This window comes from Halichoerus grypus, chromosome 3, assembly GCF_964656455.1.
Source record: "Halichoerus grypus chromosome 3, mHalGry1.hap1.1, whole genome shotgun sequence".
In the NCBI taxonomy this organism is placed as follows: domain Eukaryota; kingdom Metazoa; phylum Chordata; class Mammalia; order Carnivora; family Phocidae; genus Halichoerus; species Halichoerus grypus.
In genome coordinates this window covers 133,458,176-133,602,354 of record NC_135714.1, presented here as the reverse complement: position 1 = coordinate 133,602,354, position 144,179 = coordinate 133,458,176, and the positions used below count along the sequence as shown (strand labels likewise).

Below are 144,179 nucleotides of genomic sequence, written 5' to 3'. Positions count from 1 at the left end.
ACATATAAGACCATGTCACCTGTGAATAGAAATCATTTTACTTCTTCCTTTTCAATTTGGATGTCTTTAATTCCTTTACCTTGCCTATTAGCCCTGGCTAGGACGCCCAGTTCTGTGTTAAATAGAAGTGGTGAAAGTGAACATCCTTGTATTATCCCTGATCTTAAAGGAAAGTTTCCCCCCCCACTATCTTTTACCATTGAATATGGTATTGGTTGTGGGTTTTTCATACATGGGCTTTATTATGCTGGGGAGAGGGGGTAGTTTCTTTCTATTCCTAGTTTGTGTTTTTGTCATGACTTTTGTAAATGCTCTTTCTGCATCAATTGAGATGATCATGTGGTTTTTCTCCATTTTATTAATGTGGCTTATTACATTGATTGATTTTCATATGTTGACCCATCTTTAAATTCCAGGAATAAGTCTTTCTTAGTCATGGTATATAATCTTTTTCATATGCTGCTGAATTTGTTTTCTGGTATTTTGTTGAAGATTTTTTGTATCAATTTTCATAAGAGATATTGGCCTGCACTTTCCTTTTCTTGTAGTGTCTTTTGCTGGCTATGATGATAAGGCTGGCATCATAGAAGGAGTAAGGAAGTTCTCTCTCCTCTTCAGTTTTGGGGAAGAGTTTGAAAAAGAATGGCCTGAATTCTTCTTTAAATTTTGATAGACTTCCCCATGAAGCCATGTGGTCCAGTGAGACTTTACAGTACAAACAGAAACCTGGCGAGCCACTGGTCCTCCAACCCAACTATGCCCCGAGGGGAAGTAATGATTTCTTGATGAGATCGGATCAAACAAAATATAGATAATTTGTTCACTTTAATTTGGTGCAAATGGCAAGGCCTTCCATTCTACGTAATAAAGTTAAGGTCGGTTGGTGAATGGAAAAATATTGCTTGGTGGGCCAGTTCAGTGACTTATTCTCACCATTAGCTTCGGAAGCCTAATTAAGAGCGTGCTGAAACTCAGTGCACTTATGTTTCTCAATCCTTAGGAACTGGCTGAAGTGAAATGAGAGATAAAACCATCTTTTCTCTAGTAAAAATAAAGTGCCTTTTTACCTACTTGGAACTCTATTTCTAAGCAGTGGAACAGAATAATGTGATGCAATTAACTTTCTTTTTTATACAGATCAGGACATCATAACATTAGTTTCTCTACTTTTCCAGCTGTTGGGTAACACAGATGAAGTGATATTAATTTATGGTTCTGAATATCTGGTTCAGACGCAGAGAACCTACCTTTCTTTAGTGGTTTGGTTATACTTACAGTTTTATAGGCTTTTTGGGATCTCTTTGTGGTCTAATAGAATAGCAAAATGATGTCCTACAGTATTTCCATAAATCTCTAAGTTCCAGGGATTGAATTAACCATGAGGAAAATACAGATTCCAGAGTAAATAAAATGAATTTTCTAAATGCATAAAGAATAAGCATTACAAACATGAATTAAAATTAATTTGCCTAAGATGGGCTAATAAATTTTTATAAATATCTATTTTCAATAATATCAATAACATTATTCTAGAAACACTCAAAATTAATGTCTCTATTACAACCACAAAATTAAATACATTTCACTCAATTCTTACAAAATTTAAAGAGTACTGAAATTCAGTTTTAAAGACTTCTTAAAACTAAATAAATAACCAATACGTTTTTGTTTAAAAATCTTCATCTTAAAACCATAAGATACCTCGGAATAAACCTAACCAAAGAGGTAAAGGATCTATACTCTAGGAACTGCAAAACACTCATGAAAGAAATTGAAGAAGACACAAAAAGATGGAAAAATATTCCATGCTCATGGATCGGAAGAATAAACATTGTTAAAATGTCTATGCTACCCAGAGCAATCTATACCTTCAATGCCATCCTGATCAAAATTCCAATGACGTTTTTCAAAGTGCTGGAACAAACAATCCTAAAACTTGTATGGAATCAGAAAAGACCCTGAATTGCCAAGGAAATGTTGAAAAAGAAAAACAAAGCTGGGGGCATCACGTTGCCTGATTTCAAGCTATATTACAAAGCTGTGATCTCCAAGACAGCATGGTACTGGCACAAAAACAGACATATAGACCAATGGAACAGAATAGAGAACCCAGATATGGACCCTCAACTCTATGGTCAAAAAATCTTTGACAAAGCAGGAAAAAACATGCAATGGGAAAAAGACAGTCTCTTCAATAAATGGTGCTGGGAAAATTGGACAGCCACATGCAGAAGAATGAAACTCGAGCATTCTCTAACACCATTCACAAAGATAAACTCAAAGTGGATGAAAGACCTCAATGTGAGACAGGAATCCATCAAAATCCTAGAGGAGAACATAGGCAGTAACCTCTTTGACATCGGCCACAGCAACTTCTTTCAAGATACATCTCCAAAAGCTAGTGAAACAAAAGCAAAAATGAACTTTTGGGACTTCATCAAGATAAAAACTTCTGCACAGCAAAGGAAACAGTCAACAAAACAAAGAGGCAACCCACAGAATGGGAGAAGATATTTGCAAATGACACTACAGATAAAGGGCTGGTATCCAAGATCTATAAAGAACTTCTCAAACTCAATACCCAAAAAACAAATAATCAAGTCAAAAAGTGGGCAGAAGATATGAAAAGACACTTCTCTGAAGAAGACATACAAATGGCTAACAGACACATGAAAAAATGTTCATCATCATTAGCCATCAGGGAAATCCAAATCAAAACCACACTGAGATACCACCTTACACCAGTTAGAATGGCAAAAATGGACAGGGAAAGAAACAACAAATGTTGGAGAAGTTGTGGAGAAGGGGGAACCCTCTTACACTGTTGGTGGGAATGCAAGTTGGTACAACCACTTTGGAAAACAATGTGGAGGTTCCTCAAAAATTTAAAAATAGAGCTACCCTATGACCCAGCAATTGCACTCCTGGGTATTTACCCCAAAGACACAGATGTAGTGAAAAGAAGGGCCATATGCACCCCAATGTTCATAGCACCAAAGTCCGCAATAGCCAAACTGTGGAAAGAGCTGAGATGCCCTTCAACAGATGAATGGATAAAGAAGATGTGGTCCATATATACAATGGAATACTACTCAGCCATCAGAAAGGATGAATACCCAACTTTTACAACAACATGGATGGGACTGGAGGAGATTATGCTAAGTGAAATAAGTCAAGCAGAGAAAGTCAATTATCATATGGCTTCACTTATTTGTGGAATATAAGGAATAGTGTGGAGGACATTAGGAGAAGGAAGGGAAAAATGCGGGGGGGGATTGGAGGGAGAGATGAACCATGAGAGACTATGGACTCTGAGAAACAAACAGGGTTTTAGAGGGGAGGTGGGAGGGGGGATTAGTTAGCCCGGTGGTGGGTATTAAGGAGGGCACGTACTGCATGGAGCGCTGGGTGTTATACGCAGATAATGAATCGTGGATCACCACATCAAAAACCAATGATGTATTGTATGGTGACTAACATAACATAATAAAATTAAAAAAAAAAAAAGAATTAAAAATCTTCATCTTACTCAATCTATGAGCCTGGAAATACTTTTTAAACAGCACACATATTTTTAATAACATTTGCAAAGTGCCTTTACACATTTTGAAAAGATAGCAGAGTAGATAAGTAGTGTTTAGGATTAGAGAACAAAAAGTGACTTAACCAATTTTTTGTTTGTTTTGTATTTGCATTTATCAACTGACAGTTGTCAACATCTTTTCATGGTGTTATTCACACTTGAGACAGGTCGATGGGTATATGAGTCTATTCCACGTTTTTCAGCCTGTTTAGTATTCCTGGCGAGGGCTACGTAAGTCCCACTTGAGTTTCTCAGTCACTGAAGCAGCAACAAAAGCATGAACCCATTTATACAAAAAGCCCCTGGAAACATGCTCCCAGATGAGATCCTCTGACCTTGAGGCATTCTGGCCCTTCACACAAGTTCTGAAAACCTGTTTTAAATATTTTCACAACAAAGATGCACTTAATGGTTATTTTGTGATGGCAATTTTTATAACAATTACCCTTCATGACTGGCAGTAAAATTGATTGACTAAAGGAAGAGTAGCTAGATAGCTTCTTTAAAACTGTATATCAAAAGTGATGAAATGCCTAGGTAAAGATAATGACGTGGCTTTTGAAACAAAATTTCCTAAATGGTGAAACACTGTCTCATTCATTTGTTAAAATTTAATTCATTTTTATTTAGACCACAATTATATTTTCAGATTGTAAGAATAAATTGTATTTGACAATCCCTTGAAAACGAATTTAAGCTTACAACTGACATAATTAAAAATGTATGTAATTTGCAAGACAGTTGTCAACTATTAAGTAACTGAACATTGGACAGAAGCTTTGGCCGTTCATCACAAGACCTTGGCTTATTAACTTCCTTAAGACTTCTTTTAAGAGAGTAAAAAGGAGTTACTGGGTTTATACAGGGATACCATATTACATAATATTACCTCGGAATTGGAAAATGTTACAATATGTACAGGTATAGGGTGGCTTTTTTTTTGTCCATATTTAGGCAATGAATGGCATCATCACAACTTAGTATCAGAGGAAACATTAAGGTACTCTGATTGTTTCAAGGTGAGTTTTGTGGGAAACAGACCAAGATGAAGATCCGTGTGTAAGACATTTCTTAGGAAGTGCTCTTGAAATCAGCACTTGTGGAAGAGAAAAAAGAAGCAGGAATAGGCAGAGCTAGGAGTTGAGGTGAAATGCAGCCCAAAAGGCCATAGTTGACCCCAAGTGGAGTTTGGGGCTAGGAAGGGTCTTCGGCGAATTCATGAATTGATCAGTCATTGAATTCAGGACATCCCTGGGAGAAGGGAAGACCCATGATAAGGCAATTAATTACCTTCAACTGAAGCACAGTGGAGAGAGCTGACACCTTCAGGCTGTGCTCCCATCTGCTGCGGGAATAACTAAGCCCCTCACTCTGAAAGGGAGAAGTGATTAAAAAACATAGTTTTGTTATTACTGTGGACTTCTACTGTCTGATGTACCTCAATGTTCCAATGCGGTGACTAGCCATAAACCTCATCTCTCTTACCTTTGAGGAGGTGACAGTGGTGGCTTGTTGAGTCTGGTGTAGTTTGTGTTTCTTATACTTCACTTTCCAAGACAGTGCTATTGTATTTGCTATTATATGTTTTATAGCTGTCCGTGCGTGCCCAGGTCCCTCATGCCTTGTTACTGCAGCATGGCCCCCTCCCCCACAGATCGCCAGCTAGTAATACCTGCCTGTGCTTGTTGAAAAACTTTCTCTCCAGAACCCTTAAAGACCACTCTGTCTATTCATTATGCAGTCTAGATGTGCCAGAAAATTAACATGCCCCATTTTCTCAGCACTCCATCTTCAACCATGTCTTGGATTGCAAATGTCACAGCTATCTGGCCCCCAGGTGGCCCATGCTTTATACCATTACTCAAGAGTGTGCTGGAGGGAATAGCGCTGGTCAGCTAGAATGGGAGCCGGCTTGATTACATGGGCTGCCTTTCCTGGTTCAATTCTCCATCATCCTACTGTTATGTCTTGCACTTCCCCAAACCACTACTTTTGCTCTTGTCCTTGCCTCAAGTTCTTCTGGGGGAACCCAAACTAAGATCATATCTTTTCACTCAATAGCTTTATGAAGCAGCCTAAAATAATTGAATGGGTCTTAGAATCAGACTATACTGCTAGGATGCAGATATTAAATTCTCCACATATTTGCTCTAAGATTTTGAGCAAATCAACTAAACACTCTGAGACTTGATTTCTTACCCAGAGTCAGCTACACTCAAGGTTAAGGGCACACTCCTCCAGACTGCCAAATCTGCCTCTGCTGTGCAATAAGATTGAAAAACTGCAGAGTCTGAGGGGACGGTCCCCGCAAAACCGCCTTTAATTCGTACACCAGCTGTGAGGTTGAAGGTCCCTGGGACCACTCTCATTTCAGAGCATCTGGCTACAAACTTGGGGGTCCTCACAACTACCTTCAGGACTGATAGTTTGCCAGAAGTCAGAGAACTCAGAAAAGTTAAATATACTTACTACTTATATGCTTACGTTATACATACTCACTATTACAATGTTATTAGAGCTAAAGGATACAAACTGAAATCAGCCAAAATAAGAGACAGACACACAGTGGAATCTGGGAAGATTCCAAATGTGAAGCTTCCTTGTCTTCAGGGAGGTACACAGAGTATCGCCAACCCCCGAAGCTCACTAGAGCTCACTGTTCAGTTTTTATTAGGGTTTCATTATGTAGTCATGGTTGATTGAATCATTGACCATGTGGTTGAATTCAATCTCCAGCTCCTCTCTCCCAGAAGGTTGAACTGATGTCACTTGGCCCAAAGCCCCAAACCTCTGGTCACATGCTTGGTCTATCTTGAATGGCTTACTCCCACCCTGAATCATCTCATTAGCATAAACTACCAGGTGTGGTTCAGAGGCCCACCGTAAATAACCAGAACATGCCAATCACTTGGGAAATTCCAAGAGCTTTGAGGCTACTTCTTAGTAACTAGGGACAAAGGGCAGACTTCTCTTTGGGCTGAAGCCAAATTTTTATTACACATTTCCCAATTTATAAAATGAGTTTCATAACAGTACCTGTTTTTTAAGGATTAGATGAATTCCATGCAAATTTCTTGTAAAGTTCATGGTAAACTCTTGAAAGTGCTTTTTTTTTTTTTTAAATCATTATGATTGTGTTTTCTTTTCCTGCCAGTCTCAATTCATTTGCCTCTTTCACAATTGCATGTAAGAGCTTTCATAGTTCAGGTCTCAGAATAAAGGGTCGGTAGTGCACGTATTTGCAAAGGGAGCTGTAGAAGCAATCTAAGAGTCACTCTGAAGACTTGGCAAAGTTGAGCTTTAGCTGTTTTTCCCAAAGACAAAGTAAGTGTGAAAATGAAATATGAAATAGTAATCTATGGTACTGAGTGAATCTGTTCTGTGCACATCACCATCCAAAATAAAACTTAGAAAAACATGGGGTAATATTTCAAAAAGTGATTGCTAGTTTCACATCTAAAAAAGCCACAATTGTTTTCTACGTTCATTTTTTCAAGTTAGGAGAGAAAAATAGATTTTTTTCATTTTTCGTTTGATTTCTTATACTACATTAAAACATGAAAATAATGAGTAGTGTGTCCAGCTAAGTTTGATCACAAAGTACGTGTAGACTCTGTATCTGAGAAAAATAGCTACTTATCTAATGTGCCAACTTATCAAATGTGCAATACTTGTGCTATGGGAGTAAATGAAGAGTAAAAGAAATATATGAAGGCTATTAATTTCACAGATGAAACTAGTCCAACAAGGTCTCATTAACCTCTCTACTAAAATGCTCTGTGAAACCAATTTGTATCCTGCCAGAACTACACGTTTAATATTCTTTTTATAATTTTAATTTGTTCTCTATCTTCTCTCCACAGACCTTGATATTAAAATTAGAAACTATACATCACAATTATAAGCTTAATCTTCAACTCCATCTGGCTGTTGCTTACCTTTGCTAAAGTGTAGAGTGATGTATAGTGAATGAATGGAAAATGTATTTTTTAAATTTCTATTTGTTTTGTATGTAATTGGTATATCTAATAACGTTCCCAGTGATTTTAAATGATGAATGTTACATTAATCGTGTCACATAATAAAAAAGAAGTTAAAATGCTTTGTCTTATGACCGCTCATTACCAACGAATACAGGAAAACCATTAATTTTAGATGCAATCGTGTCAGTGTCAATCCACAGAGTAGCCAGTCTGACTCAGAAATAATGTGGACACATGAATTTGCAAAGTCTTCTTCATTATGTTTTCATAAACATATATTCATTTAACTGACATTTTTCCATCTAGGTGTTAGACCAATTTTTGTCCTTGGGTTGAAAAAGCTTGTACCACAAAAGTGAAAAGAAATCTAACATGCTTTTTAATATTTCCAAGACTTGCTTTACAATCTCAGTTTAGCAAGTTCTTTGGGTGTGGAGAGTGGCATGAGTTATGTGTGGGAGTAAAAATCTACTGTGATCTGTAGATTGGTCAATTTCTCTTGTATCTCTGCCAAGTTTAGTTTCATGTATTTTAAGACTCAGAGACCTTAGAAGTTTTAATTTCTATATTAAACTCTACCAGACTTCAAATAATACAAGGAGTTTGGAAAGTTTAACTCTGATTTAGTTATCATATATTTTAGCTTTGTTTTCATTTCTTTTTGACTCTACAAGATTTTGTTTTATATGCTCCATTTTTTTTAAATATTTACTACTTTGCTTGCTCATTATTGGTTCTTTCATGTTAGACATCTCAACTAGGATTAATTTGGGGGTAGAGACAGGCTGGAATATACTTTTTACTTAAAAGCTATTTGCGGCAAATGTCCTAGTTTTGGTTGATATGAAAATGTCATCATTAGTGGGCGCCTGAGTGGCTCAGTTGGTTGAGCGACTACCTTCGGCTCAGGTCATGATCCTGGAGTCCCGGGATCGAGTCCCGCATCAGGCTCCCTGCTCAGCGGGGAGTCTGCTTCTCCCTCTGACCCTCTTCCCTCTCGTGCTCTCTATCTCTCATTCTCTCTCTCTCAAATAAATAAATAAAATCTTAAAAAAAAAAAATGTCATCGTTCGTTTGCTCTCATGTCTAAAAGATTGTTTGTTGATTATACAATTCTGTGTTCATGGTTATTTTCTCTCAGAGTTTTGAAGTATTACGCCATCGTCCTCCGGTTACTATTGAAAACTAGCTGACAGTCTATGGGCTCCTGGGTGGCTCAGTCGTTAAGCGTCTGCCTTTGGCTCAGGTCATGATCCCAGGGTCCTGGGATCGAGTCCCACATCAGGTCCCTGCTCGGCGGGAAGCCTGCTTCTCCCTCTCCCACTCTCCCTGCTTGTGTTCCCTCTCTTGCTGTCTCTCTCTCTGTTAAAAAATAAACAAAAAAATCTTAAAAAAAAAAAAGAAAATTAGCTGACAGTCTAATTGATATCCCTTTGATTGTAATCAGTTGATTCCTTTTAAGAGCTCTGTGTCCTTGGTGATCTGCAGTTTCACTAGAGTATGTCTTTGTGCATATAACTATCAGGATAGACTAGGTCAGTGGTCCTCCACCTACTCAATCTAGTGCCATTTGGGACTGGATAATTATTTGTCATGGAGGGTGCCTTTTATCTTGTAGGATGTGTGGTGGCAATCCCTGGCCTCTACCCAATAGATGCCAGTGTAGCACCACCACCACCTACCTCCCTGAATTATGCTTATCAAAAATGCATCCAGATATTGACCAATATCCCCAGAGGAACACAATCACTCCCCATAGAGAAATTTTCAGCTAGTTGAAACTGCATTAATAAAAAAAATTTTTTTTTGAAATATATCAGTAGATTATAGCACCAAATGTTTATATTTCAATGACTGTACATGTCCATTGTGGCCTGACTATGTCTTTGCTCCTGTCTTCATTTGTCTGGGATGGAGACTGATAGACAAGCCCTTATTAGGGCATTTTCAGTAATGATGGTGGAAGAGAAGGAAGACCTGACAAAACATACTCTCTCTCTCTTAAGGCTTCAGCTTTAAAGAGACCTATGTCACTTCTACTTCCAATTCATTAACTACAGCAAGTTGTATAGCCAAACTCAATAGAAATTGGGTGGGAAAATGGTTTTCCTGCTTAGGAAGGAGCAGAAATAATACAGTCTCACACAATGTAGATATGCTTTTATTTATTTAACTTCTTGGATCTGCAGATGGTAATCTTTTATCACCTCTAACATACTCTCTGTATTATCTTCAAATCTTTTCTCTCTCTACAATTCTTCTCTACTTCTGGACCTTTACTTAGTGGGATGTTTGACTTTCTGAAACTTCTTTGTAACAAACTCTTTTATTTTTAAATATGTTTACTCCTTATACTTCATTCCAAATAATATCATTAAATAAATATATCTTCGAGTTCACTCGCCTCCTCTCTAGCTGTGTTTAGGATCCTATTCTTTTATTGACTATCCTTAAATTTTTAATGTACATATTTGACTTAGTAAAGGTGCACATTAATCAATATTTCTGTTTTCCTCCTAAATAACACAGGGCCTTAGAATGCTTTAGTCTATCTTCCATTGTAATTTTTGCTTGTTATGTTAGTTCCCCTTTGTATTCAAAGCCCCAAATGTGTTTTTATAATCATTCAATTGTTATTATATTTCACATATTACCAGCTTCTTTTTTTTTTTTTTTACTATAGCTCTTTTGGGGGTCTAGTTTCTTTCTTAATAGATTTCATTCTTCGGGGCGCCTCCGTGGCTCAGGCCTTAAGCGTCTGCCTTCGGCTCAGGTCATGATCCCAGGGTTCTGGGATCGAGCCCCACATCCAGCTCCATGCTCCGCGGGAAGCCTGTTTCTCCCTCTCCCACTTCCCCTGCTTGTGTTCCCTCTCTCACTGTGTCTCTCTCTGTCAAATAAATAAATAAAACCTTTAAAAAAAATAAATTTCATTCTTCAATGATTCTTTTAGCAAAATTCTGTATTAAGTCACCCTTGTATTAAATATCTTCATTTTACCCTCACTATTGAAAGATACTTTAGGTTGATAGTTATTTTCTCTCTGTATATTTTTTTCCTGCACTCAAGTTTTGCTAATGTGATGCTAATTCCTGTGATTTATTGTTTATAATTGTGATTTATCACTGCTCATTTTAATATTTGTATCTTCATCTTTGTTGGTCTGCAGTTTTTCTCTAATATATCTCAGTGTCTTCTTATTGATCAGGACTTAAATTGTTTCTACAATCTGAGGGATTATTTATTGGTCTGAAAAAATCATTTATTTTGCTTCTCCATTTTCATCTGTCTCTTCTTTAGAACCCCCATTAGATAAATGTTTCCTTTGGTCTACCTTTGACATCTCAATCTCTAGATTTTCCATCTGTTTTGGTTTTTTGGTTTTGTTGTTTTCTGTGCTCAGCCAACTTGAAGAGAAGATAGATTCTTACAGAGCATATGGGACATTTTAAAAGATGCTATAAACAAGTGCAAATAACTATAAGACAAACTGACTGCTTAAATATGTAGAAACTAAGAAAGGAGGACTGCTTTCCTACTAACCAAGAGAAAATATGAATAAGTTTAAACCTTTGATCTTTGGTCCTGAAAAATAGCAAAAACAAGAAAGTTTTTCTCTGAACCAGAAAAACTGCAATCATTAGTGGCTAATGCTGTGTGCAAGAGATGGAGCCTCACCTGGAAAATTCAGTTCAGTTAAGAGAAAATAAAGGTCAAGATATTGTCTATGGATAAATAACTCTGGGAACTGTAGAAGATGTTCTACTTTATGTGCAATCATCTCTAAGCAAAACTGTCTGAATGATCACTGTGATAAATACGTTACCAAGATTTTCACATATCTACAAGTAATTCTTTTCTTAGTGTTACTAAAAACTTATAGCAAGCATTGGTGAGGACCGATGGTAGTCAAGATCACAAACTGTTCCTATGCTAAACACACCTAACTGGGTTTAGAGCAGAAAGAACCCCTAAAGAAAGAAAAAGAGAAAGCTAGGCTTCTATATAATGGGCCATGTAATTAATGTTTATAGACTCCAGAGAGAAGTAGCCTGAAATAAATTTCTTCACCTTCCTATAATATCAAAACCAACCTTTCCAACTAAATGATCATTTTTCTCTTCTTTGGTTTGACAGGGGAAAAGGTGACCTTGAAAGCACATAAATGATGCATTTATTCAGAGTTAGATCTCAAGATACCCTACTAACATTTAAATTATTTCTTCTTTCTAAAGACTTTGGGAAATAGCCATGCCCTTGTAGCACAACAAAGAAAGGATCTAAGTGAGCATAATTTAAAATGATGTTATATATTTAAAAAAAAAAAATTGTCATTCATTACTTAGCCATTTGAATACTCCAAATTCTTCTTCTCACTAAAGTTACCACAGAAATTACAACTTCATTCTACCCCTGTCCATCTATGAGGGACCTGGCATCTGGTTTCAGTGTAAGGTAAGAATAACCCCAATTAATGTGCTCTGAGGGCAGAGATGATACAAAAACAGGTCTCAAGCCTGAAACTTCATCGTCTTCATACCTCCCTGATTCAAAAAGAAGCTCGTGGCCCTTCCATTGTCTCTCCTGCCCATTCCGACAGCCTTGGTAAGAAAGATGATGGAGTGACCCTTCCTCCTACGGTCTCCCTAATAAATTGTGAAAAGTGTGGGAATGGAAGAACCAGAAATCACATTCCACCATCATAAGCATCCCTGGGTCAGCCAGAGAAAAATAGGACTTCAACAAATGGTCCTTTACTGGCAAACTATCCTGAGATCACCCCATTCTAAACTGCTCAATTATACTAATCCAGGAATTTAAGAGAAACAAAAACATTAGCACTGATTACAGCATCACTAGAATATGTAGCAAATTGTATACTGAAGTTCCCCCTGAAGAATGCCATCTCTCTCACTGATACAGACAAGCCTGGAAAATAGCTTTGGCATTTTAATGCTAGTGCATTCTAAAGTTCCAGATGACAGCTGCATAGCCAACATTTTAAAGTGATCAGAAAACTCATGCTACACAATGGTCACAGCTGGACCCATCGATCAAACTGTTTTTGCTCAAATGAGATTCAGTAGCTGTTAGATAATTAAACAGTGCATGTTCTGGACTTCAGAATTTTAGCCATGGGAGCCGGAGCTGGAAGAAAGTAAAACTACTGGAAAGCTTTCTCTGTTGTTTTAGCCTAAGCTGAAGATTTTTAAATCCCTGCATGATTCTAGGACATTTACCAGTGTCTACATTCAGAACTGTGACCTATAGTTGTGATCAGCTCTATCGGTCATGAAAGTGAAGAGCATTTAAATGTTTTGGATTGAATTAAAATACTAATATTCACCCTTGTGAAAGCAGCATGTTCAGTATGAGTGAGAATGGCTTCTTTCTTCCCAAGGAGAGTCCAAGCTAGAGTAGAAAAAAAAAAAAGAAGCTCTTGGCCCCAGTGATCTCAGGTGCACTACTTCTGCACCTATGGGCAATTTGTCAGATAAGATCATTTCCTCTGGAAGATACAGAAACCCTGATTGTAACGGTTCAAATCATGACATTATTTTTTTAACTTGCTACAAAAGCATTTCAAAGCTAAGGTAGCTCCAAGTAGTACAGTCAGGGCTTCAGTTCTATTTCCATGAGGCTTTCCTTGGCTCTGCATTCCTATCTTATTTTGTTTCTAGCTAACACTTATTAATACTATCTGTGTGTCAGACTTGGTTTAAGTGCCTTAGATATGTTTTAATTCATGTACTCCTCACAATAGTCCTCTGAGGTAGATCCTCTTGTTATTCCTATTTTTTTTTCAAATGAGAGAATTTTAGATTCATATTAACTCATATATCCTCAAAAGATCCCATGAAATAGGCACCGTCATTACCCATTTTACAGAGGAGGGAAATGAGGCACAGAGAGGTCAACCAGCTAGCCCAAGTCTACATGGCCAGCAAGTGCCAGGTTTGGAAATTGAAGGCAGCATTCTGACTCCAAAGCCTCTATTCTTAACCATTAGGCTCTCCATCCTCATTGTCTCAAGATGGAACAGAAGCCTCAGAAATTCCCTTCACACATGACCCCATCTGAGGACAGAGGAGGAGTTCAGTCCCTTGTTTTTAAGACCCAGCCTCACCCCCCCACCTTGCCAGAGGCACCCTCTGCAGACTTTCACTCAAGTCTCTTTTGCCACAATTGTCACCCTTGCCCAACCTGAACTACCATCAGCAAGTAGAAGAGGACCACCATGATGGGCTCACACTCTCACGACTGGCCCTGTGGCAGTGGGGTGCAGCCAGGCTCTCCTGAACCTTCCTGCAGAAGGAACACCAAGAAAACATGAGTGCTCTGCCAGCAAGGACACGGGGACAATGGATGTGCGCTCAACAGCCATCATGTCTGCTGCAGTGTCCACCTTAAGGTTGGGTTCCAGGAATGTTGACATACGGGTCGAGTATATGAACTCCAGCAGTCCTTAGCCTTAGCCCTCTCTTTGGAATTTCAAATCATGAAGTCATTATGCCAGAGATACACCAGAAAAGAAAGATGCCTCGAGCCAATTCATTCCCTTTGAACACCTCTTAGACCAGAAATTCATTCTTTCCTGTGACAAATGGCTGTTGAAAACTTTCTATGTGCTGTTTTTCTGGTGCGAGAAATACAGTGGTGAACAAAGAGATACAGTCAGGTTTGTGGAGTTTACATTGTAGTAAAGACTTATATAATATGTAAATAAACATTATAATTGCCAGGTAAGGGACTAGAGAGTAACCGGAGTGAAATCGGAGATATTTTAGATAGGATGATCAAGTAAAACTCAGAGAAGGTGACATGGGGATCATCCTAAATAACAATGAGGCAAAAAAAAAGGTGTCTTGACAGTATTTAGCATCAGGGTTGTGAGGTTTGTCTGTATCACTGCAAATCTCAGCACCACCACACCCGTGCACATTCATCACAGCTTTGTGCTTCTGGTCCCTCAACTGTATAATTGGGAAAAGTCATAAGTTCGTTGGGAGGATTAAATGAGCTAATACATTTCACAAAGCATATACTACAGAGTGGCTGGGGCATTGTGAGTGGTCAGTAAATGTTAGGTGTAGTTATGGTCTCAGAAATATTAGTCCAGGTACAGGTAACAGCAGGTTACCCTCAGTAGGAGTGATACCACTGGGGAGCAGAAACCAAGGTGGGGATAGTGGGGACAGGGAGCTAAGCAACCATAGGAGAGAGCATGGTATGAAATGAGGTCTGACAGAGAGCCAGGGACCAGACCCCTCCCATCAGCAACTCCAAACTCTGGCTCTTTATAGGGATTACCTTAAGATGAAGTTAGAAGGTCGGGGCGCCTGGGTGGCTCAGTCGTTAAGCGTCTGCCTTCGGCTCAGGTCATGATCCCAGGGTCCTGGGATCGAGCCCCACATCGGGCTTCCTGCTCAGTGGGAAGCCTGCTTCTCCCTCTCCCACTCCCCCTGCTTGTGTTCCCTCTCTCGCTGTGTCTCTCTCTATCAAATAAATAAATAAAATCTTTAAAAAAATAAAAATAAAAAAAAAGATGAAGTTAGAAGGTCAAGCGTTAGATTCTGAGGTTCAGCCAAAGGGGAAAATCATGATGTGACTTTTGTATGTTAAAGAAAGGAGCTTGAATTTTATTCTGAGAGAAAAGACAAGCCATTGGAATGTTTGTGGTGTCCTGCCACTTCCTCCCTCAATCTCATTTCTGCATATCAAGTTCTCAACTATCTTTGAAGGATGTCACATTCTCTTAGATTGGAAGACTCTCCTCCCTCTGGGCACTCCAACACTTTCTTCTTTACCTCATGATAACAAAGAATTTTACAGCTTGTGTTGTGTTGTGTTGTGTGTGTCTTTTATTCCCCACTAGAAGGGAAATTCTTCAGCAGCAGAAACTGTGTCTCCTAAAACAATGTCTTGTACATTAAGATACAAAGAGGTATTTTTAAAGAATGAATTTAAAGGCTTTGCTTAGAAACAACTGCTTAGACTAAAAGCTAAAGTTATAACAAAGCAACGGTCCAAACGTTAGGCACTCAAATGCAAAGAGATCAAAGATGGTTTCATCAGGTTATAGCTATGTGTTGAAGTTGGGAACACACAGAATGTCACAATGCAGTTAGGAACAGAAGGGCAAAGTGTGATTTCATCCAGCAAGTTAAGTGAAGTAACATACACATAACGTGCATAAAGTTCTAGGTTTCATACCATCATGGTACCCAAGAGTGATGAATTCAATTTTGGAGCAATTTCCAAAGTATCAAGAAAAATGGTGGAAAAATGGGATCCCTCAATTTAGACTGATTTGAAACAGAACTGTCTGAAGGCCCAAGTGTGCATTCTACTTCACCAATAAAACCCCACCTCGTTTTATGTGCACAATTTATGTTTATTTATCAAATATCATTTGATTTTCATGGCTGTGATGGACACCTGGTTGGTCATAAGTTTACAAATGGATGACTACTGAAGAGAAAAGTAGATAAAAATTACTTTCCAGGGCTCCTAAAGTGTTTTGCAATGTAATAAAGAAGAAGAAATTAGGTTGTCTGTCTAACAAATAGAAGTGAACTCCATATGGAAAAAAGGCAGGCACTTTACATGGGAACTTACCTTGAACAGCAGTCTACAAACAAAATAAAAGTTAAAAATGGCCTTGTCAGTTCAGGGCTGGAAGAGCATTTAAATGTCTGGCCAACTCTAGTTCACATTGTGATATATAGTTCTCTTGGGTACAGACTGTCAAACTGAGTTAGTGTCAATGAAAGAAAATGGGAGATGGACTTTCAGATGTTCTCATTCAGATAAAAAGAAAAATAGAGTTCAAAGAGCTTTTACCCACTGAGCTTTTCAAATAACCACTCAGTAGGATGGACATAGTGCTTGGAACAGAAGACTCATAGGAATAGTAAGAGATCTTGACATCTATCAACATTTTTATGAAGTGAATCCAGGTGATTGCTTCTCAAAAGAGCAAATAGATAACCTCAAAAGAGTAAATAGGTGGTAAAGATAATATAATCACCCAGTTCACACGGTCACTTAACTGGTGAAGTGAATTTAGAATAGATGCTCTTAAGCAGCTTTCATCGAACTCGCTCTGCATCAACCAACCCATGCTTTCTAGCCCCTCACCTAGCCAAAGGTGGCTATAGCCTGTGACCTTCTCAACTTCACCTTCTACAGACATGAGGTCAGGAACAGTACCACATGTGGCCCTTAGAGTCGACAGCAGGGTCACTCAAGATAATCTAGGCAGGATCTTTGTAACTTTTTTTTCCTCTGGACACACAGAAAAACCTAGGCTTACTGTGTGTGGTGAAATGCACATGTAAAACTTAGACTGAAATGTTAAGTTCAACTTGATACAAACTATCCTTGCGTATTTTGTTCACTGATAACATGAAGTCACCTTCCTTTTGCCCAATGTAGACACTGATACAGTATCTGGCAGTTAAATATTTTGAGCTATCTCCCTTTGGATGGTCCTCTGATCAACAATGTAATTTTAGAACATCCCCACTTTTGTCAACAAAGCAGGGTTTGTGTGATCTGCTCTTATGCTTTATAAAAATAGACTAGAACACAAAAAAGGGCTGATGCTTGTTATGAGAAGTGTAGTCTCACAAACTTAACAAGGATGGATGGGATTATGCCTCAATAAGCTCACTCATCTGGTCCTTAAATTAGCCAACCATGAGTACAACTTTGAAGGCAAAGCTTAAAGTGTAGGACATATGCATGTAGGAAATACGTCTTCAAAGTTGTATTTTGAAACTTCTAGATACAACCAGAAATTTTATTTACTTTTTTTTCTTTTTCTTATCTCCAGTGCAGACATTTGAGCTAATTAAACTTTTAAAATTTTTGATATATTATTAATAAAGTTTGTATAGGTAATTTGTTTTATTAATTTTTCTCCCTTCAACTCAGAGATCTCTCTGTGTGTTGATGAGAGATTAATGCTTTGCCTACTGCCATGAGACTGACTGTTTACTGGTGGAAATGAATACCAGGTTATTTAAATCACTACAGAGATGCGCTTGGAAAAAATAAGCTCCAAATGGTTATCAATATTAAGACTATGAGCATATAAGGTCTTACAGTATGAAACTGCCGAATATCTGTAGGGTAAGAAGAAATGTCCCTGAGTGGTTCCAAGGACTAAGATATTAAAATAGAGGACGAAAAAGGTATTTGATGTAATTCGGTCCTCACTCTAATGGTAAAACTAACAACTTTAAGTAGACTTGGGCCAAACATGAATGTACTAGTCAGATTTAATCAAATACTGAGCACAGGGACAAATTGGGAAATTATCTAATGCAGGGAAGCCAAAGGAACAGATGAGTACCAGAAAAATTCATGTGAGATTTTAGGATCTTGGAATTCTTAAGATGGGAAAATCTGAGTAAATCACTCAGTCAGTGCTTGCCTTCAGACTTGTTCTATTAAAATCTCCAGCATCGAACATTTTTTAAAGCACTGCCTTCCCTGCCTAACCCTTCATCTTGCCTCTTCTTTCCCCACCATTCACTCTTCAAAATGGACATTGCAGCATGACTTCAGAAATCCAAACCAGAGCAAACAACAACAACCAAAACCCCTCGTCATTCAAAGTGAAAACATATCAAGAGAGAAGGTCTGAGTCGAATCCAGATGGCGATGTGCCATGAAGTGCTAACTGAGCTCTTCATTTTCAGCCGAGAGCAAGAACAGGCAGTGTTTATAATGACGTGTTAACATCTGTCTGTGAATATCATCTCCATGGTACCAAAGTACACCACCCAAACAAAGGAAATTCACAAGAAAAGCAAGACTCTACACATTCTTAATAGGGAATTAGTATTAGAACTGACAAAAGACTCATCGTATATACGTTTGACAAATCCAGGTAAAGTATACCCTACTTCAAAGAATGACTTCTATACTCGATCAGACATGAACAAGAAAGCAGACGCTAAGGACGTTTTAACATGGAGTATGTCTAGCAGTCCACCTCGGTTGGTGGCAGCAGAGAACACTAGAGTAAATAGCAGCCTTAACATCGTATTTACCTGAATGTAATCCTAGATCCACCATTCATTAGCTGTATGTCTCTGGGTGAGTTACTTAATGTCTGTCAGCTTTGGTTTCACTATTTAAAGGGGGAAATGGTAAGCAACTCCTCGTATGAATCAGTAAGAGATATGGACTCTTCGCAAACCACCTACCTGTTAATGTGTGCTCCATAAATGTTAGTTTTCTTTCTGCTGTCCTTATAAAATAGTCTCTGTTACTTTGTTCTAAATTCGCAATTGCTCATTCGTTGTAAAAGCAGTTTATTTAGCCTAGAAGCATAAAATAGCTTTTTTTTTCTCTTCTAGTCACTATTTTTGGTCTTGTTCATTTGAATCCCCTTTCTCAACCTTGAGTGGCCTCTCAGGCAGATTTTGTAACTTTCTGAATATTTTCCCTTACCAGAATTCAGGCCACTCAAGTTAAAATTCCAGTCACATCTAAGTCAGTGCTTTCCCGTGTGCTCTCTCTGGCTATGCTGGGGAAATGGTCTAAGGAAAGAGAAATGGTCAGCAATTCTACTGTGTCCCCCATGCCCTTGTAAACTTTAAGTCCTGGATCATCATGACCAGGAGAATGGATTGGGGAACTGGACAGATGTCACTGTAACAGGGATCAGCTACAGTCCTTCTATGGTGGGTTATTGTTGCTCCTCCAGCTAATGCAGACTGGCTGTCACTGCCTTCTGTGAGGCAGACCTCCGCTGTTGGCCCACTCCTTGAGCCCACGTGTTGGTCTTTGGAAGGTTCTCCAGATGCCCCGGGTCCACAGTTTCCTGAAATGAGAAACTGGTCTGGGTTCAGTCTCCAGTCTCTAGTACCCCCTCCACCTCCAGCCCCTGATGGTCCACCTTGAACCACTGCTACTAGGATCCTCTTATGTGGTCAACATGCTAAAAGAGCTCAGCTCAACTCCTTCTAGAGATTTCCATTTGACCCGTGAAAAACACATTCTTTTCATACTAAAATGGCAGACCCAGCCATTGCCATTTCTTTCCTCTCTCTCTCTCTGGCACACTCTTTCTCTCCGAGATCACCTTTGGCCCTGCTCAGGTGGGCATCCAGTAGAGAGGCAGGTGTGTTGCCTGAGCAGACCAACGGCTGATCAGGATGCCAGGCTTCCCTGGTTTTCCATTTTGCAGGGAAGCGCTCTATCTCATGCCTGCCCCATGAACCCTCCCTGCTGTCAACAACTTCTCGTTTCATGGGATTGCTTCTGCAGGTTTCTGGCCACAGTGTTAGTAGTTCTCTTTGAAATGTAGAAAATATGCTCTTGCTACTTTTCAGCTAAGGATACAGGCCCCCAATTTGAGGGTAAAGGGAAAAGTGTTAATAATATTGGATTGTAATGTCGTCACAAATAAAAAGAATGGCAAAGAGAAGTCTGAGAAGTAATGAAGTTGAGTACATGGCAAGAAACACAAGTATTTGGTGTATATACAGTTTGCTTTTCTGTCTGTAGTGTTGTCGCAAACTTACTCCAACTCAACTTTATAACTGGTCTAGTCTTCACACACTCCCACGCAAGGTAGTAGGAAAAAAATCAGCCTATTAGTTCTAGTCTCCAGCTCTCCTTTATGCTCCTCTCTAAGACAGTGTTTGATGTGTGAGTGCAAGGACACTCAGGGGACCTTGGGGAAGCATGGGGAATGGATTCTCAGATCTATACAGTATCCCCAAGGTCCACACCAGTCTTCACCGTACAGTGGCCAGCCTGATCTTTCTTGGGGTGCATGTTGCACCTGGTTTCATCTCTGGGTGTTCTAATTAGCATCTGTGGCTGAATCAGCAGCTGACTGGAGATCTGTTAGTGCCTAGCTCAGCCGTGGCCAGTTACCTCTCCCTGCAGGCTCAGCCTTTTGCTTGGGCAGAGCTAGATACCCCACATCCTCAACAGGTCCCCTGGCTCTTACAGCTTTTAAGGCAGGTTCATGTCCCCACTACCTTGGTGGGTGCCATGACAGACCCACTGGCCTTGTACTCAGCATCTATCACGTGTGGGAACCAGGCGGGTTTGGAAATGCTTATGAGAACTGTCATATCTGATCATTTTATTCCACGCTCTTAATGAGGATACTGGTTCCTCTGTCCTCTGTGGGATTTTTAAAACTAATGTGTGTTTTTCTCACTGATTCTGTAGAACTGTTAAGTTTCTCTTGGAAATTTTCAATATCCATTGGAGTAACAGACAGACTTACCAGATACTTAGTTCACTGAGATTGTACGAGGCGACCATCACCTCCAATGTAGTTCACAGAAGAAAGAAGTCATCGTTATTTACTTGGTAATTTTTAGTAGGCATTTTGTTACATGATTTGTTGCTTCACCTTGATGTATAAAGACATCTTACTACAATATTGTAATATGATTGTTAAAGATAGAGAAATAATGAAAAAAGTTTTCAATAACCACAAATTTCTAAATGGTTATTGTGTTACCATTGTCTTATGAGGGAAACTATAGGGAATAGGTAAATATTGTAGAAATCTATGGTACAGAAAATAAAAGTGGCACTTAAGCATAATCGCAATTACTACAGAAAATAAACATTTCTCCATGGGGTGCCTGGGTGGCTCAGTCTGGTAAGCATCTGCCTTCAGCTCAGGTCATGATCTCTGGGTCCTGGGATCGAGCCCCACATCAGGCTCCCTGCTCAGTGGTGAGTCTGCTTCTCCCTCTCCCTCTGTGATCTCTCTCACTCTCATTCTTTCTCAAATAAATAAATAAAAATATTAAAAATAAAAAAATAAAAATTTCTCCATATTTTATAGAAGTTTTCTTCTTTTTGGAAAAGATACATTAACATCATTTAGAGTTTTAAATGCATGATCTGTAATTTGATAGTTGAAAGAATACACTTAACATCTAGAAAATGACATACTTGAGCCGAAGGTCATTTTTTCTTCCAAGAAATTCCGAAATATATCATAAAAACTATTTTAAAAAAGAAATAAGTGCTATAATTCCCCCACCTCTTTAATTGATATTGCCTTGTAAACCCTATAGTTTACAACTTTGAAAAGCCTCAAACCAGTATTTCAAAGTTGTAGCTGGAGTAAATTGAAAAAGTATTGATGTCCCAAACTATCTTTGAAAATATGCTTTGGGTGCCTGGGTGGCTCAGTTGGTTAAGTGACTGCCTTCGGCTCAGGTCATGATCCTGGAGTCCCGGGATCGAGTCCCACGTCGGGCTCCCTGCTCAGCAGGGAGTTTCCTTCTCCCTCTGACCCTACCTCCTCTTGGGCTCTCTCTCTCAAATAAATAAATAAAATCTTAAAAAAAAAAAAAAAAAAAAAGAAAATATGCTTATGTTAATTTAAAAGGTTTATTTTTAAAGTTAATAAAATTTTCCAGGCTTGGTTAGCTTTGCTGGGTTTTTTTATTTTTTTATTTTTTAAGATTTTATTTATTCATTTGAGACAGAGAGATACAGAGAGAGAGAGCATGAGTAGGGGGAGAGGCAGAGGGAGAGGGAGCTGAGCCAGGAGCCTGACGTGGGGCTCGATGTGGGGCTTGATCCCAGGACCTGGAGATGATGACCTGAGCTGAATGCAGACAGTTAACCATCTGAGCCATCCAGGTACCCCTATTTTTTTTTTTAATAAAGCCAGCAAATACTGATGTGTGAAGGATGGTATGTTAAGCCAATCACTAAAAATGTCTCAGAAACTGGATTTTTTGAATTTTCAGAACAATAAAATAAATTAGTCTTTAATTTGGATCATGATTTTTTTATTCATGTACTAACTAGAGCTTTCCTCCAATGTGTGATGCATATTTACTACTTGTTTTAATTAGCAATGTTTACTTCTTCCAAAAGGATGATTATTAGCTGGACCAAAGTGGGACTCATTTAGTCGAGGAGTTTTTGGCCAAGTCTGTTGTAGCAAAGTGAGGTGAAGAACAGAGGCAACTAGCAACAACTACTGAGTACTCACTTTTCACAGAACTTTCTAGTATGCGCTATGGGTAACTTTAAAGAAAGCAACAGTCTCTATCTTTACAGTGTTTAAAATTAAATAGGAAAGTCTAAAAAAAATCTATACATATATATGAATAATTTAGAAACAAACAAATACAGCAGACATAGCTTGTATTTGTACCACACACACTTTCAGAGATGAGAATGTTACTGCAATTCTTTACTCATTTGCAATAGACACAGTTTAAGAAAGAAGAGTAGGGTGCAAAATGATGTAGGACCATTTTGTTATAATACAGAAGGACTAGCCACAGGCTCTCCACATGAGAGGAATCAACAGTTCCATACATTAGTGTGTACATGGATGGGATACATGGTTCAGTCAAACTGGTAATACGGTGTTCCTCTGAAGAGCTCCCCAGAAAAATCCAATTCAGAAAACCACAATGTATAGATACCAGGGTCCTGGTGCAAGTTTACTGTTTGTCCTTCCCTAAAATAGAATCTAAACCCAGGATTGCTTTCTGGCATGAAGAAAGAGGTACAGCAACTCACAGACCAGAGTTGTCGTATTGAATGTGGTTTCCTTTTAGACCTTGTGATAGATAAATTATTGAAGTCATCCTAAAGAGATCTAGCAGGCCATTTAAAGTAGGGATTAGATTATTTTGTCAATTATATTGGACATGATTTTTCAATTCCTAGAAGCATTTTTCAATGAATCATTTCATCTTCTCTTCTGTAAATTCACTCTTTTAGTTGGCTAAATTTTATCAGAGGGTGAATTTTAGGTCTTTGCTGTAAACATGCTATATAACAGACATCCACTAAATTTCCATGGCTTACAAAAACAATCATTTTTTTCCACATTCACATATTGGTAGGTCATCTGTCATTTCGGTGCTCTCAGCTGGGCAGTCTCGTCTTTCCTGGGCTGGGCTGGATCACAAGCTTCAGATTGATTTGATTCTTCCTTTCAGGATTCAGGCTGAAGAAGAACTAGATCCCTGAGATAAGTTATGGCAAAGGGGAGCTGTTCCAAGAGTATTGGCTGAATCTTGCCACTAAGGCACAAGTTGGGAAAAGGCACATGGTCATCTCTGCCCAATATTCCATTAGCTAAAGCAGTGTCACTTGGACAAGGCCAAAGTCAACAGGGTAAGGAAATATACTCCATCCACAGGTGAGGGATAGCACAGCAGGTGAGAGAGGAGGAACAGTAGACCCTTACTACAATCCACCCCAGTAATGTAAGAAAAGAGATAGATAATAAAACCTAGTGTCTAGGGCTAACGTGCAAACACCCCTCTAAGAAAATCACAATTGCAAAAGAAGTCAGGATGTACCAATTTCAACTGCTCAGTAAGGATGACTCAAGCTCATACCCAGCCCCAAAGCAGCTGCATGCCTATTCAGTTGTCTCTTTCAGGCACCGATAGGGAAGCTTTTCTGACTCTGTTTTATAAAAGCACACCCTCTTCCCCTTCCTTTGGTTAGGATTTTGGCCATGATTTCCCAAACAACAGCTTTTCTTCTGGGTGTAGCTCTGGCCTCTGCCTCAGATACTCATTCTTATCAAATCCTTCATTTTTACTCACTTAGCCTGGGTCAGATATCCTCCCCCCCCCCCCCCCCCCCGCCCATCCGATCTTTCACCAGAAGCATTTGGCACCTAGAACCTGGCAACCATGACTCCTGACTGACTGGGTGTTCTACCTTGAAACTGTCCGAATTTTTTTCAGAATGTGTATGCTCAAAATATGAACATTATAAATCAGGGGAAAGATAATATGAAGTTGGAATCCTTAATCTATAATTCTTAAAGAAAAATCGTGATTAGGCTCTATATATTCATTTATTTGTATTTGTATATTCATTTATTTATATTTTTATATTCATTTTTATTTAAAACAAAGATTAAGCTGTTGGGCCCCCTAAAGACCAGAGAAGCCATGAGATATGGCAGAATAAGGTAGTTTATGCTTTTATCTTTGCCTGTGTCATTAAGACTTATAGTCACCTTCTACATGATGTATCTCCCTGTTTTTGATCTCTTGGTAACCTTATTTGAAGGATGACAGCATGAGTCTTAAAAGTTTCATGTACTCCTACTCAACTGATACTAAATATCTGAGACAAGGCCATAATATTATCTTTGTTAATTAAAGACATATATATCTTTGGGACACCTGGGTGGCTCAGTCAGTTGAGCATCTGACTCTTGATTTCAGGGTCTTGGGATCGAGCCCTGCGTTGGTGTCTGCGTTCAGTGCGAAGTCAGCTTGAGGATTCTCTCTCTTCCTCTCCCTCTGACCCTCCCCCAGCCATCCCAGGCTCATGAATGTGAGCTCTCTAAAAGAAATAATCCTTCAAAAAATATATATATACATCTTTTATTCAAAACTAATCCCAATGTCACATATAGTGCCTCCAATTTGAAAGTTTAGAAATTCCATACAAATTTAACAAATACATTTAAATGATGCAACTGCTGATTTAGATAGCGCTTAACATTTGAAGCTATATTTTATTATTTATCAGACATATTTTTCAATGAGCATCTGATAGAAAAGTCTTATTCTCATGAACTACATTTTTATGTTGTTTTTCTTCACTGACTTAGAGTCAGTCATTCCAGAGAATATTTATGGATCATCTACCATGTATTGAGCACTGGGCACTACACACTATAAGAACCAACAGTATAGACAAGGCTTCTGTCATCAAGGAGCTTTTAGATATTATCTTCCAGGAAGACAGATAAGAAAAAGCAAAATAAATTAAACAAAAAATATTTTTGGATAGTTCAAGGTTTTATGGAGAAAATAAGCAGAGAAATGAAATAGAAAATGACTCCCAGTATGTGTGTTACTCGAATTAGGGGGATCAGGGGAGACATTTAAGCTGAAATCTAAAGGAACAAAGAGATAAGCAATGTGGGTCTCCAGCCATGTGGACATCTGTGGGAAGAGATCTCTAGGCTTGGAGGGAAATAAGGGAAAGGCTCTCATGTTAGATTGGAGCCTATGGTGTCCAAGAGACAGGGGAAAGACCAGGCAGGATGCTGGTGCCCAGTGAGCAAGGGGGCGCATGGTAGCTGGTGGGCTCAGGGTGATGGGTAGGGTCATGTCTCTGAGGCAGTTTTGACACAGATGATAGTGGTGTCCGGGGGTGGTTTTCAGGGGGTAGCATATATGTAGGTCAACAAAGAGAAGCAGTTTGCCTATGAAGAAGCAGCTAGGACCAGATGTTTGGGGATCTTATTTATAGTAATCTCTCTCTCACTCACTAACTATGCAAACTTGACCAAATGAACCAGTCTTATGGATCTCATTTTCTTCCCTGTGAAGATGGGAATATATACTGTCAAGGTCCATTATTGCCTTTGAAAATTAAACAAAAATCTAATGATCTAACATTGACTGACAGCTAACACTGTCATATTAAGCCTCTTTATTTTATGTTAATCGGACTTGGAGTCTGTTTGTCCTTCAGCCTAAAACCGCAATAAGCATAGTTTTGTGGATGGACAAAGTGCTATCCTAGCAACAAAAAATTAAGCACTTTCTTTGTACTAAGCTAATTTGTTTAAAATGCTCACATATAAATGGAAGGGGAAATGCTAGAGCCCTGATAGAAACAGAAATTCTTTCACAAGATAACTAACAGAATTTATGTATTCATTGAGTCAGCTCGTGTTTGTTAAATCCCCACTAAATGCCAAGTACCTTGATGATCATTGAGGACTTGAAGTCAGTGCCCGGTGTAAAGTAGTGATTTCCTATTTATTAGATTATTTATTAAATTAATTATTTATTCAAATGAGTAAAATATTATACAGTGATACTCTTGTTTTAACTGAAAATAGATTGGAGAAAGCCAAATAAATGTATTTATTTATAAAGAGATTTAGTATAAGGAATTTACTCACGTGGTTATGGAGATTAGCAAATCCCAATATCTGCAGGGTGAGTCGGCAGGCTGGAGAACAAGGATAGTACACAGTCCAAAGCCTGAAGGCCTAAGAAGCAGGAAAGCTTGATGGTCAAGTTCCAGTTTGAAGGTTGGCAGGCTCAAGACCTGGGAAGGGTTGATATTTCAGCTCAAGTCTAAAGCCCAGCTTGAAGGCAGTTGAGCGGGAGGAATTCTCCATTACTTGGGACCGACTAGCTATTTTATCATATTCTTTTGGCTCAGCCTTCAACTGATTGGATGAGGCCCACCCACATTGTGGAGGACAGCCTACCTTACCCAGTCTACCAATTTAAATGTTAATCTCAAAAACACCCTTATGGAAAGACCCAGAACAATGCTTGACTCAATATCTGGAAACTCTGTGTCCCAATCAATTTGATACATAAATTAACCATCATAGTATCCAATTTTTGAGGCTGATAAAGTAATGAAAATAGGTGATAATGAAAAGGAAAAGAAAAGGAAAGAACTGCAAACATTGTAAAGATATTAGGGAGGTGGAAGGAAATAGGGAGAGTGGAGTGTGCAGCAAGCATTTTCCATTCATTCAGATTATCCGATGCTTATTCGCCAAGTTTGGAAAAGCAGTCCTCGTGATGACTATGGATGCAAAGTTAAAGCACCTTTTCCCCACCGAGTACTCCCACTGTGGTACTGCCTCTGGAGAGGTTTTTTGTTTGTTTGTTTGGTTTTTGTTTTTGTTTTTTTGCCTGTTACTGGCTGTATATGTATAGTGTTTGCATGACTATATGGTTGGGGGTCGGGGTGCAGAGAAAAAGTAGGTTAAAAAATGGGGACACTGACCAGGCAAAACTGGTGACTAGCTCCTGCTTCTTAGAGTTAGAGACAGTGCTGCAGTTTCAAGACAACTCACAAATACGCAGTTGTGAGCAAAATATTAATGACAACCTTGAGAAGTGATACAGTTCAATCCTCTGCCTTCAAGTTCACACTTAAGTCTTCCAGAAATAAAATTCGATCTCTTTATTTTTCTATTTCACCGGAAAGGAACATTCCTGTGGCGAATTCATTATCAGAACTATTCGATTTCCTTCAAAATATTGTCACACACAATATTAGTACATAAGAAGGAGTCCCTTAGAGTCCTTAGGTGTTCTGATAATGCTGTTATTGTTCCTACTAACAATGCAACCAGTTCTCCGCTCCACTGTCAATAGACATCGATTGTGTGACAGGCGGCTTGCTAACTGGCCTCTTTGGAGCTCAATTCCTTCAACAGTAAAATGAAAGTTTGGATTAGAGAATCATTAAAGAGTCTTCTAGTTTTAATTTTGTATCTATGATTCCTAAAGCCTTAATATTCGATTTTTTTTTTTTTTCCTCCTCTAGCCAGGCTACATCCTTGTCTTAAAAGGTACCATGCTGCCCTCATGTGGTCAGATCTGAAATAATACACAGTTACTGAAGCCAGTAAATACATTTGTTTTGTTTTGTTTTGTTTCAATTAACATTCATAAATGGTCAGTAACAAAATCAGTTTGAATCACCTATCTGCTAAAAGTGTCAAGGTTTTACCCATTCACAGTGATGCAGAGTTTTCATGTAGGAATAATAACACAAATACTAATGGTAGTTAACATTGATGAGCACCATCTAAATGTTAAGCCCTATCCATATTTTACATATCTTATTCCACTTGATTCTTCAAAGATGGGTTCTTTTTTTATTCTGTCATTTTTCAGAATGCAGAAAGTAAAACACAATTGGGTCTAGTGTCAGGACATCACAGTAAATAAATGGGAAAACCAGTATCAATCCAAGAGCCCAGACTCTTTCACGGCTATATTCTCATCCAGCCATTATATATTTATGAAAGCTCATTCCCTAACATTCCTTTGTTCCAGGAGACATTCCTAAGGAATTGGACAAAGAGTTCTTGGGAATGTGATGAGATAATGTATATGAAAACTACAAAATGCAATGCCTAATATGAAAATAAGAGCTCAAAGAATGTTAACTTATTTTAATTATACATCCTATTGCTGATAGTATAATGCTTCTTTGTTTAATAATTAATATTCACTCTCGATTGTGATGTGAATCAATAAAGAGATTAAATATCTTATACCAACCAATGAGTACTCATTTTCTCAGTTGTTCAAATGTTACCAGGGTGAATGCAAAAAGATCTGTTAAAAATTTTGCAATGGAAGGGGATATTTTTTTTCAGATTTACAGCTGTATTGGATGACTTCATAAGGCAGATCAGTAGTGGCTGTGTTTCGAGTTGCAGAAAAGAAAAAAGAAGCATTTTCAATTTAGAAGTGGGAGGGTGTATCCACTCAAATGGTCAGCATAAGACGTTAGAAGTGTGATAGCAGGAGCCGGGATACCTTGCTAATCTCTGGCTCTCTGAAGGCTGGCTGTGTGAGTTTAGGTGTTCTTCATCTCATTAGGAACTGTCTCCTCAGCAAATTAAAGGGACCAGGCTCTAGGATTTTTAAATGCTCTGCCAACTTCTACATTCCATTGTCCTAGTGATTCTAAAAAGTCTTAGGCCACATTCACCTTTGGCCCACTTCCGTTAACAATGTCAACAATCACTTCTTGGCTCTATAGATTAAGTTTCAGAAAGCCCAATAGAGGAGGGCTTGTATTTGGTTAAGCTTTATTTAACTTAGCTATTTCTCAACCACCTCCGTGAGACTTGAGGTTAATGGTCTTATCTCTGCCTCTAATAACTTAAAGATAGTGCGTGCCATCAGATCCTTTTAATGCATCACCCAGACACCGAGAGCTAGCGATTCAGTTTCGTATAACATTCTCTCTCCCCAAATTCCATGCAAAAAGCATGCTCTGCTATCATGTTACCTCTATTTTTTATTCCAAACTCCAAGAACCCTATTTCCTTAAATATCTCTAAATAAAGAAATACGAACTTAAACAAAAATTCCCCAAGTTTGCTGGGTCAAGGAGAACATCTAAGAGGAGATTATGGCTATCTTTAGAAAACCTAAACAAGTTAGAGCCATTGGGAAATTACCTTATTTCCCTGATAATAACAATAGCTAGCTATTAAACTATATGAATATGAATACAGTGTTGACATCAGTAAAGAAGATCATTAAGATGCAGAAAAGACAAGGAAGGGCTACAATCTTCAAATATGAAATTATTTTTGTCTAAGGACTTAACAGTGGAGAGAGTAAAGTCTGCAAGTCTACAAGTTGGTTCTAAATTTTGTCCAAAAGAAAACATTACAGCCAAATAATTACAGCTATTATGAATCAAGTTCTCTGACCCAAGCACTCTTTATCTATTACCTCTAATTCTCATAACAACACCAGAACTAGAAATTATTTCCAATGTATATATAATGTAATCAAGGCTCAAGAAGGATAAATAATTTCTTAAGGTCACACAGACAACTTACAAACAAATATAAGAACCCGTGTTTACCCAAATTCAAGACTATGATTTATCCACTATATTATGCCACCCACCAAGGTCTTCACCTAACGATTACTTTAAAGACTTTGTGATGCACAAATATGGTATAAAAAATGGTGATAATCAGGAACAAAGCAAAGAGGTTTCCTCTCAGCACTGCTTTTCAACATCATACTTAAAATCCTAGCTAATACAATAAGACAAGAAAAGGAAATAAAAGCTATACAGATTGGGAGGGAGAAAATAAACTGTCTTTGCTCACAGATGACAGATTTGTCAATGTAGAAAACCTGAAAGAATCAACCAAAAAAACCCTAGAACTAATGAGTGATCCTGGCAAGGTTGCAAATTATAATGTTAATATACTAAAGCCAATTTCTTTCCTATATACTAGCAAGGAACAAGTGAAATTTGAAATTAAAAACATAATATCATTTGTATTAGCACCCCTAAAAATAAAACACTTAGGAATAAACCTAACAAAATACATACAAAATCTATATGAGGAAAGCTACAAAACTGTAATGAAAGATATCAAAAAACTAAATAAAAGTAAAGATATTCCATGTTTATGGATAGGAAAACAGTATAGTCAAGATGTTAGTTCTTTCTAATTTAATCTGTGAATTCAATACAATCTCAATCAAAATCCCAGAAAGTTATTTTGTGGATATCAACAAACAGTGGTGCTGGAACAACTAAATATCCACATATAAGAAAGTGAACCTAGACATAGATGTTATACCTTTCACAAAAATTAACTCAAAATAGATCATAGACCTGAATGTAAAAAGCAAAATTATAAAACTCCTAGAAGGTAACACAGGAGAAATCCTAGATGATCTTGGGTATGGTGATGAGATTTTTAAATACAACGCCAAAGGCACAATCTATGAAAGAAATAAATCAGAAGGTAAATTTTATTAAAATTAAAAAGTTCTGCTCTGTGAAAAACAATATCAGGAGAATGAGAGACAAGACACAGACTGAGAGAAAATATTTGCAAAGGACACATCTGATAAAGGGCTGTTATTCAAAACATAAACAAACTCTTAAAACTCAGCAATAAGAAAATGGGCAACCCCACTTAAAAATGGGCCAAAGGCACTTTACCAAAGAAGATACATTAACAGCAAGTAAGCATTCAAAAAAACTATTCAATATCATGTCATTTATGAATTGCAAATTAAAACAACAATGAAATACTATTATACACATATTAAAATGGCTAAAATCCAAAATACTGACATCACTACATGTGATGTGATGTGATATGATGTCTAAGAATGTGGAGCAAGACGAACTTTCACTCACTAATGGTAGGAATGTAAAATGGTAAAGCTACTTTGAAATACAGTTGACAATTCTTACCAAACTAAATATACTCTTTTATATATATACATACAGCAGTTGTACTCCTTAGTATTTACTCAAATGGAATTAGAAACCTACATGCACACAAAACTTGCACATGGATGTTTATAGCTTTATAAATTGACAAAACTTGGAAGCAACCAAGATACCCTTCAGCAGGTAAGTGAATAAATAAATTGTGGTATATCTGAACAATGGAATATTATTCAGCACTAAAAAAAAAATGAGTCATCAAACCATGAAAAGATATGGAAGGAACTTAAATGCATATTACTAAGAGAAATTTAAGCCAGTTTGAAAAGTCTACATACTGTATGATTCCAATTATATGACATTCTGGAAAAGGTAAAACTGTGGACAGTAAAAAGATTGTTGGTTGCTAAGGGTCAGGGGAGGAAGGGATGAATAGTAGCACAGAAGATTTTTTGGGCAGTAATACTACCCTGTATGATTCTGTAACGGTAGATACATGTTATTACACATTTGTCAAAATCCACAGAATATAAGAGTGAACCCCAGTGGGGAATAACGATGTGTCAATGTAAGTCATTGATTGTAACAAATGTGCCCCTATGATGGGGGATGCTGATAAAGGGGAAGGTTGCTCATGTGTGGGGACGAGTAGTATATGGGAACTCTCTATACTTTTTGCTCAATTTTGCTCCAAACCTAAAACTGCTCTAAAAAACAGTTTATTAATTCATAAAAAATGTGATCAATTACAAATTATTGAAACCAAATAATCCTTCAAAGCAACAAAACTAAATCATTCTGCAGCTAGCTGTGTCAGTAGTTAGAATGCTGTCTTTTTCATATGCTGCCTGAGTGACAGTTTTCTAGAATTGTTAGGCGTAAGGCTAAATTTCCAGTCAGGATGAGTCACCCTCAACTACACAATTTTCACCTAAAGCCCGGTTTTCTATATGTTTGTCCCCTCCCTGTGAGTCCTTCTTTTCTCTTACATCTCATCTTTGGAACAATGTGATTATTGCCAAGGCACTAGAAACCAAAATGTATGTATTTCTCATAGGATCCGTCTTGCTTAAGGGGAATGGAGAGCCAATAAAACAGAATGTACATTAGTATTAATGACATACTCAGAATAAAGGATACCGGAATTATTTTCTTAGGTCCTGAAAATGACAAATTTCTGCTATTTAAAATTATTACATGAGAAAGAAAGGGAGTTTTAGGCTCCCCAGGCAAAATAGTATTGTCATGCAAAATGCATTGTTTTTACCTGTGAATCCCGGATTTTTTTTAAAAATACTTAAGACTATGGAATAGTCAGCCCATGCAGAGAGAGAACGAACACTATTTGGCTCTGGGTAGTTAATCATGGTTCTAAGATAACCCATTAGCTCTGTCTCCACAGTGCAGTAATGCAACAGAGCTAAAGCATGGCTCTGTTCACATTTATTCAAATGTCAGCAGAATAGAAATGGATTGAGGTTTCTATAGAAACCCCTTGTGGTTTCAGGTGTTTCTCAGGGCATTTTGTTCCATTAACTGTTTGGAGAAAGAAGGTACGCATTATGCCTTTTCATTAATGGCATTTTCCCTCCTCGTTAGAAGCTGGTCGGTGGAGTTCCCACATTCTCCTTTGTTTTACCACATTTTTGGCAGCCCCTGTGATAGGCTTTCCCCTCCAGCTGAGAAAGTAGAATGAGCTACTTCTAAAGCCTGACAAATCCTGCCCATTAGCAATGGCTGTTCAGACAGCATTTCTTCTTTTTTGGCCAGAAAGGAAATTTGAAAGTCTCGAATCTAGAAATTTAGGTAACACCTTTTCTTAGGCAGAATTTATAGAGTCACTCTGAGGTGTTGCCAATCCAAAAGGTTAAGGACAACGGCAATGACCATAAACCCAATCAACTACAACAACAAAAGAGGCAGGTGTGTGTTTGTGAGATTTCATGGCATTAGTAAGATTTTCACTGTAAAGTCCAAGACTGAAGATAATCAAATCTTTCAATCCATATACTAGCTAATTAGTTGCCTGGAGGAATGATATCCCTTCCCACAACATAGGGAGAAAAATTAAAAAGAAAAAAAACAACCATTCAACACAGAAGTTATACAATGACTCAAGGACATTATTGGATGCCATGTTTTTCTATAATTTATATTAGAACATAGAAAGCTCATGGGGCACTGTGAAAGGTCTGATTAATAAGGAAAAGCCAACACGAAATAAAAAGAAGAAGAAACAACCACATAATATGCCTTGGAGTAACTGAGAGCAGCCTGGTGTAGCTGAAAAACCATGCATGAGCTCTGAAATCTCACAGCTCAACTTACATCTTACTGTGGTGGCTTACCACTTAGGATCTTGAATAAGGTCTTTAATTGCTCTACAAGTCCGTTTCCTCATTTGTGAAGTGAGGATAATAATTCTTACATTGCACGGTTGTTGTAAGTATTAGAGGCAAGGGACAAACTTCCTTATCAGTGTATCATTATCTGAAACCCTGCAGCTATGAGGTCTGCGGGTAGGCAAACTTCCCCCCATCATGAAAACATTCACTAAAGAACTAACCCGTTATAAAATTAACCTCCATTCAATTATTTTCCCCAATTTAATACTAACATCTTTCTCAGCTTATGTTTCAAATTATCTGACAATCTTTAGCTGATTACTTGAAGTTACAATATCTCATGCAATTATAGTGATCACTGATAACAAATTTATAATGCATCTCTGAGAAGGTGTAGGATTTCATGAAGTCTATAAATATGATGATGAAGAACAGGAGGCTGCATAGCGTAGTCCAGTGCCAGATGGCACAGACTCAAATGCTAGATACACCAGTTACTAGACGTATAACCTTGAGCAAGTACCTTAACTTTTCTGTGCCTCAGTTTCCCCATCTATAAAATAGAAATGATCATACTATCTACTGAAAGTATATGTTATGAGGATTAAATAAAGGTAAAGTGCTTAGCACATGCTTGGTAAATCATAATAAACACACGAGTGTTTATTAAGAATAAAAACAAAATAACTCCATAACAAAGCCCTTTAAAAATGAAGTAGAATGATTAAAACCTGGAGAAAACCCAGAAGGTTCTTGACAGGTAGGAAACAACCATAGATAGCGATTGGACTATCCTAGAAGTTGAGAAGCATTTGTGAAAATGGATGAAGTCCCGGATTGTTTTCATAGACCAAAAAAAAAAAAAAAAAAGACCATGTTTGTCACTGGGCTGCTGAAATGCAAGATGAGGTTTTGGTAGCTGGTCCTCAGGATAGCACCGAGGAGCGCCACCTCCCGGCGTTCCCACCCGGGGCAATCCCCAACTCCCACAATGCACCGGGCTTCGTCTGTGAAAACAGGAGCGGAAGGGACGGCGTTCCACTCTCAAGGTTATGTCACAGAAGACCCTGCTGCTTCCAACCTCGTCATCATCCCCTGGCTCGTTCTCTCTCTCTCTAACCCACTCACTCGGAAGAAGACAGCTGTCGTGCCACAAGCAGCTTTCTGAAGAGCCCAGGTGGGAAGGATCTGAGGACTTTGTTCAAAAGCCCGAGAACTAAGCGCTCCTGCCAATAGCCATGTGAGCTCGAAATCAGATCCTCTTTCAGATGACTACAGCCACTCCCACTGCTTGTCTGCAACCTCGGGAGAGAGCCTGAACCAGAACACTTCCCTCAGCTGTTTCCAGATTCTGGCCCCACGGATAATAAATATCAGTGTTTTTGAGCTGCTAAGTTTGGGGGTTATTGTTACGCAGCAACAGATAAGGACTACCCCGGGAAGGAAGCCCCATGGGCTATTTTGCAAATTTAATTAAAAAAAGTTTACACCTCTCATACAGATGCCATTTATAGTGTTTATTCTACAAATAGGCAGATACTCGTGACCTTCACTTTACAAGATAAAGTGAATCCACTTTTTGTTTTTTAACTTTTTAATAGGTCCTTTTGATTCCCGTTCAATTAGCCTGCAAAGACCTAAAGAGTCGGTGTGTTTCTCATTTCATCTACTCTTCCCCTCTTTCTTTCTACTCCATCCATGCTCATTTCCCTTTTCTGTTTCTGGAATATGCCAGGCATACTTCCACTTTAAGGCCTTTGCATTGACTCTCCCTTCTGTCTTACTTTCTCTTCACCCAAATATCTGAATATCTCACTTCACCTCCTGTCTTTGATCAATGTCTCCTCCACTGCGAAGTCTATCCCAAGCACCTTACTTAAAATTGCAACCCCACCCCTTCCCACGCCTGACTCTCCTTATCCCATGTTATTGCTCCGTAATACTTTTACTAATTTATTGTCTCTCTCCTCGCCAGATGCCTGCTCTATGGGACAGGGATTTGTCTCTTTAGTCACGTACTGTACTCACATGTCCTCATTACCTAGAACAATGCCTGGCACTTAATAGGTGCTCAATAAATGTTTGTTGACATGAGCTTAGGAAGTAAATTTAGTTGAAATAGCTCTTTTATAATACCAACTACCCTGGGTTAAGAACTGCTGCTGTACTTAATTTTTCTGACTCAGAAAAATTGTTAATAAACAGTAGCTATGATCTAAAAGCAAAGCTCCATTTAAAAGTAAGAATTGTTAGCTTGAGTGACTCACAGAAAGGACCAGGTGCAGAAGAACTAAAGAGGCTAAGATGGGCATTGACCTATGAACTTATTATCTAAATTAAATCTTTATCATGGCACATTCTAAGAGCAATGTATCTCATCATGTGTGCATACAAAAAGACTTTCATGCCTCTCCTTTCAATACTCAAAACAGATGTACATCATTTTTATTACCAAGTTTGCATCAAAGAATAGTATTACTCACTTTACCTAGACAAAACTAAAGACATAAATCAGATGGTGGTTCTAAAAAGTCTAAAAGGGCTATGACATCAATTTTGAAGACTTCTGGAAGCCTTGCTTGGAAAAGATTCTCATATAAAGGCCCATTAGCCCTGCCTTTATGGATGCGTGGCCTGTACGGTCACACAGGACCTTGTACTTAGAAGGGCCCATTACTTGGTTTAATGCTCTGCTGTTGCTGTCTTGGAATTCTTAGTAATTTATGAATAAGGACCCTTCATTTTCATTTTACACTGGGTGCTACAAATTATGTAGCTGGTTCTGAGGCCCAAAGAAGACAGTGTTACTCAGCTACCACTTGCTGTCCAAGGACATAAACAGAGGTGGAATGACAAGAGAAGCATACAGAAATTTCTGAGCTACATACCCCAGCCCTCTCCCCCACCCCGCCGACCTTGAGAACTGGACAAACAGTAGTTGTGCTCTAGAGCTTGCTACTCGAAGCGTGGCCTGGGCCAGCAGGAGCCTGGGGAGCTTGTAAGAAAAGCAGAATTAGGACCCACTCCAGACCTGCTGGACCAGAATTTACATTTCCTGTGCACTCCAAATTTGAGAGACAGATCTGTGCTGTTCCAAGAGTAATCCAGGACACCTGCAATAATGGACATCTGAAAGAGATTTTTTTTCCTTCAAGGGGATCCTTCCACAGGAAAATCCCTAATCTGAGATGTTACCAGATTGGGATGCTAACTGATTTGAACATTACTTTTGTTCCTTCTGCGGTCCATTCTCTAGGATTGGGTTAATATGAAGTGATGTGGTTTGAAAAAAATAAAAGCAAGAAGAAAGTATAAGAATGAGTTATTATGAACTAAGCTGAGAAGGTGGAAAGCAATTACAATAATAAAATGAAGGGGGGGGGAAGCTACCTTAAACATATAATAGCTAAAACTGAACACTTAAAATATGCCAGCCATCTTGCAAAGTGTTTTAGGTGGATTATTATATTTAAATTTCACTATAGGGGCGCTTGGGTGGCTCAGTCGTTAAGCGTCTGCTTTTGGCTCAGGTCATGATCCCAGCGTCCTGGGATTGAGCCCCGCATCGGGCTCCCTGCTCACGGGAAGCCTGCTTCTCCCTCTCCCACTCCCCCTGCTTGTGTTCCCTCTCTCGCTGTGTCTCTCTCTATCAAATAAATAAATAAAATCTTTAAAAAAAAATAAATTTCACTACAAACTTCAGAAGGACGTGCTACTTCTACACTTCTTTGCAAATGGAAAAACAGGTTTGAGTTTTTGAAATGGCCAAAACAAATAAAGACATTGTGCATTGTTTTCACAACTGTAAATTCCTGTTACGTTTTTATAAACATCTGCTAAACGAATGAATGCTTTTGTGTAAATTCGCTAACATTTTAGAATTAGGTCCTAAATGTTAGAGACCATCGATCGCAGCAGGAACAACAGAAATAAGGCCAAGTAATATTCAAATGCTGCCTGAACCTTTCAGTTTGAGATAAAAGGAAGAAAAATAAAGGACTTCATTCTCGAAGCGCAGGTGACACAATAGTCTGCATTCTCGCGTGTTGCCTAAGGAATGACTCTCAGGCTTTCCTCTAACAGCTGGGAGATGGAACCAGAAAGCACAGGGTCATGTGCCTAAAGCTGCCACAAAACACCAGCGAAACCGCCACCGTTCCCAGCTAATCGGATTCCCAGGTACAGAGCGTTGGGGACTAAAGGAGCGGCCGAGTCCTCAGCACCGTGCACCCAGCTCAGCTGCTCCCACCCCGCAAACCCGGGATGGGGAGGAGCCGAGGAATCGAAAGAGAAACCCGGCGGGAGCTGGCGGCGGGGGGCCGCGGGCCGCGGAGATGGAGCTGCGGGCGCTGCGGCCGCTCTGGCTGCTTTGCTGCTGTTTCGGCGGCGGCGGCCGCTCCGCGGACCCCCGCGCCACCTTCACGGCGACAGAGCCGCGGAGCCGCGAGCGACAGGCATCCGCCTTCCGGGTACCGAGCGCGCGCCGCCCTGTGTCTGTTTCCTGGTCTCCCTTCCCGTCCCGGGTCTGGGCTGGGGCGGCGGGGGGTGGGGGGTGGGGGGGAGAGGCGGCACTGAGAGCCGCCCCTCCTGGTGGTCACCCAGCCCGCGGTTCGGTGACGGCTTTGGGCTTTCGGAGAAGTTCGCAAGCCAACTCTTCCCTCCGTTCCCCACGTGGCCGCTCTCCCTTGTCTGGGCTAACCAAGAGATTGGATGTTCCAGGGAAGATTTGTCGCTGTGGATCTATAGGATGAGCCCAGAGTAATCAATGGATATGTTCAAAGTATTCTCGATTGGAAGAAGCACCCCTTTTAGCAGTGCCCTGGACGATTCTCACGGCCTTCCAAAGCGGTTCCTTTTCAAAGTTAGGGGAACCTGAGAAAGGCGGAAGAAGCCTGTCGGGTTTTTTTCTTCCGCAGGGGGGCGCTGGTGACCCCCTGTGATCAGAATGTTCTAAACAAAGAGCTTGCTTTTAGAGAGCTCAGAGCCCTGCCCATTTGGGATTTTCCTGAACTGGGCCTCCTTCAACTAGTGCGGGAACCTTCAAATTTTTCTTGACTTGGTGGAGATGGATTTTGAAAAAAGGGAAGCATTTCATTTCCTTTTCACATTATTTTCAAAAGTCTGCATAATAATGTTTAGTCGTTAAGCGTCTGCCTTCGGCTCAGGTCATGATCCCAGCGTCCTGGGATCGAGCCCCGCATCGGGCGCCCTGCTCCGCGGGAAGCCTGCTTCTCCCTCTCCTACTCCCCCTGCTTGTGTTCCCTCTCTCGCTGTGTCTCTCTCTGTCAAATAAATAAAGAAAGAAAGAAAGAAAGAAAGCAAGCAAGCAAGCAAGCAAGCAAGCAAGCAAGCTTAGATTTTACCCCAGCGTTAAACCTGGAATGGACCTAGTTAGCTGAGTATAAATAGGCTTTTTTCTGTAACCTAGAGATACCGATTTAGAGTCTGCCTCACACTGTTCTATATATCTGATACCATTTAACAATTTTTTTAATCATGAAAGATATCATTTTATTATAAAAGAAAACTGATTCATTCTAAATAAAAAGTAAGTAAGAATTTAGTAATACTGCTTGTTGGAATTATATTTAGTTTTTTCCTGGAATAGTCTTGGGATTTCTCCTGGAATTCTATAGCTGTATTCTTTTCTGCTCTTCCTCTCTGCCCCAGAAAATTCCAGTGTTTAGGAAATCCCAGCCTTGCCTGATTCTGCCCACTCTTGTTTTTTGCCCACACCAAGATGTGTACTTTTGTCTCTGTGTTATTGCTCTTGAGTTACATTCTCGCTTTTAAAACCAGAAGCACTGGCACAATTGCTTGAGAACAAACTTTCTGTCCTGTATTCTACGCCTGTCCTGAGCTTGGTTGCCAATGGTGGTGACCCAAACCCTTTAGAGAGAAAATAGTCAATCTCATCTATACTGATAATATATTCATTGGCTGAATAAATAAACTCACTGCTGTCCTCAAGAAAATCATGTTGGAGGATTGGAGGCACAAGGAGGCTCTAGTAATAAATGTATTTTTAACACATAATTTATATGATTTATAAGTATATATTTTTACTTACATAGTTACTCGTATTGGTCCTGTGAAGAGACTGTACCCAGGAGACGAATGTCTACAAAATGCAGCTCTTCTCAGGAAAAATACAAGGATCCATGACAGGAGATGGAAAGTTTAAGTGGAGGAGGACAGTTGTGAAGATTTTTAGTACATTTAAAAACCTTCAGTCAAAAAAGCCTGAAAAAGTTTTCAAAGCAATTGCTTCTAGTGGGAGTTTACTTCATGAAGTGGATGCCCAGAAATGAAAGGTTTAGACTTCAAAACACATTGCTGGAAAGTGGGAGCACCTCTTGGTGTTAGAATCTAGATGTCTGGACCTGGACTAGAGGGCTGGACACAGGCAAAGATAGAAAAGGCCTTGCTTCCTTGGTACCCGTGAGCATTTGGAAGAATTCTTCTGGCCTAGCAGGATGGATTAAAGTATGTGATAACTAAAACTCAGTATAACTCTACAATGCTTTACTTCTATAAGATGATGTCAAGTTAAGAATTGGCTGAGATGCCCCACTGTTTACCCATTACGTAAATTATGTGCAGAATTTAGGAAATGTACTTGCTTCACCGTGAAGTTAAAGTTTTTTAAAAAACAGGGGCACTCATGGGTGGCTCAGTTGGTTGAGCTTCCGACTCTTGGTTTCAGCTCAGATCATGATCTCAGGATTGTGGGATCCAGCTTCTCATGGGGAGTCTGCGCTCAGTGGGGAGTCTGCTGGAGATTCTTTCCCTCTCCCTCTGCCCCTACCCCACTCTCTCTCTCTCTCTCAAATGAATAAATAAATCTTTTAAACAAAAAAAAATAAAGCTTGAAAAATAAAATAGAATCATAAAACACTCTGTATTGGGCCCGAATCTATAGATGGCGTAAAAAGTAAAGAAATCCTGAGGACCAAGAGCTGTAGTCTTTGGATCTTTGTTTCTTATTTAGGGATAGCAAATAGGTCTCATGTGTTTGCAAACTGATTGACTAATAGTTGCGGCCTGAAATATGGCATTGGAAAGTATTCAGGGGATTGTGGTTGGAGACAGTTGGAGAAAGTGTCTAATTGATTAGTAATGTCTTTCGCAGTGGTCGGTTCAGAGAATGGTGAAAGGGTCTTGTCATCCCTGCCTTATGTATTTTCATAAGTTCCTAGGAATATTTCTTAAATATTAAATGCACTGGTATTTACTGATGCTCATTATTTCACCACAGGATAGTTCGTATTCTTATGCCTTCGAGAAGTCACAGACCCAATAGTGGAACTAATAAAACCCGTATGTACTCACTTCAGAATAATGTTTATATGCCAATACAAATGTGACTTGTGCATAAAATTTCAGAATCTTCACCTTAAAAATTCTTGCCATAAAATGATATATGCTACATTGTTAAGATAAAATTATATATAATTGTTAAGCGTGTTGTTTGTGTATAAATAGAAGATAGTAGTTTATGTATAAATAGAAGATTTTACAATGAATGATCCTAACTGATAAGTCACAGATATTTGCCATAATCAGCCCCTTGAAATCTGGATTGTCTTCTGCAAATGAACTCTATGCAAGAATGCTTTAAACCACATTTTCTACCTAACATAGACAGGTGAATTTGATGTAAGATACTGTTGTTCAAGTGACCATTTTCAATGGTTCTAGCTTAATGCATGCATTGCCAAAATGAAAACATATCAGAAACTTGAAATCTTGGATCAGAATTTATTCATTCATTTGTCCATCTGTCCATCCATCTATCCAATATTTTGATATTTACTACGTGTAAGGAGCTGGTCTGGGTTTTCTGATTCAGTGGGGAATAAGACATGTACCAACTTCTAGGAAATTATAACCTATTAAAGGGATATTGTATATTTAAACATTGTACTATAATCCATTTTTCAGTGAACAAACAGAAAAATGTAAAGACTAATACGCTAGAAAAATAATTGCTCCAACCAGTTCTCAAAAGAGTATCTTTTTAATTCAGTCTTTATGTGCATGCACAAACACAAATATAAATGACTACATATTTCTTTTTATTTTACTTTGCATGATAAATATGCACGCATATTATTTTTACACAGATGTCAGCACAACATATAAAAAATCCTTTGTGTAGGTAACTTTTGTAAAGCAGTAATTTATAAAAGTGTATGTTTTTATTATTCTAGTAGAGGCCTTCTCAACAGCTGCACTGTTGACATTTTGGAACGGATAATTATTTGTTGTGGGGAGTTGTCCTGGGCCTTGCATGTGATTAGCAGTGTCCTTGGCCTTTACCCACTAGGTGCCAGTAGTCACTATCAAAAATGTCTCCAGACAATGCCAAAAATCCTTGGGAGAGAAGAGGAGGAAGGAGGAGATTGCCTCAGCTGAGATTCACTGATGTAAGATTTACAGCTCCCGAGTCTTGAGAGAAATTCTCTGCAATGCTCCAGCACTGCATACAAACATTTTACCTTTTGGCTCATCCCTGGACTTACTGCAACTTCCAGAAACAAAAGCACCAGCAAGGAGAACATTTTAAACCCATATGTAGAATGTGTGATTTGTCCTACACCAAACCTCAGAATCTACAAGTGAGGGCTGTTAAGAGAAAAGTCTAAATAACAGCAGTGAGAATGAGTTTGGCGTGCTAAACAAAAGGCGGTCTCACAAAGCACCTTTTGCTTCTGTAGTAATTTCAGTGTACAGCTCATCCCACCAAAGCATGGATTCATTATAAGGGAGCACACACCACACAGTAAGCACAAAATAGATCACCATCCTATGACCCGTCTGTTTTTCACACTTCTGCACCTTTCAAAACTACTAACAATAGGTCCTGTATACTCCTCAGAACTTTACTCTCTTCTTTCATAAGTGACCTTAAGGCTCAGGTCTTTCATTTTAATATTTTATATGGCTTTAGGCCCGTTGACGCTACCGTACGTATAGTCTACTATACTATTATACCCTTATGATCTACTCCATTGCCTTATGTTAAGAATATGTGGTAGGGCGCCTGGGTGGCTCAGGTCATGATCCTGGAGTCCCAGGATCGAGTCCCGCATCGGGCTCCCGGCTCGGCGGGGGGTCTGCTTCTCCCTCTGACCCTCCCCCCTCTTGTGCTCTCTCTCTTTCATTCTCTCTCTCAAATAAATAAAATCTTTAAAAAAAAAAAAAAAAGAATATGTGGTAATTGGTCCTTTACCTGGGATTGATTCTATGACAGAGGTTGTTAGCATGAGGAGGCACGGAAGCCCAATAGACTCACAGTTTGTGATGCTTCTGTGAAATCTGCTCTCACAGAAGGAATCGAAGTAGACCAGAAAAGTCACTTGAAAGAGTAATCATTTCCAGAAATGAAATATAGGGCTTTTTAAAATTTAAGTGATTTGAAACTCTGTTAGGTGGACTTGATCTGTGTCCTACTGTTAGAGCAAATAGGAGAACAAATACTCTTGGGTATACTGATAATATTATCTTACTGTGAAAGCTATCTGTTTCTTTCAATCAATAATTGGTCATTTCTAATTCCGTGGGAAAGATTAGCTCCACATTAATCCAAGAAAACCTGAAAGCATAATCTTTGAATGACATTTTCTATATCCAAATGTTCTGTGTTTAAAGGGAAAAAAAGGATACAGCATGGGAGTATTTAATTTAACATTTTTCTGTTAGACGCTGTAATGTGTGTTTTCCGAACATTCTCTTATTTAATCCTTACACTCTGCTGGGTCAGAATTACCCAACTTGTCAATGAAGAAAATAAAGACCAAAGAGGTTGAGTATATAGCCAAAGATTGCACGGCAGTGTGGTTAAGACATTTGTTGCAAAACTGAGAAGAGATTAGAAAAATCTACTGTGTGTGTATATAAGTGTTTAAGAGAATTATGCTTTGTTCAGAATTCTCAGGGTAAGTACTTTTAATATTTTTAGTGGTCTTACAAAATCAAAAAGGGGGGATGAGCACTTTGGGGTTTAGAGGTTTAGAGGTCTTTGCTTTTGGCAAGAAGGCACGTTGTAAATACCAAATAGCCTTAGTGTGGGCTGTGGACAGCCATGAAATGACAAGAATCCTTGCACTGGAATGACATATAAAATTCACAAATGGGATTCCCTTAGAAGTTGGCCTCTGGTTGATATAGGTGTTTCGTAGATTCCCTCAATCACGTCCAAGAAATTTGCTCTCATGCACTGTTTGCTGAGGACTTTTATCACGAAAAGATTTTGAATTATGTCAAGGGCATTTTCTGGATCAACTGAAAATGTATGATTTTCCTTCCTTTTAAAAAAATTCCATTAATATGGTATATTATGCTGAGTGCTTTTCTTTTTTTTTTTTTTTTTTAAAGATTTTATTTTATTTATTTGAGAGAGAGAGAGAGTGAGAGAGAGAGCGCAAGAGGGGGTAGGGTTAGAGGGAGAAGCAGACTCCCCGCCGAGCAGGGAGCCCGATGTGGGACTCGATCCCGGGACTCCGGGATCATGACCTGAGCCGAAGGCAGTCGCTTAACCAACTGAGCCACCCAGGCGCCCCAATGCTGAGTGCTTTTCAAATGCTAAACCAGAGTTGCATTTTTTAATGAACCTCACTTGGTCATGATGCATTGTCCTTTTTAAATATTGTTGGATTTGGGTGCCTGGGTGGCTCAGTCGTTAAGCGTCTGCCTTCGGCTCGGGTCATGATCCCGGGGTCCTGGGATCGAGTCCCACATCGGGCTCCCTGCTCGGCGGGAAGCCTGCTTCTCCCTCTCCCACTCCCCCTGCTTGTGTTCCTGCTCTCGCTATCTCTCACTCTGTCAAATAAGTAAATAAAATCTTTAAATATTGTTGGATTTAATTTGCTAATATTTTCTAAAGGATTTTGCATCTATAGCCATGAGGGCTATTGGTGCGTTGTTCTATTTTCTTGAGATGTCTTTGTCTGGTTTGTAATCAGGGTAATACTGGCCTTATAAAATAAGTTGCAGGGGTGCCTGGGTGGCTCAGGCTATTAAGCGTCTGCCTTCTGCTCAGGTCATGTCCCAGGGTTCTGGGATCGAGCCCCGCGTCAGGCTACCCGCTCAGCGAGGAGCCTGCTTCTCCCTCTCCCTCTGCCTCTCCCCGCTCATGCTCTCTCTCCCTCACTCACTGTATCTCAAATAAATTAATTAAATAAATAAATAAACAAACAAATAAAATAAGTTGCAAAGCGTTCCCTTCTCTTTTATTTTCTCAAAGAATGTGTATAAGATTGGTATTATTTCTTTTTTAATTGTGTAGAATTCACCAAACAAGATATCTGGGCTTAGAGTTTTCTATTTCTCTTACATTCAGCTTTTGCAATTGGTGATGTCCAAAGAGTTTGTCCATTTCATACATACATTCATAAAACTTACTGGCTTACCAGTTTCAAAATATTATTCTTCTAATGACTGAAGCATCGTAGTGATGGCCCTTTTCTCATTCTTGATATTGATAATTTGTGTTTTATCTTTTTTTTCATTTCTTTATCACGAGACCAATGACTGAGAGAAATGGGGAGAGGGTCAGGGAGAGCTATCCGATTGCACAGCAACTCTGACTCTGAGTGAAGGAGAGAGGGAAGAAAAATTGGAGGAAGTGCTGTAGGCTGCTGTGCAGCCAAAGGAAGGGTCAGAGAAACCATCAGGGACTCATTAATCATCAGCCAGCTTTCAGGGGAGTCCCATGTTTCCCTAAAACAGGTCAGCATCAGGGCTCAGTCATTGGCTAGATGCGGCCTGTGGGAACCGTGGCCTCTCTTGTGTAGTTGTCTTAATTCAGCATGCAGCAAACAAGCTCCCATTCTCATGGCTAACACATGCTCTCCTATGCATTCTTAGTGCCCTACATTCTCGATGCCTTCCCTGGTTACTCTAGCCCACAAAGATGTTCAACCAATACTTATAAAATGAATGAATTTTAAATTCCTTAGCAGCTAGCAGTCTCTGGTTCATGTTTGTCACATGGAATATAGATACTTGTTTTGTATTTCTGTTCTATTTTTATATTTATACATCTCCTTTCTAAATTATATTCAGAACTCTGCTTTATCAAGATTATTTTTAAGTACCTAAAATTTACTTAACAACTGTTTATTATTTCATTAATAAACAGGCATAGTCAATAAGGAAATAGTAAGATTATGATAAGTTCCAGTAATAATTTGCTTAAAAATAAACAGGCTAAAGTTCTTAAGGGCACGAGGTATGTAAAATGTCATTTGTGTATTTACTCAACAAGAAACGTTAATTAAGCATCCATTATGTGGCAGGCATGTGCTCAGTGTGGGGAATACAGTGATGAACAAGACAGGCAGGTCTTGCCCTCATTTTACTTAGAGGTTTATGAGATAGACACACAATAAACACGTAAATGCATAAACAAATATATAAGAGCTAGACTTGGAAACTTACCAAATGGTAGTCCCCTGAAGCTTTATTTATCCTACACAGTTGGTTAGCATTAGGAAATTGAGGCATGTTGTCACAAAAGACAAGCTTAAGATAAATTATCACAAAATTCAGAGCTGAGGAATCTGTAAATAATGGTCATATTTTCCCTCCAGATAGACAAGCCAATCTATCTTCCTGGAACATTTCCAGGACTGCACAGCTCTCACAAAGCCTTTTTACCTGAGATGGAGAGATTTATAAAGCTCGAATAGAATCATGTTTATTTATTATTTACTGATTTCTTTTTTCATGTTTTGTTACATAGTGCTGGGAAATACAAAGATACAGACACGCTTTCCAAATCCATAATTTTTTAATCTAATGAGTGTCTATTGGTGACAGTTTCCACTAGTATCTAGTGTTTATTTGCAATTCATTTTATTTTTTCCACTGCATTAAACAATCACGTATTTAGTGCTTTCAACATGCTTAGTGAAGAGGAATTATAAATGGATAAGACATACCTTTCCCAGTCTCAATCATATGACCTCACTGATATGAGGAATTCTTAATCTCAGGAAACAAACTGAGGGTTGCTGGAGTGGTGGGGGGTGGGAGGGATGGGGTGGCTGGGTGATAGACATTGGGGAGGGTATGTGCTATGGTGAGCGCTGTGAATTGTGTAAGACTGTTGAATCACAAACCTGTACCTCTGAAACAAATAATACATTATATGTTAAAAGAAAAAAAAAAAGAAGATAGCAGGAAGGGAAGAATAAAAGGGGGGAAATCGGAGGGGGCGATGAACCATGAGAGACCATGGACTCTGAGAAACAAACTGAGGGTTCTAGAGGGGAGGGGGGTGGGGGGATGGGTTAGCCTGGTGATGGGTATTAAAGAGGGCACGTTCTGCATGGAGCACTGGGTGTTATACGCAAACAATGAATCATGGAACACTACATCAAAAAAAAAAAAAAACCTGAAATCAGATGGTAGTTTTCATACAAATGTCTATAACTCTGATCTGGAGGTCTTATGCAATCTTTCGTTGTGGTCTGCAAAAAATAAATCAAGCTTTGCTTCTAATACCTGAAAAATGTGCCCAAGTCAGTTACACATACATTGGTCGGCAAAGTTAACATGGGTGATGTAAATTAATTTTTTTCTTCTTTTAGGAAAGCCTTAATAGACATCAATACTTGAATTCTGTATTCCCTCGTGAAAACTCCAGTGCCGTCTATGGAATAAATCAATTTTCTTATTTGTTTCCGGAAGAGTTTAAAGGTACAGTGTGATTGTGCTCCTAGTTGTTTGGTTTCCTGATTTTGATTAGTTTCCTTAATTTTTGAGGAACTGTTTAATTGTGAATCTAGTAAATTGAGTCATAATTAACATTTATTAAATACTGAATGTCAAGCATGCAAATTCCTGCCTACTGTCTTCTAATTGTTGCTTAAGATCTAAATGTTATCATTATAGATGTTTCCATGTGGCTGTAAGGGCCAGTGTTTCATCCCTTCTGCATTTTTTAGTGCTATTTCTATTCTAGACATCCATAGTTCTATGCGTTATGATAAAGCTAATGATGTCAATTATACTCATTTTTATCACTAACCAAGTTCTATCAGACCAGTCATTTTATGTGGCAGCTCCAGTCCTGTTGTAGGAATTCTTTAGCTTTCAGTGAGTCCATTTCAAGTTATGAAAAAGCATAAAGGAAAATCACAGGCTCTACTAGAAAGTTACTGTTTGTGTTTGAAAAATTCCTCCAAAAAAAATCCCAGGGGACCTTCCCTATAACATAATGTTGTCTGTCTTTTCATTTCCTGTTTCTATTCAGCTATTTATTTGAAAAGCAAATCTTCCAGATTGCCCAGATACCCAGCAGAGGTGCAAACATCCGTACCCAATGTGTCTTTACCATTAAGATTTGACTGGCGGGACAAGCGTGTTGTAACCCAAGTGAGGAACCAGCAGACTGTGAGTTTTAGGGTTGTTTTGTTGTTGTTGTTCTTTTTAGAGTCGTCTTAGCATGCATGGGAAGTCACCTTTGAGGTCCAGTTCAATCAAACTTGTAATGGGTAAAATCACACTCCGATTATCCAGAAATGACAATGAAGGGAGAAACTCTGGTGAAATGAGAGGCAGATGTCAAGGCCGACACTTTTTTTTTTTTATATATAGATTTTATTTATTTGAGAGGGAGAGGGAGAGAGAGCGCAAGCGAGAGCACATGAGTAGAGGGAGGGAGAAGCAGGCTTCCCGCTGAGCAGGGAGCCCGATGTGGGGCTTGATCCCAGGACCCTGGGATCATGACCTGAGCCGAAGGCAGACACTTAACCGACTGAGCCACCCAGGTGCCCCAAGGCCGACTTTTATTTTAAAGATAAACGTACCCCTCTGCACCCCCATTGACATAGGGAATGTCAGCTGACCAGGGAAAATCGACCCCCTAACCACAGGGATATAGTCTCAATTTATCTGCATTGGAAACCTCACCAGGTCATTCAGCCTCCCCATGTATAGTGTTTTAGACCAAGCAATTTCTCAGTCACTGTCTAGTTAGGATGATCCTTTCCTTCTTCTCAGATTATACGTCTGTTGTTTTTTTAAATATATCTTTTGTTATGATTTAAGTTTTACCACCAAATCATTTGCTTTACTATTGAATTCATAATGAAGAGTGAACTAGTCAGAAACAGAATCCTCCCAAAAAGTGTCAATTTTGTATTAAAGGAATACAATTTAATTAGTAATCTTGAGTTAAAGGAATATATGGGAGAAATATTTTTGAGCAGAAACTGCCTTCCTGGAGGAGCTATGGGAAGGTAAACTAATGCTAGCTAGAGGTATGGTGTCAGGAACCTGTAGTCACTTTTCTCAAAGGGTGGGGACCCTGAAATAGAGTTCCTTAGTGCCTATTTTCCTATGCCATAGGCACTGGAGATATAGACATAATAAGACCCTTAAAGCCATAAAGTTGCTCAACACGACCCCACAGAGTCAACCAATTGTTCTTCTCCTTTCTTTGCCTAACTCTATAACACACGTCCCGTGATGAAGTCAGTTCTGCCCAACTTCAGATCTTACTCTTACCTCTGCCTTTCCTATGGATCCTTCTTCCTTGTGCATGGTCCTTAATTTCATTTCCTCCATCTTCTCCCTTTTTTTTCAGGACCAACCCTTTTATTCTTTTCATTCCAGTTTGTCCAATAAAATCAAGTTAATAGATTCAGAATCAGGAAGATTGTCAGCCAATATTTGAATGAGCAATGACCAGTATGGGTTTTGATCATTATGATATTTTATGTGTATCTGTGATATGCCCATACTGGCCCCTTGACAGCCTAAAAAGTAATTCATTCAGCTCCTGTGTCCATCAAATAATGAGTACAACATGGATGACGTATATCCTCACCCCACGTGACCTCATCACTGCCTCTGCCCCTTGAGGTGGAGATGGTGGATGCCATAGAGGTCGAGTGTCAGGAGAGAAACAAGAGGGATTGAAGAATGGGTGGGAGTTGGCACACTTCCTAGAAACAGAAGTCATGTTCAATGAACTGATTAGTCTTTACAAGACCATCCAGGTGTTCTCTCAATCTCTAAAATTCACTTTTATATTGCATTTCTAGTTTACAATGGTGATTGCCAGTTTATCTTTAATAATTATATTTGGGTGCTTAAGAGAGAATTTTGGTTTTCTTTTCTTTTGTCAATTTGAAAACCTCTAGGATGGGCATTAATATTTTGTAGGCCCCCAGATCCTGCTCACTTTACTTGACTTGATAACTTGTGATATTTAGAGATGTGGGCAAACTTGGTTTGAACATTATTTGATACTAAATAACAAGGCTATTTCTATTTTTAAACAGTGTGGAGGATGCTGGGCCTTCAGCGTGGTGAGTGCTGTGGAATCTGCATATGCAATAAAAGGGAAGCCTCTGGAAGACCTAAGTGTACAGCAGGTCATTGACTGTTCATATAATAATTACGGCTGCCGGGGAGGTTCCACTCTCAATGCTTTGAACTGGTTGAATAAGGTGACTAGTCTCTCAGCCTTTAAACTCTTTGTTTCCTCTTTCATTTATTTCACATGCGTTCAGAATGTAATCAGTTTACTCTCACATACCAAGGAATGTTTTTAAATTTAGATGACCAAAGCCTGAATGAATCAAAAGGTTTAAAAATGAATGGCTTTCAGGCAAGTCAGCTATTGAAAGATCAAAGTGTGAAAAATCTTGCCTGGATTTGTTTTCAGAAAAATATGTATGTTTCTTTCTTAGCATTTCTTAATAGGTAAATGCTTTTTTTTTTTTTTCATAGATACAGATCACATAATGTCCCAGAAAGATGAGAGCATGTGATTACTTATTTCCGTAGGATTTTTGAATATTGCAATTATAAGGGACAATAGAAATCAGCACATTTAGTAACTCCTTACGTAGGTGAATAAATGAGACCTGAGGGGTGAGATCGTGTTGCCAAATCAGGAGCTGAGCCAGGACTGTGTCTTAAGTCTTCTGCCTCTCACCGGAGGGCTTTATGCAATACACCACCATGTCTTCTGTTTCTTAGAAGACTCTGAGGTTGTCCTGTATCCAGGACCAACTGCATGAAGCCAACCAATGAGGATGTTGCTATGTTTTGTTAAAGTTGTCAAGCTGGAATTTCCCAAACTGGAATAGCCTTTCCTTGTTCATTTGCCATATTTCGAGTTACTACATGCCAGAAACTTCTCTGTGCACGTCAGAGGCAACAGTGAATTGTGGGTCCCTTGGCTTCTATAAGCCCAGAATCAGAAAAGGAGGCTTGTCTATCGACAACTAAAAAATTTGTGACATATGCTAGATGTATGGCACAGAGAGACGTGGGAGGAAAGAGGGCTTGATCTGGCCATCGCTTATGCTGCATGAGTCTCAAAGACTTGCTGACAGAACCAGAAGCTCTGGAAGGAAAATGAGTTGCCCTATTGCAACCTCAGGAGAAAAGACGATAAGACTATGATCAAATGGAAGGAGGTTCTAAGGAAGGAAGATAGAGGAAAAACAAGAGTAAAAGAGAAAGATACTGAGTTTAGTTACTTAGCATGTCCATAACAAACACCTGAAGATTGAAATTAAGATCTTAATAACCTAAAGAACATCCACATGATGAGGATGTGGCCAAGTTGAACCTTATTTGGACACATTGTAGTAAGTTCTATTTGATTTCTAAAACAACTGCATTTTAAATAGAGAACACTTTGGATGATTGTTTTCTTTTAGACACAAGTAAAACTGGTGAGAGATTCAGAGTACCCATTTAAAGCACAGAATGGTCTGTGCCATTACTTTTCTGATTCGCAGTCTGGATTCTCCATCAAAGGTTATTCTGCATATGACTTCAGGTAATTGTCTTACTCTATTGTGTCTCTCTCTGTATTTCTTAATCTCTGATATGTTGACTCTTCAGAATTAATAACTGGATTGAAGGCATCACTGCATACTTGTAATTGTCTTAAGACCTACTTTTTGCTAGAGAGACTAATGGAGAGCTATCTATGGATGTTGTTTCTTAAATATGATCTACTTATTTTTCCATTTGTGTTTATAATAGAATAAACACATGTAAATCCAGTTTAAGGTATAATTTATACTTACCACCTTCCTTTTAACTAAGTGAGTTGTCATAATTGTCATTTGTATATTTTAGTCTCACTGTTGAATTGATCCAAAATTACTTTGTATAGACTCTCCAGTTAATATCAAGCAGCCTGCTTACCAAGAAGTATTTTTTTTAACACGCTTGCATTTTTTTAAGGCATCAACTATAAGAAAAGCATAAACTGAAACTTCCGTGTTAGAAGCAAGTAAGAGGATATTAATGGAGGTGGATTATGTGGTACACACTACGGGCATGATGGGCATGCAAGGTTAGATAAGGACAGGCTGAGGAAAGGGACTTGTGTTGGAAGTTGAAGGGCAAGATGACTTCGGATAGGTTCAGGTGCAAACAGTCATTTAAAAAATGCTTTAAAAATGCATGGAAAGCTAAAAGCCAGCTAGAAAACCATTGTAACCATTTGATATAGTGCAAAATAGGTGTTCAGGCATAATAGGACAACAGAAGATTCCAATAACTCCTTTTTTCATTTAAAAAAATATGAAGGGATCTTTGCACAGTCTTTTGAAACAGAGAAAGCAGAAAGCAAATTATATTCAGCTGAGGTGACAGACCACCCTAAAACGTACTGATACTGAATATAAAAGAATCTCTTGATCCAGATGGTGCCAACCCATGAGATCTGAAGGAAATCAAGGGTGAAATTAGATGATTGAACAAAATGGAACCCGTCTAAATAAGCATACGTGTATCAGAGGCCTGCAGATTGTCAGCACAGCCTCTGTCTACAACAAGGGCTCTCGGGGTGACCCTAGGAACCACACACCAGAGAGCCTTGATTCCACAGATGGCAGGCCTACACAGAATCTGTAATAGAATGTGCAGAGTCACTGATGCATTCTTCCACACCTTTTTTGAGGGAAACACATTTTCAAAAATGAGGAAATGTGTCTCTATAAGCTGTCAGTTCCTTGCGAGTATGAGTGAAACATGTGAACAAGAAGGACTAGATTTTCAAAATGTCACTTAAAAAATTAAAAAAAAAAAACAGCCCACAAAATGTCACTTAAAATCTTCAGGGAATCCCTCATCATGAGTAGCAAAATGACAAAAAAAAAACAAGGAGACACAAAAGAAGACTAGGCATGAGTCTGAATTAGACAGAGGGAGGGAGAGAGAGAGAATGTAAAAGTTACTGGCATTGGACCTGAAGCATGATTTATCTTACCCTTTGGTTAAGAAGAAAGAGGTCCCTATAAAAAAATCTCTATGTTTACACTGAACGTAAACATTCTGATAATACAATACTAATTGTGTTAGACTCCGCAAGAAGATCTTTCATTGATTTGCTCATTCATTTAAATATGTGTTGAACATTGTTTCAGGTTCTGGGGGGACTCAGCAGTGAACAAAACAGACAAAAAACCCTGACTGTATTTTAGTGATAGAGACAGGCAATAAAGAAAACAAATAAAAATATGTACAGAATGTTGGATGTAATCATTTCTACAGAGAATTAAGTAAAACAGTGGGAGGAAGAGGAAACATCAGGGGAGTATACAGTCTTAAAAAGGGTGGCAGGGTGGGGGGCTCCTTGAGAAGATGACTTTTGAACAAACACCTGGAGAAGTGAGGGAATGTAACCATGGAGACATCTGGGGAAGGACTGTTCCAAGCAGAAGAAGCCATAAGTGCAAAGGCTCTGAGACAGAAACATGTATAGCATATTTAAAGAACGATGAGGAAGCCAATGGGACTATAGTCCCAAGATGGACAAGACTAGTAGGAGATGAGGTAATAAAGGTTATCGGGTAATAACCTTGGAGTAGTGTTAGAAGAATGGTCTTAGGTGGCGCCTGGGTGGCTCAGTCGTTAAGCGTCTGCCTTCAGCTCAGGTCATGATCCCGGGTCCTGGGATCGAGCCCCGCATCGGGCTCCCTGCTCCACGGGGAGCCTGCTTCTCCCTCTCCCACTCCCCCTGCTTGTGTTCCCTCTCTCGCTGTGTCTCTCTCTGCCAAATAAATAAATAAAATCTTTAAAAAAAAAAAAAAAAAAGAAGAATGGTCTTAGACGTGAGACATCATAGGTTAATACCCCTCCTAGAATATAAAGCCCCACAGAATATATTGAAGGATTTTATGGATGGGATGAAAGAAAAGAGAGTCAAGGATGATGGGTCCAGACTTTTTGGCCTGAACAACTGAAAGAATGGAATGAACTCTTACCTGAGGCAGGAAAGTCTGAGACAGGAACAGATTCAGGAAGGAATATCATGATCGAGCAGTGATCCCTGGAAACACTGTAGGGAAATAGGGAAATGAGACTGAACAGGGAAAGCAGGGTTTTCTTATTAAGCAACTTAGTATCGAAGATACTGATCCTACTGGGGAGCTTTTGGGGCCAAGGTAAAATAGGCATTTTAGAGTTATCTCATCCAAATTGATGTTTACTACCTTCCATGTCAGTTGAGGGTGCTGCTAAGGTAGAGGTGTGGGGTGAGCTTGATTTCCTGGCTCTTTAAGAGAGAAGGGCCTCAGGCAAAGTGCTTAGGGGTTCCTTGTTGGAAGCCTGGCTGATTGCACCACCATGGTAAGGGCCAGAGGATGTGGGAAGATTTTCCACAAGCAACTGCTGTAATCAGGCCCTGGACCAGGCCCCTGACACATCTGAGGTTCCTGAGACTCAGGGAGGGTCACAGAGCTAGTAAACTAACTATAGGGCCACATTAAGCATATGGAAAAAGATTTGATAATATATCCATTATCAACAATATGTATTTTGATAGTACAGTTGGCCTTCAAATGACATGAGTTTGAACTGTACATTCCACTTATAAGTGGGGTTTTTTCCAAGAAGTACAGTGCAGTATTTTCTCTTCCTTATGATTTTCACAATAACTTTTTCCCTAAATTTTTTGTAGGAATACAGTATTAAGTACATATAACATACAAAAGATGGGTTAATGGACTGCTTATGTTATCAGTCAGTCTTTTGGTCAACAGTAGACTATTAAGTTTTGGGGAAGTCAAAAGTTACTTGCGGATTTTCGACTGTGTGGGGGTTCGGCACCGCTAACCCCCAGCTCGGTGGTCAATTGTAATTCTATATTGGGCTAATAATGGAAATAATGGAAATAAAATAAAGTATATTTTAACTTGCTAAAAGCCAACATCTTTCTGAAACACAAGAGATGACAACACTAGTCAGTTCTGGGGCTAAATGGAATGTTTGCCCGCTGGTCTGGTCTGTGGCATGTCCTCCTATTTCATACTTTCCAATATCTTTGATATCTTTCTTTAGTCCTGCCTCAAAGCAGAGACTACTACTCAGTTGTTTCTTTGATCTTACAATGTTAATTACCCTTTGCATTCTAAAAAAATATTTTTCCTTCTTGATCTTTCTCTTTCCATCATGCTGTCCCTGTCCCTGGACCTTTGATGTCATATATTTACGGTATATCTTTTGTCATCTTACAAAGGTAGAAACACCTGTATCACTCTTTTACAGAGATAATCCTATTTGTCATATTTGGATAACAAAATATTCAAAAATTAGAATACAGTAAAATATACATTATACACGAAAACTTATGCTGGACAAAATTGGTTTATTAGGTAATTTAGAAATGAGGAAAGGAAGCTACTTCTTTTAAATGCAGAGTGTAATTTATGTTAGGCATGCTATAAAATTTATACCTGTGATTTTCTCCTAATATGTTGATTTTGCGACGTGGGTGACTTCAGTCATTTGCTGGAGTCACTGGACTCCAATATGGCTGGAATGACTCCAGTCTATAGCTGTTGTTTGAATCCAGCTATGCAGAACTTCAAAGCCTATACCCCACCATGATGCCTTATAGGAATTTTGTAATTTTGCCTCTCTCGGGATAATCTTAATGAATACAAGTTATTATTATAGTAGGAAAATTAAAATTGACTGCTTATAGATTTCCAAAAAAGATCTTCACATTAACAGGTAATATGAATAAATGTTTAGAATGAATATGTAGTTTCTATCTCAATAAATTCTCTTACGCACTCAATTTTTTCCCCATCTGTGGACAAAATATCCCCTTGATAGAAACTGATCCCCAGCAGGTTATGATGATAGATTATTTACTCTTTGGAGCTACTCATCTACCCATGGTTTGCTGCAGCAATAAACTACCAAATGCTAACTTAATGGCTTGAGATATCAGTAACCTGGTTTCAGTGTCCTTCACTCATAAGGTTGACCTTTAAAAGGGTAAATAATGGTTTAATCACATACTTCCAAGATCGATGATGGCCGAATGTTGTGTAACATTAGACTTTATCAGTAGGTGACCATGTGTGAGAGCAATAACTGGGTCTTTCACAGACTTTGCAATCTTTTCCTAGTTCCCCTGGCATCTTAACGTTGCTTCTGTTGTATAATGACATTTGCCACTTTTGTGTAACCTTTCCCTCTGATTTCCGCACTTGGCATTCATTCACATAAGTTTGTCAGTGTCTTGATTCTCACATGATATGGCAGAGATATATCTCCATGCATTCAGTCTTCTCACTTTCCTTATTGAAAGAATCCCCCTGTTATAGCTGGATACTTTGCCAGCCAGCTACAAAACTCCATTTCCTATCTTCCTTGAAGCTAAACATAGCCTCGTAACTGAGTGTTAGCCTGTGAGATCCATATAGACATATGCACAGCATGTGTGTTACTTTTGAGAAGTCTTTTCAACAGGAACATAGCACTTCTTTCTTCTTTCTGCAGTCTGAAATATGTCTTAAATGGTGAGAGCTCCAGCAGCCACCTTGGACCATTAATTGACCTTGGCAGTGGAAACCTCACATGGTAGAGAAAGAATATAGAAAGATTCTGGTTTCCTGATATCTTGGAGCCCCATAGCCATCCTAGAATACCCAGTCTCTCAGACTTCTAGTTTCCATCTTTAAGGTCTTCTGCAGTTGCAAGCAAACCTACTCCTAACCATACATAGATTAAATAGGTTATTTTTATAAAATATCTCTACCTTAAAAACAACTCCTTAACCATATATTTCCTCTTTCGGCAGTGACCAAGAAGATGAAATGGCAAAAGCACTTCTTACCTTTGGCCCCTTGGTAGTGGTAGTAGATGCAGTGAGCTGGCAAGACTATTTGGGAGGAATAATACAGCACCATTGCTCTAGTGGAGAAGCAAATCACGCAGTTCTCATAACTGGGTTTGATAAAATAGGTAAGTGCTGATAAGACTTGATTGCTTGCTTTCCAGCTTGAACTCTGACTGACAAATGATCACCATCCATTAAAATGCTGAAATTTGGTCCTTCCATGTCTAAGTCCTCCTAAGACCTTTACAACTTTTCAGTAGACTTCCAGGTATAAATACCCTGTCATGGTCCCCCCAATCAATTTTGAGGACAGCCTTGTTAAAATAATGATAATTCTTGGTTTAAATAATGTGCATTCTCTACCTGGAACGTTTAGAATAATTGTTGGGGGAAAAGAAGTGCTTGTTATTTTATCATACATATCTAAAAATTCTTTTTTTTTTCCTTTTCCTAATTCCCTGGAATTGTGTGTATGTTTTCATTTCATGCTACCCAATTCAAATATATATTTTTCCATTAATTGGAGTGTGACACTAAGTGCAGCTCAAGTTTACTTAGCCAGTTTATGTTAGCATCACATTACACTTTTAATCTTTTGCTCAGAGCTGCTATACTCATCAAGAATTAAATTTGAAATAAACATGCATTCACAACAAAATCCGAATTTTTCAAGGTTTGTTACCATCTTATGTTTTGTAGGAAGTACTCCATATTGGATTGTGCGGAACTCATGGGGAAGTTCGTGGGGACTAGATGGCTATGCCCATGTTAAAATGGGAGGCAATATTTGTGGTGAGTCATGAATTCATGTTTAAAACTTCAGGCTAAATGTCTAGGAAGACACTTCGAAAATATTAAAATTATAAACCTGTATGCTTATAATTTAAGTCCATAGTCTGCTTCCAATGTACTCAGATCGTTTTTACAGTAATAATTTTCATTCTTTAGCCAATTGATAAAAATAAAATAGTGTTCCTTAAAGAGACACATTGCACATGTTCACCTTTTGAAAGGGAAGAGGGCTTGCAGTGAAAACAAATATAATGTGCAAAATATGATTAGATAGAGTACTAATTTTACCAAAGTTAATTTCAAAAACCATATAAATACTCAACTTAGGAGGCTGAGATTCTCCAAAAACATCTCCAAAATTTATTTATTTCATTTATTTTTTTTAAGTAGGCTCCACTCCACGCCCAACCTGGGGCTGGAACTCACGACCCTAAGATCAAGAGTTACACGCTCCACTGACTGAGCCAGCCAGGCACCTCCCTCATTTATTTTTCCTAATTTGCACCACAATACCTGCTCAAGGATATCAAGAATCACTTTTTTCTTTGTATCGAAATGTATGAAAATCTGAGCATTTGGATTGTTTCTGATTTAATATGCCCCTTGTCACCTACAGACTCAAGCAAAACATACACCAGAATTGAGGGACTGAAGCGAATACCAAATATGCTTTTTTACTGTTTGTTTTTGGTTAGCCACAAACCAAATTAAAAGAGCTAGTTAAGTATTTTAAATTGTATTCTAAAACCTATATGTAAACCTATATTCTAAAATTTTTGATCTAGGATATCAGCACAGTTTATGAATCAAGTTCGACCTAAACTACATTGCATCTGAAAGCAATCATTTAATTTCTCATTACAATGATTCCTAACATACATACAACTTTTTAAATGTTGTAGAACCCTCCAGAGAGTGAGACTGAGAAAAAAGAGTTATAGAAAAGTTCGAGAATTGGGATACGTGGGTGGCTCAGTCAGTTAAGCGTCTTCCTTCAGCTCAGGTCATGATCTCAGGGTACTGGGATCGAGTCCCGCATTGGACTCCCTACTCAGCGAGGAATCCACCTTTCCCTCTCCTTCTGCCCCTCACCCTGCTCGTGCTCTCTCTCTCTCTCTTTGACAAATAAATAAATAAAACCTTAAAAAAAAGAGGAAAAGTTTGAGAGTTTACATTTTGATTCAATCTAGTGACCACTGGCCCATGGTTCCATAAAGTAGGATCCATGAGAGTTAATCAGTGGTCTGTTCTATCACCCCAATAAAATATTTTTCTTAAATTATTTATGAAGGAGAGTGAACATCATAGAAATCTTCTAGCCAGAGCACTAGCAAACCAATCAGGCCTCTACTTTTTAGCATCATGGGGGCTTTTCCATTGTTGGAACTTGCAGATAAATTACCTCTGCCATTCATTGAACGTCTGCTACTAAACCTAAATTATCTCTAACTGTCAAAGTGGTTGTACTTGGATCTGGGCTGAAGGGTGGCTTTTTCAAGGCTCTGGCAAGAGAGTTGCAAGAACATCATTCAGACGCTCCTTCATACTTGCCTCCATTATGACTCTGTATCCTCCCTCCACCACCTCTTCTTCAGCCCCCAGCTACTAGGGTGAGTTGAAATAATTTCTCCTCTCTACTTGTGTTCCAATGGGATCTTCCCCATGCCTGCCTGGTTAGTAATTAAGCAGGGATCCAAATCCTTCCTGAAAATGAATATTTCCTGAAAGTCACATACCTGATAATGATCGCATTTCTCTTATGAACAATGGTGTAACACAGATAGCATCCCATGGCCCCAAGAGATCTTAAAGACATAGCTAATTACAATGAAATCCAGTCTTCAAATGGACTATTTGTTGCTTTCACCATGATATTGAGATCTATGATCTTGTGTGCCAAGAAAGCATAGCACATTTGTGATTTATTTAAATTTTGCTAAAGTTCAAATCAAAGAGTTTGAACTTTCTAATTGTATTTAAAACAATCCTATAAATTATTGTATTTCTCTAAGCAATGTATATGAGTGCCATAAAGATTTCAGATACATTCGGGGCACCTGGGTGCCTCAGTCATTAGGCGTCTGCCTTCGGCTCAGGTCGTGGTCCCGGGGTCCTGGGATTGAGCCCTGCGTGGGGCTCCCTGATCCACAGGAAGTCTGCTTCTCCCTCTCCCACTGCTCCTGCTTGTGTTCCCTCTCTTGCTGTGTCTCTCTCTGTCAAATAAATAAATAAAATCTTTAAAAAAAAAAAAGATTTCAGATACATTAATCTGTTTATATAATAAGTCTTTTAAAAAAAAGATTGTATTTATTTTATAGAGAGGGAAAGAACATGCACAAGTCAGGGAGGGGCAAAAGGGGAGGGAGAGGGACAAGCAGACCCTGCACTGAGCATAGAGCACTACACGAGGCTCGATCTTACAACCCTGAGATCATGACTTGAGCCGAAACCAAGAGTCGGTTGCTTAACTGATTGAGCCACCCAGGTGCCTCTGCAGTTTCTTGAAAAAAATATTAGTCATCTCTTCTAATATCTGTTTTTGAAGTTGCCATGTTTATATTGACAGATAGCTATAAGCATTACATTATTTTTTTGAAGCAAATAGACTAGCGCTAATAATTTCTTTTTCTCTAGGTATTGCAGATTCTGTTTCTGCTGTATTTGTGTGATATGTTGGGCAGATCAAGGGACAACGACAAAAATGAAGGTTCATAATGAGATGTAGCAAAGAACTCCATTCTCAGCGTTGTTCGGCTTTAGGCCACCAGCTCCATGGCCAGGGAGAGATCTGTGGAACAGTTTCTTAACTCTGGGATGAAGGTCACTTTAAGAATCTCTTCAAATTGAAGAGGCTTTTATCTGGTTTGATTGTTGTTTTTGTTTGCTTGTCTTTAATGATATACTTCTAGTAGGATTAAAGAGGGGATAAGAATTTCTTTTCCTCTGTAGAATATAATCACCGGCCTTAGCTTACACTTACATACAAGAATAGTCAGCCTAAAATGACATGTGCTTCTCACAATTATATTCACAGCCCTCGGAGATGGAATTTCTTAAGGATTTTGAAATTCCAATTGCTTTATCTCCACAAAAGATGCTTACTCTTCAAACAGTAGAAAGGTCATATAGAAAGAAACAAAAGGACAAAACCACTTTTTAAGAGAAATCGGTTGAAATTAAAGGACCAATATGGCAACTAGGTGGTAGGAAAAACTCCAGTAGCATTGCCTGAGAGACAAATTACTGATTGGGAATTTTCACTGTCAATAGGCTCCCAGTAGGGTCTTATTTCTTCCTTTGTTCTCCCTATATTGAGGAGCAATGCATTCTCCCACTCTCTTTCTCTTGTTCTTTACTGTGACGCTCCTAAATGTTCTGGGTGGTTTGGCTTCCCTGGCTAAAGAAGTCTCAGTTTTTACTTTCCATTTCTATTTTATAACCATTTATTTAGCTCCATTTGCCCCTAAACGTTTACCAAATCAGGATCTTACCTTTCTGTTCCTCCCCTCATTCCTAGGCACCAGCTCTTTCAAAGCCCAATCCTATCGATCTGGGCTATCAGCCAAACTGACTTTCCCAGGCTGTCCGTTTTCCCATTTTTCTGCTTACTTTCCCCAGACTCCCATACTAACCACGTTTTTGTGCATCCCTTTGGCTTCTACCTGTTCTGCTTCTTGATGCCAGTGTTTTCTCTTGCAAAAGTCATTATGTGTGGGTGTATAGCGGTGTGAGAACCTCAGAGTGGAAGAGCTGATCTTCTCATTAAATGTAAGTGTAATAAATACAAGTATTCAGTGGATTAATATAAGAAAAGCATATCAAATATTGCATATGTAAACATTTCTTCTCTGAAACTTATGGTTGCTTTCTAATGTAGAATATCTTAACAAAACCAAAATTTTAAATGTAACAGCAACCACTAAAGAAATTGAGGCCATCCCATTTTGCCTCTCACTTTTGACTTTTATTTATCCATCCCCTTTATCAGAAAGGGAAAAATGAAAATCAAAAGCAAAACACTGTATTTCTTTGTTTTACACCAACCAGAAGCAATCTCAAAAGAATACGTGTTGACTCAGGTTTACAAATGTTCCCGGAAGAAAAATATTGATATTCTGATTAATATTTTAATTATCCAAATATGTCAGAAGGGAACTGTGTGCTGGTCATTCTAGCTTGTATTTATCTACTGATTTCTATACAATATAAGTGCTTTTCTGATACTCTTTTTCAAATATTAAAGACTTTTAAATTGAAAATGATTAATACCTCTCAGCTGTTCTGAATTTTGACGACATTTATAATAAAACAACCTATGTTTGACTTTGAGTGAAGAAGACTCTTGATAAGTGCATGACCTACATTTTGTGAACAGTGTTAATGTGCTTATATTCACGTAAGCATTTTCTCAGCTCCAAATCCATATATTCAATTTTTGGTTTTCTCCATAGACACCTTAACCTCAATGTCTGCAAAATTATCCCCCATTCCCTCCTTCTAAAAAAAGAAAAAAAACAAAACAAAAAAACGTTCACACCTTCTAGAGTCTCTATTTTGATTAACAGCATCAACATTATGTAATCACCCAATCAATAAAAGTGAAGGAAATGTTATTGAATCAGGTCAACTACACCTTAGTAACCCAACACTTGATCACCTACCTTCCCTCTGTTTCTACCCTCCTTTCCTAGATACATGTTCTTCAGTTATATCTCAACTCCACTAGTCAGTAGTCACTAAACCCTATGTCCCTTAATACAGAGGTTCTCAAAGTATAGTCCCCAGACCAGAAGCCACTTGAAACCTTATGAAACCCTTTATTTTTAATTTTTTTGAGAGAGAGAGAGCACTCCCTGCTGAGTGTGGAACCTAATGCAGAGCTCGATCCCAGGACTCATGAGATCATGATCTGAGCTGAAACCAAGAGTCGGTCACTCAACCGACTGAGCCACCCAGGCACCCCGAAACACTTTATTTTTATAAGTGCTCCAGGTGATTCTGATGGATGTTATTATAATCCATTTACTATGTGTCCCCTGGATTTGCATCTCTGTAAGACAACATTATGTTATTTCCCTGCTTTAAACCATTCAGGAGTTCTCCAATGCCTAAAAGATAATACGCCAACTCTTTTAAATGACTTTTCATGAAGAAGCCCCTTTTCTATCTTCTTTGCCTCAATCTCCGCTGTTCTATATGGACATATGCTATGCTCCAGCCATAGTGAGCTCCTTGAAGTTCACCCAGTGAGGCTAAAGGGAAAGCAATGAAATTTTCACATAATAATTAGGAGTCATGACAAAAATCATAAAAGATGTTCCTGGGTGTGATTTCACAAAGATCTCAAAGCGAATACTAAATTAGGCAACCTTACACAGACTTTGTGACTTATTTAAGAATTATAACTTAAAGTAGATCATCAGCACTAGAAGCAAGTTCGAATGGGGGCAAGGGTAGAAACTGACATTACAAACTGTTTTTGACTTTTACATTAAGAATTACTGATATATCCCTTGAAAAAAACTTACAACTATCTAGTTTAGTCACACCAAGAAATAAAAATACAAAGAGTTAAGTCAAATCACATAGTCTGTTAAAAAAACTAAATCTTGACAAATAGCATTTATTCTAAGATTCCAAGGCATCTTGTGACAGAGCATCTAGTAGCATATTTTTTCATTACCTCATGAGAAGAGCAAAGATTGAGACACATATTTTTTTTAAGATTTTTTTTCTTTATTTGAAAGAGAGACAGAAAGAGGCACGAGCTGGGGAAGGGGCAGAGGCAAAGGCAGAGGGAGAGGGAGAAGCAGACTCCTCACTGAGCAGAGAGCCGGACATGGGGCTCCATCCCAGGACCCTGAGATCATGACCGGAGCCAAAGTCAGATGCTTAACCGACTGAGCCACCCAGGCACCCCTTGAGATAAGTATTTTTATCCCCATCATATAGATAGTAACCTGGGGCTTAAACTGGACTTGATACCAGAATGGATAGTTAATAAATGGCAGTGCCAGAATTTGCTCCCACATTTGCTGATTTCAAAGCCATTGCCTTTAGCCACCATGTTACTTGTCTCTGTATTTTTCAGCTTGGCCACTATCAGGCACTCTGTACATGTGCACGTGCACACACACACACACACATGCAAGGGCCTTATAGGTAAAAGCAATTATGTGAAATTGTTTGTCTAGAGACAAACTAGACAACATGATCCTTGTAAGACAAAAATTAATTGAGACCAAAGAATAGTTCAATTCCATCAAGAACTTGCTGCTTGCTTATAGATAATCACCCTAGGTCAAGGTTGATATGCATTTGGATTCCTTTGTTAATATTTTGCATTCCCTTCATAAAAGAAATTTAAATAACTATTGCCAATATCCTGGCTGATCTAGAAAAAGAAGAATAAAACTCCTGTCTGATCTAAACTCTGAATCTAATAACTTGTTATTAGAAATGAAGTAAATCACTGTTTAGTGTGTTTTCTCCTCCTCTCTTTTGGAAACAACATTCTTCAATTGAGGGAACTATCACTCTTTCCAACTTCAATCCTGCATTGACTGCCTCCCAGAGCAGGGAAGAGCACCTTTGACTTTCTGGTCCAGAGCTGCTGGAAGCTGGGACCTCGCCTGAGCAAGGAGCTGGCCTACAGCAGGGAAGAATAAAGCCAACACCTACAGGAAAGAAGAGATGAGACACAAAGGATCCTCAAAGTCTTCCAGGAATATAATATTCCATGCACTGGATCCATCCCCAGGCTCCTCTCAATTGTTTGAGCTAGTGGAATTGTCCAGCAAGTCCCTTCTAGGCAAACTTCAGGTAGATTTCTGTCATTGGTCATCAAGAGTCCCAATAAAGACGAGCAATGTTTCCAAAACAATATATGGAAAATAGACTAATTCTTATTATTTCTTAAATTTTTTGATTGTGTAAGTCTTTGTACAGAATGACACATTTTATTGCGTAAAATATTTGAAGTAGCTGAAGTTTACAAGCTCATTAAAGTATGAAACGAGATAATGATTGTGTTAAATGGTTATATTAAGGTAAGTATCAGGGGACACTGAGTTTTTAATAAGAAAATCTTCTATGTACAATGTTACAATTCAATTGATTGCCTATCTTAATGTTTAGTCTTCTATTATCACAAAAATGAGTCAATAAAATTATTTACAGGATTGAGTCAGAGCACCACAGTGCTTATCTATGTATATACATATATTACAGTAGGACTCTTTGTGTATCATGAAAATTCGTAGAAAAATTTAAAAAATGCAGGCTGAGAAATCGATGTCTTCATAGATTTTTGCAGATGATTTTAATCTGATTCATCACTGCTGAAGTAAGAGCTGTCACAGTATTCAGCCGTGTAAAGGAACTTGTGAATAATTGGGTTCATCTTCGGTATCCAGTGTCGGGGAACCAGATATGTGGAAAGATTAAATAAATCTACAAATACCTTGTACCTGTCACTGGAAAAACACAAATATACAGATGGTATAGATTTATTGACATGAAATATTTAAAATGTTTCATCAAAAAATTTCGTTTCTCAGATAATGATTTTTTGCCATAATTAGTATTTAATATTATGCCTTGTTATACATTATCTATTACATTTTGTGCATATTACATATGTAATATTAAGGAGTTAAGGAATATAAGCATTAAGATCCCCTCCTTTTCACTCCACATTCAAAGTTCATGCCCATAAAACAGTATTATATGTTTCATTGATCCTGATCAGGCTGGTTCAGATTAAAACCTGGAGTCTTATGATTGTCATGCTACCTTCATAAAAATAAGGGTGTGTTCTTATTTCTGACTTTTAAAGGATGGTATGCAAAATAAAAAAAAAATTTAAGCATACAAAATTCTTAGTTGTTCATTAGAAAATATTTCCCACCTACAAAGTAGCTGTTAAGTAACCGACATGAATGGATTAATAAATTGAAATGCCAACTTAGATTCATAGTAAATGTCTATAACTGTGGTTTTAGCATTTACAATCACTCTTGTGTGTGTTAGTCAACTGTTTGAACCGTTGCAGCTTTATAGCGGAAGAGCATTTGCCTTTGAGGTCGAATGAGAGTTCAAATTCTGCTCTGTGACTTGCAACTCGTGTGAACTTGGACAAGTTGTCTAAACCTCAGTGTCTTGGTTCCTAACTCTGGAAAATAAAAACTACACCCCTTTCCTCTGACCAGGTCTTTGTGAAGACTTCATGAGGTAATGGCACACACTAGAAATGTTTTATGTGTTCATTATTCCCACCAGCCACTGATGTGTATGTCCATGTGGTACAATCATTTACTGTTTCATGCTAACAGAATTTATCCCCAGGGAAAGAAAAAATATGTGATGACTGTGAAAATTTAAACCAATGAATTTTATAAATTGTTTAGTCTAGAGTTTGTTCCTAGGGAAAAGAAAATTTATTAAAAGGCTGAAAAATTGAACCCGTGTGTCTTATAACTGTCAATCTGGTAGTAAGAGTAGGGATGAAAACCATGTACAATATGAAGAATTTTGGAGACTGTGAAAATCTAGTTTGTTCTTGAGCTGACCCTCCCTTCCCCAGGGGCCTTGTAGGTTTCCTCATTTCCATATGTATGTATCTATCTCTGTGTCCATCTATATTGTTGGGAACATTAAATAAATTAAAAACACAAATGTCCTATAAATCTCTCTAGCATGTTTTAAGTGCTAAATAAATGTTGACCCCTTTCCTTGTAAACACTCTGGGCACTCTCTGAAGTAGATGGAAGTAGTTTTTATAAAAGAGTCATACCAGGAAGTAAGAAACTATTTTTCAGCTGTGTCATTCACCCAGGCAAGAGGACGTTAGTGGAATGAATGATAACTGTTTGAATCTAGTCCAAACTTGAGCCAGAATGCGTTGAAAATGTTCCTACTTGGATGAACTCCCTCACATCCTCACAGGCGGTGCAACCACAGGTACCCGCCCATCCTCGCAGGTGGTGCGACCACAGGTACCATGCCCTTTTTCATCTCAGGATCAACATGATGAAGTTCCAGAACTAAGGATTTTTACAATGACCTCTCTAATAGGAATACCTTAATCTAACCAGTTTCAGCAGTTCAGATCGGAACAAGTATAAATCACATTTCCTAGATAATGCACAGAAACCAAGAATCGGTGACTTCCAGCAAGAAAAACAGGTGACTTTCCCCCATCTTACCTCACTGTTGAGCGCAGGTACTGATAGCCAGAGGACCCACCAGTGCCAGCTTTGCTGCCCAGCATTCTGTGCACCATGCACACATGGTTATCTAGGCAAACACACAAATTAACTCCATGGATATTTTTCTGCCATTAGTTCCACAATTTTCTAAAAACAAGGGGTTGGTAATGATTATTGCTTCTAAGAAAAGGTTCACACCTTATCCCTTAGCCATATGGAAGGTTTGCATGTGAGAGCCAGATGAGACAAGTGGGTTGCCTGGCACCCCACTTGGTTCAGGCTAAGTGCATATGACTCCATCAAACATAATGATGGACTAGCCTGTGAACACAATAGGGGAAGAGTAGGGCCTCATTATGACTTTCACAAGCCCTCACCGCCTTTGCCTTCATGGGTCTCTTCCTCCACTTAAAGAAAAAAAAAAAAATATATATATATATATATATATACACACACACATATACATATATATATATATAAAATTATATTTTAAAATTGTATTGGCATAAGGATGAATAAGTTATGGTTATATATTAAGACATTCTATTTAATCTAAAGGTAATTTTTTCTTCTGATTATTAAATAAAACATTTTCATGGGCCCCCAAAGGTAATCTGGGCCCTAGGCACTCTGCTTGCTGTGTATAATGGGTAAATAGCCCTGGGTGAGAATAATTATTGGGTTGATTTAAAAAAAACAACTCATTCACACACAAAAGAGGAAAGAAAGGATAGTGGGAAGGGGAGCAGACAGATGGAGAAAAGGAGTAAAGGAATAGGATGGGGAAGAAGGATTATCAGGGTTGAGGTGGTGGTGCTGGAAGGTGTGGGGAGACTTACATCTCCATTTAGTCATGAGTGTGTCTATGTCCATGAGAGAAGTCAGCAACTGAAAAGGCACCTGGAATCTAGGCTCTTCCCTAAAGAAGAAATAATAATAAAAAGAAATCTACTGAAGCAAATCCAGTGTGTTCAGAAGGGCATGAGTTTTACAATCAGTTGGCTCTGGAAACAAATGTCAACTTTGCCCCTTAAGAGCTGTAGCAGCCCTGAATTACTCTCTCAGTCTGTTTCTTCATCTCAAAAATGAAGATACTACTACTCAGCTTATAGCATTTGTGTGAAGGGTCTAGAGTATTCCATGAAATATACGTGAAGTAACCAACCAGAATCATGCCTAACATTGATTCTCATTAAAAGGTAGACATAGGGGCACCTGGGTGGCTCCGTCGGTTAAGCCTCGGACTCTTGGTTTCAGCTCAGGTCATGATCTCAGAGTCCTGAGATCAGGCCCTGCATCTGGCTCCACGCTGGGCGCCCAGTCGGCTTGAGATTCTTTCTCCCCCCGCCCCTCCCCCCGCCCCTGCCCCCAACTCGTGCATGCATGTGTGCACGCGTGCTCTCTTGCTCTCTCTCTCAAATAAACAAATAAATCTTTAAAATTAAAAAAAAAAGGTAGACATATACTCTACCTCAGATTCACCAGCTTCTTTTAGGCAAAAGATATTAAAACTTCTTCTAGGCAAAGATATTAAAACAAAAACAAAAACCGCTTTTTATTTCCTCTAATACCTATTTTTTTTTCCTTTCTTCATCTATTCATTCAACACTCTCAGTACATTTTGTGCTTCAGATACATAAACCTGAGAGGCATACTTTGAGTAGGATTTTAGGAAAAAAGTCAAAACATTTTGTTGATGTTTCTGAAGAAATGAATTTGAGATTATTTTTTAAGATTTTATTTATTTGAGAGAGAGAGGTCATGAGCCAGGGGGAGGGGTAGAGGGAGAAGCAGGCTCCCTACTGACTCAGGGCTCGATCCCAGGACCCTGGGATCATGACCTGAACTGAAGGCAGATGCTTAACCGACTCAGTCACCCAGGCACCCTGGAATTTGAGAAGATTAAAAAAATCAAGTAAATACAAGTAAGAGGTCCAGTAAACAGAGGTTTTGTTTTTGGTTTTGTTTTTAATGTTTGCTAGTGTGCTTTCTATTGTCTGATACATTTAATTTATGAAACATGAAGATGAGGCCTTCATACACATGGAGTGGGAGTAAGGGACACCTCTCACACTTTAGACAGTGAGGACAATTTTACTTGAAATTGCAGAATAAAGAGGACAACAGTTTATAAAAGTGCTTTCACTTTATCCACTTTTTTTTAATTTCATAAAATAAAAATAACTATAACATTGTTTAATGACAGAAGACATTTTATGACAGTTTCTGAGGTAGATTAAACTTTGGCCATTTAAGACATTTAATGTCATATAATATACTGTAGAATTTAATAAAAAGGATTTTTAATTAATTAGTGGGTATGTATATGTATATTTTTACCCACTATAGGGATAAAGTTATACTCTTACTATCTAAAAGACAAAAACTAATTAACCTTCACAATTATTTTCTAAGCTTCCCTCCAAAACTGAATGACTTTTTAAAACTATGATTGCAATTTATAAGCTTTATATCTGATATATGATCTGTACCCACTGCTCAACTTCTGTTCTACTCTTCTAATTTGCTTTTACCTGTAAAAATATATCATCAAGGCCCCCTGAAGTGCTCTGTATGACAGTCGTCTTTCACCTGCAAGATACACAGCGAGTTTCAATTTAATGAGGAATGTAGGGCAGTCATAGTAATTTGGCAACATCACCTTAAATAATTAAGTTTTACATGTTTTTAGAAAACAATGTTTTAGTTTAAATTCTTTATTCCTTAGATTTCAAAAAGCAAACTAATATATATATATACTTCAAATATATATATATACACATTTTATTTTTGCACACTTTATATAATATATATGCATTTAAAATATAAATATACGCATTTTAAATTTTCAAAACCTTTAAGTATCATGCTAGGAAAACTTGATATAGAAAATACTTAACTTCCATACTAAAATATATTTTTTCTAATTCACTTAAAATTACTTAAAATCACTTGGCTTCAAGGAGTACCATCATTATATAAAATCTCATATGTGTGTTCTATTAAAAGGCTTTGCTCTATTTGCAGAAAAACAAGATTTTGCTATCTTTACAGAGGTTTTATAGAAAACTGAGACTAGGGACGCCTGGGTGGCTCAGTTGGTTAAGCGGCTGCCTTCAGGTCATGATCCCGGGGTCCTCCCGGCTCAGCGGGAGGACTGCTTCACCCTCTCCCTCTGCTGTTCCCTCTGCTTGTGCTCTCTCTCTGTCAAATAAATAAATAAATAATCGGAATGAAATAAAATTTTATTTTATATAAGACAAAGGGAGAAGCAGGCTCTCCTTTTTTATTTTATTTGAAATAAAAATAAAAGACATGTCTTTAAAAAGAAAAGAAAATGAGACTAAAAACCTTTAAGTTTGTAGCATTTCATATTAATTTCATATACTGCTATGCCTTGTACCTATGTCATAAAAATTAATTTTTGCTTCTCATTTGCAAAAGATTTACAAGTACTTTGTAATAAAAATTGCAAATACAAATGAACACAAAAATTTCAAACATATAAATGAAGAGTTAAATAAGGAAGGTATTGATGATACTGGTCAATGAACTTCAGAAAATAATAGCCCAACATTAATTATGCCAGAAAGTCTACATATGTGCTTTCCCTGGTCTGCTTGGGAAACTGATTTCCTCTGCAAAGCCATCCTTGCCTTCACAATACTTATTACTCTCCTCTATATCACTGTGCTGTTTCCAATTACACTGCTTGTCTTCATTTCTCTCCCTATTACATTGTGAACTAAATTGCAAAATCATATTCGGTTTCTCCTGGTCTCCTGCACGTTGGACACATATTATGAAAGCTTCTGACTACAATGTCTTTGAGATAAATTGGGCATGTAAACTTACCACATAAGGTTATAACAGATAAAATTAACCCAGTTCTTGTTTCTATGAGTGCAATATAAATTTTCATTTTATTTCCCCCACGTAAGGTTTGATATTTTGATCTCACAATCATACCTCCCAGGGAAAGGACCCTTAGAAAAAATACTCACCTTTACTATAGAGATGTTCATGACGTTTCTCATCAAATAAGGAGAGTAACACCTCTTTTTGTTTCCGAAATTCAGCCATTTGTTCCTCTTTTTCCTCTGACTCTTCCTTAGCCTTGGGGGAAAATATCACATTAATATCCCCCAAGAGAGATCATAGAATCTTATTTCGGAAAACATCTCTTGTAAAAAACAGACTCACCAGGAGCAGAAAGGTTGTAGTTGGAATATTTACCATATCATCTAATAATACAACTTGGAAATTATGGCTTATGAGATGGGTTTTCCTCACACTCACTGGTCTTACCCTTTAATTTAAGTTTACATGATTTGTTAGTTTCAAATGTTATTTTCATAAATATCATGAGAAATGGGCTCAGATGGGCAAAACTGGGGATAACTACAAGTGACTGATAATGGTCTAATTTTAGGCAGCAATTTTTTAAGACAGGAAGTAAAGTAATTCTACTTAGGAAAAGTTAAGAATTTCCAGTCAGAAAAACTATTAACTCTATTTATATTCTGTAAGTATAATTTCTTAGACATTTACCACCCTCAGATATTTATTCATTTGATATCTATTGACTCATTTAAGGAAATTCTTATACTTCTGCCTACTACAAATGCTTTACTTACAACTCAATTGAGCTGAAGTAAAAATCAGTTAAGTCAATTATTTTCAGTTTGTCTGAACAATCACTCATGTGGTGAGAACTTGTATGCACATTATTGTCAATTAATTATTTATTTATTTAGTAAATGTCATGCTAAGGTGATAGAGATAAAATTGTGAGCAAAAATTGAGTTCCCTGATCTCATGCAGTATATCATCTGGTGGGAATAAGACATTGAACAAATAATCACCTAGACATTACATTGCAAGCATGGACAGTAGAAAACAGGAGCAGTATAATGCCATAATAACTTACAGTAGTCAGGGAGTGGGGGGAGATCTTTTTTTTTTTTAAGATATATTTATTTATTTTAGAGAAAGAAAGAGAGAGAGAGAGAGCACGATTGGAGGCGCAGAGGGAGAGGGAGAGAATCTCAAGCAGACTCCCCGCTGAGCAGGGAGCCCAATCCCAGTATCCTGAGATCACAACCCAAACCTAAATCAAGAGTCGGACTCTCAACAGACTGCGCCACCCAGGCAACCCAGGGGGAGATCTTTCTGAAGAAGTTCTCCTTGAGCCAAGACCTGAAGAATGGAAGGAGTTACCTGGGGAAGAATATTCCAAGCCCAGAGAATAACATATAAAAAAGATTTTGTGGTGATAAATTTGAAGAACTAAATTCATCTTAAAGAAATTCAATATGGCTGGGCCACATGAGATCATGAATCACCTTGAAGACTATGTTAAAAGTTTTTATCTTTATTTTAAAAACAATAAGGAGACATAAACAGGTTTTATGCAAAAGCAAAATGTGATCAGATCTGCATTTTGAGAAGATTGCTCAAACTGCAGTATGCAAAATAAATTAGAATAGAGTCATACTGGGGAGAAGTGTAGGATAGTTGAGAAAAATTATGGGACCAAGTGGAAAACAAGAGCAGTTTGCATTTGATTGAAGGTGGTAGATAAAATGGAGGTACCTGAGAGCTATTTAGAAGGTAAAATTGGTAGGATTTGGTGATAAGTTGAAGAAGTGACTGAGGGAGAGGGAGGTGCCAAGGATCAATTGTACATTTCAGACTTGACAAACTAGATGGTTTGTAAGGGAAAAATTTCTTCAATTTGTAGAAGACTGAGTTGATATGAGCGTGGAAGGAAAAGGGAATTTTTTTAAGTTTGGTTTTATCATTAAGTTTTTGAGAGGACCAGGAGGAAATCATAAAGTAGGGTGTGAAATATTTAATTTGAAATTTAAAGAGCTATCTATGCTGGAGATGAATGTTTGAGAGTTATTGGTATATAAGTACATATTGAAACAGTGGGTATAAATGAGTTCATGTGGTGAGAGTACAGAGAGAATACAAAGTGTCTAAGCCAATGCATTGTGAAATCCTACCACTTATCTGTCTGAGAAGAAAAATGAGCCCGTAAAGGGGACAAATCAAGACAATAAGGGCCAGAGAATTAAAGGAAGACAACGTCGTACCAAATCCAATGGGAAAAAATACTCAAGAAAGAATAAGTAGTCATTATTGAATGCCACTAGGAAATGAAGTAAAATGAAAATGGCCATTGGATTTATATACCTGGAGGCCATCTGTGAATGATGGGACAAGAAGACAGACTGGTTTGGGTTGGGGATTAGATGAGAGATAAAGAAATACACTAACCACGTTCTAAATACCTTATAGATATTCATCTAATTTAATGTTCATAATAGTCCTAAAGGAAGATACTCTTATTTTCTATTTTACCATAGGTGAAAGTGAAGCAAAAGGAGGTTAGGTAACAGAAGAAGTTCAATGTCAGTCATTAAGAGGTGAAGGTGGGACTTGAAGTGTGACTTCAAAGTTCCTGCTTTAAGCACTAGCCGATACAGACTCTCCAGATACAGAATTGAAACAATTCTTTCAAGAAATGTAGTCACGAAGAGAGGATGGGAAATGAAGAATCAACAATATCTTTCTTTTTTTTTTTTAAGATTTTATTTATTTATTTGACAGAGAGATAGAAAGAGAGCACAAGTAAGCAGAGAGGCAGGCAGGGGGAGAGGGAGAAGCAGGCTCCCCACTGAGCAGGGAGCCCGATGCGGGGCTCGATCCCAGGACCCTGGGATCATGACCTGAGCTGAAGGCAGCCACTTAACCAACTGAGCCACCCAGGCGCCCCTCCACAATATCTTTCTTAAGATGAAAGAAATTTGAACTGAGAGCCAATATAGGAAGGGCCCTGCAAATATACATGAGCCCAGGGAAAATTATATGGTTAAATATATTTGGTTGACTGGTCTTTTGTGAGCCTACTTCTGTATAGAATTGGTCATGATATGAAATTTTTAATAGAAATAAAAAGGTCTATTAACCCGATATATTTATCAAAACCAAAATCTTGTCTATAATGAACTTCTTAATTTAATTTTTATTGTACATAAATAAAATAAAATCAATTATGTAATATATTTCTTGTCGACTCATTTGTGAAAGAAAAAGAACATAAGAAAAGTGAAAGTTTAAGAGAAAATTGGAGATTTGTTATATAAAATTCTCAATACTTCATCCGTAATAAACTTATATTTACTTATGGCATCATAAATACCTGAATTCTTGTGAATTCTTCTTCCAGGCCCTTGACAGTGTTCTTTTCAAACTTTCCCCAGAAGTTAAATCCGTGTGGTTCTAAACCTGGTGTTCTTTCCAGCCATGCCTGAAGTGTTTTTTTTAAGTAAATAAATTGTAACATTTAAATTATGTAAAATACATTATTCCTAACGTCTCTGAACTTGAAACAGGAGATTTTCTTAATTTTGAGAAACATATGTCATAAATTTTTTGTGTATAAATATTTTCTCTTTCCCTTCAATTTCTTCATGTAAAGAATAGCCATTTATTATATTTCACTTCTTAATCTTTAAAGCAATCATATTGATAATATTTAATCTTTATTTGTTAAGAAATATATTACTAGAGAAATCCCAACTTTGTTCTATAAATCTATGAACATATCTAAATGTTGTTTGAATGAAGACTTCTGGTTTATTTTCAAAACACCTTATGGCTGAGGAGCTGAAGGAATTACTACATGCATAAGATATGATCTCTTCTAAATATTGGAGCATGGTATACTTCGCAACTTTGAAATCAACTAATTACTCAATTATTTTAAAAGTCCACAAGACTTTTTTTAATTTACTTTAATTCCAGCATAGTGAACATATACAAGAATTTTAATGTAAAAATGAAACAAAATTCATGCATTTCTGTGGATTCTCATTTAACCTATTCTTTGGTTTTGAAATTAGCTTTGTGATTCTTTCTCCCCTTATCTTTATGAACTGTTTTTGGCATTATGTACAATATATTAACCTAAATCCACATTTACAATATCAAGGGGATTAGTGTGCAGAGTATAAGTCCCTAAAAGAAAATTTTAATTTGCAAAGAAAAAAAATAAAACGCTTGTGAAGGAGATCAAGACCATGTAATCTTTATTTAATAATTTCCTTATGAGGAAACAATAATCCCTCAAGACCTTTTATAGGCTCGTAGTGAATTAAGATATGAAGGGAACAAATTCTCAGGACTATACTCTTAGTAATTTAGTTTAATTGAGAAAAATACACAACTTGTGGAACTGTTCAATAATGGAATACCTTAAAGAAGTAAAGCTCACTGAATAATTAACTACACTCAACTTAAAAATCAGCTAATTAAATGTTGTTTAGTAGGCTTGTTTAAAAGAATTGTTTTATAAGATGAGGTTATTAAATATTAACATAGCTGATTATATAAATATTTTTGAAATTCTCAAAGGAGTTCTTTATATTTTAAATATTTTAATTAGTCGAGTTTAAGTATTTTTATAAATTCTTTCTGTTCTTATTTACAATGAATGTGACAAAACGCTCGAGTTTTAGAATTTTAGTCTAACAGAAGCTAAATTAACAAGACGAGGGGAGTTAGACTTTAAAGATAATATTCGAGCATGTACCTCCACTAGCTGCAGCAGTGTTTTCTCCTGCTCCGACTTAAGTAGCAGTTCATTATCTTCTCCTTTGAAGTTATCACGATAATGTCTTCTGTTGTAAGGGACCCTCAAACTCTGAAGGACACCAATCTTGTTTTCTAAGAGTCGGAATTGCAAACTCTGGAAGCCTGATGCTGGAGATAAATACTCTCTGCGAATAAATGGAGGAAGGCAAGAGAAGAGAAAGAAGAGAGGGGTTGACATTGTAAATCACTGTAATGGTTTCTTCCGTTGTGAGAGGTCATCAGTTTTACTCTCTTAGATATCACCAAGTACAGGGACACAAAACTGCCGAGAGAGACCTGTGATTTGACCTTACCGAAGAAAGAAAATTGAGCTCCCTAAACATCATTGTTGCTGTCGATTAATCAATTTAAAGATGGAATGTGTATATAGTTTGGGAAATGTCATATATGAATGTGCATACGTATGTACATATACACACACATACATATATACAGATATATGTTTATGTGTTTGTGTACTAATTTTTTCCTGAGATAAAGACACGTGGCCATTGAGTGATATTTCTTATTCCATAGTGCTAAAAGATTCTTTATAGATATTATTCAATCCCTCCTAAAATTTGTACTCTTGGATATCATCATTGATCTCACTATCTAGTATCACTATGAGCACAATGAGATATTACCAGTGAAACAAATGAGATATTGCCTCACACAAAATAGGCAATCAAAAAATGTTATTACTCCCACCCCACAACCACCCAAACTCTTAGATCCTTCTAAGCTTCCTTCATCTAATTGGTTTTAAGACTTCAATTTTTTTAAAACCACCACAGAGGAATTTTACTACATTTCTCTTTGACTGTCACGCATGGTGGAGACACTGCCTATTACAACATTAAATGCACCAGATGTTCTTAAGAAAATCCCTTCTCCAATTTTGGTATGAAAAAAGCTTTTTTAAAAAATATACGTATGGCTTTGGCTGCCTGGAAATGCAGAGCTAACATTTATAGTTCAATCCATAACTTAAACCGACACTTTTGCTGACAGGCTTCCTGTCAACTCTTGTTTCTCTTCTATTTTTAGCTTGCAATTTTTTAAAATTTAGCTACAGGTGTCATGTCAGTTGTGTTAGCCATTTTGATAAGTTGTCTAAAATTCTTTTTAATGGCTTCTTGGCCTTTTGGCTAAGATCAAGCGTAAAATCCTTTTTAGATAAAAACAGGGCACACGACAATGAATTGAAATTAATCGATCACATTATGTTTGTATGTACAAGTGAGTGAGGACATATTTTTACAACTTCTCAAATGCTTTGTGATTAAGACTCCGGCGAGTTTGTAGTGGAACAGGTTCCTTACACAGCACACACGTTCCCCTTTTACCCCACCGGAAAGAAAGGGCAAACGCCACTGCCTTCCTACAAAGCCACGGGTCCACACCTGAAGTCGTTGAAGTCCAAGGCCGTCATGGTTTCCAGAACGGAAAACTGCTGCACCAGTAGTTTCAGAATCACCGCCACCCGGTGCATCCGAGTGACAACCTTCAGCATGTTCCTTTCATCCCTGACCTGATGGTTGAGAAATGAAACATCGGGTCATCAATTCTGATTTCTAGAAGATACAAAATAGCCTATCAACAACAAAGTACTCCTATTGACTTTCTCTATTTTAAAGAGGAACATGGGAATTAAAATTTGCCATAAGATGTATTGAATTAGTAGCCACTCTAAGTTGTGTGCAGAGATTGTCTGCAAAATCAGAATCATCTCTCTTTCTTTAAAAATAGAAAATTATATGGAAGCAAGTGAGAGGTCAATTTTGGAACACAACGACCACTGATGTCAAAGTAAATTTCTCTCTTTTAGTTTGCTTCGAGGAATAAAGTTCAAGGAAACATGGAAACTTCTGGGTGAGGATTAAGTAACACCTGGATAAATCTCCTTTTTACGGAGAGCCCCAAACTTGCCATTAACATAAATGGGAATGGTATTCACATGTGTAAGAAGAGTATTGTGTGTGCCGAGTTGTCATGGAGCAGGGGCTCAGAGGCAGGGGGACTAGGATGTGTGCTGTTTGGGAGAGGTACATGGGAGCAGGAAGAGGGTGTGAGGTGGGGAAGTGCAATTCAGACTTCTGCAACCACCTCATGCTCTGCTCTGCTCTCCTCCCACGCTTGATCCTCCCCAGCCCTTCCCTCCGTTTTCCCCTCCTCCTCCTCTCTTCTTTTTCTTTCTCCTTCTTCTTCTTTCTTTTAAGATTTATTTATTTATTTTAGAGAGTGAAAGGGAGTGAGAGCAAGAGAGGAAAGAAAGAACATGAGCAGGGAGAGGGAAGAGGCAGAGGGAGAAGTAGACCCCCCACTGAGCAGGGAACCCTGATTGGGGGTGGGGGGGGCTCCAGTCCAGGACCCTGGGATCATGACCTGAGCAGAAAGCAGACCCTTAACCTACTGTGCCACCCAGGCATTCTCTTTTTCTTTCTTCTACTACTCTCTTCCTACCTCCTCTCTCTTCTTGTTTCACTTTCCTCATCATTGTTCCCATCTTCCCATAGCAAATATTCATTAGAAATAAAATCTTTAAAGAAAACACACACACACACACACACACACACACACACACACAAAAGAAAGAAATACAATTCTGGTACCTATTAGTTAAAGGGTCTATATTAGCTATCTTGGCAATCTACCACCATATATAACAACTTACTTTAAGGGCAAAAAAAAAAAAATTGAGTTCTCAACAAGGGACCTGAAACTGAAATTTGAAAGGAACCTGAAAGCAATGTGTAGCTCTAAGGTAGTAGAGGCACTGGGAAAGTATGACTACACTCTTGTCCACTCGGAAGGGTTTTTAAAATATTTCCATTAAGCAATAATCCCATCATTTGGTGTAAGTTTTTCTAATTAACAATATTCTACATTCTCAAAAAAAAGTATAAATCCAATATTGGGACATAAGAACTCACATGGCCATTCTGAAAGATCTCTCGAACGGAATCTAATTCCCAGAGGATTTGCTTAAACCAGAGTTCATAAGCTGCAATGAGAGAAATCATTGTCAATTCAAAGGTATGGGAGTCTTTTTGACCATAATTACATGAAAGACATGGTTAACACATTGAAAAAGAAATAAAATGTAATTTTAAAATAATAAATACCAATATAGCCTTATATTTATGCTATAAACAAATATTAGTGATAATGTTATAATAGCCTTCTTTCATTGAATGTTTTACTCTGCCAGCCATGTTATCTATATGCTTCATATTCATTATTATTATTTTGATTTCTTTCAACAAATGAATTGTCTAGGTCTTTTAAGATATAGCACATAATCTAATTCTAACTTCCTGTGTGGAAGTTGGAGGCATATGGGAAAGCAGAAGTGATACTCATCTCCATCTATAAACTGAGACATTAATAGTCACTAACCTGATGAATATGAGAAAATTTTGTTTTCTGGAGGCTTGGAATATTATGGGGAGGACAAGCTTGTGAATAGTCCAAAACTTCATTATATTCATCTACTTCCCTCAGTACATAACACAATGCTTGGCATAAGATAAACATTGGGTGATTATTTTATGAATAAATGAACTAAATAGCCAGCGTAGTCATTAGATGAGCATAGAATATCAAAAATCTTGGAGCTATCTGGCGCATTCTATTTGGAGCTATTGTATGGGTAAAGTCTATGTTTCTGTACTACATAGAGAATCAAATTATAATTTGAAATTACATCTAAGGAGACTTCTAGGGATTCTAATTTTCATATTTGGACCAAGAGCAAATCAAATGTTTATTAATCAGTTTCTGTATCTTTTAATTCAAGTTTAACTTTGTGTGGCTAGTTCCATGACCCACTGACCCCATGCCATAACTGAAGGATGGAAGGACAATCTCCCTATCAAATTATGATAGCTCCCATTTGTTGTATACTTATCTTGTGCTATACTTGGGCTAAGTGCTCAAGGCACATTAGCTCATTTCATCTTCACAAGAACTCCATGAATGAGAAGATAAAATAACTGTCTCCATTTTACAGATGGAGAAATAGAATTACTGGTCAAGAAACCTGACCAAGGTCACACAATTTAGAGTGGTGGAGATGGGATTCTAAACCATTTTCTCATTCCAAATCTGTGCTCCCCTGCCACGATTCCTTTTCTATTGATTTTTGTCTTGGCCTAAATCACCAATAAAAATGTAAACATGAAAACAGGAGAGGTAACACATCAACTCAATTATTTTCCATCTTTATTTTTTTACTCTAAGGAGTTGATCATTTCAGTCAGTGAAGCAAACAACAATTTGAGGAAAAGACACAAAGAACTGGTAGGGAAAGAAAACCTGTCTAGAAGTGGAGCACTGACAAGTATGAATCACTGGATCTGGTCAGACAGAGGACACTATTATGGCACCAACAATCTTAGAGTAAATCTTAATATTTTGGGGTCACGGACCTCTTTAAGACACATATTCATGAAATTTTGCATACAATTTCAATGAGTTCAGGGACTTTCTAAACTCCTGAAGTCATGAATTCCTACGTTAAAAACCACTGCCCAGAGGTAAGAAGTCTGGAGAGAATAAGTGCACTCTTTAAAAAAATTTTACTTTTCTGTTTAGTAGCAGATCTATATACGATTATGTAAAGTCACAATAAATTTGAGTGTTTATTTCTTGAAAAGAGTTTTTTATTTTATTTATTTATTTTTTAAAACATTTATTTATTTATTTATTTATTTATTTATTTTACAGGGGGTGGGCAGAGAAAGGGGGAGAGAGAGAATCTCCAGCAGACTCCCCGTTCAGCAAGTAGCCTGATGTGGGGCTCCATCCCACAACCCTGAGATCATGACCTAAGCTGAAATCAAGAGTCAGTCACTCAACCAACTGAGCCACCCACATATCCCTTGAAAATAGTTTTTTAAAGTTCCAAGTTGAAAAATAGTAACATTTTATCTTGTAAATTCTTTGTGAATTCCAAGAGATAGAAAGTTCCCTTGGATTTAAGAAGGAGCTAAAGTCCTACCTGATCCAGTTAGCAGTGAAGTAACATAAAGAAGACTGTTATAAATTCTAGAGGGATGCCTTATGAAAATTTATCTGGCAGCAAAATATTCTCAAGCATTTCTAAGGTAGGTGATTCCTTGATCTTTCACCATCTTATAGTTAAAAGCATTGTAGCTTTCCTCATTATTGTTGGGAAATGCCTGTGGAATAGTTACTATCAAACCTTTTGTGCACCTTACCTTGATGAGTTATGATAAAAAGATGTTCATCATGGATTTTATTTCCTTTTATTTCACTTTGAAGTTCCTGTGCATTCAAAACCTTTTCCAACTTTAAACACACAAACAAACAAACAAAAAAGAAAGACTAATTTTGTATAAACTTACAGTTATAAGATGGATAAGTTATGGGTATCTAACGTATACCATAGTGATTATAGCAAATAAACTATTATATTCTTAAAAGTTGCTAAGAGAATAGGTCTTAAATATCCTCACCACAAAAAAGAAATGGTAATTATGTGATACAATGCATATGTTAGTTAATATTATGGTAGTAATCATTTTGCAATACATAAGTGTGTCAAATTACCATGTTATATACCTTAAATTTACAGTGTTATACTTCAATTATATCTCAATAAAGCTAAGAAAAGATTTTAAAAAAGAAAGATTAATTTTGAAGTTATAAAACTTGTTTTTTTATCAATTTTAATAAGAAGTAGAATATAATATCGAAAAAAAATCCCCAAATTCTTTAGAAGCAACTATTGTTTTTTAAACAATTATGAGTCTTAATCATAAAGAATGAGTTAAATTTATGATTTTTATTCTCTTCAGAAGAACTTACATTGGGTAGGATTCTATCATAACAAGTACTATTGCACTCAATGAGAAATCGCATCCTTTCTATCTCTTGAAATAAGTATGATAAAAGCTTGGTAACTTACTTGGCTCACTGTTTATCTTCTACTCTTTTATCCCCAAAGAGCCTATTCTAAGAAGATCTTAACATTCTTTATCAGCTCACTCTTAGAAACCCATCAATGAAAGTATCAAAGGCTCTAAACATTTCACTTCTTAAAAAGTGGCGCCTGAGTGGCTCAGTATATAGAAGACAGGGGCGCCTGAGTGGCTCAGTCGTTAAGCGTCTGCCTTCGGCTCAGGTCATGATCCCAGGGTCCTGGGATTGAGCCCCGCATCAGGCTCCCTGCTCGGTGGGAAGCCTGCTTCTCCCTCTCCCACTCCCCCTGCTTGTGTTCCTGCTCTTGCTGTGTCTCTCTCTGTCAAATAAATAAATAAAATCCTTAAATATATATATATATATATATATAGAAGACAAACAGGCCATATTTATTACCTCCAAATAGTGCATTTGTAATATCCCTCTTTCATTTACTAATGATTTCAAGAAAACATGTGTCTTCAACTTTTCTACTTTACAATAAGGGATTTAAAAAATACATTTTTCTGGATACATTTACAATTATCTAGGCTGGGATATTAGAGACCATGTCCTATTTACACAAGTTGTGCAATGCCTGCCAGTTATCTACACCTTATCTTATCATTTACGTTCTTCTGCTCAAGATTCTGCACCCTGCTTGTACCGTACCTCTGTCAGAGACGTGAATTTTCATGGAGGAGTCTCCTGAATTGTGCTAACAAAAGTTGAAAAAGCATACATTTGCGTCTTTATGTCCAGAAAACTTTTTGGTGACTGAGAAAAAAAGTAAAAACAAAAACAAAAAACAAAAAAAACCCCAAAACATGAAAATGTCACTTCGCAGAATTTAGCACCTAACCATGGAAGCTGAGCACTCTATGACTTACATGCAGGTAGTTTCCATAGAGAAGTCCTCCTTTGCTGGCTCTATTCACACCGGTTTGTGATTTGTCTTCTTCATTGCCTTCTATGGATAAATTTTTAAAAGCACATCTACAGATTCAATAAGGGAGGAGTAAAACAGGAGATCTTGAGAAAACATAATAACTAATAATATGAGTGATCAAAATTCTCTCGCTAATGGATTTTAAAGGAGATTTTTAACAAGAGAAGAAGGATGGCAATTTTGAATGCTTTTGAAATTCAGTTGGCATTTCTAAGAGCCTGACCATCCTTCAAAGAGAGGTAAATACTCACCCAAAGTTGTTTCCTAAAAATGGGCACCCACTCATTGTGAAAACGCCCTGTCCGATAAGCTCTGAGGTTTGACTCTGGACGGATGATATCATTGACCTTCCCAGATGTTCTACAGCTGCCTTTTATATATCCTGCTTTCTCTTCACCAGCCAATCAGCCCTCTCTGTGTGCTCTTAGCTAGGTTCTCATTTCAATTGGTACAGAAGCTGAACTCTGTAAACTTTGGAGAGGATCTGTGTTGGGAACAGTTTGATTAAAAAAAAAAAAAGTAGTATTCTGCCAGACCAAATCATTTGACTAGCTAAGTTTTGCTTTTATATTCAAAATAACAAACATTAAATAAATCAATGGAGGTCAAATTTAAAAAATGACCTTTAATTATTCTATTCTGAGGACACATTTGGCATAGTGTTAGGATATACAACATAATGAGCTTGTAAAAAAACAAATATTTATTCTCTCAGTCTCAGAGTTGGATATTCTTGTAACTGCTAAGCCAAAAGCTGACCTGGAGTGTGACGGAGTCAGGGTACGTGCACAAATCCCATTTCCATCTCATTTTTACTCTTCTTCTGGCCTAAATCTCATCTAATTAGCAGCAGCTGGGCTACTGTATTGTATTGGAACTTACATGCCCATTATTCATTTACTGTTTACCTGTAGCGCAGCAATTATGGGATCGTGGGAGTCATCCACACTGGGGTCCTTTGTAGGTAATGTAAGAACAATAATAAAGGGCCCACAATTCTGGACAACGTCAGTGATAAAGTATTTTTTCCTAGAACACATATTTATTGGTCTCAGTTCTTAACTGAAGTTCTAGTCTTGGCTCTGCCATGGACAAATGCACTATGGGGAAAGGTGATTTAACGTCTCTAAGTATCAACTACCTCACCAAAAGAAATGAGGGTGTTCAAAACGGATCATAATTTTGAAGATCCTGATCCACCCTAAAATCCTAATTTTACGAAATTCTTTTTTTTTTTTAAGATTTATTTACTTATTTATTTGACAGAGAGAGACACAGCGAGAGAGGGAACACAAGCAGGGGGAGTGGGAGAGGGAGAAGCAGGCTCCCCATGAGCAGGGAGCCCGATGTGGGGCTCGATCCCAGGACGCCGGGATCATGACCTGAGCCGAAGGCAGACGCTTAAGGACTGAGCCACCCAGGTGCCCCTTTATGAAATTCTTAATACATGACCACGTTTCCTGCAGTTTTACAGAAGGTTAGACCACATGAAATTGCCGTGTTGTAAGAGGACTGGGAAATCATCAAAACCATACCCTGCACCCCTCATGTTCCCTTGGGGTTTTTACAGGTACTGCTGGCCTGGCTCACACAGCGGGTAGGGGGTTGTGCGGGACAGGTGGGGTCACTGTCCTTAGCGTCCTGGCCCATGGTGTCTGGGAGCAGAAAAATGATTAATAGCTCCTCTTTCCCCACATCATTGTTCAGCTAGGTATGTGTTTACAAAGAATACAGCTAAATAATTTATTCTACTGTCTTTAAGCCTTTTGGGCTGAGAAGTGTTCTTCCCTTATTGGTGATCATACTAGTGAAAGAAATGAGGAAATGTTCTTTTCACTACAAATTAGAAAAATTAGATATTTTCGAAGCAACATGGTTTTCTATTCTTCTCCTCCTCCTTCTTCCCCCTCCCTCTTCCTTCTTCCCCCTCCCCCTCCTCCTCCTCATTTTCTTCTTCTTCTTCTCCTTCTTCTTCTTCTTCTTCTTCTTCTTCTTCTTCTTCTTCTTCTTCTTCTTCTTCTTCTTCTTCTTCTTCTTCTTCTTCTTCTTCTTCTTCTTCTTCTTCTTCTTCTTCTTCTTTTGAAATAGGAGTCCACTTGGATTTTCTAAGTGGTGTCAATTCAGTGGTTAACCTTAGCAACACGGGAACCGATTACTCAAAGATTTAAATTTAGTGCATTAGAGAAATTATAAATTAATTTAAGAAAAGCTTGTTGCCTTCATCCAGGACAGTAACTATAATGGCAATGCCTCAAATACATATATTCCCATTAATTTTTGCAATTGAAAGTATTATAAGATTTGTGACTGGTTATAAATATATAAATATATGGTCAGCATCTTGCCAACACTTAAATCTTGCCACTTGGAAACCAATTTCTCAATGTGATGTTTACCTCAGATTGAGAAATTATTCCTTCATGATCAGATGAAAAACCTCTGTAACCAATATAGTGTTTGCTGCCCCCAAGATATTTTATGTACAGATATTTTACACAAACTTCCTAGAAATACACTTTCACTCAAAGAATCAAATATAAGGATGAGAGCCTCAGGCATTATAGCAGGTAAATAGAGGAGAACATATGGGTACAAGGCAACAATTTGTGGTAAGTTCTAAATTCATTGTATATCCATATTCATTTAATTCTGTATACACATTGATTACAGAAGGAATATGCTAAAGGTAAAACTGACTGATAAGCCTTCTTGGAAGACATACATCATGACCAATTCTGAGCCTAGGAACGATCTAATCTGTTTTAGAACTAAAAATAACAAAAACCTGAGGGGCACCCTGAGTGGCTCAGTCGGTTAAGTGCCCAACTCTTGATTTCGGCTCAGGTCATGATATCAGGGTTGTGGGATCAAGCCCTGCATTGGGCTGCATATAGCCTGCTTAAGTTTCTCTCCCCCCTCCCCGACCCTACCCTGCACCTCTCTCTCCCTCTCTAAAAAAAAAAAAAGACTTTTTATGTATGTCATAAAAGAATATAAAAAATAAATTAAGACTACTAAAACCAAAACCGACATCTCTGGTTCTTCCTTGTGATTTTTAAGATTAGGATATAGAGAAGTGAGCCTGGAAGATGAAACAAAGACAAGAATTAGCAGGATCAGGTGTCGGGCTAAATTTCAAAGTGAATAGGAATTTTCTTTATTCCTTCAACCATCACAGTATTGGCTCCCAAAAAAAAAAGGCTACATGTAACCAGTTATAGAATGTTACATTTTCTTCTTTCCCATAACCCTCAAAGCTTAGAGTTCCTGCAACTTCCACCCTTGCCCAACTCTTCACATTTTTCTTAGTCAACAGTTAAATGTTGTGGCAGACACAGAAATGCTAAGCCAAGAAGGGAGTTCTCATGGATAAATGCTCCAGCAACTTATTTTTCAGAAGATAGTTTTGAAGGCACTCTGCACCCTTCTGCAAATATCCTGGAGGAATCCCAGTTATTCACAGCATTGACTTCACTAATGAATCCTTTGGCTTTTCTTCTTTCCCTTCCTGTCTCACACTCCCTGCTCTCTCACTATTATTACTCTCCCAGGTAAGTTCCCTCTGCTCAAGTCCTTGTCTCAGGCTCTGCTTTGGAGAAAGCCAAACTAATATATACATCTCTTATTCATTATGAGATCTAATACATTTAGGAACTGAATAGTTACTTTTTTGTTTTTCAAAATATTTTTCATTTCTCAGCAAAGAAGTTTCTGTGAACATAGCAGCCATTCAAGAAGCCATTCATTTGGTTGATATAGTGTATTACCATTTGTTGTATAAAGTAGTCATTTGTTGTTGACGTTCTTTTGTTGTTGTTGTTAATGTTTTGTTTGATTCTCAAAGATGGCAGTCTGAAGAGAATTAAATCCTTTCGCTGGGATTTAAATTTAGTTATACAATAGAAGATTTTCAAAGTCAATCTGATAAACTTGGGTATGGCCATCCATAAGTAGTATTTGCTTAGTTATTATTATGACAGACCCAAGAAAAGGCAGACAAGAAACTATTGGGACATTGATTTCAAGGGAAGGGATTCTCATGATGCTAATTATGGATCAATTAGGAGGTTATTTCTTTACCCTGTGTGGATTTAAGATGACTAGTTTCCAAGGGGGGAAAAAAAATACATTGGGAGATGTGTGTATGTAAGGTGGCTTTAAGCCATTGTGTAGGTAAGGAAACTGTGTATCTCACACAGCAAAAGTATCAGAAAGGAGGAGGGAACCAGGTGACTCTTGAGCAGAGTCAAAGATGAATTTAAAAGTTCAGGTATCAAGCGGAGAAATTGCTTATTGAGAATATTGAGAAACATGAGAAGGAAAAACATGGATAGCCAATGAAGGCAGTCAATGAGCTTGGTTTTAAGATTGTGAAGCTTCAGGTACCATGCGTTGTATAGTTAATCTGTGTACAAAGGCAGGTCAGTAAGTCAACAATTTGCTAAAGCACCTTCTCAGTAAAAGTTGTTCAGGTGCAGTTAATGATCTTCTGTGCATTTGGAATTCCCATGAGTCTGAGATTAAATTGATCATTCTCAAATAATTGGCCAATATTTGTGAAATGATTTGCACAAACGGATGGAGAAAATTCAATAAAGAGAAAGAGAAAATAACTATGTTTTTGTAACATCTATTATATGCCAGGCATTATGCTAGGGTTGTTCCATAGATTCATGGATTCAGTCCTCTCAGAACTGAGACCACAGATGCTGGTGATGGACAGAGCCAGAATATAAACAGAGGACTCTCACTCTGAAGTATTTGCTCTTTCTCCCGCATACGCTGCCTTGTAATTCCCGACTGTCAGACTTCAATAACATACTGTGACACAATAGAAAATATATATTGGTCTCTGCCCCCAGTTCCTGTCACAGAGTTCCTGAAACCCTTGTGATTTCCTAAGCGATAAGAGCACTAGGAACATTTTGGTTCTAATATTTGGTCTTTGACTCTAGTTTCTGATACAAGTCTTGAAACCTTTGTAATTTCCTGGGTGAGAGGAGAGTCTTTTGTACTATCGGGGCCACTCCGGGTGAGTTTCTCAATGGTTCCTGGATGAGGGATGGTCACTAGAAAGAACAAGCTGTGATTAGAAGCCTGGAATTTTTTACCTCACCCCCCATTCTCTTGAGAAGGGAAAGGGGCTGAAAATGGAGTTAATGATCGATCATGCCTGTGTGATAAAGTCTCCATAAAAATTCTAGTAGTATGAGGTTAAGAGAGGTTCCAGGTTGGTGAACTGGTGGTGGTGTGGGGAGAGCGACACACTCAGAGAGGGCATAGAAGCTCTGCACTCTTCCCCAAATATCTTGCCCTATATACCTTTTCATCTGCCTGCTCATCTGTACCCTTTATCATGTCCTTTAATAAACTAGTCAACCTTAGTAAATAATTCCCTGATTTCTTTGAGCCACTCTAGTAAATTAATTGAACCTGAGGAGGGGGTCATGAGAACCTCTTATTTGGAGCCAAATTGGACGGAAGTTGTGGGTAACCTGGGGACCTACCACTTGTGATTGGCACCTAAAGTGGGGTGAAGGCAGTTTTGTGGGACTGAGCCCCTAACCTATTGGATCTGACACCATCTCCAGCTAGAAAGTGTTGAATTGGGTCACACTGTAGGAGATCCAGCTGGTATCCAGCTTTCTTTTTCCTTCCTTTTAAATGCTTTCTGTTCTTGGCTCTCCCATGTTTTTAGGTGGGAGCTCATGGTGGCCTCTGTACCCTGTTCCGCTGGGGCAGAGAACCTGCCCGTGAGGGCCACTTCTTCTCTTTCCCGTACCACTCTCTGCTGGAGAGAGAGGTGGCCACAGGCTCCCCACCCTCCTGTCTGCTTAATCTGCAGTTTAATCTGCTGCCCACCTTTTGTCCTGCTCTCACCTGGTGTCCAAGTGGGTTTTTTTTTTTAAGGTTTGATTAATTTATTTGTCAGAGAGAGAGAGAGAGAGAGTGAGAGAGAGCACAAGCAGGGGGAGCGGCAGGCAGAGGGAGAGGGAGAAGCAGGCTTCTCACTGAGCAAGGAGCCTGAGGCAGGACTCGATCCCAGGACCATGGGAACATGACCTGAGCAGAAGGCAGTCACTTAAGCGACTGAGCTACCTAGGCGTCCCTCTAAGTGGGATTTTGAAATCTCCACTGGTTGTAATAATTAGGGGCAGAGAGAGAGAGAATTGCTTGGAGGGGAAAAAACCTCCATACATTTGGTGACCAAAAGTAAAGTGTTCTGTGTAAAAGTAAGGGATACACAACTCCTAGAAAACTGAGTTTTTCCTTTTTATATACTTTACTGATTCTCCTTTTTATCCAGGATCAACTCCCATGTTTTGCATTGCTATAAAATCTAGAAATACCTTTAATTATCTTATGCAATAAGGAAATCTTTTTTTTATGGTAATGATTTGTTAATTTGACTTTCATTTTAGACTTTTGTTTAATGATGCAACAAAATTGCAATATTGAGAATCTGACCTATGTGACAAGTTTACTAGTTTCTCCAGGAAGTAAGTCATTTGTGAAAGAATAAGTCTCACTAGTTCCAAAATGGCTTCAAGGCTTGGGTCTATTTAAATAGCCAAAATTGGAAGAAACATATCCGAAGTTAATAAAATAAAATATCAATAACATACCAAAAGACTCATATCTCTGATATAGAAACAAGTGCTTAGTATTTTCTACATAGTATTTTTTATTTCATGATGTCCTAGGTATTTTATTTTATTTTTTTAAAAGATTTATTTATTTATTTTAAAGAGAGAGAGAGTGAACTTGAGGAGGGGCAGAGGGAAAGGGAGAGAATCCTCAAGCAGACTCCCCACTGAGCATAGGCTTTGATCCCAGGACCCTGAGATCATGACCTGAGCGAAAACCAAGAGTTGGCCCCAGTGTGACTGTTTACACTTGTTCTGATGCAGGTCAGTCTGAGTTCTGCTTGCCTACAATGACAGGACATGTGACACTTCATTCTGCCAACACTTTTGTCTATTCATACAATTGTGAAATATCTGTTCCAACAGAACACAGTGATAACATCTGAGTTTTGCTTAGTGTGAAAAAGTTAGATCCCTATTAAGCACACCCGTGTTCTTATCTTATTTGCTTCGGACAGTTACAAACATACTGGGTAATGGGTGATGACTTGAATATAAAAATAAATGCACAGTTCCTCTTCTCATAGGTGAACTAGAACAAGCGTTTTTCCCTGCCTACGTAGAAAGCATCCTCAAGGCTGGGAGGGTGAAGACAGACTTCTCATTAACCCTGACCTATTGCTCTTGAACATTCTTGCCATGAGCATGTGCAAGAGTGACAGCTAAAATTCTGAAATTAAATAATGCAAAACTATTCTGTTTAATGGGAGTGAATAACTTATTTTCAATATATAAATCCTCAACCTTTTGATATGCTATTTTCAGAAGAATTTAAAAGATAAAACAATAGCGAAGATGCCATTTGTTGAAGTTTTGTTCAAATGACCCATTCCACTTCAGATATTGGAGGTAAATTATCGTATGAATCTGTTTTTAAAAAAAATTGATTAAATTGAAGTGTGTTCTTCCCTGCTCCCACCAAACAAATGAACAACAAATGAAAACAAAAGTTGGTAGTTGGTAAAATACAGTTATGTGTTTGTTCCTATCATTCTTGTTCCAAAAGAAAAAAAAACTTCAAGGCAACTTATAATATACATTCAATGAGCATGGGGGGAAAAAACGCAGCTAAAACTGGGCAGATAAAGAGAACAGGTCAAAAGGAAATGAAGGTAAGAAGATATGATTAAGCCAGAAATGAGATTATTTATAAAGCCAAAATTTGGCTCTAAGTTTTCTAGCAGCCAATAGGAATAAGGAAGTTATATAAGTACTTGACTTACAGTCTTATTAAAATAAAGATAAATCAATTATTCAGGAAATCCATAAACAGTCCCAGTAATGAGACAAAGAGAAATTTCTTTTATTCTATTATAAGGAGATTACCTACAATATGAATGAAAGTTTTGGATGGATGTCACTAATCTCAATCAATAGATATTCTATTGAGGATTATGATGTGACTGAATGGCTAAGAAATTTAGTAGCACACTGCAGGTTTAACTCATCAGCTTCTCTCATTGATTTCATAGGAATAATAGAAATAAAGGTTTCTGTCATCAAATGTTGCCTTGCATAAGCGGGTGTATGCCCCACAGATCTTCTTAAAACCTTTAAAATTGCCAAAGTGCATGGTAAGTCACAAATTTAGGTGATTCTGTTTTAAAAATCCCCAGAAATTTATCAAAGACCTCGTATTCTATAGCAAAAATTTGGAAAATTCTGTACTGCAAATCCTAAATATTTTATTCCTCTTACCAAATATTCACATGTTAACTAGTGAATTTACTTTGTCTTGTATCAAACATGGCCAAATAAAAGAAATACCAGGAGAAGCACTGTGATTTTACAAGGGATTGGTGACTGGGTGTGGTAAGTTTTATCCAGGAGGCAGGAGTAAAAAGGGGAGCTGGAGTTTTCACTGGAGAAGTACGAGTCTCTCATGTTAGAGCAAGAGGGAAATAGAGTTCATTGTGTGCAGTCTCGTTTGCTGCAGCACGTAATAAACACAACTTTGTAAGTTGTTTTCTTGGGGTGCAAAATAAAATGGATAATCTCCCAAGGCCTTCTGTAATTCTTGAAGATTTGGTGAAATCCTTCCTTTAGTCTGATGTCTTCTCATAACACCATCTTCCCATAGTGAAATGGAATTCCTATGATTTCAGAAAGTCTGTTATTTATAAAACTCATGTGACAATGTTTGCTTTGTCTCTGCATCTAAGGAGCAGGCGTTATGGGGCACCTGGGTGGTTCAGTCGATTGAGCATCTGACTTTGGCTCAGGTGGTGATCTCCGGATCCTGGGATGGAGACCCTGCCTGCCCCCCACCCCTCCTTGCTCAGTGGGGAGTCTGCTTGTCCCTCTGCCTCTGCTCCTCTCCCCTTCTCATGCATTCTCTCTTTCTCTCTCTCTCTCAAATGAATAAAATAAAATCTTAAAAAAAAAAAAAGAGAAGGCTTTATATCTTCCAGAGAGCACAATAACTTTTCTTACTTATGGCAGACATTACGAAGTTTTGTGCATTTGATTTAATGATATTACATGATTGATTTGATTATATAGAAGGTTTTTTTGATATTAAAAGACAAATAAAAAACTATAGACTGCAAATGACTTTAAGGACTGAAATAAGTATGATATTTTTCTATGTAAAAATTAGGAATATGCTTGTAATTATAATTATTGTCAATCTTTTAACAACAACAACAAAAAAACACTTGTACAAGTCATTCCTAATTGACAATATGGGCTAATCCATAAAAATAATCGCTAACATGTGTTGAGTTTACCACATAGCAGACACATTATCTCATTTAATTCCTGTGACAACTTTATGAGATGCCACTGTACTGATTATGCAGACACAGAAAAGGTACCTTAGAAAATTTGAGTGACCTTTCATGGTTACACAGTCAGCAAATGGTAGAGTCTACATTCAAATCTCAAACCTGATTTCCCAAATACTGTCTCAGTCCACTTGGGCTACTATAACAAAAATGCTATAAACTGGGCAGCTTATAAACAATAGACATTTATTTCTTGAGTTGGTGGATTCAGTGTCTGGTGAGAGCCTGCTTCCTCATTGATCCACACATGGCAGAAAAGACTAGGGAGCTTTGCGGATTTCCTTAATAGAGCACTCATCCCATTCCGGCAGCTCTGCCCTTTGACCTAACCACCTCCTAAAGGTGCAAGTCCTAATATCATCACTTTGCAGGTTAGGATTTCAACATATGAATTTGGGGGAGATGAAGTTCGATTCCAGACACTATGCTCTTTCTATTCTGTTATGCTGCCTTCCGATAATAAAGTAACTTTGTCACCTAAATGAATTTGTTATCTTGATATTTATCCAAACTTGTTGACAAAGTATAACCAGCCTAATTAACTATAATAAAAGCAAGTAGGAAAATCACAAAATGTTAAGAGGAAGGAATTCTAAAAAAACAAACAGAAAAATAATGGCACTACTCTAAACTTTTTTTTTTTAAGTCAAATTATCATTCGGACTTGAAAGAATTGTGGTTTATTTCAAGCAAAAGTTTTTGGTCACCTCAGTCTAAAAAGGCTATTGTAGAAGAGCTATGGGCTCTGAAAACCACAGCTGCTGTTACCAACCAAGGGTAAATGTTATTTTTAAAATTATTTATTTATTTATTTGAGAAAGAGAGAGCATGGAGGGGGTGGGTGGGGAGAGAATCTTAAACAGACTCCACGCTGAGCATGGAGCCCGATGTGGGGCTCAATGCTGGGCTTGATCTCACAACCCTGAGATCAAAACAAAAGTCAGACGCTTAACCGACTGAGCCATCCAGGCGTCCGGGGGTAGATGCTATTTTACAGAAGAAAAAGAACCATTGCTCTCTTATTGATTGAGGGGTGCGGGCTATTTCATTGATTGTTAAATCCATTTCACACATCAATAGCAATTTCTCAGCAGCTCTGTAAATACACTTGTGCCAATAGATTCCAACTCTCTTTTAGCTGCCTGCCTTGGTGTTTAGTCTGAGAAACACATTGTCCTGGGGAAGGTTGGTGTTTGCTTTGTATATAGTGAACACTTAGAAGTGTCATAGTAAGGGAGGAAAAAGTTTTCCTTGACCCTCTTAGGGTCCCTGGCTGTGTCTGGAAATTAAACTGACAGGCAGATTAATGAGAGGAAAGTGCACAAATTTTATTGAATTTGTACATGTAAATGGGAGCTTTCATAAGAGAATGAAGACCCAAACTGACCAGAGCAGGAGGCTTTTATACCTTTTAGACAAATAAATAAATAGAAATAAATAAATAAAAGAAAGGAAAGGAAGGAGACAGGAAGAAAGAAAGAAAGAAAAGAAAGAAAGAAAGAAAGAAAGAAAGAAAGAAAGAAAGAAAGAAAGAAAGAAAGAAAGAAAGAAAAAAGAAAAGAAAAGAAAAAAGAAAAGAGAAGGGAAAAGAAAAGAAAAAAGAAGAGAAAGAGAAAAAGAAAAAGAAAAGAAAGAGAGAAAGAATTGACAAGACAAAGGGGTTTGGACAAAAGGCTATGGTGAAATAAGTAGAAAGATAGTTAGTTTAACAATTTGTTTGCAGATTACTCTGGTGCCTTCTCCAGGCTGATAAGAGTCTATTTCCAGTAAAATGAGAATTTATTTATTTTTTTTCAATATTTTATTTATTTATTTGACAGAGACAAAGCGAGCGAGGGAACACAAGGAGGGGGACTGGGAGACGGAGAAGCAGGCTTCCCGCTGATCAGGGAGCCTGATGTGGGGCCCGATCCCAGGACCCTGGGATCATGACCTGAGCTGAAGGCAGGCCTTAACGACTGAGCCACCCAGGCGCCCCAAATGAGAATTTATTTCTTGCCTTTAAGCAGAAAAGGGGGAGATTTTTCTGCATCTACTACTTCTTAATTGTCTTCAGCCTAAAATAACTTTTAAGTCAAAGAAGTATATTTTGGGGTGACATTTTCTGGTTTCCTTCATTAATTACTGCTTGATCAGTTCGGTTGTTCTTAGTATTTTTATCTAAGTAGGTATTTCACACACACACACACACACACCAATCTTATTCACTTAGCAATTCTTTTGAAAACCCTGTTTTTTCTTCAGGAGAGAGGTTATATCAAATTGAAAGACCTCACAGAGAGAACAGATCTTTGCTTTTTTTTTATTCAAACAAAAATATACGTATTGTGACAACACATTAATACAAAAATGCACCAAGTCACAAATGAAAGTCACTGGAGGTCCACCTCCCAGAAATAACTAATCATTAACTTGAATCATATGCTCCCTGAATTTTCCCCTATCCAGAAAAACAATTGTTTTTCTTCATTTTTTTTTTTTAGATTTTATTTATTTGAGAGAGAGAGTGAGTGAGAGAGAGTGAGCATGAGCGGGGGGAGGAGCAGAGGGAGAGGGAGAAGCAGACTCTCCCCTGAGCAGGGAGTCTGAGGCGGGGCTCGATCCCAGGACCCTGAGATCATGAACTGAGCCAAAGGCAGATACTTAACTGACTGAGCCACCCAGGATGAGCCCTGATTATTCTTAATATTATAATTTTAGGCAAAGTTTTCTTTACTTCTGTTGAAAAATAAAAGTATGTCTACGAAAATGTCTATTACACAATATTTCAACCTCAGCCAAGACACATTCATATCCTAAGCAAACAGGTATTTCTTGCTTAATGGGTTATTTTCACCCTACTGAAAACCTCTGAAGGTCATCCCCTCTTCTTTAGCTATACTCCCTGGCTTGGTGACTCACTCATTCTAATGGACTTAAATACAATCCATTTACCACCGATTCTCAAATGTCTATCTCCAGCCCAGACCTCTTTTCTGAACTCCAGACTCATATCTCCAAATGCCTATTGAACGTCTCTACCTGGATGGCTAATGGACATTGCAAACTCAACATGTCTGAAACTGAGCTAATCTTTCCCCGTCTACAAAATCAACTCTACAGAGTCCTCTTTATCTCATTTGATAGTAATTACATTCTTCTGATTGCTCAGGTCAAAACTCCTGGAGTCATCGTTGACTCCTATCTCTTTCTCACAACCCACATGTAATCCACAACAAAATCCTCTTGGCTCTACCTTTAAAAATGTAAGAATCCAACAGCTTCCTGCAACCTTCAACACTCACTCACTCACCCCACCCACCCACCACACACACACTATTCCCAATACCTTTAGCAAGAATAAATGTAAATTGGATCATGTCATTCTTTAGACAAACCTACAAAGATTCTCTGTTTTATTAAAATAAAATATAAAACCTTCACAGTGGTCTACAAGCCCAGCATTATATGTCTTCCCATTACCCTTCTGACCCTCTCTCTTCTCTTTGTCTTACTCTAGTCCACCTACTCTGGCTACTTTGCTCCTCCTCAAAAGCAAGTAGCTTCCACCCAGGACCTTGGCTCTAGCTATGCAGAATGCCTGGAATGTTCTTCTCCTCCTTGAGTGATTCCTTTATTGCTCTCAAGACTGTTCAAATTTGACCTTTCCAAGTATGTCTACCCTGCCTACCCCACTTTTTATAATTGACACCATCTCCTCAAACTGAGAACTCTTGATCTCTCCTGCATGTTTTATTTCTTTTTTCCATAGCACATTTCATCTTCCATCTCATTAGGTAACTTACTAGTCATTAGGTTTATTGTCATCTCCTGCTAAACTAGAAGCTCCACAAAAATAGGGATATTTGTTTTGCTCATTGGTGCATCCTTCACAGCTGGAAGCAGTATCTGGGCCATATTAGCTATTTTATCTTTGTTGAAGGAAGGTAACTATCTCTGGGAATTTAATGCTAAACCCAAGTACAGTGTAAAAATATTTTTCATTATTCATGATTTACTGAAAATGTTACAAAGAATTTGGCCTTATGCTATGACATAGATGCTCATGAATTTTTTGCCTTTGTAATAACATTTATTTAAAAAATCGTCTCCATCTATCCTGGCATTCATCTGCATGGTCACATTTGTTTTGTCATAGAGCTGCACAAGAGTTTCATCCCACATGCAACCTCAGCGGTCAACTTTGAAAGACATAGCTGAACTAGACTGTATCATAAGGCTTAAAATTCTTGTATTTGCCAAGGAACCTCACAACTTTTTATATATCCTCACTTAAAATTCATCTGATTTCTCTTCAGCCTGTGTACTAGGACAGCTATAACAAATTACCACAAATGTGGTGGCTTAAAAACCAGGAATTTATTATCTCATAGTTCTCTAGAAGTTTTAAGTTAGAGTGCTGTGAGGACCACACTCCCATCGAGGGCTCCAGGGGAGAATCCTTCATTGCTTCCTCCAGCTTCTGGTGGCTCCTGGAGTCCCTTGGCTTGTGGCTGTGTCACTCCTATCTCTGCCTCTGTCTTCACGTGGCCTTCCTTTGTGTGTGTATCTGTGTCTACCTCTTCTTCTCTTTTCTCTACAAATACAGCAAATATTGGATTTAGAGTCTACCCTAAATCCAAAATGATTTCATCTTGAGATCCTTAACAAATCACATCTACAAAGACTCTATTTCCAAATTAAGATCCCCTGGGGCTCCAGGTGGACATGAATTTGGGGGGAAACTGTCCCACTGTAGTGTATAAAATCCACATGGTAAAATTTTTAAAATCACTTATATTATTCATCATGATTTGTGCCTCTTGAATGTTCAATTTTTAAATTTTGCCGTCTTTGAGTTGTGTTTTTGTTTTGCTTTGCTTTGCTTTCTTTTTGTAAGATACACTAAGCACACAACTTACAACCTTCCTTTAGAATAGTCCTCAAAGGTATGGAAATAATGACAAATAAATATTTTTGTTCTAAGTAGTTGAGAGCAAATGCATTTCTCTCAAATGTTCTATTGCACAGAAAGATAAGGGATTAGAGTCAAGAAAACAGAAAAAAAAAACCCACATAAAATTGCAGTTAGAATGTTTGTATAATTGGACCCTGTCCAGGTTACCTTGACCCATGTACTGCATGGCAACTTCCTGGCCCTACAAGTTAAGCATTAGTGGAGTCCTTCCCCCTACCTTGACCAATAACAGGAACATTTTCAATACTGTGAAGAAAACCACAGAGGTGTATAAACAGAGGATGTTTCACTGATGGTGTGGCTGCAGCTGAGTGACAAACAGAAACCTCCCACAGACTGAGCCAATAGCAGACCATGGCAGAAAAAGGGAGTAAGAAACTCACTAGCAGATTCTCAAAAGCCTTTCATTTTCAGAAAGTTGAGCACTCCAGCTAGGGATGGGCTTTTTAAATACACGAATAGTTAGAATAGATCCATTGTACATTTCATACGTTTGTTAATGATGATGTCACGGATACGTAACATTTTCTTGTGTATACTACTCCTATATAAATTATAAAGCAGTTGCTTCTTATAGTTGAAGATCTAGGAATGAACATTTCATTCAATCAATATATGAAAACATACATCAGAAGAATTCTGTTTGGATAACAAGTTCAATGTCTTATTAGATACACTCAGGTAACAAGAAATAGAATAAAGAAATACATAATATGCTCTTCACTGTTGTTTTGATCCAAGAAGTTTGGCTTCTAGTACATCTGCTAGAAAAGCATAAAATAAATATAGCTTAAGCAAACTGTTGAGTTATTTAAAAGGAACATCTAGAAGTTAGCATGTCTGTATGTTGCCTTACCCACACTTTTCATAACCACTCAAATAATTGAGAGCTGAGATGACCCTGAACCCTATCTCTTCTTCTACAGCTAATTATTTTAGTGCTTTAAATTGATTAATCTGAGTCTAAAGCATTACAAGGTTGTCTTCTCAAATTGACAGTGTTTTTCTTCTAAAATATATTTGAATTACTGGGTTTTAATAGAAAATTATAGAAAATGAGACAGCAGTAAGCACAGTAAAGTTATTTAGTTAGTCCTTCCAGAAAAGTTGCCAATTTAGAGAAAGAATCCCTTCAACGAGTAACCACAGGACTATGTTTTCATGTATAGAACAATAAAATAATCCATTGCTTAAAAAAGAAGCAGGGAAATCAGAAATTAATGCTCTTGTTTCCAGAAGAATGCCAACAAAACTACAGAAATAATGATAGAAGGAGAATATCATCATTTTGGAAACACTCTTAGCAATGATTAATTCAGACAAGATTTATTGATTTGTGTTAAAACTCACTGCATGAAAATCTGGTAACAAGACATTCTAATCTCAACGAATCACTCCCAGGATTACTTATTAATTACAAAAGGGAACAAGTACATTCACAAAGGACAAATCTGACAGACAGCACCTTAACCAAGAGATCAACCATGCTGTCCGTAATAGGAGAAACTGAGATTGCATGCTTCTTGATGTGATGCTTTGTGAAGAACACACATCACTTTGTTGTTCTCCAGTGACCTTAAATATTTGACTTGAACCTGATAATGAAGAAGAAACTATACAACCAAGAGTTGAGAGGCATTCTGCAAAACATCTGACATCAATTCTTCAAAAATAGCAATGTAACAAGAAGACAAAATAAATTAATGGCTAGGAAACTGTTCTGGAGTACAGGCGACTAAATAGATATGACAACTGAATGCAACCCATGATCCTTGATAAGATTCTGGATCGGGGAACCAAAACATTATAAATTGCCTTACTGGAGGCGTGAAAATATTATAAATTAAATATCTTCTGTTTTGGGAAGAAGTGAGGAATTCTGAGAATGGAATGTATAATGAGTAATGGTGCTGTATCGGAGTAAAGCTTCCTCAGTGAAAATTTTTTTTAATTTTTTTTTTAAGATTTTATTTATTTATTTGAGAGAGAGAGAATGAGAGACAGAGAGCATGAGAGGGAGCAGGGTCAGAGGGAGAAGCAGACTCCCTGCTGAGCAGGGAGCCCGATGTGGGACTCGATCCCAGGACTCCAGGATCATGACCTGAGCTGAAGGCAGCCGCTTAACCACCTGAGCCACCCAGGTGCCCCTGAGTGACATTTTTATATTGTATTTCTGCAGGAAGTTGTCCTTTTTTTTAAGAGATAAGAGGATGGTGCATTTAGAAGTGAAGATAAAACAACTGTGGGAAAATGTTAATAATTAGAGAATTATAGTAAATAGTATTTAGGTATTCATCGCACAGTTCTTGCAACTTTACTGTAAGTTTGTGCTTTTTATTTCTTATTCTTTTAAAGATTTCTTTATTAATTTAAGAGAGAGAGAGAGAGAGAGGAGGAGAAGGGACAGAGGGAGAGTGAGAAAGAATCCAAGCAGACTCACCCTGGAGCGAGGCGCCCTACGGGCGGCTTGACATGGGGCTCCATCTCTTAAGCTTGAGATCACGACCTGAGCAGAAACTAAGAGTGGGACGCCTAACCAACTGAGCCACCCACCACCCCAGTTTGCACTTTTAAAAATAAAAGTTTGGAAAAAAATTACACTAATTTTCTTATGTTAATGGGTGTCATGAGAAAAGTACAAGGCTGGGACAAACTTTCTATTCATTCACAAATATTTACTGACTGCCTCCTACCTGCCAGACATTTTTCCAGAGTTAATAGATCAGCAAACCAAACAGGCCAAGAACCCTGCTTTTGTGGAACTTCTATTCTCTTACCTCATGTCTGAGCTTACTCCTCTGTTATATGGGTGAGGGTGGGGACGGCAATAGGGTTAGAGTTGGTGATGTCTATTATAAGGTCCCTTTCTACACCAATGCTGTCATTTTAGATGCATGAATTTATTTGTGTTGAATAGGTGTGATATGGTGGCTAATTTTTTCCACTTAGTGTTTTAGAAAAAAGTTATAGTGCATTGAATACAAAAGCATTCACCGACAATGCTTACACACAGGGTGTAACAAAAACTAGCAGTATCACTTCTGCTTTTTGTATTATTACAAACCAAAGCAAGATATCATCAAAGTATTTATTGAAAACATGCTAAGTTGTGGGTTCACTTTAGTTTTTCTTTCAAATTATTAAGAAAAAAATATCTATTTCCAGTAAAAGAAAAAGTATTCTTTACCTTCTCTTCCTTTGCAGATCCCGTACACTTTTTCAAATCTGTCTAAATATAAACAGAAAAAAAACGCATCACTATTAATGGTTATGCGTTATCCTAAACAAAATGTAATTTTGTTTTAATTCAAAGCTAAATTTAAAAGTAGTAGCCAAAGATGACTTTTTAAAATACCTTTAGATACATGCCAGTTCAATAGGATCAACATTTTTATGAAAAACACATGAATTTTTTTGAAAAATAGAGTAAGTAGGAAATATTTGAAAAAGACACATTTGTGTGTCTATATAATTGATACTGGGCCAGAAAATACTTCTCTAGACACTGCATAAAATTCGTAATGTGTTTTATGTTCTGGATTCAAATTCGGGGTCAGATGAGAATTTTTTTCCCCCTCCTCTCCATTCTCTTTTATTTCACCTTTTGCATTTATCAGTAATGATGAGTGACTTTTCTGCAGTTGACGCTACTTTTGCTATGACAATTCGAAACTCTTTAGATCCTCACTGCATTTGGTTTGCCATTTAATGACCCACCTTTGTGTGTGTGTATGTTGTGGGGTGGTGTCGAAAGGGATCTGAAAATCTGTCTTTTACCAAATGCACTCACTATGCAAATCAGCTGCAAGCCCAAAAAGTAGGAGGAAGGAACGTGGGGGTGTCTGTACTTTTAATGAGATCTTTCAGAGAGTTAAGGAAGTTCAGGTGAGGAATAAAAAATAAGGGATACTGTGGAAAGGATACTCGGCTTCTATGTCAATCAAACAGGGAAGAACAGAGCAAAGGAGTGGGAGATTTTCTCGCTAGACAGAGAGGATGGGAATTTAAGTTTACTAAAAGTTGCTAATAGAGTGGGGGAGACCGTGAAGTAATTGTAAGCTGAAGAGAGAAGCAGCAAAAAAGCAGCAGTGAAAAGTTCATCTTAAAGTGGAGGAGAGATGAGGATCAGCACACTGATGATGAGTGCAAGCAGGGGTAAATACTTTCATCATTTTTAAATGTCCCAGAAGAGAGGGACGAGTTTGAGCAAATACAAAAAAAGAAGATGCTTTCTTTTCTTTTTTTCTTTATTAAGTAAAAGATAAGCAAAAAAAATGGAGAGATCTTGCCTGTTCGCCTTCCTTTCTGTTGCACTCTTTTTCTCTCTCTCTAATGCACAAAACCATTGTGGAGAAATAACTAAAGGTGTGGGCACCAAGAAAGAGGAAATGAAGTGGGAGTGAAAACATGAAGAAACCTTAAGAAAATTGCTAGTTATTTCCTAGACTTGGTTAAACTATGAAGCAAATGAAATATAGCTTTGGAAGACTGTTTTTCTCTTGATTTTTCTTCCCTCACCCCCGCCCCCCTCACAGGAACCCCTCTCCCCTCCCTCTTTATTATTGTTCTCCACCTGGACTGTTTTTTCTGGACTAGGCCCCCTTCCTACCAGTCTGTTCAGCTTGAATCAGCTAATGACTCTACCCTTGGAAGTTCAAACAATGGATAACTGATAATTAGGCCTACTTAGCACTCTAATCTGTTACCTGGTTCATCCCAGGGCTCCCCAACTGCTCTGGAAAGAGAGTAGGATGAAGAAATGAGGCACAACAGGAAGGGAAGGAAAGGTGAATAAGTAAGTCAGCTGTTATTCTTCTCAGGTATAACCAAATTTTAAAATACTCTAGCTGAGGTTGTAATGTAATCCCAGAGAAGAGCTCTTTCATAGAGAAATCCATACATCATGAGATTGACCCTCTTCCTGAAATCTTTAATTTGTTGGGGAAGTCATCCCAGGACTTTCATTTACATCCCTTGAGATTTCTTAGCTTGCTTCCATATAACACTAGTTTTAACTTATAGTACTGAGTTTCCAAGGAAATATATGTAAAATATATCTAGCCATGGGGCGCCTGGGTGGCTCAGCTGTTAAGGGTCTGCCTTGGGCTGGGATCAAGCCCCTCATCGGGCTCCCTGCTCGGCGGGAGGCTTGCTTCTCCCTCTCCCGCTCCCCCTGCTCGTGTTCCCTCTCTCGCTGTGTCTCTCTCTGTCAAATAAATAAATAAAAAATCTTAAAAAAAAAAAAATATATATATATATCTAACCATGTTAATGGTTAGTGTTACCAAACACTAGGCTCCAAGCAGAGACACATGCAGTTCCCCAGTTGTGTCAACAGGTGGTGCCATTTATACACAATCATGCATATTTTCCAGTTTATTATTTAATATAATAAGTTCTAATAACTTCTCAAAAATGTTAATATGAACAAATAATTGGCCTTTGTGTTTTATTGAATTTGTATGCTTCTGGCAATCATTACTTCTGGAGGAGAGGTTTTCTAATGTTTTATTTTGTCATTGTCACTGATTACTATTTTTGTTTAAAACAGTTTCATTTGTATAATAAGAAAGTAACTTCAACCAGAAAAAGACATTTTTACCCCCCAAATTTCATTTCAACTGTGTTTTGATTCAAAGCAGGATAAAGAGAGAGGTAGAAATAAAGGCAGGCGGCTCTCGTCCAGGTGCATCACTAGGCTGCTCAGGGGTGATTCTAAAGCCACAGATTTCTGTCGGGATTCTCTCTTTAATTCTGAGAAAACGATTTCCTAATTATATTTTTTGGTTTCACTCTAAGATGGCTTCTCATCAGTCCATAAATACCCATAGCTAGTTCTGCCAGCATTTTTGGTTTGCAGATTATGTGTTGTATGAGGCAAAACATAGCAACACAAACATTTAAATTGCCCCCATGTTTTACAACCTCAACTGCTGTATTTTATATAAAGGCCACAAAATGAATATGGTTACTGATGAAAATTGGGTATACACCAAGGACTCTGCATGCTGAACTTGAGAATGGAGCAGACTGAGAAACCAAAAGCATCCGCTGAGAAAGGTGGGTAAGGAGTCAACTCCTCAGAGCGGTTACCATGTTCATTCCTACAGGTTAGACATTAGCCAAGGGAAAGGGGGATTATTTTTTTCATTTGAGAAGTCTGATTTCCAATATTACATGGATATGAGTAATAGTGTTTGTTACATAGGAAAGAAGCAATTTGTATGAGGGAGTTGAATGAAAATAGTTGTAAAATATTACTATATGCTAGAATCTATTTTTTGGTTTTGTTTGTTTTTCTTTTTCGTGTACTTTTGGGTTTTTTTTTTTTTTTTGGTTTCTATTTATCATATGCCTACAAGTTTTACTTTTAAAAATACAGCAAAACATGTTTGATGTGCCTCAAAATGCCTATATAAAGATCAGTGTTCAATGCAAGGGCCACTTGCCATAATTACGTAGTGTTTACTTCGTTCAGGAAAGTAAGACCTTTCCTTTGCTTTGCAGGCACACTGGTGTGCCATTTATTAAACCAATTTTAACCTTCCTCATGGTAATATTTCACCTTGTTTCTTCACTATTCGTGTACAATAGTAATTATTTACAAAATTCTTTTAAAACCTTAGCAAATGATTAAGAATATTCCAGTAAAACCAGAGCAATTGTCAAGGAGCAGATCTATATTAAACAAGCTGATTTTCAACAAATAAGCCTGAAACATATTTTTCAGGGTAATGCTTGCAAACAGCAATACTTTGGTTGGCCAGTTACTGATTACTAGATTACTCTTCCCTTTTGAACAGCTTTGAGCTCCATACTAGGAAGGGTGCCAGATGCCCAGAGACTGAGTTGTCCTTCTGTAAGAGTCATTTCTTAGTGTTTGTAATTAATGGCTACATAATACACAAAAGAACGTTGTTAAATTTATTTTGTTAGGGAATAAAAATAATAGCTTTTCTTATATTTCTGATTTTGCCCTGGGACTGTGCCCGTTACTTTATATATACATTACCTAATTCAATATGAAAAACAACAGTATGTGGGACTATTACAAAATTTTTGTCTAAACTCAAGCTAATCAGATGCATACAAAATTTCCTGCTTAGTGTATAGTCTGTAAAATAATTTTAATATAATTTGTACTTCTGTCCTAACACTGCAAATGAAATGGAGTCCCTTAGAAAATGCTTATAGGTACCTTTTATATATCGTGACATAAACTCAGCTAACTGACTGGGACCTATGAAGTATTAAATCATGATTTAATGATAAGCCACACTGAAACCTTTTAGAAATAAATTAATGCTGATCAGATGACAGAAATAATACTTCTTGAAGCAAAAAATATAAACATCAATTCACTTAATTATGAGCATTTGTGAGGCCATTAAGAACTCATTTCTTAAATAAGAATTGTAGACAATGTTTAAAACTCCCTGAATATTTTACCACTTGCCACGTCACTACTAAATTAGCAGAATAACAAAAATAGCCAAGACAAATTGAGTACTTACCATGGTTCAGATGATATGCCAAGCCATCCCCAGGTATTATCTTATTTAATATTCACAACAAACTCATGAGGCAAAGACTGTTCGCCCCTCAGATGGAAGAGGAACCAGGTATTTTTTTTTTTAAGATTTTATTTATTTATTTGAGAAAAAGAGAGAGAGAACACAAGGGGGGGAGGGTCAGAGGGAGAAGCAGACTCCCTGCTGAGCGGGGAGCCCCATGAGGGGCTCATTCCTAGGATTCCAGGATCATGACCTGAGCCGAAGGCAGTCGCTTAACCAACTGAACCACCCAGGTGCCCAAAGAGGAACCAAATATTAGAAAGATGAAGGAACTTGGCACAGTGTCAGAACAGTAGCACAGGTTATAAGATGCAAGGCCTAGACCAAGAACCTGATATTTCTGTTTCAAAGACCATCTCATCCTCTGAGCTGTTCGCAGCCTTCCTTCAGCGAAGAAATTCTCCATATCTTCTACAGAAAAATAAAAACAAATTAAAACAACAGAAAATTCGGAATATGTTATATACTGCCAGAAAAAAATTTAGGGCCACCTTTACCAGTCCTTATCAATCAATATAAATAAACATGAGGTGACTGATTACTGACACTATTGAAAGAATTAATTCACTTTCTCAAGAGGCTGAAGATACACTGCTTAACTGATAATGCAACTTTAGATATTCCAGACTAAATTAGCCAACTGAAGTAAAATAGTTGTGTTTCAAAGCCTAGGCAGCTACAGAAGTTCAGCCACATAATACATTACTGTGGATCAGATTGCTTTTTAGCCCCACTTACTACCCTCAGAAGAATCAGCCTGGTTTTGCTCATGACATCTAAGGGACTTTGTGATTCTTCAACAAGAAACTGTATTTTATTTATTTATTTATTTTTAAGATTTTATTTATTTATTTGAAAGAGAGCATGCAGTGGCAGGGGGAGGGGCAGAGAGAAAGGGAGAAGCAAGCTCCCTGCTGAGCAGGGAGCCCCAACCAGATCCCAGGACCCTGGGATTTTGACCTGAGCTGAAGGCAGCCACTTAACCGACTGAGCCACCCAGGCACCCCAAGAAATTGTATTTCAAAAATGAGAGCTAATTTTTTGAAAATTATGAGTTGCAAGCTGCCCATTTGATCAGACCCATGCCCTCAACACGTCTACATCTTGATACCTAAAGAAACCATGTAACCCAAGATGGATTTTGAATATTTATGTATTATACATACAAAGGGTAACCTGTTTGAACTTCTTTGAATCATGTTTCTCACAGATAGCTTTGAGGATTTCTGACTCATTACTTTTCTTTGTTTCATTATTTTGTTAAATGTAAGGACTCTTGGAAAAGATAAAGCTATGCCTTTCAAAGAAACCGCTGCCATCTCCCACTGATCGAAAGAAGTTTGACCATGACTTTGCCATCTCCACTTCCTTTCACGGGGTGCACAATATCGTTCGCAACCAGAGCAAAATTCGAAAGCTGATCTGGTTGGTGGTGGTCTTGGGCTCAGTCTTACTCGTCGTATGGCAGATCTACAGTCGCTTGGTCAACTACTTCACATGGCCCACCACGACGTCTATAGAGGTTCAGTATGTGGAAAAGATCGACTTCCCAGCTGTGACATTTTGTAATTTAAACAGGTAAAAATTCCTCTTTTAGTGTAATAAGTCTCTACAACTTTGTTAGTATAACCTTTCTTGTATCACTGAAATATAGAGTTTTATTATGTGATATTTAATGTATCTAAACCCATCAAGTTCTTAAATTATACTTAAAAACCCAAATTTAGGAGGGCAAAGAAGCTTATTTGATTTCTTCTTTCTTTTCTTCCTTCTTTCTTTCCACAATTATTTACTAGGCAGCACACCAAATCCTGTGGTTAGATCAACGTAAAAGTCTGGATCCTTGTGCTTAAAGAGTTTGTTAATTAGCAAAAAGGAAAGAAACATGAACAATCACAATGCAATATGCATGGTCATTGTGCAGTACCATAAAGTATGCTCAAGGGCTCTGAAAGCACAGGGGACAGGTGATGGGCTATGTTTGGAGTATCACAGAAGTCAAGTATCAAGGATGCCCTAGACATCTGCTAAACAGCAGTTTCTAGGTGGAGATGAGGAAGAACCTGAAGAGGGAACCACTGAGCAAAAGTAGTTTGGAGACAGGAAATGTTTTGATGCATTCACGATGGGACCTTTAATGTAACAGAGGGGGGCCAGCTTCATGGACGTCTGACCTGTGCAGTCACACAGGGCCCTGAGCTCGAAGAGCCTCACACTTGGTTTAATGTTCTGCTGCTCTTGAGTCCTTAACTACAACTCCCTCCAGAAAACAGCAATTCAACAATTACCCTAAGTCTCCTGTAGGAGGGTAGCTGTCCCCCAAGAGGCCTTCCAGAGAAAGCCCTGTATTTGCCTATGGATGAGCCTGAAAGATCACATGTAGGATTTATCTGGGAGGTGGTGGGGGGGTTGATTTCCTTAAGAACCACCACTGATCCACTACTTGTTCATGGACAAGCCACTTAATCTTCTGAGCTTCGTTTGCTTTTACATTAGATGAGATAAGAAATACACCATTTTGTCTCATTCCTGGGATCTTCCTTGGACAGGTGTTCCATATGTATTAGATATTATAGCATGTTTGTGTGACTACTAGATATATGTCAAGGTGTGTATCAAGAGTAAAAGCAAATCAACCCACCCCTCAAAGATTTTTAAAACTATTGTCTATGTTAAATGGTCTGTGTTCTAATACAAGCAAAGGTTGGTTGAAGATATCTGTTATTAAAATAAAATGTATATGCTCTTTTGAGAATGGCAGTATAAGGAATTTCACAGACCTTCTCTTCAGAGAAACAACCATAACTGGTAAAAAAAAATATATATATATATTTTTTTAAAAAAAGCAATCATTGAGGGGTAAATCATCAAAATATAAAGAACTCCTACACCTCAATAGCAAACAAACAAAAACCCCCATAAAACGTAATGACCCAATTTAAAAATGTACTAAGGATTTGAATAGACATTTCTTAAAAGAAGACATATAAATGGCCAACAGGTATATATAAAAAAAAAAAAAACGCTCAACGTCTCTAAACATCAGAGAAATGCAAATAAACAACACAATTAGATATCACTTCACACCTGTCAGGATAGCTATTATATAAAAAAAACAAAAAAACAAAAACACAAAACAACAACAACAAAACAAAAACAAAGACAGCAAGTGTTGGTGAGAATGTGAAGAAATTGTAATCTTTGTACACTGTTGGTGGGAATGCACAAGGGAGGATCCACTATGGAAAACAGTGCAGAGGCTTCTCAAAAAATTAAAAATAGATTTACCATATAATCCAACAATTTCACTTCAAGTATATATCCAAAAGAATTTAAAACAAGATCTCAAAGAGATACTAACACTCCCATATTGATTGCAACAGTATTCATAATACCTAAAATGTGGAAATAATCTGAATGCCCATTGATAGATAAATGGATAAACAAAACGTATTATGTGCATACACTGATATATTATTCAGCCTTATAAAAGAAGGAAGTTCTGCAATATGAGACAGCGTGAATAAATCTTGAGGACACTATGCTAAATGAAATCAGCCAGTCACAAAAAGGAATACTACATGACTCCACTTACGTGATGTATCTGAAATAATTAAATTCATAGAATCAAAGAGTAGAATGGTGGTTGCCAAGGACTGAGGGAAAGGGAATGGAAATGGGCAGTTAGTAATCAATAAGCATAAAGTGTCAGTTATACAAGACAAAGAAGTTTTAGAGACCTGCTGGGCGGCATTGTACCTATAATCAACAATACTGTATGGTACAGTTAGATTTGTTAAGAGAGTAGATCTCTCTGTTCAGTGTTCCTATCACATAAAATAAAGTTTTTTAAAAGAATTAGTAGTGGGGCGCCTGGGTGGCTCAGTCGTTAGGCGTCTGCCTTTGGCTCAGGTCATGATCCCAGGGTCCTGGGATCGAGCCCCGCATCCGGCTCCCTGCTCCGCAGGAAGCTTGCTTCTCCCTCTCCCACTCCCCCTGCTTGTGTTCCCTCTCTCACTGTGTCTCTCTCTTAAAATAAATAAATAAAATCTTTAAAAAATAAAAAAATAAAAATAAATAAAAGAATTAGTAGAAAAAAAGAGAAAATCATTGTATCTGCTACAATATTTAGAATATAATAAAATGTACCTAAATATATTTTTTAAAAGGAACCATTAAAGTCTCTGGAAATTGTCCTCAGGGAATATAGCAAATGAAGGAACAGTTATTTAAAAAAAAAAATCCACTAAATCTCAGTAAGAACAGTGAAAGTCTATAGAACTTGTGCCACAAACCTCTCCCTTCTTTCTTGACATGACATGAAGCTATGGTCTAGGTGGGTCTGACCAAAAAGACAGGGCTCTGTCTCTTCCCCCTTTCCAGTCAAGGGCTACACTATGCACCAGGAAATGCAGGCTGCCAGCACTACTCATTCAATTCAACTTCATATTGCAAAGGCTAAATTCCAGATGCGTACAGGTAAGAGACCGGGAGTTCCATTACTCGTGACTCCCACTTACAGGGTAGAAGCTCTACCCTGGGGGTGGTAGACCAGAACACTTAATTGCCTTCACCTCAGCCTGCTCAAGGGTGGAGGTTCCATACTGAGAGAGCCATGGTCAGAAGACTATAAACCACTGCCCTGTCCAGAATGCTGCTTATAAATATTTTACCCAGTGGGAGAGGCGGGCCATAAGAACAAAGAAGTCTGCCGTTCTCCCTAATGGAACTCTTCTTGTAACAGAGTGTGGTGAAATTCAACTTGGCTTGTAACAGAGTGTATGGTTCAAGCCTAAGGATGCCCTCAAAACAACATAGATTTTGGTGGTAAACAATTAAGAGGAGGTTAGTAGGTTTATGAGAACAAACTAAACTATAGACCAGCTAGTTTTTTGTAAGAATACAGAGAAGAGATATACAAGAAGAGTTCTCCTGGGGTTAGAAGAACTCTCAAAGACTGGCCTCAAAATCTACTCCTTTAAAGGGGCCCACACTTAATTAGATTAGACTGCAGGTCAATCTATGCCCTGGAGAGATTAAGATAATGAAAAGAGAAGCCACAAAATGAGAGAAATATTTGCCAAAGACATATCTGATAAAGGACTGTTATCCAGAACACACAGAGACCTATTAAAACTTAAAAATAAGAAAAACTTGATTAAAAAATGAGTCCAAGACATTAACAAATACCTCACCAAAGAAAATGTACAGGTGACAATTGAGCACTTAAAAAGATGCTCCACATCAAATGTCATCAGGGAAATGCAAATTAATATAACAATGAGATACCACTAGACACGTATCAGAATGGCCAAAATCTAAAAGAGACCTCACATCCCGGTGAGAATGTGGAGCAACAAGGACTCCCATTCATTGTTCTCATTATTGAATTTAAAACAAAGTATGTTACTGGAGATAAAGAGAGTCAGTTTATAATGATAAAAGGGGTGATCTCTCAGGAAGATATAATTCAACACATACAGTTGCATACTTCAGTACCCCACTTTCAGTAATCAGTAGAACAACAGAGCAGAAGCTCAACAAGGAAACGAAAGACTGAGCAGACTTGAACATCCATATAAACCAGAAACAAACTAGACCTAAAAGAATCTGTGGGCCATTCCATGCCATAGCCGCAGAATACACACTCTTCTCAAGTGCACGTGAAACATTTATGGCAAGGCCATAAAATAAACTTCGATAAATTCAAAAGATTTGAAATCATTCTGAGTATGTCCATCAACAGCAATAGAGTGAAATCAGAAATCATTAATAGAAAGAAACTGAGGTGTGGATATTAAACACCCTAATAGCCAACAAGTCAAAGAAGAAATAAAATATTAGACAATACTCTGAGGTGAATGAAAAATGAGGATACAACATAGCAAAACTTATGGGATGCCAGGGTGCTTGGATGGCTCAGTCAGTTGAGGATCTGACTCTTGATTTTGGCTTGGGTCCTGATCTCGGAGTCAGGGGATAGAGTCCCATGGCGGGCTTCAAGCTCAGGGCAGAGTCTGCTTGTCCCTCTCCCTCTACTCCTCCCCTTCCCCCCGCTTGCATGCGCTTTCTCTCTCTCTCTCTCTCAAATAAATAAAGAAAATCTTTTAAAAAAATTATGGGATGCCACTGAAGCCATGCTGCCAGGGAAATTTATAGCTGCAAGCACCTGTTCTAGAAATAAAGATCTCAAAGAAAATATTTAATAATCTATGATATAAGTATTTTCATAATTTTTAGTATAAAAATGTAATTCATTTTGCATAGCTCAAATCACAAATCAACGATTTAGGCTCTTGTGTTGGTGTATCTTAAAAAAACTGGTAGTGTATTCTAGCTCAGTTAGATACCGTAAATACCCAGACAAAAAAAAAAATATTCAATATTTTAGAAACTATAGTTACAGAATAGGGAAATTCTTAATTATAAGGGAATTATTTTCTTAGATGACAAAGAACTTAGGTGACATCCGTACTGTAGGGGTAGGAGACATTTTCATCTCCCAGAGTTTAGTTTTATAGGTAGATACTTTGAATCTCAGTATATGAGCATCTTACTCAATATAGTTCAGCAAATTACTGGCTGATGAGGGAAAGGACTCAAGCCGTCTACTGTCTGGTTCTCAAAGCCAGTGGTCTTCAAACATTTTAGTTCTGGGGCCATATAATGGAACTTTGAAAAACTATTTATTCTACATGCATATTTTAAATTGATATCTAAATTTTAAACCATAATTTTAAATAAGTTTATTTCTTATTTTAGGAGATCAAAAATATTATAAATTTTATGAGATAGAGTAGGATAAGGATCGACGGTCATAAGAATAAATATTTTATGTGATTCCATGAAGTTTTAGCGATTTTATTGCATAAAGCACATTGATATAAATCACATAAATTGTTATCTACGGGCTTTACTTGATTTTCTCAATAATCGAGAAGTCGCACAGAATAACCCAGCTACATTTAAAATAACAAATTGTACTACTCTGTACTACTATAGCTTTTCTCAATTCAGAAGATCCCAGCAAGTGCTCAAACCCCTTGTGCTTAACGCCAAGCTTCACCCTAATCAGAAATATGTGCATGACAAAGCAAGACAAAATTTAAGGAGCCTTGATTAATTCTTAGGGTCTTTTCTGAGGCAAGATACAATTTAATTGTGTATGGGTCTACTAGAAGCTCTGAGTTTGCCAAACACCAGTATGCATTAGTATATGCTAAGATTTATGATGAGTGACAGGTAAAAACTCTCATAAATGGGAAAAGTACCATTGTGAACACAGGCTCTTTTTAAACCTTAGGTGAAAGTTGAAGATCTGGAAATTTATTCCCTTAAAATTGACTGTGCATGCGTACCCTCAGGTCAATACATGTCCCAGTCTGAAGACCATTATTCTAAGCTGCATTGCCTCCAATTCACATAGAGAAAGTAAAGCGTACGATTGCGATTTCCTTTTTTTTTTTTTTTAAGATCTTATTTATTTATTTGACAGAGAGAGACACAGGGAGAGAGGGAACACAAGCAGGGGGAGTGGGGGAGGGAGAAGCAGGTTTCCCACTGAGCAGGGAGCCCTGTGAGGGGCTGATCCCAGGGTCCTGGGATCATGACCTGAGCCGAAGGCAGACACTTAATGACTGAGCCACCCAGGCACCGCCCATTGGTATTTTCTTAAAGTCACTAGTTAGGGACTGGAAAAAAGGTCTGCTGTTGGCTCCTAATATCTGTACTCTTGCTAAACTACCTTATCAGCAGGAATCGATACCTGAGATGAGGAAATTTTGCCAAGGGATCTCAGATTATTAGGAAGGGTTTACTTTTTACCATGGGTCTCAGGGGCCTGTGCAAGGTATATGACGGCCTAGAGTAGATAATTTTTGTAACATTCCCCTCCTTTATATAACAAAATTATTTTCAGTTACAATTATGAAATTAAACATATAGCAAAATGGCCTCTATGTATTTGTTCTAAAAAAATTTAATTAAGTAAATATAATACGAAAATAGGAAAAATAATACATTGATAATTTTTAACATTGATGTATTTTTGAAATAAAAAGAAAAGACCTTTATTTTGGATCTGTCAGTGTGATGAATAATTGTAGCATCGTAGCTTCCGTTTTTCAGCCTTTTGCAAATTTGTCAATTGTTTCATCAAAATTAACCTTCTTTATATATTCATGCTGAATTGCCAACACAGCTGGGTTTGTAGGTATAGTTTCATTCACAGTTGACTGAAAAATACTTATAAATTTTAATCTTGAAAAGTTCTTTCCCACGAAGCAATGACTAAATAAAGAGGACTTAAACTCATCAGGATACATTTGGCAGAGGTTTATAAAAATCACACCTCACAATAAATTCCAGGAATTGCAATACTGCTTGTGGTTTTGTTCCTGTGGGATCTATTCTAGTGACCCTCAGATGTTCCTGTGTTAAACCTGTTCACTAAACTATCTTCAGCATAAAATTAATCACAGATTTCCATTATATCATATTTGGTAAAGAAACAAAACAACAACAACAACAACAACAACAACAACAAAACCTCTGAAATTTGTTTTCTTCTGCTAAACACAGAAATAAAATAAATAAAGAATAAAAACAGAAATAATGACTGGATATAGTGAATATGGATGTTATTTGAGCTATTACATTAGAATGAGTAACTCAAGTTCCATTTATTTTCCCAGTAGTCACTGTGCTTCTTGGTTTATTCCAAATCTACTGTTTAAATATGAGGTAAGGGATTTTAAATCAAAGATAAAATCATGACTCTTATACAAAGATAAAATGAGCACATGTCAAAGATTTTATTTCCGTAGAGAACTGTAAGAGACTAAAATTGGCTCATAGAAGAATCCAAACAGCAGACGTTCTTCCCTATTTTTCCTCTCCATAAAATGATCTGCAAAATATACATTTCTTGTTAATACATGCTAGGCTTCAATATGTTTTGGTGGGATCTGATGAAGGGCTGAGTCAGGCATCAACTTGGACATCAGATGGAACGTGCGCATTTGTGTCCCCAAATCTGGGGTGTGTAGTTAGAGACATTCCCACATGCATTCTGTAACTGGCTATCACTTACTAACTTGTTGCAACAAAGCAATGCATTTTTATTAGTGTCTTCTTTTGCCAACCTCTTACTAGTGTATGTTAAATAAAAGAGTAAGCCAAACTCTAACTAAGCAAGATTTCTGAAAGAATAGACGTGGGCAGGTTTAGAAATTTACATTAAAGACGAAAAGACTCAGAGCAAGACACTTTGGTGTTAGGCTGAACAATATGTCTCAATTTTTTTACTTCCTTTGTTCCAAACATTGTTAACTTTATTCATTAAGTCTAGTTCATCAGGCTAAATCGCCCTCATGGTCTCAACTATTTTGATGTAATAAAAAAATCATTTCAAAAGAATATTTTAAAATGCCCTCTCTTTTACCGTCTTCATTTATTTTATTTATACCTCCTACACGTGTGAGAATTCTTTCTTTTCTCTGCATAGTCGTTTTGAAAAGAATCCAGTGAACATTACTATCAGCCTGGGTAGAACCCCCAAAGTTGCAGGGCTTTGGAGCAGATCCCTGGTATGGTGTCATCATTCAGAGAGATAGAAAGCTGAAGGAAGTTCAAGGTCCATTCCTCAATTAGGTCTACCACTGTGATCCACCCCCACCCCAAATCACTTGCAAATGTAGACTGTTAACTCCCCAAAGATCACTAGAAACACATTTGACCAAGAAAAGCAAGGTTGTTGGATATATTCTCGTTAGGTAGAATACCACCATCAGTTAATAGTGTCTCTAAGGAAAGGGGAAGTCAAAAGAGGATATGTATAGGATTCTAGAACCTGGGCTGGTGGATATAAGGCAGGCCTTCAAGGTTCAAAGCTGGTTAAGTAAGAGATTCTATTTAGACTTGACCATGAAAACAGTTTCTCATCTCTAAAAGGATGTATGATGCTGGTTTGGGTGTGTTTTTTATTTTCCATGTTTTGTTTTATATATGCTCTACCTTGACTGAAAAAGGGTTTAATGTGGCTTGTAGGAGAAAGCAAAAGATAATAGAAAGTGAAGGTAAAATATAAAATCTGGGTCAGAAAAGAAGTCCAGGAGTGAGGTCACATACACACAAACCAAGCACCACATGGCTCTGTGTACTTAGCAAGAGTGGATATACTCTTCATTCTATGCTTTCTAGCAGTAAATTTGAATGGAGAGTGTTTGTTCAGTTTCAAGACTTACATAATATCCAAAATATGAAAATACCAATCAAATTTTGAAAAGAATATATGGTACACAAATAAACAACCATACATAAGGCAAGGCAGAAATTGCTCAGCAGAAGGGAATTAACAGCGTACTTATTGTAGTTAGGGCAAATAGGTTCCTTCTGCTTTAATTGCCAGGAAAATATTTGGACAGTAAAGGGGGCATTAATTTTTTTTTTTAAAGATTTTATTTATTTATTTGACAGAGAGAGACACAGCGAGAGAGCGAGCACAAGCAGGGGGAGTGGGAGAGGGAGAAGCAGGCTCCCCGCTGAGCAGGGAGCCCGATGCGGGGCTCGATCCCAGGACCCTGGGATCATGACCTGAGCCGAAGGCAGACGCTTAACGACTGAGCCACCCAGGCGCCCCTAGGAGGCATTAATTTCATGAATAGTTGAGACTCTCACTATATTCCAGGCACACTTCTAAATGTTTTAGGAAAAATAACCTATTCATCAAAATAACATTTGAGGTAGGTTTTTAACATACCCTGATTTTACAAGTGAGGAAACGGGAGTCGCAGTGAAATGATGTCATACCATTAAGCGGCTCCAGTCCTGGTTGTTGGCCCATACTAACAAGCTGAGTCAGGAGATGTACCACAAAGTGCGTCTGAGACTGAAGTTCCCACTCTACCATTGTAACCAGACACATACAAGGAAGATGTTGGAAAATAGTTCCAACATAACCACACGGGCACAGTACAAAGCCACAATGACAGAGCTGGGATTTGAACCCGGGAAATCTGGCCCCTGAGTCTATATTCTTAGTAACTTCGCATTCCCACCTCTCTCTTCATGTTGGGTCTTGAAGATCCATTAGGATGTATCCAGATCAAGGTCTGGAAAGTATTCTAGGTAAATGAAACGACACGTTCAAATACAAGGCAAATTGCAGGATGTGGCAAAGACCTCTTAGGAATTCAGTTTTGCTTGAATGTATTATGAATGAAGGAAAATGTAGCAGATAAGCTGGAGAAGCTAATAGGGTCAAGATGTTTGATGTCTGTCCTCTAGATCATAAGTGTTTGCTATTCTAAATATTGCCTTTATTCCTACTAATAGGTTCCAAACAGAAGCTGCAGCCAAATTTAGCGTTATTTTTTTCTTATGGAATATCGTATACAAAGTCCTCCATTTTCAGGAAATCAGGTCCAATTACACTGGCTTTAAAGAAGCTATTGATTTTCTTGCAAGTCATCAAAACTTCAGCATTACAGAGTTTGTAAAAGAAAATGGTTTTTATCTCAACAATAGCACTCTGTTGGAATGTGACTTTTTTGGAAAGCCCTGTGGTCCACAGGTAACAATTTGATATTTCTTCAAATATCATCAACATAATAAACGACTGCACTGTACTGTTTCACACTCAGATCAAGTTTACTTTCATGGGGAATCAATCTAAATTTGCTCAAAGAGTATATTTCATTAGCTCAGCCTTATGACATCAGGGGGTGTGGAATACACATGAGACATATTTCTTTTTCCAGGTGGTTAGATAAGAGAAGATAGAGAACAGAAATCTTTGATTACTTTTATTGCAGGATAATCTCCAAAAAAAAAAAATTAACCCAAGGGAATATTTTAATATTTCCCATTCTTCAATAACATATTCCAAGATAGCATTTTTATTATCATTAAGGAGCCAACATTCAAAAAAAATTTTTTTTTCGCTTGGAGGCTGTAGAAAATGAGCAGCCACCAGCATTTGACTGTGAAAATTATATATATTTCTCTAATCGCTCATAACATCCTGTTTTTATCCTTTATATAATTAATTTACATTTCAGATAAAATGTTGGATATCCCTGGAAACTATTAGCAAAGGTATATGTAGGCACTTTGACACCCTAGTTCTAGTATCAGTAATTCTGCAGCAAGTGTTGTTAGGTGATTCCGAGTAAACGTCACAAATTCGTGATTCTGGGACACAATTCCTAATCCTTCTGGTAGCCTTCCTTAGCGCACAGAAAACAGACAAAAAAAGGCCTGACAGACATCTGACTGAGATGAAGCCCAGTTCTAAACTCTTAATTTAGAGAAGTTCTTCTGTGTTGCTTGTTATTTACTAACCAACATGTTTAAACTTGTCACCAAGAAATTTTGTATTAGACAGGAATTTTTCAGTTGCAACTCACAGAAACCCACCTCTGGAAGCTAAAGAGTAGAAAGAATGCATTGGTTTAATTAACAGGGAACTCTTAAGAGTAGGACTGGCTTCAGAAAAGGCTCAACCGAAACACTTTGACAACATCATTAACATTCTCTCTCTCTTTCTTTCTCATGACTCACGTTGGTTTTTTCCTGTGTGAATTTTCCTCACAGAGCCATGAGGATTGCTGACAACCTTCGCCTCTCATTATCATAGGTTAACCCTCCAGTATCCTCTTAATAATTCCATGCAAGACTGATCAGCTTTACTTAGGACACATGTCAATTCTTAAACCAATCACTGAAGTGAGGGAGTGGGGTATTCAGATTGGTCCAGTTTTTATCATATGGGTGCCTCTGTGGTATTGGCATTTGGAGGAAGAGGATCCCCCAAGAAGCAGAGCAATGTGATTGGCTGCCCCAACATGGTGGGGGAGGGGGAAGTTCCTCAAAGAGAGGATGTGAGAGCCTTCTCCATAGGTAAGAATACATGTTTCCATGAATCCTTACTAAATATCCAACAAATAACTTTTTAAAACATGCTTATTTACATAAAAAATCTCAATGAGATAATCACATACATATTGACAAGTGCATATTAAAAAAAATAAAAACTATTAATGGACACAAACCAGAATCACCGTATTACCTATTCTTTCTGATATTTCTGCTTTCTCATTTAGACATCTGATTTTTTTTTTAAAGTTAGAGCAACTTAAACTTCAAAAGTGGCCAAAATACCTAACTAATTACATTTCATTTGGATTATTTTCATATTGAGGACTTTGCACATGTCTTCACTGAATATGGAAATTGTTTTACTTTTAATCATGGCGAAAATATTCAAGCAAAGGAAAAAGTCAGTGTCTCTGGAAGAGGCTTAAGCTTGCTCTTCAATGTCAATCAGGTACTGAATTTTCTTAAACCTCACCAGGGGTCAAGACAAACAAGAATGTGTAGGGGTTTCAAAAGATTTGATCAAAATATTTTGCCCTGTACTACTGACTGTCATTTTTGTGACTCCAGAAATGTTCATGCCACAAAATAAGGAAGACAGAAGTTTCTAAATCACAATGCATATAGTTAATTTAAAATGACTTCATGTATTTTAAGAATATTTTTAGAAAGACTTTTATGTAAAAAAGGCAATATGTTTTAGAAAGAAGTCATTTATGCACATTTGACAAACCATGGAATCTATAGTCTGAAGGATGACTAAAAAAATACTTGTTATATAAAGAATGTTGTATAAATTGACTTTGCCTAAGCCTAGCTTCTACAAACTTGTAATTGGTCCAAGAAGTTTAAGTGTTTAGGCCTGAGAGGCAGATGTCCAGACACCTAAGCAATGCAGTAGTTGTCAGCTTCAAGGGTACTTGGTAGAGCTCCCCCCACCAAGGTTAATTCTTATGTTCTATCTTACACAGCTGTTCCTAGTATTACACATGTAGAGATATTCTGCTTCGTTACTGTGCTTTTGTAAATGAAGATTCTGAAATGTTGATAAATTAAGCATCCAAAATCATATGATTAATGTGAAGTTGAGAAATAAACTTAGTTTCCCCAAATCCCATTGAACTATCCTCTCTCTCAGTCCAAGTGAATGGGGCCATTGGCTACTTTCAAAGAATTTTTCTTTGAGGTATGTTTCATAACTTCCTCTTGCACCCCACTCAAGACACATTTTTGTTCCAACAAAGTACTGCACAGTACAATGCATGTATATATATTTGATTTTATATATAAATGTATATATATATATTTATTATACATATATTTGATTTATATTTCTAGGTCATTTAAATACTAGCCATATAGTCTGTTCAAATATTATATTATGAATTTTACAAACTAGAATTTCCCAAATATTTTTAGAATGCAATTAAAATCTGCAAATGCAAAGTAATATTCCATAAGTAAATGGCTCCTAAGTACTTGTCCAGACTAGCTAGTTGAGTGTTTCTTAGAGAGTCATAACAGACCCAGGAGAAATAGGGTCCTGAGTTACAAATAGAATATTAAGCGTGTTTATTAAATGCAATTACATATGCAGTTGACCCATTCACAGGAAAAATCATCATATTCCCAAGCCCTATCTTTCTCCCTATAATCTAAAATTACAACTACAGACAGTCCCTGACTTAACAATGTCTCCACTTACAATTTTTCAACTTTACAATGGTGCAAAAGTGATACATATGCAGTCAAAGTCATACTTCAAATTTTGAATTTGGATCTTTTCTCGGGCTAGCGATATGCGGTACGACTCTCTCTCGTGATTTTGGGCAGAGGCTGCTCCCGGGTAGCCACGCAATCACCAGCATAAATAACGGATACACTTGCAACCATACTGTACCCATACAACCATTCTGGTTCTCACTTTCGGTTCCAAATGCAATAAATTACATGAAATATTCAACATTCTGTTAGAAAATAGGCTTTGTGTTAGATGATTTTGCCCTACTGTGGGCCAAAGTGAGTGCTCTAAGCATGTTTAAGATAGGTTAGGCTAAGCTATAATGTTCTGTAAGTTAAGTGTATTAAATTCATTTTTGATTTATGATATTTTCACCTTACAGTGGGTTTATCAGGATGTAACCTCATTGTAAGTCAAGGAAAATCTTTAATAACAAAATCACCAGAAGTTTAGTGTTCATTTTTTTCATCTGGCATAGGATTTATAGAAGAGCATGGGTATTAAAAACATAGTGTAAATCTTCGATCTTAGGGGGAAATGAATTTCAATTTTATTTATTTATTTATTTATTTATTTATTTATTTATTTAAGATTTTATTTATTTACTTGAGAGAGAGAGCATGAGTAGGGGGAGGGATAGAGGGATAGAGGGAGAGGAGAAGCAGACTCCCTGTTGAGCAGGGACCCCAATGTGGGGCTCCATCCCAGGACCCTGAGATCATGACCTGAGCCGAAGGCAGATGCTTAACCAACTGAGCCACCTAGGCACCCCTGAATTTCAATTTTAAATAAGGCCAGAGATTTTAATTGCAAGGAGAAGAAAGGAGCCAAATGATTTTCTAAAACAAGCGAAGCAAAGAGAATAGCCAAGAAAGAAGCAACTAAAAGGCCACAAGGTGAAGAGAGGGCCCTTAGGAAATCAGACGATTAGCAGTCATGATATGTACTATGGTATTCATCTAAGGCGAAAGTAATCTAGAGAAACTGTTGACACCTTGACAGGTGATTCAACCATAAAAAGTACATCTTAGGGGTTTACTTTTCAGTCTGTATATAAGAAGAAATTCGATAGTGATAGGAAATATTTGATTTTAAGTAAGTCAAATGTTCTCACAAGATAATAAAACGAAATCTTGAACGTGTATAGAATTGATATCAATTTGTAATTGAGGAAAATTTTTGGTTGGTTGTTTCAGGAGGAATTCACTGATGACCCAGCCCTTGGTTTCGTTGATGCCGGAATCGTCTTTGTTATCCATTCACCGAAGAAAGTGCCACAGATTGATGGTTTAGGCTTGTCGTCACCTGTGGGAATGCACGCCCGGGTATCAATCCGCCAAGTCAAGGTAAATAACATGTACAAGGTGTAGAATCTGAGCCAATCAGGTAGGGTAGTAAGTGGATATACACATAAATAATACATCCACTAGAAACCTCTTTCTGCCATGCCTTTAGAAGACCTCTGGAAATTCCATAGTTAGTTTCATTTCAGATTCTTTCCCATTACTAGGAGGTACATATGTAGTAAAATCAGTGAATTCACATATACAATATAAGTGGCAGCTGGGAAGCCTGGCAAATTCAGGGTAACTTTAAATTTCATTAGAAAAAGGGCGCCTGGGTGGCTCAGTTGGTTAAGCGACTGCCTTCGGCTCAGGTCATGATCCTGGAGTCCCTGGATTGAGTCCCGCATCGGGCTCCCTGCTCGGCAGGGAGTCTGCTTCTCCCTCTGACCCTCCCCCCTCTCATGTACTCGCTCTCTCTCATTCTCTCTCTCTCAAATAAATAAATAAAATCTAAAAAAAAAAAAAATTGTTTAAATTTCATTAGAAATGGAAAGGATCAGTAAACATGAAGAGACCCTCGCGTTGCTGAATTGTGTGTTTTCTCAATGGGATGTTCTGGGAAGAAGAAAAATAAGTGGGAAGAGCAAGAGTCTTGGAGTAAGGCATGTCTGGCAGATTTCCAATTGCCACTCACTTGCTCTGCAGTTTCCTTGATTACCTTCCTGAAATTCCAACTCCTCTCTCGGATAAAGATAATATCTCTTTTTCATAGTTATTATAGTAACTACAAAGTTTAAGTAAAATAACATAAAGAAAGCACTTACAAGGGCACCTAAGTGGCTCAGTCAGTTAAGCGTCTGACTCTTGATTTTGGCTCAGGTCATGATCTCAGGGTCATGAGATCAAGCCCTATGTTGGGCTCTGTGCTCAGTGGGGAGTCTGCTTGAGGTTCTCTCTCCCCCTCTCCCTGCACCCCTTCCCTGTGCTCTCTTTCTCTCAAATGGATAAATAAAATCTTAATTTTTTTTTAAAAAAGCACTTACCATATTTTTTTTTTTTAAGATTTTATTTATTTATTTCAGAGAGAGAGAATGAGAGACAGAGAGCATGAGAGGGAGGAGGGTCAGAGGGAGAAGCAGACTCCCTGCCGAGCAGGGAGCCCGATGCGGGACTCGATCCCGGAACTCCAGGATCATGGCCTGAGCCGAAGGCAGTCGCTTAACCAGCTGAGCCACCCAGGCACCCAAGCACTTACCATATTGCCTGGCACATAATAAGTACTCAATAAAGGATTTTTTGTGTGTAATTTGGTTGCTGTTTTGGGAGTGGACTTATGAATATGTTAATATGTTATTTCCATAAATGATACTACTTTTTCTTACATGAGTTAATTTTTAGAGCAGTCAGTCTGTCTGATTTTATTGATTCACTTTAGGTACAGAGCTTTTGGGATATGTGTTAAAGGACCACTGTTATATTTACCTTCAGGGATTTTCAGGCTAATAGAGTAAGCATCATAGGCAAAGGTAGTCAATTAAAAAAAAATCAAAGAGCTCTGAGAGAAAAGTAAAAAAAATATATATATTAGCTTCTCTTGTTGGAATGGAAATGTATGGATTGACTCAGATATACCTCTTGAGCCAGGTGTTTATTTTCTCTTAAGACAGTTCATCAAGAATACCCTTGGGGAGAATGCAACCCTAACATCAAGCTAAAGAATTTTAGTACCTACAGCACTTCTGGTTGCTTGAAGGAATGTAAAGCTCAGCACATACAAGAACAATGTGGATGTTTACCTTTTCTGCTTCCTGGTAAATAAAGAATGATAAATTTCCTCTTATGTAATTATTTTTATTTAACTTGAATCATGGGAAATAACATATCATAAAATTGTTCTCCATTCTTATGAAATCCATGCCAGAAAGTCATCTACTTGACAAATAATGACCTTACCCGACAGATTTTAAATCATGGAATTAGATCAGAGATTTCAGGAAAAGAAAAGAAAATTGAGCCAGTCTCCAATTCTTATTTTCAGGATGGAAAATTGGGTGCTCTTAAATGTCTAAAACCGATCATCACCATTTTCTCAATTCGAAAGAGAAATTAGATCATCTATATAAATCTTAATCAACCCTGAATATATCATTTTTGGGAAATTCTTTTCTTTGTGGTCAGAAAAACAGCTCCAGGCCCCCTCTGCGTACAATTTGGAACATTTCCGGAGCCAGGGATATTCGCAGCAAACACTGGAAGAGGCAGTAGAGAAGGGTGGGTGGATCAGAGCTGGACTCTGAACCAGGCTGGTCATCTCAGCTACACAATTTCTCCTCTCCATGACCTTAGACTAAACCTCTCTGTACTTCCTATAACATGGGGAGAACACTAACAGTGTCTTACCTTAGAGGATTGTCGTACAGATGAAAGAAGCATGTAAGTGGTTTGAAACATGTCTGATACAGAATATATTCTATGTAAGTCTTGGTTATTTTTATTCAGATTTGCCTCATCCCGCTTGGCCAGCAAATTCATAAAGAAACGGAGAGTGTATTAAAGGCAATACCAGTTTGGCTCTTTAAGAGTCTCATGCTCTACCGACTGAGCTAGCCGGGCCAGTTTGGCTCTTTAAATTGGCTGCTATGGCCCATCTCACACACACAGGTGTGCACACACACATGCACGCACTACCTCTCATACACAGGTAGACTAATGCCACTTCTGCTCTCTCTTTTTTTTTTAAGATTTTGTTCATTTATTTGAGAGAGCGAGAATACAAGAAGGGGGAGGGTCAGAAAGAGAAGCAGACTCCCCGTGGAGCAGGGAGCCCGATGCAGGACTCGATCCCAGAGTCCTGGGATCACGACCTGAGCCCAAGGCAGACGCTTAATGACTGAGCCACCCAGGCGCCCCACCACCTCTGCTCTTATTAACAATGGTTTCTAGTTGACAAAGTGCTTCTTAGGAATTTGGAGAATCGTCACTTCCTTTTTTCTAGAATTCTGATTATTGGTCTCTGGCCAATAATCCCAAACTGTCATTCTATAAAACTGCTCATGCTGGATCTGATTTGTCATGCCTAATTATCTTTCCAAAGTTTCTGGGGGAAAAAAATCTGAATTGGTAGATGGATTATAATGTTTATAATTTAATAATGTATTACTTCTTGCAAATTGAACTGGATAACAAATATGGACCAGAAACAAGATGAACTATAAAATACAAATCATGGCATTTTTATAAACTTTAGCATATACCAAGTGCTTTCAGAATGATATCTTATTTGGTTTGATCCTCACATATCCCTCTAAGTCTACTTATGGATGAGGAAATTGAGATCTATAGTCATTAAATGAAATAGCAAAAGTACCTCTATGAACAATTTGCAGAGGCAATCCTGAAAATCAGCTTTTCAGATATGGATTGTTTCCAAAATGTCATTGTTCTTTGTAATGGGACAAATACCATTGGAAGAAGCAAGGCATACTTTGGAAAAGAGAGGGTTTTTTATTAATTTAATGCTGGAAGTAGTTTTGTTTTTTTTTTTTTTTTTTGCTTCTTTCATTTCCCTTACAAAGAACACTTCCTCATAGTTAGCCAAATTTATCTACAACTTGTAAATAGACTATCTCTTTTGGTTATTTACAAGAGCATTAAATAAACACTGAGCCTAACCCTAGGGACTGCAAAGGTTATAGCAATAGACAAGTATTTGTGTTAAGGTGCAATGACTAAAGCTTTAGAATCAGCCTGGAATTAAACTCAGCTCTGCTACATATTGATTTTACAATTTCTCTCAAGGTCCACAGCCAGTGATTACTAATATTGGTACTTATCTGCCCCGTCTGACCACTAGAAAGGCAGCCCACCAGGTGTGCGAGTTATTTAAATCAATGGATGTAAGTGTTGAATCACTAAATTGTGCACCTGACACTAATATTACACTGTATGGTAACTAACTGGAATTTAAATAAAAATTTTAAAAAAAGAAAGTACACGGTACGTTGTGCGTCCTTCAACTAATACCATAAAAAATAAAAATCAATCAATCAATAGATATAGGGAGCAGGACAGAAGGTGAACCAAGCCCTATTCCCTTGCAGGGGCTTGGACAAGCCACTTTCTGAACCTTAGTTTCTTTATTTGTAAAATGATGACTCCCACATCACAGGTTTAGTGTAGGAACAAATGAGATGGTAAATGTGAGAACAATTTTAAATTTCAAAGCTACATTTTTAAATTAGTATCTCCACTTAAAGGATTTTAGCATGATATAGACAGAGGAAAAGAAACATGGAAATAAACAAAAACATTACTATTTTTCCTCCCAATGTATATTTTCTTTAGATATTAACATGTTTGTATAGTTTTTGTTTTGTTTTGTTTTGTTTTGCAAAAGAATGGATGGATGGATGGATGGATGAAAGGTATTTTTGTCATTATATCACTTATTTCACAAAATGTAAAGTTTCTATGTTTACACTTATTATTTTTAAGGAAATGGGATAGAATGTGACCTACAAAAGTTTTACAACTGTGTTTCTCCTACACTTGGTAAGTGGTTTAATTTACTTCTTTAGTCTCAGGATTTATATGAAAGTTGCTCAGAGTTATACAAGACATTATTTTTATTTTTTTAAAGATTTTATTTATTTATTTGACAGAGAGAGAGCAGGAGAGCACAGGCAGGGGAGTGGGAGAGGGAGAAGGAGAAGCAGGTCCCCCGCTGAGCAAGGAGCCCGATGGGGAGCTAGATCCCAGGACCCCGGGGTCATGACCTGAGCCAAAGGCAGACGCTTAACGACTGAGCCACCCAGGCGCCCCTATACAGCACATTAAATCATATTATGGCCAGTCCAGAAATGAAACAGAATAGAAACTGTAAAGAGGGAGTTTTCCAGTGTTCTTAAAATTAAGCACGGTAGCTTTTATAAACATAGACAGTAAAACAAAACAAAGCAAAACAAAACCCTCTGATTTCAAGATAAATCTGAATTAAAAGATTTTCAGTCACAAAGTAACAGCAAGAGAGTTTTGATTTTTATTTCTAGGTTTTATGTTTTTTAAAATTTGATACTTTTGTATAATCAAAATAGCGTTGTTGCATTTTTCTTATTACATAAAGCATGCATGTTGTGACTAGTTCAAACATTGCAGAACAGAGAAGAATCTTGTGGAAATCAACAGAAGTTGCATCAGTCTGAGAATTACTGTCATTATTTAGGTGACCATCTTTCATTTATTCATTTAATTATACATATATTATATATAAATACATACATAAATGCATATACAAAAATCTTATGCAAATGAGATCAAAATCATATATGCCACCTTTACTGGGGACAATTTCTTCTTAAGCAACATTTTTTTTTGCTTTCATATTGTTTATCTTAACCCCTAACCAATGTTAACTCTCTAGTATATTGTACCTTTATTTTTTTCTACATATGTAGCTTCATATTTATGATGTTAAATCTTGGGTTTTTTAAATTAAAATAGAATAATATTATATACCCTCCTATAAAACTTGCTGTTCTATCCCATTGTGGAAATATCTCCAGTAAACCAGGAATCGAAATTCAGAGTTTCTTTTTCATTGTTGTAAAATATTTCATGGAATGGATATGGGTAGAAGGGATCTCATATATATTTTTAATAGCTTCCAAGCTGAATATGCAGAAGTCAATTAGTGACCAGTGGAGCTAAGAGGTACACTGTCAAATTTCTTATAATTTCCTACATTTGATGGGGGCTGGAGAGAAAGTTTGGGGAAACAAATCATGCATGTAGTTCTTCAGAGAATGTTGTAGGATAATGGGATACACAGACAAGTATATGTTTGTGAGAGTATATGTGTGTGTGAGTGAATGTGTCTGTGTGAGTAGAGGGAAAGAGTGGTGGTTTTAACCAATATAAAGAACTAGAGGACGTGTGCAAAAGTCATGCCCTGAAGGAGTATCAAAGTTAGATTCTGGAAAAAGAAAGTCCAAAGTTTATCATTAATCAGGGGGTCTTGGTGAACAAAGGGTTCACAAGAGCAAAGAGTTTCAGTAACAAAGCCACAGGGAAAACAAGAACCGGAATATCTACCAAGAGTGAGGAACAGTGAGACTGGACACTGGGACGTGGTCCAAAGGAACACTGGAGACAAATACCACCTCCTGCAGGGGAGTTTTTCAGTATACATTTGCAAAGATAGCCTAATAGCTCTACAGAAGTCTAGAGAAGACAGGACAGAGAACCTCTGTGGCTGATTTAGAAGTCACTGGGTCCACAGATATCAGAGAATCTCAACACCCAGCCACATATTTCACAGAACTTGTGATAAACCCAAGAGTAAATTTACTTTAAACCTGCGTCATTGGCTTCCAGGATTATGCTTGAAATTTCTTCTCAAAGAGACACAATGTCAGATAAACAACTTTCCATCTTTTTCCTGTCCAAATGAATACTATTTTATGGAAATAAGCCCAGAGACTTTTCTGGAAAGAATTTCTGATTTCTAACAAAGATAAGAATCCAATGACTCAATGAATTTAGAAGATAACAACTCCCGTGTTTCATATTCTGTCTCCTTTGCTATATTCATACTGAAATATAAATAAAATATAAACACCATTTGCTAAGAAAGTAATGATAGAACTCGTTAGCCACTTTTTTAGCTTTGAAAGTAAAATGATAAAGTTTTTAGAAGCTCTGTCCTCCCCACTCTAGAATAGTCCTCTTCTCTGAATATCCTGTCCTGATTTTCATTTCAGACCTCATTGAAGTTAAGGGATTATGTACAATGGGAACACATAATTCTAGCTGCCCTGTTCCATGTGAAGAAACAGAATACCCTGCTACTATTTCTTATTCTACTTTTCCAAGTCAAAAAGCTTTGAAATATCTTTCGAAGAAATTAAATCAAAGTCAGGAATATATCAGGTAATCTTCTTAGTCTTATAAATTATTTGTAATTAACAGGAATATTTTATTTAGTCAAAACTTTTAAAGGCCAAGGGGCGCCTGGGTGGCTCAGTCGTTAAGCGTCTGCCTTCGGCTCAGGTCGTGATCCCAGGGTCCTGGGATCGAGCCCCGCATCGGGCTCCCTGCTCAGCGGGAAGCCTGCTTCTCCCTCTCTCACTCCCCCTGCTTGTGTTCCTTCTCTCGCTGTGTCTCTCTGTCAAATAAATAAAATCTTAAAAAAAAAAAAAAAAAACTTTTAAAGGCAAAGAAAATAAAATTCTGATCAATCAAAGGAGGCAATGGCTTCCATCACTAAATTAACCATGAAAATCTAGAATTTTAAAAGCGGATAAGGTCATGTCTTTCAGTCCTTCAATTTAATTGTGTGAAAAGTAAAATGAGGCCTGCTTGAGTAATTTGCTCATGATCTTACCTTGTTGACTGACTAGGGAAAATAATACTGCTGACTAATATCAGCTGATTCTTTAAAATAGGAAAACTCCTCACCTGCGTATCACATAGTTTGAGTGTTTTAATAACTACAAGGTTGATGGAGCACAAATTATTATTCTCATTTTACAGGCGAGGAAACTGATACACACAGCATCTCACGTAACTCTCCTGGGAAGGTAGTTAGTGGCACAGAAAGAACTTAGGCCCAAGACCTATGACTCCAGTCTTCTATGTTTTTCCACAAAGATATATCCTTCCAAGTTTGATTAACCAAAGATTAACTTAGGTCTCTTTTTGCTACACCATGCTGCCTCTTCAAAATTACAAGTCAAACTTCATAGAGAACTCTTTGTTCTAAAATGAGGGTACGACCTTAACATTTCTTTTTGGTTTTTGTTTATATTTTTAAGCTGAGCACCTGAAATAGCAATACAGTACATGGGTGTTTGTACTTTAATATAATGAATGTGTACTAACTCATTAAAAGCCAGGTATCTAACATTGAAAGCACATTTTGATTCCACTTTTAGCCTGGTGTTTATTTTCACGAAATAAATAAAATACTCTCCCCATTGAAATGCCCAGACAATAAAGTGATCTTTACAAGTCGGGAAGAAAAAGTACTTTCATCAGGACAGGGTTGATAGGTATGATTTCAAATACTCAGCAGATACAAAGATGAAAGGCATGAAAATTTGCAATTATTTCTTTGTTAATGCTCTTGTGTCTGGAACAGATGTCTCTTTGTATTCCATTTTAATATGGGAAAGTGATTTACTTATGGTATTATTTCTGTTATACTTAAATATGACCGAGAAGTGCAGTTGTGTGCCTTTTGGCTGGTCGAGATCTCCTGGGTTACATCATTACTTAATATGCTTCATGATGTAGTGAAATTGTTCAGGATTTAAGTCCAAGAATATCAGTTTGGGTCAGGAGAGGTACAATTATAAAATATCTGGATTTTAATAATGGTAAGGAGATCAAGGAAAAATTGAGTGTTTATTGCAATTACAAAACACTACATAAATACTTCCAGTTACTTGAGTATGAGTGCTATATTAAGGGGAATGAATTCGTTTTGCATAAAACAAACAATTTCATACAATTTTTGCTTGAAAAATTGTTAAATTCAAACAGAACAATTTAAAAAGTTCATTTATTTAATGAACTAATGAGACTGGCTAAGATTCAGCCAAAATTTATCCTTATATTCATCTCCATAGTGCCTGCCTCAGTCAAGCTAAGCTTCCTATTATCTTTATAATGGGGATCAGCAACTGGCTTCACATGGCATAGATTCAGTGAGACCCAATTACTGGGCAAGTCACCTGCCTGAGAGAAGTTGCGTAAATATCACAGTATTTTTGTAAGGGATGAACTTATCTTCTCTCAGAAATACAGATGAATAATGATTGGAAATGGTTATGAGGTTTGTGCTTGGGAGGTTAAACAGTATTATCAGTGTACATGCAAATTAGGAGCACGATGGGGGACAAAAAGATTGCAATATTACTAAAATTACTGGACTTCCAGGACAACTTTATTATTTCCTTCACTTAGGCAACTCTTTTATTGTTTGTAAATATGACAGTACCCCCTGATTATCTACTTAAACATAGTACGTTCTCCTGTTACCCCGGGTTAAACCAATGGAAATTAAGTAAACATATTAATGATATATTTTAAATTAAGTGTATTTGGAAATATTGATTTCTTAAAACTCTGAACAATTAGGAGAGAGTGATTTACAACCATGTTCCTAAGATATATTAGAGGACACCATGTAATTCTAGGAAACATTGCTAATAGGATTCATTCTTAATGACAATTATTGTTGCCATCTGAAAATCATCAGGTGGTTGGTTTCCACCTCAGCTTATAAAACAGGTTAATATTTACCCCTTTGTTCATTGGTTTCATCTTCAATTTGTTCATTTTACAAGTATGTAATGAGCACCTATTATGTGTCAGGATTTGGGGTGTTCTAGGTATTAAGGATTCCTCAGTGAACAAAAGACAAAAAACCTGACTTGTTCACTTATTTTCATTGGGTTGAAGATGAACAATAAATATATATACAGTCATGTCAGATGGTGCTAAGTGCTGTGTAGAGAAAGGAAGCAGAAAAGGGGCCTGAGGAAGCCAAAGTCAGGGAGGGTTGTTCTCAGTGTTGAGGATTGTGATCAGGTAAGATCTACCTGGGAAGTTGACAGTTGAGTAAAGACCTAAAGCAGTTGTCCTCAAACTTTTTGATCTCAAGGTCCCTTTGCATTCTTAAAAGTTACTGAAGAGTCCAATGAACTTTTCTTTGTGTGAGTTGTAGCAATATTTGCCATATTGGAAATTTAAACTATGAAAATGTTATATATTAATTCATTTACAATGACAATAATAAATGTACTAGATGGCAATATAGATAAAAGCTTTTTACAAACTATTTTCTGAAACAAAAAATAATTCAGGAAAAGGAGTGGTATTATTTTAGAATATTTTAAATTTCTTCAGTATCTGGCTTAATAGAAGACAGCTGGATTCTCACTTTTGCAATTAATCTGTTGACTTATGTAATTTTGGTTGAAGAATGTAAAGAAAATCTTGGGTCAAACAGATATGTGGTTGGGAAAGAGAGTCATATTTTAATAACCTTTGTAGATATGTGACACTTTTCTTTGATAACACATCAAAACCCAACAAGTGTAGTTTCTTAAATGTTAACTGCAAGTTGTATCTTGTGGTTGCCCCATGGGGAGTGGGATTGTTTGTCCATTCAAAATGTGATTTGGATGTTGGGACCTATGATGCCACAGATGCATCAAGGGGGGTATGAAAAAAATTCATTGGTCATGTAATGAGACTTTCTGGGAAGGCTATGGGATCTCCCAAGCAGATCCTCTCTTGGTTTGGAAGAGCAAGGAGAGGCAACTGGTTTTACCTTTCACTGTGGTCATGAAGTAGGACTTGGATGAGAGATCTCAAGGGTTTGCGCTTTCCCAGGTGCCAAAGGAAAAAGTACACGGGCTTTCTTATCAGCCTATCTCTTATGCGACAAGAGGAGGGAAGGGTGTCATTTGAAAGCTGCCATTTGAAAGTAGTGAAATATCAAAACTTATCAATGAAGTTTTCATATTGAAATATATTAGTATCTATTGATCTTGTATTTTCGATGGATCTTTCATCCATGAATGATTTTGAACATTATTTGCTGTCATTAGAAAAATTCCGAGTTGTGCAGATCTTCCAAATGTTGATCCATTTAATATATAATATACATTTCATTTTCATATCATTATTTATCAGAAAAGTCTTTAAAAATTGGGTAGTTGTCAAGCTCATCATAACAGACACAAATTTTCCAAAATTATAACTATAGCATAAAAGCTAAGCTTGAAATTTATTATTAACTGCAAATCTTATCAGTTATTTCTCTTGAAGTAACAAGTCATTTTCTTCATTTTTATGACAATGTCTGCCAAATATCATAGTCTGAATAACCATAGTTTGCCAGTCATTCTTTCAAGTAAGAATGATGTTCCATGTAAATGTGGCTACTGTAGCTTTCTGAAATAAAAATCACAGTGAAAATGTCAAATAGTATGTTCATATATTATGAAAATAATTTTGACTTTGTGAACCCTCCAAAAAGATATTGAGGACCCCTAAACACCTGTGACCGCACTTTGAAAACCGCTGATCTAAAAGAGGTATAGGAACTAGACTCAATAATAAATGGTGGAAGAAGATTCCAGAAGGAGGGGAAATCAAATGCAGAGGGAGATCCCAAGGCAAGAGCATGCCTCATGTATGGAGAGAATAGAATGGAGGTTGGTGTGGCAGGAAGCAGTGTAAGCAATGGCTAAGGATGCTAGGGAATGAGTTGAGAAAGTTCAAAGTGAGGAGGTAGGTGGCAGAGACAGGGTCATGGAGTTTTACTTAGAGTATACTAAGACATATCTGGGGAGTTTTGAGCAAAAGAGTGATATGATTTGCAAGTTGCAGAAATATTATTTTGGTTATTGTGTGATGAAAAGAGGATATGTGTGTATTTCAGTGAAATACATTAAAACTGGAAGTGGAAAGACCAATCAGAAAGCTATTGGAAAAATCCAGGTGAAATGATAAGAGCTTAGGCAAAGGTGGTAACAGTGAATGGGATGAGAGGTGGTTGGATTCTGTATATATTTTGAAGGTAAAACAAATATTTACGCATGGATTTGGCTGTGCAGTGCTATTGCAATATAAATAAGGAAATATCAAGAGCTTGGCTTGGAATATGTTCAATTTGAAATACCTATTGAATATTCAACTAAAAATACCATGAGGCAGTTGGATTTTTATTGAAGTTCAAAGTAAGATCTGAGCCGGAGACAGAGAGTGTGAGGGTATCCAAGACTATATGAAGAGTTATTTTTTTTTAAAGATTTTATTTACTTATTTGACAGAGACACAGTGAGAGGGAACAGAAGCAGGGGAGTGGGAGAGGGAGAAGCAGGCTTCCCGCTGAGCAGGGAGCCCGATGTGGGGCTCGATCCCAGGACCCTGGGATCATGACCTGAGCCGAAGGCAGACGCTTAACAACTGAGCCACGCAGGTGCCCCTATATGAAGAGTTATTTTAAAGTAGTTTTTATTCGCTCTGGTCTCATATAAAGATTTCTAGAAGACACTAAGAAAGCAGAATCTCTGCCTTAATATATTAATGATATAAAGTAAATGACTGCCATTTATTGTGATCACAATAGCTTTACAGTGTCAACATTAAATGACATCTGAATTAAAAATGAGTATTATTTTCATCAAAGAAGAATTAAAAGTAGTGCTGACAATCTTGAGCTAGATTAACTTTATTTTTATCCCCAGGGAGAATCTCGTGAACATTGAAATAAACTATAGTGACTTAAACTATAAGATAACTCAGCAGCAAAAAGCAGTGAGTGTGTCTGAATTACTTGGTAAGTGTTCTTTAGCTGTTCCTCAATTTTTAAGACATTTTCTATCTTTTTTTTTTTCCTTTTGTACTTAAGGTTTTAGCTTATCAATGGAGGAAAAGAGACAGTGGTTGTCTTTTGTCTGTCATTTAAATCTGACACTTTCCCACTTTCTAGACACAACTCCAGCAAACCTCACAACAGCTTTCACAAAGAAAAGGCTGACATTCGTATTTATACCCAGCATCTTACTTTCCCTTCAGACACCACCCCTTTCTCCAGCAAATGACTACTGTAGAGTGTTTCAGCTATCCTTCCTCTGAGTAGACTATCAGGCATCTCAGACCTCCATGCAGAACTCCACCCAGACTGCATTGAAAAGAAGAGGCGGAGCAAGCAAAATTGAACCTTTAAGTTACAACCATTGTCGGGTCATGTCCTTAACAAACTTAATGGCTGATTTTCTAGATCTCATTGACTATTTAGAGGAAGTCATGTGGGAGACAGTAGAGAGTGTCAGATTAAGGCAAAATGACAGCAGTCACACCCTGGCAGCTGAGCCCCTGAATGAGAAGGAAATACACAAATCCGTCAAAGTTCTAGGGGCAACCCATACTTCATTACCACACTTTACAAAAATAGCATGATCCTGAGAATGGCCCAGGGCAATGAGAAAAAGATTAATAATGTACTCTATTTAAGAAGTTAGTGCTCGAGTTGTCAAATTCATAGAGACAAAAAGTTGGATGGTGGTTTCAAGAGGCTAGGAGGCATGAGGGATTGGGGGATTTTTTTTTAATGGGTGCAGAGTTTCAGTTGGGGAAGATGAAAAAGTTCTGGAGATGGATGGTGGTGATGCTTGCACAACAGTGTGGATGTACTTAATGCCACAGAACCATACCCTTAAAATCTATTAAAATGGTAAATTCCATGTTACATTTTACCACAAAAAAAAAGCACAAACAATAAAAACAAATATAGATTTTAAAAATTTCTTAAACACAGGGAAATATTGTGTTAACATATTTTTTGTTGGATGAAATATTACAAATGCTTAAAAAGACAGTTTTCCAAATTGCTTGGAAATTTGTTTCTGGAAAACATCATCACTCAGAGCCATCTAAATGTTACATTTCTGTTCTTCATTCAACAGAGGGAAATGAATTTGTAATTGTCTATGATGTTTTATTAATTTGCCTCAATTTAATATCTTCCTAAATCTTTGAGTAATAGTTTTGGAAACAGATTTTATAATTGCTTTCTCTCTCTCTCTCTTCTCTCTCTCTCTCTGTGTCTCTCAAGGCATCAGTTGGTACCTTTTCTATAACTTTCTCCATTTTGAGATGATTTATATAAATATTATTTTAAGATATTATTAATTGCTTTATTTATTTTCTTTATTTACTTTATTTATACCAAACTTAAAATGATACAATTAACTCATCTTCTTATATCGGTTCTGATTAACTTATTAGCTTCAAATAATTTAAATTCTAGTAATGTTTAATTTGCTTTTTATAAAAAAACATGATTTATTCAATGTCATTATTGGCTTTATTACAGCAGATGTTGGCGGACAACTGGGCCTATTTTGTGGGGCCAGTATGATTACAATTATAGAAATTATTGAATATATATTCACCAATTTCTACTGGATATGCATTTTGTTCTTGCTGAAGATACCGGAAATGACGCAGGGGTCTCGTCCACCTCAGCCTCATCTGGGGAAGAGAAATCACATAGAAGAATGCTAATGTTCCTGTAGGACAAAAGCTTTTGCTCTTCTCTTCATAACGCATTCAAATTTATTCATGGCTAATTCATTGTTATGTAACTTTATCTTACAGTTTGGGGATTCAGTAAAAGTCATTGTAGGTATCTATCTCTTTATACATATCTTTATGTCTGTCTGTATTTATGCATAAATATTAATTTATATATAAAGAAAAACAAGTACTGTTTTATTTTTTTCACCATTGAATTCCCAGCACCTACAACAGTAGAGATTGTGTATTAAGCATTTCATAAATATTTTTTTTAATGAATGAGTGTGTAATGCAAAAAGACATTCTTTATGACTGGATATGCAAGTTGGACCTGGTAAAAGAACTGTATTTGAGGAGACAAGATACTTTTTTATTGAGAAAATAATATGTGTAATTTGTGCTTTACAAAATTTCAGAGAATTTTTATTTTCACTAAAATTCAACATTATTTTGTCTGGAGACTTCTATTGTATAACTGTTGGAGGAGAAGGAGTCTCTCTTTCCTATTCAGGTGAATACCTAAAATAAATCTATTTAAAAATAAATTTATGGTAGGGCGCCTGGGTGGCTCAGTTGGTTAAGCGACTGCCTTCGGCTCAGGTCATGATCCTGGAGTCCTGGGATCAAGTCCCGCATCGGGCTCCCTGCTCAGCAGGGAGTCTGCTTCTCCCTCTGACCCTCCTCCCTCTCATGCTCTCTGTCTCTCATTCTCTCTCTCTCAAATAAATAAATTAATTAATTAATTAATTAATTAATTTATGGTATACTGGGAGTACATAGTGTTTTGTCAGTTTCTCCAAGTATCTCCACGTACTTATAAGTGCCCTGGAAATGAGGCCAGTGCAATCAGACAGGACTTAAGCAAATGAGAAATATGTATATTTCATGACCTGGAAATCCCAGTCATGATAAATACTTCAGAGAAATTCTCCCACAGACACGTGACAGGCTAGGAGTTTCCTTATCTACATAGCTGTCAGGCGGGAGACATATGTCAGTGGTGTGGGGACATGCTATGAAAGACAAAGCATCAGAGAACCACTGTGGAGTAAATGCGATCACCCCCAAAACTGATATATTGATAAATCTTAAAAATTAAAATGTTAGGTAGAAAAAAGCTTAAACAGCTCCTGGGTGGCTCAGTCAGTTAAATGTCTGCCTTTAGCTCAGGTCATGATCTCGGGGTCTTGATGGAGCCCCATGTTGGGCTCCCTGCTCAGCGGAGAGTCTGCTTCTCCCTCTCCTTCTGCCCCTCCCCCTCCTTCTGCCCCTCCCCCCCGCCCATGCTCTCGCTCGTGCTCTCTCTCTCTCTCAAATGAATAAATAAAAAATCTTACAAAAAGAAAGAATAAAATCCCTTAAAAAAAAGAAAAGAAAAAGGCTTTATTAAAAACATAAAACACTCCAAAGGCTATCATGGGAGAGTTTACGTAAATTGAATACACATGTACACAGAATAAGTATATATGTCTTAAGAGAACACGTATTTAAAGAGTAAACGAAAATATAATATAAAATATTTACCTAAAAAACACATTTGAAAGATTGCCTGTAATGGAAAGGGGAATGAGAAGTGGGGAAACAGAACAAAATGAAATAAACAAGGTGAATAAATAAACAGGAAATATAAGAATGATGACAGTGCAATGTGAAAATCCACTCATTTCTCTGTCCTGTGGACCAAAAAATAGAATAAAATATTGGCTGCAAAGCCATAGTTTTGTTTGTTTGTTTGTTTTTGTTTTGACACTTGTGAAAAATAATTTGTTGTGCTAATAGTATGACTGAGTCCCAGGCTTAGTGCAGGCAGCTTCTCCCTTCTTATATTACAATTCTTTTCCCTTCTACTTATCCAAATTTGTTAAGCTAAACCAAGGAGATACTATTCTTACTCTTTTTTTTTAACATACTGAAAAAAATATTTAAACGATTTGTATTGTGAGTGATTCACGGAAGAAGGACTCCGCAAATATTGTATGCCTAGCATAAATGAGAAAGTAGCAGAATGTAATCAGGATGACTCCTATTTTTTGGACTTGATGAATCTTGAATTATAAGAAATTCTAAGTATTTCACATGACTTTCATGAACTTATCTTCTGATATTCCTATGCTTTAAAAATTACAAATAGGGGGCACCTGGGTGGCTCAGTCGGTTAAGCGTCTACCTTCAGCTCAAGTCATGATCCTGGGATCCTGGGATCGAGCACCGCATCAGGCTCCCTGCTCAGCGGGGAGCCTGCTTTTCCCTCTGCTGCTCCCCAACCGCCCCGGCTTGTGCTCGCTCACTCTTGCTCTTTCTCAAATAAATAAATAAATAAGTCTTTTTTAAAAATTACAAATATATATTGTTTAAAACAAATTAAATAAAGATTGTCGTAATGAAAGAAGTAACTGATTAAGAATGGAGATTCTTAGAACGTAAGCTTCACTTCTCTTAATTCAGACCCAAGATCCTAGACTCTAGACCCTAGACCCTGGAACAATAATGCCAGTCAAGAGAATTGGGCAATGCAGAGCAATATAAGGAGTAGCTTTTGGATCCCTGAATCAATAGATCAGAATTACTTTGGGGGAAACAATAGGTATTATGGATTTCATGAGATTCTGATGCTCAATGGTTGTCACCGTACCCTTGGTTTAAAGTAGCAAAAACTCTAAAACAGATTTACCAGAGACCAATCTTTTTTTTTTTTAAGATTTTATTTATTTTTTTGACAGAGAGAGAGAAACAGCTAGAGAGGGAACACAAGTAGGGGGAATGGGAGAGGGAGAAGCAGGCTTCCTGCTGAGCAGGGAGCCCGATGGGGGGCTCGATCCCAGGACCCTGGAACCATGACCTGAGCCGAAGGCAGACGCTTAACCACTGAGTCACCCAGGAGCCCCAACCAGAGACCAATCTTATCCATAGACTTTGCATGATGTAGCTTTGACCCCTGGAAAGTTGGCAACATTGGTTGAAATAAAGAAGCTGAATGAAAGGGGAAATGATGGAAAATAGGAGACTGCTGTTTCTGTTAATCACCTTTGTAAAAGTGAAATTACTGATGAGGAAAGGGAAAGAAAATGACGCACAAAACAAGGTAAAATTGAGACTGTATACGAAACAAACAAACGAACAAACAAACAAGATGGGCTTCATTTCTTGCCCAAAGTTCTATTGGGAACTTGGAAAGATAGAATGCTCCCTCCTGAGGCTACTTCTTTAGGACTGTATTACAAGTGCACCATCTCAATACTATACAGTAACAGGCCAGAAGAGAGTTGGACCACTTGGCTGAAAAGTACCATCAATTGCCAATGAATCTTTGCTATCTTCATTTCTTTGCTTAAATACCAAGGGGCAAATAACTGAATAACAAACACAATGGAATGGAGGAGGCTATTTGGGATGAGTATTAATCTTTGGTTGGTTGTCATGTTCAGCATCCAAACAATTTTCCAGAATTTTAAATATACAAGTGTTACCTCTTTGGGACTTGATGAAAGTGGGAATACAGAGAGTCTGTGCTTTGAAAGTCAAAGTTACAACTCTGTCTCCTACAGGAAAATGGAATAGTTCTAAAGCATTTGAAGTATTGTGGGTACAAACAACCCTAGGCTTGTGACATGATAATCCGCCATAAACCACCCTCCAGCGATACAACCCTGAGGCAAATAATAGTGGATGTCAATAAAGGTCTGGGCCCCTACCTAGCCCTCCTACTAAAAGGGGATAAGGTCATAGAGGAATTCAGTTGAAGCTATGAAGGGCAATACCCAAAAGCTGAAAGAGCAACTGGGAGGTGCCCTGGTGCTGCAGAGGATGACATTAGTGGTAGTAAGAAACTGAAGATTGGAGAGCAAAAAAGAAAATAAAAACCACCCATCTTGTTGTGGCCTTACCTATCCCTGAACCCATAATGGAATGCACTTATTATATAAAATAGAGGGCTTTGCCATTACTGGCTTCCAGCTTAAATAAATCAATTTCACCTTTTGCTCAATTTTAATTCATCGTCCTGAACGGGAACTTTAGGATTACCCAATTTTTATGCACAGTTAATATTTTAACCTTAAATAAAACACAGAGGATTTTAGAAGGATTGTCAAGTGGATGTATGAAGATTATCGTCCCCCTGACAGAAGTCTAGCATTGCATCTTAGCATGGAGTTTTAGGCCTGCAAGTCACTGAGTGCAGCAACTACAGATGATCCTTAGAGGAGTCAATCACTGATCTGTTACCAGGCTTTGGTGGAGACAGATCCTGCCACTGAGACATCAAATAATTCTTTTTTTTTTTTTTTAAAGATTTTATTTATTTATTTGACGGAGAGAGACACAGCGAGAGAGGGAATACAAGCAGGGGGAGTGGGAGAGGGAGAAGCAGGCTTCCCGCTGAGCAGGGAGCCCGATGCGGGGCTCGATCCCAGGACCCGGAATCATGACCTGAGCCGAAGGCAGACGCTTAACGACTGAGCCACCCAGGCGCCCCGAGACATCAAATAATTCTAAACCCCAATACAGTTGCAATGTCAGAGAGACCTCCCAATAAAGGCAGAACAACTCAGAAGGACTCACTGATAAGATGGAAATGGTACTTACAGAAGCATGTTTGATGCCCGCTCTGAAGGAAGGGAAGGGTGGGAGTATATTGCATCCAAGAATGGGTGTAGCTGTGTAGTTCGGGCAATGACCAAAAACCCCAAATCGTGAGCTCCTATTGCTGAATGGCCCAGACATCGTCATTTCCCTTCTGTTTTAGCAAAGCAAGCTGCCTGATGTGCTGATGGAAAATTCTTCACTGACAGATGGAAGTCAGTTTGGAAATCAACCCCATTCACTCTATGAGTGGTAAATCTTTGGTTAAAGAAGGCAGGGTAGGTCCACACAATGAACGTAAGAGAAAATAAAAGAAAGCATTATATTTGGCAATACTGAAGCTTGGGACTCCCACCCCCAGAATAACATTTGGATATTTATAGACTAATAGATTGATCAATAGCCTTGCTGTATGGCCAATCAAATAAGCCCTCAATAATTGGATAATTAGGAATATCTCTCTGCAGGGAATGCAATTTTAGAAATATCTCTAAGAATCCTGAAGAAAAATCTAAATGGGTTAAGTAGATGTCCATCTGAAAAGTCTAGCAGTTCTCAAAAAGAGTCTGGAATGCAAAGACTGAGGCTTATTCTGGCCCCTGGAGCTAGCTACTTGGTATATGAAATATAAGAACACAGAGGTGTTCGGGTGCCTGGGTGGCTCAGTTGGTTAAGCAACTGCCTTCGGCTCAGGTCATGATCCTGGAGTCCCTGGATCGAGTCCCGCATCGGGCTCCCTGCTCGGCAGGGAGTCTGCTTCTCCCTCTGACCCTCCTCCCTCTCATGCTCTCTGTCTCTCATTCTCTCTCTCTCAAATAAATAAATAAAATCTTTAAAAAAAAAAAAAAAAAAAGAACACAGAGGTGTTCAAACTATGCAGTGATGGGTAGAAAAGTGACCTATTCTTCTATCCTGTGGTAAAACACTTCCCAGAATGGCAAGGGGAAAGAAACTGCTTTATGAGACTTTGGGTAAGATAAGGACAATGGCTGGCAAGTAGGTTACCAGTAACCGCACGTGGAACTCTTACCAGTAGTGCCAGGTGACTTCAAATGGGTTCTGACTGGAATAGGCATGGGCCTATTCCACTATTTTGGGCTTTATTACCCTTTGACTGAAGCCAATCCCCTCAAGGGTTTGGAACAAGAGACTGTGTTTCTGTTTGATTCTACCAAATAGATCAAGGTGACACATCACTGCTGTTAATGTACCAAGACGAGGTGAGAAACTTAACATCACATGCACTCAGGATATCTCCTGAATAAATTTATTTATTTGAGAGCAAGAGAACCAGTGGTGGGGAGGGGTAGGGTAAGAGGGAGAAGCACACTCCCCACTGAGCAGGGAGCCCGATGCAGGACTCGATCCCAGGACCCTGGGATCATGACCTGAGCCGAAGGCAGACGCTTAATGACTGAGCCACCCAGGCGTCCCTGAAAATATAAATATGCCTAAGGGGACAAATGGACTGGTTCCACATTATGGGCTCACCTGGGACTAATTGGAAATGCTGGTCCACTGCCTGTAGTCGTGATACTGTCCCATGATCTTTACCTTTCCAATGGTACATTTTCTTGGAAATGGACAAATGGGAACACACTAGGAAGGCTATTTCTGCCTGTGAGGGGATGGTATGGCTGAATCTGAAACTCTCACCTAGAGAGGCCACGTCTGTGTTAAGACAGGTAAAAAAAGAAAATGGATAGGCAGAAACGGTGGAAGATGGAAAGGCAGCACATGAAGGACAAATAGCGTTGGGAAAGAATTCTGCAATTCTGTTCCTGAGAGGGCACCTCAGAACAAGAGTCCTGATACTCTTAATTCTCTCGGGTATGGTGGTAGGTCATGATCCATGCTCATTTGCTTTTCCTCTGAGATAGAAAAGTGACCTGAGGCCAAATTATAAAGTTGACCCAATAATACCATTTGGGGTATTTGAAGAAAAGCTATCAATCGGCATCCCTTGGTGACCTGCCTGAAAAATGAGCAGGTTGGAATCATCTCTTAGGTTTTGTTTTTCAAGTTATGTTTATCCTATTCATACTTTTGTATAGCCATAAATCACTGATGATTCACCCACAGAATCTTCAGAAAGGACGATACCTATAAGCTGAATATTTTGAACTCCCATTCTCTAGGGCGCACTGTTCACCGAGGTGCATAAAATACAATCAGAAAGTGGCAATAGCACTTCTGGGGCTTAGCCAATATCGTCTCGCCATCCTAAGAGGGACTAGGTGCCTGAGAAACAGGATTTGGTGTGTTAATACATGGTTAAGCTTCAGAATGTTTACTGAAAAAAAAAAAGTTTCAGAGAAGGTGAAGAGAAATAACTATTCGCATTGTTGGAGATATCAAAACAGAGATGAATCCTATGAATCAGATTGGTAGAACTTGGATAAACAGAGAAAAGGCAAGGCCTTCAGCATAGAAGCTTGGAAAAGAATCTTACAGCTGCAGATTTGTACAGTGTGTTTGCCAAACATCAAGGAGATTAGTTTAGAGAGAGTGGAAGGGGGGTCATGGTGAACTGGAAATCCCTTTGAGTAAAAACAGTGGTCAGATTATAGGAATCCTTGAATTCTTATCTAAGGTCATTGATCTTCATCCTGTAACAAATTGATAAAGAGCCACTATAGGTTCTCAAATGGAGTGGTTAGATTGTGGTTGGAGACAGAATGGAAAAATAGGCCTAATGGTACAATTATGAGCACAGAGTATGGGAATCTCCATGCACAGCCAATAGTAATGTTGACAGAAATAATTCTGGAGATCAATATGCATGTACTTAGGCAGATTAAATATACACATAATTAGGATCCAGCAATTTTACTCTTGGGGACATAAATGCATATTATATATAATCTATATTTGATACTATGCAGTATATTATGTATTTGTTTTATGTATATATCATCTATATCATAAATATCATAAATAAAATATATAGGTCTTTTAAAAAATATATAGGTCTTTTAAAATCTTGTATGTTGGGGCTTGTCCCTTTGGAACACTGAGAGTCCAGCTGCCATGTGTAGGCCACAGGAAAAGAAAAAGGTCATAGAGGAGTACTGAGGTACTTAATAAGTGGATAAACTCTTCTTAGACAGTGGCCAGCTAAATAGAGCTGAGTGAGTGACCCTAGCTAAAGCCACATGGAGCAGAAGAAGCACAAAGATGAATATGTTGTTTTAAGCCCTAAAGTTTAAATAAAGACGATTAAATTAATGTAGAAATATGTGAATAATCAGAAAAAAAGGGAGATGTAAAAGAAAGAAAAAGAGAGACAAAGGAAGGAAGGGGGAAAGAAGGAAGGAAGGCAGGAACGAACGAAGGAAGGAAGGAAGGAAAACTAGGTAGCTACCTCTACTACATGGGAACTGCATAATTGTTATCTCATGCAGGATTCTTTAAAAACTATCTATAGCAGGGACGCCTGGGCAGCTCAGTTGGTGAAGCATCTGCCTGCAGCTCAGGTCCTGATCCCAGGGTCTTGGGATCAAGTCCCACATCGGGCTCCCTGCTCAGCAGGGGGCCTGCTTCTCCCTCTGCCTGCCACTCTCCCTACTTATGCTCTCTCCCTCTCTCTCTCTGACAAATAAACAAATAAAATCTTTAGAAAAAAAGCTGTCCACGGCACTCATTTTTTAAACATGGTTTGGAGAAGGAAAGGACATGCAGTTGCATGCTGCACAGTGGGACACATAGTCTCATAAATGTGATGCAGACAACTATAGGAGAAATCCATCTCTGTGATCTGGGCATGCTGGAAACAAAAAAAAACTGAATATAAAATAGTTCTACCACACAGAAGATGACTCTCCACATGGTTAGAGGTTGTCAGAAGATCTAAATGACAAGGAAGAAAAAAAGAGAAGAAAAATAAATAAATAAAAGACAAGGAAGAGCTATCCAACTCAGGAGACTATGCTAATAGTTAATGCTCAACCACAAATAAACATTTTGAAAGAAATAGAAATAAAAATCAGTAAAAAATGTGTATATTAGCAGAGTATTAATATCTCTATTACATAGTATGTTCTTTTTTTTTTTAAGATTTTTTTTTTATTTATTCATTTGAGACAGAGAGATACAGAGAGAGAGAGAGCATGAGCGGGGGTAGGTGCAGAGGGAGAGGGAGAAGCAGGCTCTCCACTGAGCAGGGAGCCCGATGTGGGACTCGATCCCAGAACCCTGGGATCATGACCTGAGCCGAAGGCAGAGGCCTAACCATCTGAGCCACCCAGATGCCCCTACATAGTATGTTCTAAAGAGCTTATAAAAACAAACATCCTACCCATGAAGAGGCTAAAGAATGCAAATATGTCATATCGCCAAGAAGGAATAAGAATGATCCAGAAATACATGCAAATGTACTTAACCTCACTAATCATCACAAAAACACCAACAATAAATGAGGGCCTCAGAGATTTAATAAATATAAAAACACTAACAACACTACCTGCCGTTACCAACAGTACAAGAAAATGGACCTATTCTTAAACTACTAATTTGTCTCACTGTGAGCATAACTTGGAAATACATTGAAAGGTATTAAACATTATCAAGAAATTCCTCTTGAAATTTATTATCTGAAACTAAGAAGAAATAGGCACAAAAATTTATGATTAACGAGGTTCATGGCAGCATTATTTGTAATGGTTAAAAATGGAAACAAATGAATTTTAAAAATGTGTTAAATTAAATGAATGATTATCCAGAGATATTTTGGGTTGATATGGGAAAATTCTCACGAATTATAAATGGTATGTATAATATTATTCAAATTTTACAAAAGAATATATGAAATTTGATTATATATGAGACTTAATTAGAAGATAAATTTGCATATTTGTCAAAGCATATAGAATATGGAGAATAGAAAACAGGGACTGAATGGTAACTTAGGCATACAAGCTAGAGAAAACTCCAAAACAAATATACAGTATGTTATATATTGATTAAATATAAGAAAAATGATTATCAAATTATTCAACATATCAAAAGTATTATCACCTTAATTACCTAATTAAAAGATTAATCAACTATGGCCAAGTAGATTTTTATCTCAGGAAGGCAAGGATAGTTTAATATTTAGTAATTCATTGATATGGTATGCATTTCAAAGCATATAGAACACCTGATTATCCTAATCAATGCTAAACAAGTTATTTGATAAATTTCAACATCTATGCCTGGAATAAAAAAGGCTTAAAAAACTAAAAAGGAAATTTTCTTAACATGGTAGAAAAAAAACAAACTTGAGCTGCTGGCCAATATTACACTTAGTGTTGAAAGTCCAGAAGCTTTGCCATTAAAATTGGTACATAATAGAGAAGCACATTAATGTTTCACCATGTGTGGGAAG

The 144,179-nt window shown here is 37.8% G+C and overlaps 3 protein-coding genes across 6 annotated transcripts; 2 read left to right on the top strand and 1 right to left on the bottom strand.

Annotated features, from left to right (window-relative positions):
* Window positions 1–37,900: 37,900 nt before the first annotated feature.
* CTSO (cathepsin O) lies at window positions 37,901–66,227 on the top strand. 3 transcript variants are annotated; one of them, XM_036072222.2, is made up of 8 exons: window positions 37,903–38,098; window positions 47,228–47,336; window positions 47,893–48,032; window positions 49,928–50,095; window positions 51,320–51,441; window positions 56,710–56,873; window positions 57,448–57,540; window positions 60,175–61,863. In XM_036072222.2, exons 1-8 carry the CDS (start codon window positions 37,964–37,966, stop codon window positions 60,207–60,209), a joined length of 966 nt encoding a protein of 321 aa, XP_035928115.2. In that variant the 5' UTR covers window positions 37,903–37,963; the 3' UTR covers window positions 60,210–61,863. The 3 variants fall into 3 exon arrangements, with proteins under 3 accessions (XP_077925475.1, XP_035928115.2, XP_077925474.1); XM_078069348.1 differs by lacking the exons at window positions 37,903–38,098; window positions 60,175–61,863 and adding exons at window positions 41,887–42,058; window positions 64,067–66,227; XM_078069349.1 differs by lacking the exon at window positions 57,448–57,540 and having other exon boundaries at window positions 37,901–38,098.
* On the bottom strand, window positions 64,697–82,639 carry TDO2 (tryptophan 2,3-dioxygenase). 2 transcript variants are annotated; one of them, XM_078069347.1, is made up of 12 exons: window positions 82,521–82,639; window positions 82,211–82,316; window positions 80,618–80,744; window positions 78,329–78,399; window positions 76,799–76,926; window positions 75,352–75,538; window positions 73,960–74,067; window positions 70,754–70,865; window positions 69,284–69,341; window positions 67,589–67,668; window positions 66,747–66,837; window positions 64,697–65,015 (listed from the first exon to the last, which is right to left on the bottom strand). In XM_078069347.1, exons 1-12 carry the CDS (start codon window positions 82,610–82,612, stop codon window positions 64,862–64,864), a joined length of 1,314 nt encoding a protein of 437 aa, XP_077925473.1. In that variant the 5' UTR covers window positions 82,613–82,639; the 3' UTR covers window positions 64,697–64,861. The 2 variants fall into 2 exon arrangements, with proteins under 2 accessions (XP_077925473.1, XP_035928112.1); XM_036072219.2 differs by having other exon boundaries at window positions 80,618–80,708.
* Window positions 82,640–102,679: 20,040 nt separating this feature from the next.
* On the top strand, window positions 102,680–134,309 carry ASIC5 (acid sensing ion channel subunit family member 5). The gene is made up of 10 exons (XM_036072218.2): window positions 102,680–102,719; window positions 105,505–105,811; window positions 115,568–115,805; window positions 117,435–117,560; window positions 120,047–120,196; window positions 121,800–121,947; window positions 124,631–124,687; window positions 126,895–127,063; window positions 132,397–132,488; window positions 134,028–134,309. Exons 1-10 carry the CDS (start codon window positions 102,680–102,682, stop codon window positions 134,216–134,218), a joined length of 1,518 nt encoding a protein of 505 aa, XP_035928111.2. The 3' UTR covers window positions 134,219–134,309.
* The last annotated feature ends 9,870 nt before the right edge of the window (window positions 134,310–144,179 follow it).

What these genes read in the sequence shown, in the direction of transcription:
- CTSO (XM_078069348.1), top strand. Translation starts at nt 41,981, where the DNA reads ATGTCTCCAGACAATGCCAAAAATCCTTGGGAGAGAAGAGGAGGAAGG. An exon ending in TATTCTGCATATGACTTCAG is followed by an intron (nt 51,442 to 56,709) that starts GTAATTGTCTTA and finishes CTCTTTCGGCAG; the next exon opens with TGACCAAGAAGATGAAATGG. An exon ending in AACTGGGTTTGATAAAATAG is followed by an intron (nt 56,874 to 57,447) that starts GTAAGTGCTGAT and finishes TATGTTTTGTAG; the next exon opens with GAAGTACTCCATATTGGATT.
- TDO2 (XM_078069347.1), bottom strand. Translation starts at nt 82,612, where the DNA reads ATGATATCATCCGTCCAGAGTCAAACCTCAGAGCTTATCGGACAGGGC. An exon ending in TTTTTAGGAAACAACTTTGG is followed by an intron (nt 82,317 to 82,520) that starts GTGAGTATTTAC and finishes TTGAATCTGTAG; the next exon opens with ATGTGCTTTTAAAAATTTAT. An exon ending in AAGAATTCACAAGAATTCAG is followed by an intron (nt 70,866 to 73,959) that starts GTATTTATGATG and finishes TTTTCCCCCAAG; the next exon opens with GCTAAGGAAGAGTCAGAGGA.
- ASIC5 (XM_036072218.2), top strand. Translation starts at nt 102,680, where the DNA reads ATGGAGCAGACTGAGAAACCAAAAGCATCCGCTGAGAAAG. An exon ending in TTTACCTTTTCTGCTTCCTG is followed by an intron (nt 121,948 to 124,630) that starts GTAAATAAAGAA and finishes ATTATTTTTAAG; the next exon opens with GAAATGGGATAGAATGTGAC. An exon ending in CTGTGTTTCTCCTACACTTG is followed by an intron (nt 124,688 to 126,894) that starts GTAAGTGGTTTA and finishes TTTTCATTTCAG; the next exon opens with ACCTCATTGAAGTTAAGGGA.